The sequence below is a fragment of the Heloderma suspectum genome, chromosome 3, assembly GCF_057233095.1.
Source record: "Heloderma suspectum isolate Gila_16-S chromosome 3, 16-S_ref, whole genome shotgun sequence".
Taxonomy (NCBI): domain Eukaryota; kingdom Metazoa; phylum Chordata; class Lepidosauria; order Squamata; family Helodermatidae; genus Heloderma; species Heloderma suspectum.
Genome location: NC_139460.1, coordinates 81,740,138 through 81,862,033, shown reverse-complemented (window position 1 = coordinate 81,862,033; position 121,896 = coordinate 81,740,138). Strand labels below are relative to the sequence as shown.

The 121,896-nt window shown below is 42.1% G+C and overlaps 4 protein-coding genes across 13 annotated transcripts; 2 read left to right on the top strand and 2 right to left on the bottom strand.

Annotated features, from left to right (window-relative positions):
• Positions 1-496: 496 nt before the first annotated feature.
• GABPA (GA binding protein transcription factor subunit alpha) lies at positions 497-21,439 on the bottom strand. Of its 2 annotated transcripts, none has more exons than XM_084843545.1 (10): positions 20,982-21,439; positions 16,839-16,939; positions 15,893-16,037; positions 14,636-14,720; positions 11,174-11,419; positions 8,996-9,190; positions 8,300-8,356; positions 6,589-6,729; positions 4,343-4,535; positions 497-1,719 (listed from the first exon to the last, which is right to left on the bottom strand). In XM_084843545.1, exons 2-10 carry the CDS (start codon positions 16,913-16,915, stop codon positions 1,491-1,493), a joined length of 1,368 nt encoding a protein of 455 aa, XP_084699671.1. In that variant the 5' UTR covers positions 16,916-16,939; positions 20,982-21,439; the 3' UTR covers positions 497-1,490. The 2 variants fall into 2 exon arrangements, with proteins under 2 accessions (XP_084699671.1, XP_084699670.1); XM_084843544.1 differs by lacking the exon at positions 20,982-21,439 and adding an exon at positions 20,626-20,876.
• On the top strand, positions 21,015-29,571 carry ATP5PF (ATP synthase peripheral stalk subunit F6). Of its 6 annotated transcripts, none has more exons than XM_084843550.1 (4): positions 21,015-21,111; positions 24,622-24,813; positions 27,986-28,110; positions 28,932-29,571. In XM_084843550.1, the coding sequence occupies exons 2-4, from the start codon at positions 24,644-24,646 to the stop codon at positions 28,958-28,960; spliced, it is 324 nt and encodes a 107-aa protein (XP_084699676.1). In that variant the 5' UTR covers positions 21,015-21,111; positions 24,622-24,643; the 3' UTR covers positions 28,961-29,571. The 6 variants fall into 6 exon arrangements, with proteins under 6 accessions (XP_084699676.1, XP_084699675.1, XP_084699680.1 ...); XM_084843549.1 differs by having other exon boundaries at positions 21,015-21,301; positions 28,932-29,276; XM_084843554.1 differs by having other exon boundaries at positions 21,015-21,106; positions 28,932-29,047.
• Positions 29,391-75,168, bottom strand: JAM2 (junctional adhesion molecule 2). 3 transcript variants are annotated; one of them, XM_084843546.1, is made up of 10 exons: positions 74,954-75,097; positions 57,396-57,461; positions 49,254-49,367; positions 46,996-47,148; positions 45,691-45,896; positions 44,341-44,443; positions 41,598-41,705; positions 39,468-39,483; positions 32,632-32,674; positions 29,392-31,169 (listed from the first exon to the last, which is right to left on the bottom strand). In XM_084843546.1, exons 1-10 carry the CDS (start codon positions 75,012-75,014, stop codon positions 31,137-31,139), a joined length of 903 nt encoding a protein of 300 aa, XP_084699672.1. In that variant the 5' UTR covers positions 75,015-75,097; the 3' UTR covers positions 29,392-31,136. The 3 variants fall into 3 exon arrangements, with proteins under 3 accessions (XP_084699674.1, XP_084699672.1, XP_084699673.1); XM_084843547.1 differs by having other exon boundaries at positions 29,419-31,169; positions 32,632-32,671; XM_084843548.1 differs by lacking the exon at positions 39,468-39,483 and having other exon boundaries at positions 29,391-31,169; positions 41,594-41,705; positions 74,954-75,168.
• Positions 75,169-99,123: 23,955 nt separating this feature from the next.
• MRPL39 (mitochondrial ribosomal protein L39) lies at positions 99,124-116,476 on the top strand. Of its 2 annotated transcripts, XM_084843543.1 has the most exons (10): positions 99,124-99,225; positions 100,066-100,272; positions 101,026-101,165; positions 102,265-102,364; positions 103,973-104,040; positions 107,002-107,114; positions 108,227-108,292; positions 109,528-109,681; positions 112,681-112,728; positions 114,130-116,476. In XM_084843543.1, exons 1-10 carry the CDS (start codon positions 99,177-99,179, stop codon positions 114,193-114,195), a joined length of 1,011 nt encoding a protein of 336 aa, XP_084699669.1. In that variant the 5' UTR covers positions 99,124-99,176; the 3' UTR covers positions 114,196-116,476. The 2 variants fall into 2 exon arrangements, with proteins under 2 accessions (XP_084699669.1, XP_084699667.1); XM_084843541.1 differs by lacking the exon at positions 114,130-116,476 and having other exon boundaries at positions 112,681-112,903.
• The last annotated feature ends 5,420 nt before the right edge of the window (positions 116,477-121,896 follow it).

Below are 121,896 nucleotides of genomic sequence, written 5' to 3'. Positions count from 1 at the left end.
TGAAAACAAACTAGTTAGGACCTTGGAAACCAGAAAATCCCTTAATGTAACAACAGCTGTTGTCTAATTTTCCCACATTTTATGTTCAGTACTTATTACTGTAAGCCTGATGCTCAACTCTTGAGTGATCTGCTCATAAAGGATGAAGATCTGTTTAACATCTGCATGTTTACTAACTGTAATGTTTGTTCTGTTAGTTATGATGATTCAATGAGAAGTCTGCACGCATCCAGAACGTATTTACACCACACAAGTGGAAGGTGAAGAGAAAACAAACACATACCTATGAACGTGCTCTCCAGGCTTTATAAAGTAGTAAAAAGATCCTAATGGAGAAAACGCAGGGCCAAACAAGGTACTAGGATCAGCATCTCTGGATTTAAACTGGAAATCACTTTTTAAATTATCAAATTACTGAACTACGTCTTGTTTAGTCTGAATAATACACACCCTTTTATTTTCAGAGCATCAAAATAACCACTTGGAAACCAAGTAATTTAAAGAAAGAAACTGCATTTTTCTTTATTTTAATACAGTTTTCTATATAACATCGAGAAGTCAAACTTCATTTCTTATCAATTTAGCTGCAGATTACGTTTAGTTCCTCAACAGGAAGGGGCTTCTCTCTGTGATTAACTTAAGTCTTCAGTTCAAAGTCAACTACAGTGCAAGTATAAGCAGAATCAACTGATACACTCTGCAGTGTAGATTAGAACAAAGCAAAACCTATTCTTTGGATGAGAGACAGTATTTCAAGTTTTTAATCTCCTAACAAGAAAGATGTGGAAAATCTCTTTGTTCCAGGCATTAAGCTTGGCAAGGTCTCTCAAGATAAGCACTTTTCCTCAAATTCGTGTATTATCTATGTATTATATCAAAATACTCATAATTGGTTTCTGACCTTACTAGACTTAGACTTGGATCTCTCTCTTAGCAGTGATCTTCAGTTTTGCCTGTATTACATTTATTTTGCTAATAAACAGAGAAATCACCTTAGGAGCATGGTACTTTTCAGTGTGTTTCTTACAGCCTGGCATGCTTACATAATGAGCATGGTTAACAGAAGCTGCTCTATCTCTAGAAATATATTACATTCCATCTGGTAGCTTAAGAACAGAAGTGCAGAGAAATAAACTCAAAATATTGACTGGTTTATGTTGTGTAAATGCTTTGCTTTCTTAAAATGTTGGAAAAATCATCAGGAGAGCATGGCATGGCACCAACCAATATTAGGTTTTCTTACCGATCCCAGACTACTTTCCACAACAGGTCTGTCTTCGTGTTGAAGAATCTGTGGAGTGCCCTTAACATACACGAAATATGTATCTTTAAGTGAAAAAGATCCAAATTTATGGGAGTCTTAGTTCTCTGAAGAAAAACCATGCATCATATTGTACTGCCAAGGAAGAGAAGTAGCTCCCATTTTAAGACCAGAAACTGCTCAGTACACAAGAAAGGCCTCATGCTTCCAAGCTTTTAGGTCCTGGAACTTAGTTATCTTTTTCTGTTTGCAGAGATGCCGTAGCCAGTGCGACTGCTGTGACTGGTTGTGCAATGCCATGGAGCTGCATCTTTGCCAGTTTCTTTTGTTCACACTCTGTGACCAACCGATTCAACTCTGCCGCACTATATCCAATGAGAGTCTTCAAGTCACAGACAAACTTGTATACAAACCTCTTGCCTTGCACTTTGCAGATCATGTCCCCATCGTAGTAATACCTTCATTGAGAAAGAAAAGGAAACAAAAAGTCCTTGAAAAGTAACTGAAGCTGACTACTACTGAGGCAGTCAGAAGAATGTTACATCATGAACATCTTAGATGAAATTAATCGGTGTCTGGTCACCAAGAGAACAGAGGAATTCCTCCCCCATCTGCTTGAGCATTAGGCACCCTTCAGATTTGAGGGGCAACGGGACAACAGAGTGGAGAGAAAGGGAAATCTGTCTGTACAACATTGGATGCCACCCATTACACTGAGACTTGAGCTTTGTTCAAATCCCTCCCTCTGACAATACACATCAGAATGCATGAAATCCACTGTATTTCATGAGCCCGCCCCTCTCCTCATAGGCCCTAACCTCTGAATTGCAGACAACATATCTCATGGTGCCAGCATATTTGAGAACACTCAGAAGTACCACCATCATAGGGCCTTTCATGTTGTGCTGTTGGTATGTCTGGGCAGTTTCTATCTATGAGTGAATATCTTTAGAAGTAGAATGATATTCTTCAGCATTTAACCCCACATTGATAGGTGGGAGTCAGACATACAGAAAAAAATGCATAAAACTTGTGTGTCAGACTTCAATAACTGCTTGTTCCATACAGTCAACCATGAAGAGATATAAACTGACATGTCGTATTTCAGGGGCCCCACTCCTTAATTTAGTCAAAAAGCTATGAGAGCCAGTGTGGTGTAGTAGTTAAGAGTGTTAGACTAGGACTTGGGAGACATGGGTTCTAGTCCCCACTCTGCCATAAGGCTCACTGGGTGACTTTGGGCCAGTCACTTACTCTCAGCCTAACCTACCTCACAGGGTTGTAGTGAAGATAAATATGGGCATGGATACCAACATGAGCTCTTTGGAAAAAAAAAAGTGGGATATAAATGTAACCCTAAAAAGAAAAGCTATGTTTTTATTCTTATTTTGGGGTCAGTTCTACCCTTATTGGAATTACTGAGACAACTGAAAAACTATGCACATATGGTGCTAGGAGTCAAAGTGACCCTGCCAAATGCTGTTTACAGTTATTAGTTACTAGTCATATCTACAGATACTTAGCCCAAACCTGTTCTGTCCACTGCCTGTGAGAAAGGAGTATAGAGGATAAAAAACAATTTTGTCCATTTTAATACTAGGGAAATTACTCACTTTCCTTAACATCAATATAAAATGTATTAGCGATCAATGCTAGCTGACAGCTTTACAAAACCCCTTAATAATCATGAATTTGTTGAACATTTTGCCCAGTTAGAACCTTCCTTGTAATCCAGTAAAACTATTTTCTTCATCTTAGCTATCATTTCCCACAAAACTTAATACAGCTTTTGGGATAATTTCAGCCCCAACTGTGAGACTCTCCCACCATACTTCAGGTTCGGACTACATGCCAAGGTGCAAGACGGAATATCTAAGCCCTGCTCAGGGGCTGTCATGTCATGAGAACTCATTGAGCATGGGTTAAACAACCCTCACATAACCCTAAAATAGACCATGGGCTATGCAAGGGTTGCTTAACCCTCATATAACCTACACTCGCTGGGTTCACAACACATGACAACCCCCAAATGTAGGCTGCATATTCAAAATGGTGGCCATACAAACACCAGTATATAGTTCTGGTCACCACATCTCAAGAAGGTTCCACAGAATCAGAAAAAGAACAAGGGAACTTAAACCATCCTGGAAATATTTATACTGAAGAGCAGTACACAAATCTTTAAAAAATCTTCATAGATTTGGAACTTCTTTATTATGAGGGAAGATATAGAGATTGAAGATTTTTAGTTAAGAAAAAAATAACAAAGGGGTAACATGACAGGAGGTTTATAAAAATATGGAGGTATTTTTCAGTCTGTCGTAATACAGAGACGGTCACTCACCGTCATCAATTGGCATTAGGTTCAGGACAGAAAAAAGGAAGTACGTTTTACACAATACGAAGTTAACATATGGAAGTCTCTACTACAGGATGTCTAAATGGCCATTACGTTAGATGGCTTTAAAAGGGGACTTGACATTTCATGGCAGATGGCTAAATGAAACCTAAATATTAAGTATTCCTCTGAATAAAGATGGACAGATCATTTCCAGTCCATGTCAATATTGTATGTATTCACTAATAAGTTCTATTATATTTCTGGTTTAGTGAACAATTCCCCCCAAAAAAAGTCTGCATGGAAATTTGTATATAAATATATATTTAAGTATTATCTCACAAAACACACAGTCATAAATGTATTTTATCCAAGTGTACACATTTCTAAATGTATTTTATCCTAAAATATGCATTTTATACACATTTGAGAATTTTTCTGAGCAATTATGTTATCTGTTCTTCCTCTTCTCTCAGGCATTTGGCAACATATGAGGATGTTTTAATCAGATCCTAAATTTTTCTTATTGTTGATTGTTTAACACTGTTTATGATACATGTGTGTCTCTGAGTGTGATGTCCGTTTACACGTTTGTATGTAAATGGTTTTTATAATGTATTTACAGTTTTTAACCTTTGTAAACTGCCTGGAGAGCTTCAGCTATTGGGCGGTATAGAAGTGTCATAAATGAAATGAATAAAAATATTTTAAATACATAACTAATAATTATATTCTTAACTTACCGTAAAGCACGACTGAGTTTCTCATAGTTCATAGTAGGTTTATTTTTACGTTGTCCCCACTTCTGCGCAACTAGCTCTGGTTGGTTTAGTTTGAACTCTCCTTCATCGCCAACCCATGAAATGCAGTCTCGAGCATCTTTATCAGTCAGAAGCTCAAGTAAAAACTGCCATAATTGGATCTGGCCATTGTTTCCTATTGGGAAGGAAATGATTCAAATGTAAATATACATTAAGTTTTTAATCTAACCGTAAGCCTAATGTGTGCAGTAAATTAACAAAACAAAAACACCAAGGAAAAAAGATGCTGGAAGCTGTGTTGATCTATTAAATCCAAATATAACAGTAAAAAAACTTTATTAGGAACAACTAAAATGCCATAAAGATGCAAACTAGCTTTCCAGTGATCAAAATTCTTTAGGGTAAAAGTCAGACATAAAATATGCTCAACATATGGCAACCCCAATGGAAAAAAGTCATTAACTTGAAAGTTTGCTTACTTCTTCGTGATATTTTAGTTGGTCCAAATGACATGTTACACTGCTAAAGCAAAAAGATAAATCCTAAGAAAATCTGTAATCAATACTGCTAGTGAATCAAGTCCTGCATCCCGATCCTAAAAAGTTAAAAAGTTCCCTTAATAAAATTGCTCGCATTTATTCACTACCAAGTACCAAAGTCCTAACACTTTAAAAATATACCCTTTTAAGGTGCATATGAATCAAGAAAATTCTTAACATGCACCCAAATATAAAGTTTACTTGGAGGTCCTACTGAATTTTGAGTAAATATGCTTAGGACTGCAGCCTTCAGACTGAAGAATTCACTTAGATGCCCACTTTAAGTCCTTGTTTCACAAAAGAACTTATCTCAGTCTCAAGACCCTTTTAGGGACAACCACCAAGATAGACAGATCAAACATAATTTCATAGTTGGCAGATAAAATGGTAAGTCACACTTTCAGAAAGAAAGATAATAGACATCAAAATAAAATAAATTAGCAAGGAACAGTCAAAACACCAAAGACAATGGGAAAATGTACTGGCTTTATATTTTATAGCAGCATCCATCCTTTGGAAAACCCTTCCAGTTCCGGAGGCAGAAAATGTGGGATCTTTTAAACACCTCCTGAAAATACACTTATTCACCCAGGCTCTCCCTGGACTGTAATTAAATTAATCATCCTGCTCCATCTTATTGCTCTTGTATTGCTTTTATTGTAATTGGAAGTGTTTTAATGTTGTTTTTAATATTGTATTTTAAATGTTATCTTAATATTTATTGTGAACTGCTGAGGGATTTTATTATATTTAGCAGTATAGAAGTGCCACAAATAAACAAAATGGAGAGAATACTGAAATATTTAATTTCTTAAATTGAGGAAGCACTTAGAAATGTTCAAAATAAAAGAACTATAATAATTTAAAGCAGACTATAAATGTATGTTGTCTTTACATAATACTCACAAAAAATGAATACTTCCCATTTTTGTATTTTTTCAGAAAGGCTTGGTGGCTTGCTTCCTGCCCTCCACCCCAAGTAACTCTAGAATTGTCATTTTCCCCTCAAGGTAACTTTAGTGTTCCCTCCTCACTTCCTATAAGAAAGGTCTTATTCAGACATCACACTAAGCCATGATGGTTAGGAGTTTTGAGCTAGCCATGTTGGCTTAGTGTGATGTCTGAACAGGCATCTGTCCCAACCATGGTGGTTTATTAAGCATGGACGAACTATGTTCACTAACCACTTGCTGCAAGATGATTAGTGGGCCCTACCATGGCTTAGTGTGATGTCTGAACAGCCTCCATGGTTAACTGAAAACTGCCATAGAGCTCTGTGGCAAGAGCAGCCAAAGAAGGAGTAGCTGCCGAGTACCAAAATGGTTGATAGCACCAAGCGACAATAAGGCTACCCGGATGGCATGGCCGCCCATCCGGAGGACTGCAGGTTTCTGCAGGAGGGAGGGTAGTTAGAAAATGGTTAGTCTAACCATGTTGTGGAATTTGGTTACTTGCACATGTGGCAGTAGCACTCACAATGGTTAGCAGTGACCACCATGCACCATGGTTAGCCTAACCATCCTTTGCCCACATGCGCCTGAGGCTACGAGCCCTGCATAGTTTGTTACCATCCAAATAAAACTGACTTTTTTCTGATTTCCTAAGAGACAGACAAACTTTACAACTGGTCCTATGGACCGGAGCCTTTAGTGTGTGAATATGTATACGTTTTTGGTTTTTTAAAAGTACCTGTTCTGTTACCAGGCGAACTTCTATCTTCTCCAGAAATCCTTGGTGCTCTCTGCACTTTTGCTGTCTTTGCACTACTGTTTATGACTTTAATGGTGGTTGGAGTAGATGGCTGTACGGAAGCTGGAATAATTTGCACAGCTACGAAGGAGAAAATATTAGACAACAAATTGTAAATGGGTGACAGAACCACATTGGAGAAATTGTTATTCCAGACTATAATACAGGACCTCTCAAGATGTTAGAAACATTTGATGTGGAATATAATCATGTTCTGCTTGAAACACCGTAGTTAAAAACCAGAGAGCATGTAATAACAGATCGCATGCTGATGGGTTTACACTATGAGCTCTATCCCTTAAACCTTACTATGTATAATGTGCACTATGCAGATCAAAGGATATTCAGCTGAAGTGCAGATAGAATCTTGTTAACATGTTATCCACCAAGAAATATACAAAATAGTTGTATTCAGCCATTGCATATCCTAAGATGACTTACTCTCCCACAGTCATCTAGTGGGAAAATGGTATCAATGGCTGCCACTCAGACAGTAAATTTGGCAGGACATATTTATCCATTATAATACCTCAGGAATGGCAATGTACTATCATGCATTAGGATTAGTAGTCAGTATGCTTCATCAGAAACATCTGCAGGCACAGCAAGTCTTTCAGTTGGGCTGTATAACATTAGAAACCAATCTCGGGGTAATTACAGAGTTTACATTAGTTTATTTTACAAAATTTGTATACCGTTCCACATCAAAAACAGATTCCAGAGCAATGAACATAAAAGAGAAAATAATAAAAAGATGAGGAGGATTAAAACACCATTTTAACATTGTTCTTTTAAAAACAGAACACCAATAAAAACTATGACTGATCAGTTAAGGAATACTTCGCGAAGAACTGTTTTCAGGAGGTGCCAAAAGCAGCATGGGATTGGCACCTGCCAGACTTCCAGGGACAGGAAGTTTCAAAGAAAGGGGGCCACCACATTGAAGGCTCTTCTCCTGGTGGTCTCCAATCAGGCCATAGGTCTATGTAGAATCACCAAGAGCATGCCCTCTGATGACCTCAGTGACCAGGTAGGTTGGTAAGGGAGAAGGCACTCTGTCAGGTATCCTGGTCCTACGTTGTTAAGAATTATGTACACTAGTACCAAAACCTTACGCCTGGCCCAGTAGTGGATAGGATTATGCGGAGCCGCACAGAAAAAGTACTACAGTCCATGGTACTCCTCAAAGTGCTGGTATCTAATGTCCTTTCTAATAAAGTAAAAGACTGTGGGTACCTTTGAAAAGGTCATTTTACTCAACTAGTTCTGCCCAGGAGGACAGAAGTTAGTAATTACTCTGTTCACAAATTGTTTGCAGTATCTTTTTCAAGAATCATATGGGGAACTCCAGTAATCTGCTGCTAGATCTTCAAGCAGTAATTTAATATTGAACTACCATTGGACAAGCACAAGCCCCACAGCAGTAGGAGTATATCCACCAATAAGCCCACTGGTTCACTGGTAAAATGCAAGTGTGAATACTTCCTCGGAAACAAATATCATTTCAATTCAATTCCATCTTTAAAAAACTCAAAGCTCAGCTTACAAATTCAGCTATTGGGGTGGGGGGTTGTTTTTGTTTTTAGAGGGCCTAATGCATGATTGTTGAGAACAGTTTTTCTTAATAAAAATTCAGCGAATGACAACTTACGTTGATCAATAGTAACTGTTGCTATTTCTCCAGCGTGTTCTTGGCTAGCCAACACATCTGCAATACACAAGAAACAAGTTCTTTCAAATGACTGCCATAACTAAATTTTAGTGACATTTCAATTTGAAAAATGAGGAAAGAACAAACAAAACTGTCAATTTTATAAAGAATATTAACATTAGATATATACATATAGTATACATGTCATGCATAGTGGGAGGACGGAGAATGAGATGGATTTGGATTTGTTAATAACATAATGTTATTAACTTTATAGGCAGTTATGTACCTTATGTTTTATTTAATATCGGATGATTTTCTGTAAATGCCTTCTATTGCCTTACATAACATTTTAAAAGAAAAGTCAAACATATTTTTTATGTTTTGGTAGAAAACTGTAAAGTATTGAAATCCCAGCAGTGATTTTAGAATAATTCAAATTTTGCTCTGAATTATCAGCATCTTTTCACATGATGCTAAGCTTAAATCTACAACAGTGTTTAACTTATGAAAGGCTAGAAACTGATACATATAGAACCTTTAAAATGTGTTATAGTGATGTGAATCTAGGACCCAGAAGTGTCAGTAACATTTCAAGTAACACCAACTGAATGCATACATTGCTTGATAACTAGGACTGTCATGACATAGACTTCATTTTAAAAATTAATATATTTGTTGAGAAAACTCACATACATTTACGAAGAAGTTCCAGGTGGCTCCAAAGGATTTCTCCCCGAGGGACCCTCTGGAAGAAGTCCTCTTGGCTGAGGCTGCACAGTTCTCTCCCAGGAATGCTAAGAGTATTGAGGTCTATGTCTGTCATGCTGAACTCCTTCATCACCCATACTACCCAGTGCAGTACCTGGTCAGTTGACCACTGCACTGGGTCTAGGAAAGAAGCAAAACATCCTAAGTATTTTTTCAATATTGCAACTGGCTATGTTATACTATCTTCAATACACATTTAACAAAACATTCCTCTAAGTAACAAGACGCATCATAAAAACCTGTCAGATTAGCAATTTCATGTAGCTGAAGCAATTACAACAGAACAAAATCAATTCCGATATATCTTCTATTAAAATCATAATCCCCAATTACTTTCAGATCTATATTTAACTAATGCTTAAATAACAAGTTATTAGAAAACAGCTTTATCATGATAATTATTTTCACTGATATTGGGTGAAATCCAATGGTATCTGTCCACCAACAAACTAGCATCTGCCAGTGGAAGGGATTCCCCATCTCCCTGTGCACGTCTAAAATCTGCTTCATAAAGTTGGGAAACCCTCTGGAGCAGATTTCACAGAGACATGTGGGGAAGGGAAAACTCTGTCACTGGATTTAACCCATAGTAGTTGCAATGTTGGATTTAACTCATGACTATTATGTAGCCTTTTCTCCAAGACCAATGACTCCACCATTGTTTAAATTAAACCATGTTAACTTATGAAGCTGCATTGTAAAACATCACAATAAACCATGGTTTGTTTTGATGAGTATTAGTAAGGCCAAGCTTCAGAAGTGCATCCTTTCCTTTTCATCACTGTACCATGCAAGAGATGGAGGTTTAAAGCTTCTGGACATAGTTTTGTCCAAACCACATTTGCCTTTTACATCTGGATATAGGAAAATGTGGTTTGTTCTAACCAGTTAGTCAACACGCCAGGATCTGAAGCCATTTGATCCTTGTTTGAACTAACTGTGGACAGACAAACCATGCTGTCCCAAATTCAGATGTACTGGGGAAACTGTAGTTTGTTCAAAACTTTGACCAGAAGCTTTAAACTCCTTCCCCTTGGGCATGAAGAAGGGAACAGCAGAGTGGTGTTATCCTCATAACACTAAGCCATTATTTAGTGTTATATCCACATCAGGCCACTGAATCAGAACAACGGTCCATCTAGCCCATGGTCCATCTACTCTGATTGGTAGTAACATTCCAATGTCTCAAGGAGGAGCATTTTCAAGTAATTCTACCCAATACCCTTTTTCAACAGATGCCAGAACTGAACCTGGACCTCCTTTATGCAAAGCATGTACTGTCTCTCTCTGAGCCCCTCATGTCAAGTTACTTCATGTTAAAAGTGGTATGTTCAGGGACATCAGCCAATTTGGTTTTACTGTGTAAATGGGACACAAAGCAGAATGAACAAGTAGCCTAGATTCCTTAGATGTTTGTTACAATTGTTTTATATTAAAGCAAAAGCAATTATTGAATGTCCTGTAATAAAGAGTATTAATTTATTTATGATTCTTCTTTTCCACTCATATTAGTATCATGCTAAACTTTTCTTCTTTAATTAAACAAAGTGATTAATAAATCTAGAAACACTTGGTATCAGACCTTCAATATAAAGAGATTTCTGAACACCTCATAACATAGATTTCGAACCTCTCATAACATCAAAGCCAAATTGTCATTTCTCTGACAAACCAGCAAAAACCAGTAGTTTAATTCCATCCCAATTTCCCTTAAAAATTCATTAAACGTTTATGTGAGAGACTGCTTATCTACTGCAATTTGACAGTTTGAAAACAATCATACTGTAGTCATCTAGTTTACCCCATACATACGGTGCTACATGCAAATGCAACAGAAGCCTCCCAAGAGAAAATGCAAACATTAATCTCAGCACAGGTGGTTTTGAGTGTCTTTACATCTCTCTTATAACATATTCCCGTGGTATTGATACTGAACTCATAAAATGAAACATCCACAGCTGAAACTGAATGAACACTCTGCCTACCCATATTCACTTTTTTTCAATTATGAACTACAAAATCTAGACTTCTAAGCAGAACTGCTTGCAAATGGGGGGGGGGGAGCAGGAATATGTATGTGTGCCACTGTATACAAATACTTACCATAGGGTATTCCTAAGCGTTCTTGTTCTTTACGGTAACCTTCTAGTGCTGCAGCCCACCGAGTTACTTGTTCAGAAGTTTCATCAGATATGGTGGTAATATGCTTTGTTCCATCCAGCGTTATCACTTGAGCTTCCTCAACAAGGTGTGCCTCAGTTTCAGTATGGTGGGCATCTGGGTCAATCACTACCTCAACAGTTTCCACCGGCTTTACAATTTCAAGGATGTTCAACTTTGGTTCTATTCCTGTACACAGAAAGGGAACATGAATGAGCAAAGAACTTACCAAAAATGGACATTTACAGAAAATGAAACACTATCCAACTATTCTATCCCAATTCAATATAATATACTGTACAAGGCCTGTACAAGATCCAGGATCTGCCTCCTGTGAGAGAAAGGCTCTGCTCATGGAAGGTCCCTCTGCCTGATTTATAGGGATCCCGCTCCTGCCCACACCTCAGCTCACCCCACTGAGCAAGATTTCCTGACTCTGTGTAGCATTTTTCAGGGAGCTGCTCTGGGAAGGAGGGGGCAGAGAAGTCTACTTCTCCCAACACAGCTGCTCACACTTAAATCTGGATCCAAGAATATGTGTTCTCACACCATTCTGATAAAAAGTTAATTATACAGTCCTGGGAAAAGTCATTAGCCTCTATTTTATCCTCCACAATCATTAAGATTTGCTTCTTTACCAACAGTATTCTTATATTAGCCAATAAGCAAACCATTTCATTTCATAGCCCTCTTCAAAGTTATCTTAACTCCAAGCTAATAGGGTTGCTGTGGACTCCAGCAGCTGTTTGAAAAAAATGTAAAAAACCTTTTTAGCGACTCTGAACCACTTCATACTCCAAAAACACCTCAACAATTATGGTCAACTGCCCCCCCTTTAAAAAAACCATTTAATGTACTAAGCTATTAGCAGTCCAGTTTACCTCTATTGAAATGAATGGAAAGGTTAAATTACCAAATGTCTCAACTAACTGAGGTCCAGTCTATCCTCAGCAACTTTTCAAAATAGAGCAGAGAAAGTAACTTCGCATTTTCCTTATATCATAAATTCTGTTTTGGTGGTTATACCACTTCAAGAGAAATGGAGTAGAGTTTTTCTGGTTTGGGAATTTTTTTCTGGACATACAAAACAAAACAGAACAAAACCTTTACAAAACACTGGGCAGTATCCAATGGTGTCAGTCTGCAAACTCAAATAGCACTAATGGAGCTCTACTGAATCTTTCTGTTGTCCAAGGAGTTGTGCAGCCCATTCTACAACTGGATGTGCAACCTCTTGCACAACCAGTCGCACAAGCACAACGCACAACTGGTTAAGCAACTGTTTGACAACCATGGTTGTGCAAACATAACTTTAGTTGGATTCTCCTCTCGCACATAGTTTGGAACCTAGTATCCACTAGCGCAATGGCATTTGGGCTAGCCAAATGACACAATTCAATACTCCCTACTGCAGGGATCCATTAGACCTGAAGAGTACATTTTACCCTAGGGAGTTAGTTCTGCTCCAAGCTGGCTTTATCTTGACATAGGACTTAACACTCTCATAGTGCAAACTTGCAGTACTGATTTCTTAATTGCAATGTTTGTTACAATAGGGAAAAAATCTATTAGGCTATTGTGGTACACTTGGACTCCTGCCATTATTTACTATGAGCCTAGTATTTCACTTAGGCATTTTAGGTTTCTGTTTTGCCTTCTCTTCTGTTTTCTCCCCCAAGGCTTCTTGATAGCCCAATGAGGATTGGTGGATTGTATTTATTTGCCAATCACATGTCATTGGTTTGTTTGTCCCTAACGACAACAAAACTAGATATTCAGTTCTGCTAGAACTGCTAGAGAGTCACAGTTACTCAGCACATGCTGTTTTCTGTGTAAGTGTTTTTTTGGAGCTGAAATATGACAACAAATTAGATTTCATTACAGGAATCTGGAAGACGTCTGATGGAGAAAAACTCAAACTGAATTCTTGGAATTCAGTGATGAGGACAGTGTTAACATTGTGGGTTCCAATAGACCTTATTGTTTTAGTGTTAGATTACATTTTTAATACAACACCAGTAAAACCTTCTTGTTTTTGTAAAACTGGAGTCATTTTGAAATCTTTCATATCTTTATTTACAAGCTAGCATTTTAAGGGTGCAATCCTATGCATACTTAGACAGAATAAAGTCCTACCACTCCCAGAATTCCCAAGCCAGTATGGCTGGCTGGGAGGTTCTGGGAGTTGTAGGACTTTCTTCTGTCTAAACATGTATAGGATTGTGCCTTAAAGGGGATTGTTGGACCCTAATAGCACACTGATATCACAAAAAATGGTGTAGCAGGGTTAAAGCATCATAAATCATTCGTAACTGCAAGTATGTTTTGATTCCAAAACTGTTTCATTGACACTTTAAAATTCAAAATATGTTAATAAATATTTCATGAAATAACTTTCCTGGTTCACCAACTCCTATTCTATCTTGTTTTCTACACTCAAACACCCAACATGTGCTTTGACCTTATGGCTTCATTTCTAGATACACATAAAGAAATCAGATACAGGTGATGTCAGAATTGGGTGCCTGCTGAGTCTGAAGATTCCAATTCTGATTCAGAAATGGAGCTAGGAGAACAGTTAGACCCAGGGGCGGGGGGAGGAATTCACCAAGAGTCTCCAGAGGTCAGGGGAGAATCTTCCCAAAGCCTTGACAAACAGTTGGGCCAGGCTCAGACACTGCCTCCTCCTTCCATGGGAAACCAAGTTCCCTCAAGGGAGGAGGAGGCGTACAACTTGGTTGATGCAAGAGCACACCATCAGACAAAGAGGACAGAGCTTGGGAGAAGTTTGAGATGCTCTGCCAGGTTAACTACCCACCGGAGCCAGTGCAGAAGGAAGCCACCCTGGGGGAGGAGCTTAAGCAGCCTTTTGGGTCTTGCCATAGGTCATTTGGCAGCAACTCCTCTACCTTGCTATATTTTTTCCTATTAGAGAGCTCAGGATTAGCCATTTCGGCCCTAGAGCAGTCTTTGAGCTACACTGTATTGTGGAAAAGCTTGCCATTAGCATAATACAGCAGTATTAGTTTGAAGTCTGAATCTGTTATGTTGTTTGCTTAGAGGGAGGGCTATGTCCTTGACAGGTTTAAGTCTCAAACTTCTATAATTGGCTATCAACCCCTTCAAAATGTTAAATGGAAATCAAATTTCTAGGCTTATCATTTTGACCTCTCTCACTAACATTTATTACTATTAAGGTTTCCTCTGCACAATAATTACACAATTACTTGGTTGTAAGGTGAATACACATCCATTGAGAAAGCGATTTATAACAGAAAAGCTATTACTTTATACATCTGTAACGAAGGCTACATACCAATACTGCTGTTAAAAAATGCACAGATATTTAATATCTGTCTCCAGAGGAAAAAAAAACATGATATATCTAAATAATTCGTTTGATACCTTGTCTCGATATTACTTGGACACTAAGCTGCACAGTTCCATCTGTCTTGACACCTTGATCAAAGAGACTACGATCTGGATCCAGCTTGACAATAAAAGGAAATTCAGAAAAATGGTAACATGGGCAATTGTTAATCAACAATCCTGGAAAATCTTTTTTAAAAATTAAAGAGGGCTCTCATTTTTCAAGCAAGGCAGTGCTTTTAAATCAATGAAAAATATTTCCCAACCATAACTACCAAAAAAACACATAATTCTTATATTGGAGTTAGGTAAGTTACCTTCATTCTGACTAACCATTAAAATATTTTTAAACACCTTTACATTTTGTGACTGGTACAGAGATACCCTATGGCTGTATCACATAGCAATAATCCAACCAACCATAGTTAATGTAATAGTTTGGTATGTCAAACTTGTATCAGATCAAAAGTTATGATTTCCAGACTATACTAGCCTTTGTTCTGGGAGATCTGTTGAAAACAATTCCACCTATGCCATGCAGTATCTTTAATCTTCTAAAGGGCTCTGTAAATATTCCTGAAGGTATGTTTTCAATCAGCTGTTTCTTTGCTGCTCCCCTCATTTAAATATTAATTAGCTTAATAAACAAATATGTGTGATTGGGTATGTTCCCTGAAATATTATCAGGATTCTTTTAAAATCCACAGGAAAAGGATAGAGTTTGGATTCTTGAGATATGGTGTGTTTCCAACAGCAAAGATAGGAGCTTCTCCTCCAAGCAATACTTTAGAATGAGCTACCAACTCCTTGTAGCCTTCCCTGCCCTTTACATTTCCCACCTGAGGTAAGTCAGCTTATTTGTTATAATATTTTAGTTTTCTCATATTTGCTTATTTATCTGAACTTACAGTTTTCCTAGTTAGGAATATAGCTCTGATTTTGAATAACTTTCTTTGCTTTGTCCAAAGTTATTCAAAAACTCCAACCCACACAAAAAGCTCCAGTTGCTTAAAACATATTTTAAACGATAAAGAAAAAAGGTAAACAGCATGGTTGAAATTCCTGTTGAGTTAAATAAGATGTATATGAACGCATTAGATTTACTCTCAACTGATGAGCATCCCCTGATAGAGACAGCGACATTCAATGCAATCTATTCCAACCATACGATAGAAATAAATCTATCAAAGAATAAAACCTCTAATAAAAATGTAGGCAGAAGGTCAAAGGAACTCTACTCAGTTTACACTGTCCCTCATATAAAAGCTTCTAACTATAATGGTTTTGCTTTACCTGTATGTCCTGCAGACAGATTTCATGTGCTTCCAAAGAACACTGAAGCCTTGGTTCCAGCAGTTTCTTAAGGTTTCCAACTGGTTCATTGATATCAATAGCCTGACTCACAAATTCTGCCGTGGTGTATGTTTGCTCAACAATGCTGAAACAAAGGAGTTAAAAGGAGTCTTCCACTGTATTTTAACAAAAGCTATCATTTGACTATTTTAGCATTAAATATTTCTGGAGGTGTCCCAGCAATGGGTCACAACCTTATTTGAATAGTTTTTAAAACTGTAGATCACTGTATAGAATATATAAGGGAGATACATGGGAAGGAGTAAAGGGAATATTTTGTTTACTGTTTTTTGTAGAAACATATACTCAGTAAACTTTTTATCTTTTTAAGAAAAGTCTAGGCTGTGTGATTTTATTTTGGGTTTTTGCTAAGTCATCTAGTTAGTGTACTACTATAAAGAATAAAGGGTGGGAAAAAGAAGCCTGTTCTGAATTGAAATTGTTTTAGCTCAGAAGAACTCCCAGGACTTATCCCAGTGGAGCAACCCAGGTGTAGACTCCATAGTCTACACCTGGAGAATGTTCAATGAACAGGTATGTTTCACTGGAAGTTCTCCCTTGTTTGCTATTGCTCCTGTTGGTGGAAGAGAGATTATCAGCAATGAGGGAACTAGGACAGAGGGGAAAAAAGAAAAATCTTACTGGGACCTAGCAATCAATTTATCTAGAATTTTCCTCACCAGGTAAAACTTACTTTCTTTTTTAATCACAAGGAGCAAGTCACACATTGGGTTACCAATATGAAGCCAGCTACTTTCTGGAGCCTCTTACGGAAGCATTCATGTAATACACTGAAGGGGATTTACAGTAAACTCTTTTTAACTTTCTTTGCTTAATCGGAAAGGCAACCATGAAATACATTCATACATGACCTCATTCTATATACCTTTCTTCAGTGCACTCTTGTTTCTCAGTTCCATCAATTTCTATTTCTATTAGTTCCTCTGCTTCTCTTTTAGTCATGGCTGAAATATTTCAAGAGGTAGCCTGCAAAATAAAATGTAATGCATTATATGCAAACAGAAATTACACTTCCATATGAAATAGTCTTTACAGGTTCATATGCTCTTTACTTGGAAATAAGATCCATTGGCCTAATGGGACTTCCATGTTTAGGACACAATCCTAACCATGCTTACTTGGAAGTACATTCCACTGGGTTGGATCAAGGGTCTGCCTTCCATGGACAGGAACTCCACTCATGGAAGGTACCTCCACCCAATTTTCAGGGATTTAGTTGTTCTCAGACTAGTTCTCTGGCAATCATGTATTCCTGGTTCCACATTAGACAATAACATATTGCTATCACATTGGCATCTTACTCTTTAAAACAGAAGCTTGATATGCCAATCTTACTGGTACATAGTTTCCACCAATAAAACAGGAACATATTTCCAAGTGTGTATATTTAGAAATAGCGATGTGGATTTGTCAGAAAATGTTGGATTTTTTTCTGTGCAAATTACTGGAAAATTTTCAGGTTGCCTCAGAAAATGTTCCAATGCCCTACAGTGATCTAATTTGTCATGCTCATTTTACTTGTACTTAGTAAACAATGCTTAAAAAGTACCACCTGTTAGACTTTTTTTGTCCCAATACACCACAAGTATTTGACCTGACGTATTAGAGGGGAAAAATTAAAGCACACAATGTGATTTAAATGTTATGAGGTTTAAATTTTTACTGGAATACTTGTAAAAATTTGAGGATAATGTATGTATTTCACTTAGCACTGTTTAATTTTTTTAAAAAAATAAAGGTACTGAAAACTGTTGACACACTAATGAATTTTAGCAACCCCCCAAAACTGCATATGTTGACAACCACATATCTATTTTAACAGAGTTCAACTCTCTTCCACTGAAGCTGATAGAGCACCTTCCATTTCACTGTCACTACTTATTAGTTCCATTTCACCCTGAAATATATAGTATTCTCTTACATAGTTGATAGTGATAATCACCTGAAAAACATTAATCACAACTCTGAAACTGCCAAGTTTGCCGAATATTATATTTTCAATTGGCATCTATTAATTGTTACTAATGAACTTACAAAATGAACAATTTTCCACCCCACATCACTGCTTAGAATGAAACTACTAGTACAGTGCCTTGCATAAGTATTCACCCCCCTTTGACTTTTCCACATCTGGTTGTGTTACAACCTGGAATAAAAATGGATTTAATTGGTATGTTTACCATTTGATTTACACAACATACTTAACACTTTGAAGGTGCAAAATATTTTTGTTATGGCACAAAAGTTAAACAAAAAACAAACTGGCATTTGTTGGTTGCATAAGTATTCAACCCCAGGTCAATACTTGGTGGAAGCACCTTTGGCAGCAATTACAGCTGTGAGTCTTTAGGAGTAAGTCTCTATCAGCTTTGTGCATCTGGATCCTACAATGTTTGCCCATTCTTCTTGGCAAAATTGCTCAAGCTCTGTCAGATTGGATGGGGACTGTTGGTGAACAGCAATTTTGAAGTCTTGCCACAGATTCTCAATTGGATTGAGGTCTGGGCTTTGACCAGGCTATGATCAGACATTCAGGTTCTTGTTTTTAAACCACTCCAGTATAACTTTGGATGTGTGCTTAGGGTCACTGTGCTACTGGAAGGTGAACCTCTCCTGCAGTCCCAGGTCCCTTGCAGACTGAAACAGATTTTCTTCTAGAATTGCACTGCATTTGGCTCCATCCATCTTGCCCTCAATCCTGACCAGTTTCCTAGTCCCTGCCAATGAAGAGTATCCCCATAACATGAAGCTCCCACCACCATGCTTCACAGCGGGGATGGTGTTCTCGGGGCGATGAACACTGTTGGCTTTGCACCACACATTGTGTTTTGCAGTAAGGCCAAAAAGTTCAGTTTTGATTGCATCATAACTTTTTCCACATGTTTGCTGTGTCTCCTGCATGGCTTTTGGCAAAATCCAAACAGGATTTGATATAAGTTTCCACCCACCCAGCAACGGCTTTCTTCTTGCCACTCTTCTATACAGTCCAGCTTTGTGGAGCATCCAAGTGATAGTTGTCCATGGATGGCTGTGGATCTCTCCAGCTTCTTCAGAGTTACCATGGGCCTCTTGGGTGCTTCTCTGCCCTTCTTACCCAGTCACTGAGTTTTGGCAGACAGCCTTCTCTAGGCAGTGTCGTGGTTGTACCATATTCTTTTCCATTTCGTAATAATGAACAGTGCTCTGGGGCTTGTTTATAGTCTGGGACATTTTTTTTTAGAACCCAACCCTGCTTGGTGCTTCTCCAGAACTTTCTCCTCGATTTGATAGCTCCTTGGTCTTCATGACAATGTTTGTTTAGATATGCTCTGCAACAAATTCTGGGGCCTTCCTGAAACAGATGTATTTAATCTGAATCATGTGACATTTGAATTGCACCCAGGTGGACTCCATTAAATTAATTTTGTGACTTCTGAAGGCAGCTGGTTGCACCAGAGCTTATTTAGGGGTGTCACAGAAAAGGGGGTGAATACTTAGTTAATCCAGGTTTTTCATATTTTATTTATAAATGTTTTTGCAAAATATATAGATTTCCCCCCACTTTGACATTATGGTCTATTTTGTGCAGGTCACTGCCAAGAAAACCTAATTAAATCCATTTTAATTCCAGGTTGTAACACAAAATGTGGGAAAGTCAAAAGAGGATGAATATTTATGCAAGGCACTGTACAGAACATATCCATAGAAAGAAAAATGCTGCGTGGTGCCTGTCCTTACATCTTACTGGTATATAAGCCACTGGAAAATACACAGTCGTGAATCTGAAAATACAAAACTCCCATTTCTATCTCAGCCAGGGCAGGAGCCAGTACATTATGCTTCCTTTACATAACGAAAAGCAACTATGAAGAGACCTAATCTATACTACAACTTTTACTTGCACGTTATGCCACTTACAAAGTAACTTTTGCTACTGAACATACACTGATGGCATAGTCCCACACGCATAAGGACAAATAATCCCTCCGAATTCCTGATAGGACTATTACGACTGCACTACCTGACTGAGGACTGAGGCATTCCGATACGTAGAGTCTAACAAAAAGGCTGAAACGTTGACTACTGAAAGCGCCCTGCGGCTTGACAGTGTTGGAGATACCGAGAATGTATGTGGGGAGGTGGGAGAGAAGGGGCGGCATAAAGCCACACGGGCCACCTCTACGTTGCTGGGCAGCCCCCGGTGTGCACAGCGCTATCGGGGCAGCAGTTCCCCTCCTCCCTGAAGAGGAAGGCGGCTGCCAACGTTGCTTGGCTTTCGCCTGGGTTCCGGAGGCCTCGCTTTCGCCTGGCCAAAAGGAAGAAGGAGCGACGGGGGCGGACGGGGCGACGGGCTCCTTCCCGCCCCATTACTCGAGAGAAGAGGCCGGCCCTGCCGCGGCGCGGAAAAAGCCCCGCGGGCGGGAAGGAGGCCACCCCCCGCTCAGGCCAGGCCTTCCTCGCCCGCCCGCCCGCGGCGGCGCCTCCTTGTTGTTTGAACTCGGAACGGAAATGAGACTCGCGCCGCGCGGGGCAGAAACGGAAACAAAACACAAGAAGCGAGGAGGCCACGAGACCCCCCTCCCCCCCGGATACAGCGCGAGGCGCTTCCCTCTCGCCCTGCCGCTCTCCTCCCTCCGAGCCGCGCGCCCCGGAGCTCGCGCCTCGAGACTCACCCGCCGCCTCAGTCTCCGTCACAAAAACAAGCCAGCCCCCCACCGCAAGCGGAGCAGCGTCCGCCGCTTTCCCTTTTCACTTTCCGGCCGTGGCGGCTGGATCAGCGCCACCGAGGACCTTCTCCCTTCCCTGGCGGTCCCTGCGGGGGGTGCGGGAAAGGCCGGACCGCACTCAGACTCGGGCGGCGAGGCCTGCGTGCGGGGCCCTGGCGGGGGAAAAGCGCTCAACCAGTCCCCCCCCGCGTCGGGGCAAAAACTACAACGCCCAGCATGCCTTGCGAAGCCACCGCCGCCTCCCGAGGAACGCGCCTCAGAGACTCGCAAAAGCACTTTTTCGGGCGATTCCAGCCGCTTACTTTAAACCGGAAGTGAATCCCCCCGTTTCCGGTGGGGGAGGAAGGATACGTTGTCGTTTCCAAGGGTTTTACGGGCTGTCTGTCTTGAGGACGGGAAGAAACGGTGTGAAGGAATCCGGAGTCACGTACGGTGAGGCAGCGGGTGGAGGTGACCATGTGTTTAAACGGAGCCTAAAGGGGTGGCGGTTTACGAAGCAAAACTCCCGAAACCCATTGCGCTCGTTGGAGGCGGGGCCCGTTCTATGACTGCAGGCTCGAGCAAGGTGACCGGCGGCGCTGCCGGCCGAGTCTAGACGGGCCAGGAGGGAGCTCGGCGGAGGGTAAAGAGGCAACCAGTTCGTAATGAACCCGCGCCTCGCTCGTCGTTCCCTCACCTGAGGCGGCCTACCCCCGCCCCCCTTTTCCTACCTCGCTGCCCCGAGTTCGATAAACGTTTCCTTTCTCTTCCCCCTTCCTCCCTCTCCCTCCTCTGGGCCTTTCAATAACCTCTGTGGCATCTCAGGGAAGACGTTATGAAGTTCATCGGCGCGACTGCGACGCCAAAGCTAAACCGCGCATCTGGTGGCTTTGGGGGACGAGTCTCCGCGGTGTCGAGCTTGACATGTTAAGGAATCGGAAAGGAAGTCGCAGTGCAGGATGGCTTTGTGCGGCCTTCAGGGAACAAAGCGTTTGCTCTTGGCATGGCCAAGCTCAATGGGCGGGCAGGAGATGGGCCTAAGTGGGTGCTCTGAGTGGGAACGAATTGAATGGGACGACCCAGTGACGGCTTGAAGGGGGGCTTGGGCAAGATGCCCAAGTCGGGGGAGGTGCGCCTCCTCCTTGCCAGTGTCACAACTGTCTGTTCACTAGTCCTTTCTGGGCCCAGTTTGTGCCATCAGTCAAAGGGAGAGGGCAAGGCAAGTGGAGGATGGTGCTGCAACAAGAGAAGGCAGGTGAGCATGCAAGGGGAAGGGAAGCAAGGAAGAACAGCAGGAAGGTCAGGGTTCTGGGGATTGTCAGCCGGCCTCTGAATGGATGCAAGACAGGTGCCCAATGGATTCTGGGAAGAATCCTGAACTAAGGCCCCTGTGGTACAGCCTCAATTGTAGCTCTTGCTTGGTGCTTTCTTCCTGACCCAGTTTTCCATAAGTAACTGCCCCCAAACAGCCCTGTCCTTGAAAATAACCAAAATGTGCTTCTGTACATGAGGAAAATCATGACTGAGGTATTTACTTAAGTACCTCTCTAACAAACAATAACACTTTTTAAAAATACATCAAAAGCTACAATATAGTTTGGATCTTCTGCTTGGGTTCATAATAATAACTATGCACGTTTATCTGTTTAAAACTATTTAAACCTCATTCTGTAAGCCCCATGGTTTAAAGATAAAAAAGCATAAAGACGGCCCCTACCCTCAGCTTACAATCTAAAAGACACTACACAGAAGGAACAAGGGATGGGGAAGGAGTCAGAAAGCAAACTCCGGCACCAGTTCTTAAAGTGACAGATTTTATAACAAATAAAATATTTGTTATAAAATATTTTTAATATAAAATATAAATATAAAATATAAAAATATTTATCTGCTGGGATAGGAATAGTTTAGGTAGCATAATGGAATTGCTGTCATTAGGTGACAGGCAAGGGAGAGTTGGAACTGGTCTCTCCACAAAGCAGATGAGATAACTCTGCTTCCCTTCTCTCCCTCTGCTGCATCCTGATGGAATTACTCAAGCTGGAGGTTCTCTTGATCCATTGCATTAATTTATAAGTAAAAATGTTAACATTTCTAGCTCCTGAAGCCACCACATTGAAACAAGTTCCATTTAAATTAATGGGTTTGTTGCGAAGAGGCAATGGTTCTTTTTAGGATTCAGAAACAATGAACACACCAATGGGTGAAGGAAAGATTTTTATTAATCAGGAAGACGCTAACGCAGCAAGGCGACGATTGCAGCAAGAAACTACAGAGTAAGATTACGAAACTTACTTCCCTATAACTACTGGGAACCCCCTTAGAATCAGCAAAAGACAGACTCCAAATAATGGCCTGGTACACAGCACCTTCCAGATCTCAGCATGTGTTGAGGTTCTGAATTAGGAGTGTCCCAGGGGAACAAATATTACTATATTCACATTAATCCCACTTATGTTTTAGCCATACTCCAATAACTTTGAGACTGTTTATACATTCTTGTGAGGTAAGAGAATTAGCCCTAGCAAGTGGCAAGCAGCCACCACAGATGATCATGGACGCTCCCTCTGATACCTGGTGGCAGTCCTTGAGATCTAGACATAGACTACTATCTAAGTAAACGGGGTTGATTTGATTTGATTTAAATCAAAGTGATTTAAATTGCTTCTTTGAAGGACTCAATTTGAATGATTTAAATCAGTTTAAATCACTAGTGAGGAAGATTCTATTTAATCATTTTTAGTATAAGTACATTATTATTCAATATATCCTTAATACATATTCAGAGATGTAGGTTTCATTAGAAGGTAGGTTCACAGTGGAGGATGCATACAACAGAAGGAGCCAGGACTGCATGAATAAGTTCTGTTCACCTTTAGTTTCACTTTCTATTTCCCTACCTTATCCCTTGCATTTCTATCCAGACTCTGCCTTCTTGTTCAGATATACTCTATTTCCCCAAATTCTCTGTTCATTGACCTTCTCTTTCTTTGCACTTAGAGAGAGGTAAGGCCGAGAGAGAGAGAGAATGAGAATGCATGCATGTCTATACACTACCTGCAGTACAGAATAGGACTGATCAGGTTATCTCCCATCTCCATAAACTGCTGTTAACATACTCAGAGAATATAATTAGAAGTTGTATAATTAGTATTCATGAATATATAATTGCCTAGGCTCTTTTTTACTAATTGTTTTAAGAAAATGTCAAAATTTTTAATTTTGAATTTAAATTTTAAAACTGATTTTTTTAACTTAAAAAAAAATCATTGATTTTTATCAACCCCAGACGTAAATAATAGCCCCTGGAGTTGTACCATCTCAAACAGCTGACTCTGGGAAATAGTAACCATAGCCAGCAGCTTAAAGCAACAGGCCCAACTAGAAGTCTAGGCAGAGAAGGAGCAATTGTTGTTCACCACTAATTCCTCGAAATAACAATAGCCTTCCGCATTTCTGTTACAGTGGGCAAAGGTGAAGCAGTCTATTGTTGTATTAATCTCCTCTATTTACTTTGGCTAAATTATCTAGTGTAGTATTCAGTATTCTGAGATGTCAATATTATATATTTGCCAAATTTATGTACTACTTTTCACAGATAGTTTCAAAGAAATTTATAATACAAAAGAAATATAAATAATAAAAACAAAGCCGTTGTCCATATTATGTCTACCACCACCCCTGTAAACAGAAGCTACCCCAAACATACAAACTAACATCCAAAGCATGCTGAAAAAAAGCATCTTCAGCTGTCTGTGGAATATTGGAATGGATAGAGCAAATTGCACAAGCATGGTTTTGTACTGCCTGCTTATAAGGCCCTGCTTCTTAGGGAGACCAGTCTGGGCCCTAGTGAGCTGGTACTTGAAGCAGGATCTCTCCAGCAGATCTCAACTGACATCTACGCCCCTACAAGCCTCCCAGTATTTTGAGATGTAACTGATGGATGTTTTGTCTTTCTAGCTGAAACCTCTGCAAATTCATCATGATTCTCCAACAGCTCTTCAGGTTTTCTTCCATTTTCCGTTCAGCGCTCTCAATCCACTTGCATAGGAACATTGGCTTTTCTGCCATCATGTTTAATAAAGCAAAAGAACTTGATCCTGTGCAAAAACTTTTCTTGGACAAGATCAGAGAATATAACACGAAGAGCCAGTAAGTGAATGAACAGTTCAGTAGTAAACACAGAACCTCTGTGCACCAGTCTTTGGGTAACTTGCTGGCAATTTGATGATTTATCTTCTACTGTTGGAAGTTGGTTCTTGCAGGTGCCCTAGTAGTACTTGACTCCCAATAATACTGACTTGGCTATAGAATGTGTGTACATAGAGTTGTATGTGTTTTATGTTGATCTCTTCTGTTGGTGGAAAGCCATCAGGTTATGTACCATACAGACCTATGGAGTAAATTTCGCTAAAGCGTTAATTACAGAACCTCAGGACTAAAAGGGCTTGGGGGAAACACATCTTCAGTATTCAAAACTTAATGGCAAAAGCAGGCTGTGTATTAATGTATGTATCATGCTGCCTGGCAGCATACTTCCTGGAGGCCCTTAAGGACAGCAGCAGTAGTGGCAAGAACAACAGAGCTGGAGAGAGACTAACATAATTTGGCCCCCCATTCCTATCTCTTAGCAATCCCTCCACCGTAGCTTGAATTATATAATCTGTTATAAGCTGTTTTGTGGATATTTACATCAAAAGGCAGAGTATAAATCTGTTAAATATATAAAAGAAAGGAATTACAAAATCAAGGAAATACAGTCTTGAATAGCCAGCGCAGGTGCAACTAACTCTGTTGTGAAATAATGAAAGGTTGTTGTTGTTCAGTCATTCAGTCGTGTCTGACTCTTCATGACCCCATGGAGCATAGCATGCCAGGCCTTCCTGTCCTGCGCTCTCTCCCGGAGTGTGCTCAAGTTCATATTCATTGCATCGGTGATGCTATCTAGCCATCTCATCCTCTGTCGTCCCCTTCTCCTTTTGCCTTCAGTCTTTCCCAGCATCAGGGTCTTTTCCAGAGAGTTTTCTCTTCGCATTAGGTGGCCAAAATATTTCAGCTTCAGTATCTGTCCTTCCAATGAGCAGTCAGGGTTGATTTCCTTTAGGATTGACCGATTTGACCTCCTTGCAGTCCAGGGGACTCGTAAGAGTCTTCTCCAGCAACACAGTTCAAAAGCATCAATTCTTCGGTGCTCAGCCTTCCTTATAGTCCAGCTCTCACAGCCATACATTACTACTGGGAAAACCATAGCTTTGATTAGACGGACCTTTGTCGGCAAGGTGATGTCTCTGCTTCTTACTATGCTGTCTAGGTTGGCCATAGCTTTCCTCCCAAGGAGCAAGCATCTTTTAATTTCATGGCTACAGTCACCGTCTGCAGTGATCTTGGAGCCCAAGAAAGTAAAATCTGTCACTGCTTCCATTTCTTCCCCTTCTATATGCCAGGAAGTGATGGGGCCAGATGCCATCATCTTAGTTTTTGTAATGTTGAGTTTCAAACCAGCTTTTGCACTCTCCTCTTTCACCCTCAACAAGAGGCTCTTGAGATCCTCTTCGCTTTCTGCCATTAGGGTGGTATTGTCTGCATATCGGAGGTTGTTGATAATTCTCCCGGCAATCTTAATTCCGACCTGTGATTCATCCAACCCGGCGTTTCTCATGATGTACTCTGCATATAAGTTAAATAAGCAGGGTGACAATATGCAGCCTTGTCGTACTCCTTTCCCAATTTTGAACCAATCGGTTGTTCCATGTCTGGTTCTTACTGTTGCTTCTTGACCCTCGTACAGGTTTCTCAGGAGACAGGTAAGGTGGTCTGGTACTCCCATCACTTTAAGAATTTGCCACAGTTTGTTGTGATCCACACAATCAAAGGCTTTAGCATAGTCAATGAAGCAGAAATAGACGTTTTTCTGGAATTCTCTTGCTTTCTCCATGATCCAGCGAACGTTGGCAATTTGATCTCTAGTTCCTCTGCCTCTTCGAAACCCAGCTTGTACTTCCAGTAGTTCTCGGTTCGCATACTGCTGAAGCCTAGCTTGTAGGATTTTGAGCATCACCTTGCTGGCATGTGAAATGAGCGCAATTGTGCAGTAGTTTGAACACTCTTTGGCGTTGCCCTTCTTTAGAATTGGAATGTAAACTGACCTTTTCCAGTCTTGCGGCCATTGTTGGTAAAAAGATTTATATAGTCAGCTGCAGTATCTGTACACTGGATGCTGTAGTTCAAGTCCACAACTGACTAGATAAACTGATTTTAAAAATACAGAATTTGTGCTATCCATATTGTATTGCTATAGGATTCTTGTCAAGTCTCATTTGTTTGCCTAGCCTCCCAGCAATGGTCACACTTTGCCCAGTGATCATTAGAAAAAAAAAATCCAGTCATTTCTTTACTTCAGTTGGTTTTCTAAGGCTTCGTTCTATCCATCCACTCACAAGCACCTGAATAAAATATCCCCCACGCCTGCATTGTGAAAGGCTGCTTCCGTTGTGTTCACAACTGTGCTAATGTCAGAGGGTTCTTCTGCAAAGTAAAATAGCTGGCCTACTGCTTCCTTTCCAGCCTGTGGGGGTTTTTTGCTTTGTCCTATCTTTCATGATCTCCACAGGTGTGTGGATGGGGAGGGGGTGTCTTTTCCTTTGGCCATAAACTGGAGTAGATGAACCCGTAGCTTATAGGAATCCATGTAACTGTCTGACAGGTATACACAGGTAGCAATGGCATGTTTCTAACATGCTAGAACCCTTGTCATCTTATGAAACATAATACAATCAATGCCTAGATTTGTTGTCTATTTGTATGTTATATTTGCACTTGGTCCAAGAAAGTCAGGTTAACTTTTACTGTTCCCCCTCCAATTTATCTTCATAACTATCCTAAGAGTAGGCTAAGGTGAGTGTGTTTGTGGCCTAAGGTCACCCAGTCACATTATGGTTGACTGGGGATTTGAACCCAGGTCTCCCTGATCTATGTCAAGCATTCTAGCATCTACACTGTAATGGATCTCGCCTATAGCTTCATTCCTTGCGATTTCTTAGTTACGGTTCTTAAGAGTACTCTGGAATAAGTGATAAAAGGATTGCAGTTCATGTAGTGTGAAAACTGTTACAGGCATCTCTGTAAGGTAAAGATCCTGTAGTCTGTGATCATTCTATTTGTGCAACAAGTTCCTTAACATATATTAATCTACTGTTTGTGATTGATTGAGATCCTTCCGTCCCCCAAAACACACTTAATAACCAGGATCTTAAAATAATGTGCTCAGGTTTTCCTGCCGTTCCAAGAACAGTATTACTGGAAACATTCATTCTTGCCTTTGTAGAAAAGCTGGTGGCCCTGTTGATGCTGGCCCAGAATATGACAAAGACATGAGTGAACAAATTGCCAAGCTCCAACGGTTATATGGTGGTGGAGACCTGACCAAATTTCCAGACTTCAAGTTTGAAGGTGAGGTTTTAGGAGTTTGTTCATTCATTTTAGTTATGTATAAATATGAGTATGGAGAGGAAATATATCAGGAATTAGAGCATTCCAAGTTTTAAGAACTGTTTTAGACAGTCTAATTCTAAACATATTTTAGTGTGGATTCAGGTATTCGGGATTTGCTTCAGGGCATCTTGTAGTAAACTGGTAGTACATTCAATGTGTGTGGTGAGTAGGCCCAAATGTTATACCTGATATAAGATAAAGTTAAATAGATCTATTTGTTTTCCTATTTTCAGCCTAATAATCATAACAATCTGTTTTGAGCAATATCTGAACATATTAATACTTTGCATTATTGAATAATTTCATTTGTGATCTATAAGCAGTAGATAAGAGACCATGTATACTACTGACCTTTACCTCAAAAACGTTTTTTAGCTCAGATCTGTAGGGTTTTCTAGTTTATTTGAGTATTACTCTCTTTGGATCTTCCTAGCAAAGCCTACTATTTTGTGATATTTAGATTCCCTCAGAAGCAACCCAACAAGCATTGCTTGTGTACAACTCACATTTCAACAGTGTGTGCTTATCTGTGGTCAAACTGCATTGAAATGAATGACTGTTGCACTGCAACAATGTTTGCTGACCCTGCTCCCTTGAAAATTTGGAAAGGTCACTATATAATTACAAAACTGTGGCTGCAATTCTATGCAGATACTTAGAAATAACTCCCATTCAATTTAGGAGTTAATTTCTGATAAATTAGCATTAGGATCAGATTATAATACTATTTAGAAAATGTTGCTTTCATAATCTGAAACTTCTTTTTTTTCCCCTGACAGAACCCAAATTTGAAGAGGAACAGAAGTGATGTGATATTGTGTACAACAAGCACTTGTGGTTGGATGTGTTGAATAGGCCTGCAGTTGTAACTTAAATAAACAGTTCAGTGATCAAATGTGTGCATTAGAGTTCTGAATTCAGTAGCACATATAGATATAGCCATTATCTTACCTCAGAGTAAGTCCATTGAGGTTGATGGGGCCTACGTCTGAGTACACATGCATAGAATTGCACTGGAAATGTTATAGATTTGTTAATGAAATAATTCAAAAATATTTGAAGCCAGTCCTATATTTCATGTGGCCCTATTTCACTTCCAAAGTAAAGGTTTTAGGAGATGTGCCAAACATATTCTAACTACTATATTCTTCAACAGTTTGAGTTAGAAAATGAGAAATCCTGAATGATATATTCATGCTAAAGGCTTGTGTTAAGTTTAGCATTGCAATCGCGCCAGTCACAAAGCATAAGTAATTTATTTATAATACTATCTAGCCATTTTATTTTAAAAAGCACTCACTAGTATTGAGTGTTGAAAAAGGTTTCCTCTGCAGCAAAATATACAAAGAGTCCTCAAACGACAGAGTTTGCGGCAATAAATTTTTTTAAATATACAGTGGTAAGGATGCACCACAATTCAACAAACTTATACTGCATAATCTCATTATTGACAATATGGTTTGAAAATTTCAAGGCACTTAAATACTCAAGGCAAAAAATGCTTTAAACAACACTCTTCTGATCCAGATTAAGAAAAACAATATCCCACAATAATAATGAGTGAAAAGCCCCTAGAAGAAATCCAGCTCTATGGAGCTCATTATTTAATAGATTTATATCCTGCCTTTCCACTGTTTAGGTCTTCCAGATAGCTTGCAAACATGTTTGAATAAAGTTTACCACCTCAGCAAGGGTAGGCATCTGCATGTAGATCTTCTACCCCCTCACCTTACACCTGGTGTCTACTGTGGTTCTGGCTGTCTTGGTCTCAGCAGTGAGGAAAAGAGCAAGCCTTCCGCAGAAGCAAACAGCCCCTAGACAAAATCCAGGATTTGAGCAGATATGTGTCCAGGACAAGAAAGCAGGGCTGCTCCTGCCATCCAGTTCTACCTGCAGGTAGTTGATGGCATGGCCGTTAGAATCCTCACAAGAGAGGGCTCGTTGGAGCTACTCTCCTCTCTCGCCCATCGCAGTATCAGTCTTGGCCTCAACAGTGGAGCAAACATTAAGCCCCCCTGGAAACATCCAAGCCCCAAGCCAAATCTGGGATTAGAACAGATAACAGTGGCCCTGTCAGGAGCTTAGGGCTCCGACAGGTGGCTTCATAAAAACCACTAGAACGCTGTTGGATCTGACCAAAGGTCTATATAATCCAGTATACTCTTTCCCAATTTGCCAGGAGCCCACAAGGAATGTATGAGGGCAGTCGCTCTCTCCTGCTGCTGTTTCTAGCAACTGGTATTCAGAGATATACTGTCTCTAAACCTGGTGGTGCTATATAACTACCATGACTAGTAGTCATTGAAAGCTTTATCCTCCAAGAATTTGTGGAACTCCCCTTTAATTCCCACTGAGCTAATAGCTGTCACCACATCTTGTGGCAGCAAATGCCAGCAGTTAACTCTGCATTGTGTGAAGAACTACTTCCTTTTGTCTGTCCTGAATCTCCCACCAATCAGATTCATTGTATGATCATGGGTTCTAGTGTTACAAGGGAGAACTTCTTTCCACTTTTTCCACAGCATGCATAATTTTTCAAAGTTTGATCATGTCCCCTGTTACTTTTTTCTAATCTAAAAAACCCCTTCCCCGTAGCCTTTTCTTATACAGGAGGTGTTCCAGTCCCCTGATCATTTCAGTTGCCTATTTCTGCACCTTTTCTACATACATGATATCCTTTTTGAGATGTGATAATCAGAACTGTGCAATTAGTTCTTCTACCTTAATAGCCTGCGGGTATATTACCCAGCAAGAAAGCACATTTGTGTGTGCCTGTTAACACAATTTCATTAAGAAAAAGCACTGTTAGACTTAAGTTAAAACAACTCTTGACAATCTTGTGTCACCTTTTAACAGTAATGCCTTAACTTTGCCACTGGCTTTCAGCATGTAGCACTTTTAATATTTACAGAATAGAGTTCAAACATTTTTGATGTTCTGCACAGAAAATGGTGGTTTGGTGATCTTCTGAGATTGAATTTCTTTTAAATAACAAAGGATTTGGTGTGCTTGAAATCCTAAGGAGAGGGGAATAGACAAGAGAATAACTATTAAAATAATTCAGCCATTTTCAGTAGAAGGTCTTGCACCAATATCAGTGAACAACCAATAACCATTAAAGTACCCACAACACTTGAGAGGTATATGCTGTAGCATCACAGTATGTTTCGTTCGCATATTTTTGGAAAAAACATAACTCACCAAAAAGTTTCTTTTGATGCTTTAAAGACAGCAACAAATATAGAATCCTTACAGCTGTGATAGTGTAACTGATGATGCAGGAGCAAATATTTAACTATGCAGTGAGTACTGAGAGCAGGTCGTATCTCTTACTACATTCTTTGGGCTTTCTTTTATAATGAAGGACCATACTCCTGGTTTTACTGCTATGGCTGAATGCACCATTGTTTCCTTCTACCAAGCAGAGGATTCTGTCATGTCACAGCATTAACAGCCAATTCGGATGGTTCCTGAGCTTCGTTTTACATTCATTTAGGACCCTCCAGCCTGGTTCATACATGTGAACCACACACTTCCCCACCCCCACATACAATCACATTTGAACAATGGAGTCACGTAGAGAAGTACAGGCATGAACTGGACTGTGCCCATTGCTATTTTGGCAGCAATTTGAGTCATCATGATGATGGAGAAAGCTACAGGGTATTTCCATATATAGCTGGCATCACATTTAATTTTCTCTGTGTGATCCTGTATTTGAGAGGGGTCATGTGAAGGGCTGGAGGGAATCATCTAATTTCTAGCTGTGGACCATCTCTTACACACAATGTTGCAAATGTGAATGAAATTGCTGTCACTGTGATCTATCACTGGGTTGCATGTTAAATTGTTCGTACAAGTGGATGATAGATGATGTGAGTGAAAGGGGCAGTCATCACCTGGATAAGGCTATGGATGTGGAAATGTATGCACTTGCTCCTTGACTGAGACAAATCTTCCTGAGCGCTGGCACTCACATTCACATTGACCTGGTTTGCACATCATGACAGCCCACTGTGGGTTAATTTACCTTTGAGGAGCACATGCCAGCCGCCATTATGAATATGCAACCCTGACTGAGGGGTGCCTTGCTGTGTCGTGCAAGCCCAGCCGGGGTGGAATTATTTGAGGGTTAAACAACACTCGCATAACCCACTGTTTTAGGTTATGGGAGGGTTGCTTAACCCTCAAATAACACCCCCAGGCCAGGTGTGCAACGGTAGTCAGAGTTTCCATATTCATAATGGCAGCTAGCACATGCTGCAGTTCCTTGAGGATAAATTAACCCACAATGGGCTGTTGTGTCATGTGAACTGGCTCTATACTTAATGAGACTGCTGGAATGTGGCAAGTGCACCATTCCTCTGCTGTAATGTAAAAAGCTAATAGCTGAGTAACAGGGCAAGTGTATACTTCTCCTTGAAAAAAAGTGCAATAGGTGGACTAGCCCTGCTACTACTGTGGATGCAGAATACTCACCTTTTCACTTTCTGTAGTTTTGTACTTAGAACTCTTCTTCCTGCTAGTGAAACAAAAGTTGGAATGTGAACTGTTATATCTGGGCAGTTCTAAGCAAATAGTTAGCTAATAGTTGCCCAGAGTATAGGAAACAAACAACGAACTTGAACTCCTAAGAGGGAAATTATGACTTGATAGGTGTAACTGAGACTTGGTGGGATGACTCTCATGACTGGAATACAGCAATTGAAGGATATAACCTGTTCAAAAAGAACAGGAGGAACAGAAAGGGAGGTGGGGTTGCACTGTATGTGAAAAATACATATCCCTGCACAGAAATACAGGAGGAGGAGCTTGGTAGCCCCACCAAGAGCATCTGGATCAAAATACATGGAGCAAAGAATAAAAGGAACCTGGTGGTTGGAGTCTACTACCGGCCACCCAATCAAGGAGAAGATGAGGATGAAACTTTTGAAAAGCAAATAGCCAGTGTTTCAAGGAAGCATGATGCAGTAGTAATGGGGGACTTCAATTTCCCCGATATTTGTTGGGAGACAAATTCTGCAAAACATGGCCCCTCCAGGAAATTCCTGACTTGTGTGGTGGATAACTTCCTCCTACAGAAAGTAGAGGAAGGAACTAGAGGATTGGTTATCCTTGACTTGATCCTAACCAACAGAGATGACTTAGTGGATAAAGTAGCAGTTACAGGAACTCTGGGGGGAAGCGACCATGTTATACTTTGAGTTCTTGGTTCTAAGAGAAGCAAAAGCTGAGTGTAGTCAAACACGTACCCTGGATTTTAGAAAAGCTGATTTAAATAAACTCAGAACAATGATCAGTAAGGTCCCATGGCAAGCGACTTAACAAGAAAAGGAGTCCAAGATGGGTGGGAGCTTTTAAAAAAGGAAATTCTCAAGGCACAATTACAAACCATTCGGTCAAGAAGAAAAGGTGGAAGACAACAGACTAAGCCAATGTGGCTTCACAAAAAGCTTAAGAGATGACCTGAAAACAAAAAAGGACACATATAGGAAGTGGAAAGAAGGCCAAGTAACAAAGGAAGAGTACAGGCAGGTAGCACAGAATTGCAGGGATGGCATCAGGAAGGCTAAAGCTGAGAACAAGCTAAGGTTAGTGAGGGATGCTAAAAGCAACAAAAAGGCTTTCTTCAGCTATGTGCATAGTAAAAGACAGGAAAGAAATGGTGGTTCAGTTATTAAATGTTGTTTATTCGGTCAGTCGCTTCCAACTCTTCGTGACTTCATGGACCAGCCCACACCAGAGCTTCCTGTCAGCCGTCGCCACCCCCAGCTCCCCCAAGGTCGAGTCCTTCACCTCCAGAATATCATCCATCCATCTTGCCCTTGGTCGGCCCCTCTTCCTTTTGCCTTCCACTTTCCCTAGCATCAGCATCTTCTCCAGGGTATCCTGTCTTCTCATTATGTGGCCAGAGTACTTCATTTTTGCCTTTAATATCATTCCCTCAAGTGAGCAGTCTGGCTTGATTTCCTGGAGTATGGACTGGTTTGATCTTCTTGCAGTCCAAGGCACTCTCAGAATTTTCCTCCAGCGCCACAGTTCAAAAACATCTATCTTCCTTCGCTCAGCCTTCCTTATGGTCCAGCTCTTGCAGCCATCGGTTACTACAGGGAATACCATTGCTTTAACTATGTGGACCTTTGTTGTCGGTGTGATGTCTCTGCTCTTAACTATTTTATCAAGATTTGTCATTGCTCTCCTCCCAAGAAGTAAACGTCTTCTGATTTCCTGGCTGCAGTCAGCGTCTGCAGTCATCTTTGCGCCTAGAAATACGAAGTCTGTCACTGCCAGTTCTCAGTCAAGCTGGTTGCCCTAATCATGGTTTTTTTGAGGTTTAAGTGCAACCCAGCTTTTGCACTTTCTTCTTTCACCTTCATCATAAGGTTCCTCAGCTCCTCTTCGCTTTCAGCCATCAAAGTGGTATCACCTGCATCTCTGAGATTGTTAATGTTTCTTCCAGTGATTTTAACTCCAGCCTTGGATTCATCAAGTCCAGCAAGTCACATGATGTGTTCTGCATACAGGTTGAATAGGTAGGGTGAGAGTATACAACCCTGCCGTACTCCTTTCCCAATCTTAAACTAGTCTGTTGTTCCGTGGTCTGTTCTTACTGTTGCTACTTGGTCGTTATACAGATTCCCCAGGAGGCAGACAAGATGACTTGGTATCCCCATACCACCAAGAACTTGCCACAATTTGTTATGATCCACACAGTCAAAGGCTTTAGAATAGTCAATAAAACAGAAATAGATGTTTTTCTGAAACTCCCTGGCTTTCTCCTTTATCCAGCAGATATTGGCAATTTGGTCTCTAGTTCCTCCGCCTTTTCGAAACCCAGCTTGTACATCTGGCAATTCTCGTTCCATGAATTGCTGGAGTCTACCTTGCAAGATCTTGAGCATTACCTTACTGGCATGTGAAATAAGTGCCACTGTTCGATAGTTTGAACATTCTTTGTTGCTTCCCTTTTTTGGTATGGGGATATAGGTTGATTTTTTTCAATCTGTTGGCCATTCTTGTGTTTTCCAAATTTGCTGGCATATGGCATGCATCATCTTGACAGCATCATCTTGCAAGATTTTAAACAGTTCAGCTGGGATACCGTCATCTCCTGCTGCCTTGTTATTAGCAATGCTTCTTAAGGCCCATTCAACCTCACTCTTCAGGATGTCTGGCTCTAGCTCACTGACCACACTGTCAAATCTAACCCCGATATTATCATCCTTCCTATACAGATCTTCCGTATATTCTTGCCACCTTTTCTTGATCTCTTCTGCTTCTGTTAGGTCCTTGCCATCTTTGTTTTTGATCATACCCATTTTTGCCCGGAATTTACCTCCGATGTTTCTAATTTTCTGGAACAGGTCTCTTGTCCTTCCTTTTCTATTATCTTCTTCCGCTTCCGCGCATTGCTTATTTAAAAATAATTCCTTATCTCTTCTGCCTAACCTCTGGAATTTGGCATTTAATTGGGCATATCTCCCCCTATCACTGTTGCCTTTTGCTTTCCTTCTTTCTTGGGCTGCTTCCAATGTCTCAGCAGACAGCCATCTTGCCTTCTTGGTTTTCTTTTTCTTTGGGACGTTTTTTGTTGCCGCCTCCTGAACAATGTTGCGAACTTCTGTCCATAGTTCTTCCGGGACCCTATCTATTAAATCTAGTCCCTTAAATCTATTCTTCACCTCCACTGCATATTCATTAGGAATTTTAGTGAGCTCATATCTAACTGATCTGTGGGTCTTCCCTATTCTCTTTACTCTGATTCTAAATTGTGCAATAAGAAGTTCGTGATCTGAACTACAATCAGCTCCAGGTCTTGTTTTTACCAACTGCATAGATGTCCGCCACCTTTGGCTACAAAGGATGTAGTCAATCTGATTTCGGTGTCGACCTTCTGGTGAAGTCCATGTATAAAGTCGTCTCTTAGGTTGTTGGAAGAGAGTGTTTGTTATGCACAGTGAGTTGTCTTGGCAGCATTCTATCAGCCTGCTTCATTTTGTTCTCCCACACCATGCTTGCCTGTAATTCCAGGTATCGTTTGACTACCCACCTTAGCATTCCATTCTCCTGTAATGAAAATAACATCTTTGTTTGGCATACTATCCAGTAGGTGCTGCAGATCCTCACAGAACTGATCTACTTCTGCTTCTTCAGCATCTGTGGTTGGGGCGTATATTTGGATCACTGTGATGTTAAATGGCTTACCCTGAATTCGAATTGAGATCATTCTGTCATTTTTTGGATTGTATCCAAGCACTGTTTTAGCCACTTTATTATTAATTCTGAAGGCTACTCCATTTCTTCTGTGGTCCTCTTGTCCACAGTAGTAGATCTGGTGGTCATTTGATGTGAAGTGGCCCATTCCAGTCCATTTCAGTTCACTGACATCCAAAATGTCTATATTTAATCTTGACATCTCCCCAATAACCACATCCAATTTCCCCTGGCTCATAGATCTTACATTCCAGGTTCCTATGGTGTGTTGATCTTTAGAACATCGGATTCGTCATTCACCACCAGCACCATCGGCTGCTAGCCATCCTTTCAGCTTTGAGCTAGGTGCGTCATCACATCTGGGGCTAGTTGAACTTATCCTCTGTTCCTCCACAGTAGCATTTTGACCATCTTCCAACCTGGGAGTCCCATCTTCCGATGGTATAGCAACATATCTCTGGTTGTATTGATCCATTTAGTTTTCATGGCAAGAAATGGGTGGGTTGCCGTTTCCTTCCTCAGGGATTGTATTTAGTCTGACCTCTCTGCCATGACCTTCCTGTCTTGGGTGTCCCTTCACGGTTTAGCTCATGATGTCATTGAGGTGCTCAAGCTCCAGCACCATGACAAGGTAACAATCTCCTTTACTGAAGAGCTATTAAATAAGGATGGCAAAATGAGAACAGATGACAAAAGGCAGAGGTGCTCAATTCCTACTTTGGCTCAGTCTTCTCCCAAAAGAGGGTCTATGACCCCCCTGACAAAGGCAAAGTACAGGCTGAAAGGGCAGGATTGCAGCTTGAGATCGATAGGCATATGGTCAAGAAACACCTAATTACTTTGAATGAGTTCAAATCTCCAGGGCCAGATGAATGGCACCCTAGAGTAATAAAGGAACTGGCAGAAGAACTCTCAGAACCACTGTCTATTCTCTTTGAGAAATCATGGAGGACAGGTGAAGTGCCAGATGACTGGAGGAGGGCTAATGTTGTCCCTATCTTCAAAAAGGGTACAAAGGAGGAACCTGGGAACTACAGACCAGTCAGTCTGACATCAATCCCTGGGAAAATTCTGGAGCAGATTACAAAGCAATCAGTCTGTACTTATCTTGAAAACAATGCAGTGATTACTCAAAGCCAACATGGATTTGTCAAGAACAAATCCTGCCAGACGAATCTGATCTCATTTTTTGATCAAATCACCTCCCTTGTGGACCGTGGGAATGCTGTAGACATCATATACCTCGCCTTCAGCAAAGTTTTCGACAAAGTCCCCCATGATATCCTGATGAGCAAACTAGCTCAAACTGGGCTAGATGAAACAACGATCCAGTGGATCCACAGTTGGCTACAGAATCGGACTCAAAGAGTGCTTATCAATGGGATCTTCTCAAACTGGGGAGAGGTAACGAGTGGTGTACAGCAGGACTTAGTCCTGGGCCCAGTGCTCTTCAACATTTTTATTAATGACTTGGAGGAGGAGGTGCAGGGAATGCTGATCAAATTTGCAGATGGCACAAAATTGGGTGGGATAGCTAATACTTTGGAAGACAGAAACAAAATTCAAAGTGATCTTGATAGACTGGAGCGCTGGGCAGAAAACAACAGAATGAAACTGAATAGGGATAAATGCCAAGTTCTGCACCTAGGAAAAAGAAACCAAATGTACAGTTACAAAATGGGCAATACGTGGCTCAACAACACTACAAGCGAGAAGGATCTTGGAATTCTTGTCGATCACAAGCTGAATATGAGCCAACCATGTGATGTGGCTGCAAAAAAGGCCAATGCTCTTTTGGGCTGCATTCATAGAAGCATAGCTTCCAAATCCCGGGAAGTACTAGTTCCCCTCTACTCAGCACTGGTTAGGCCTCATCTGGAGTACTGTGTCCAGTTCTGGGCACCACATTTTAAGAAGGATGCAGACAAACTGGAGAGGGTTCAGAGGAGGGCAACAAATCAGGGGACTGGAAACAAAGCCCTATGAAGAGAGACTGAAAGAACTGGGCATGTTTAGCCTTGAGAAAAGAAGACTGAGGGGAGATATGATAGCGCTGTTCAAGTACTTGAAAGGTTGTCACAGAGAAGAAGGCCAGGATCTCTTCTCGATCATCCCAGAGTGCAAGACTCAGAATAATGGGCTCAAGTTACAGGAAGCCAGATTCCGGCTGAACATCAGGAGAACCTTCCTGACTGTTAGAGCAATACAACAATGGAACCAATTACCTAGGGAGGTGGTGGGCTCTCCCACACTGGAGGCATTCAAGACAAGGCTGGACAGCCATCTGTCAGAGATGCTCTGACTTGGATTCCTGCATTGAGCAGGGGGTTGGACTCGATGGCCCTTCCAACCCTACTATTCTATGATTCTGTGATTCTATGAGCTCCTCGCACATCTTACTTGTTTTGCCTGTTTTCCAAATATTCTTTTTTCAAGTAAATTTGTTTAAAATTTTAAAAAAAACTACTTTGATTCAGTGACTGGAGAATACATACTGGTAACCAACATTAGTTCAGATTCATTTTCTCTGGCCATAATAGCAATATGCCAAAAAAACCCATGTTTTTAATTATAATAGGATTTATATTGCTATGATATTAAACATCATACTATCTATATTTAAACATACATGCATTTATGTAGAAATTATATTATGGGAATTTTAGAATATATGCAGCACTGCTTGCCATGCTCATGGCAAAAGCAGCTTATATTATTAACAAGTAAAATATGGTTTGTGTGTTTTGGTGGGCGGGGGAGGTAAATTTAGACCAATACCCACAAACTATGAAGAAGAGAGGGGAAGACATTTGCCTCACACATTTTTAGTGAGGGAGCTACTGAATATATAATGTGGAAAGTTCTCCAAGACCACCTCAATGCTTCAAAACATTAGTAATCAACATATTAGCAAGAACAGTTAAAGCTCTATTTTTCCAGTTGTGCCCAAATTTAGAGATTACAATCTAAGAGATGCAACATTGTGACTAATAGAAAAAATTCTGCTCAATAATTGTTTTCATGAATCAGCAGAATGCAACTTTATGATAGTTAACTTTTCAGCAGTTCAAAAGTGGCAGAAGGAAAAAATAATTACTTACGCTGAAGAATTTCTTTCTAGAAAAAGAGGGAAAAGAGACAATAAGACTGTCATCAAACTTCATACTTAGAACAGTCTGGAACAACTGCCAGAAAAAAATTATCAGGTATTCTCTCCTGATCTACCAGCAACTTACTTTTCCAGATATTTCCTATCAGATTTCAGCTATATGTTAATATGAATCAGATGGCTAAAAGCTGAAAACATCTTAAGGCAGAGTCTTTCCTCACATTAGCCACCTTACCAGAACAGTGGTTCTGAAATGTTTTTTCTCTATCCCCTATAATAGGAAACAAGAATGTGTTTATATCCAGTGTGTAACTGCTCTGTGTTTGGTGCACCCTGTGGTCTGGACTACACTGCCTGATGTGTTGTGGAGTTGAGTAGATACCCATTGGGTGGCTCTGGGCAAATCACTCCCTCCTAGGTCCCACAACTTCACTTACTAGATTCTTGTGTGTATGAACTGGGTAAGGATTCTAAAACATTTCCTATACTGTGTGCTATAGAAATTGCAAACACAGGACACCATATTGGTACGTTAGGGGAAAAAAATCCAAATTTCACAGTAGGGCAGCCCCTGTATTAGGACCAACCAAAAAGTTACAAAGTAATGAGCAAGCTTTCTAGAAATTCTTAAGTAATCGATGTAGTCTAGAGAAAGTCATGTATGATTAGATCCCACAGCCATAGCCAGTATGTAAGTACAGTGTTAAGAACTTAATTCCTTAGTTTCAGTGAGACTAAAAAATGCTAGACTTTCTCTTAATTGCTCCCAGGAAGGATAATGGTCCTGTCTTAAAGTTAACAACAATTCAACCAGATTACCATCTGGTTCCTCCTTGCTCAGTATTTCTGTAAGAACAAGTCATCCATAGCACAAAGAGCAACAACTGGCCATCTGTTCTATTGCTGATACTTAAAAAGTCCAAATGAACTTGAGCACACTCTGGGAGAGAGCGCAGGACAGGAAGGCCTGGCGTGCTATGGTCCATGGGGTCACGAAGAGTCGGACACGACTTAATGACTGAACAACAAAAAGTCCAAAGTGAACTGCTTCTTTGGTGAGAGAGATAATTTCATTGGGCCCAGCAGAGGGAGCTAGCCAATCAAATTCTTGAAAGATTTTCAAAGTTGCTGTCTAAACATCAAATTAAATTAACTTGTAAGATGTAAAACAGCTTTCATTGAAATATTGTATACATGTACTGATTTACTTTTTGAGAAATGAAATACATGTGTTATAAAATTATAAAGGAGACAACCGGTAACAACGTGATAAAACCACCATCTGAAGAGCAGGACGCCAAAAGATGCTGTGCTGTTTATTCTGTGCATTTATGGCTTATCATAATTAAAGGGTTCGGCAACTTGCAAAAATGCAAATCAGATATATTAGTACCACTTCATATGAAACTTCAGCAGCATGAGAGTCCCTGTCCTATGTTCCAGTCCCATACTGCCCCAGTAGCATCAGATATAGAGGAACAATAATAGCTGGGCAAATGACAAGTTCTTTACCATGTGAACACTGCCATTCTTCTAAGTAGGGGTACCTTTGCAGTTCTGGTAAGGAACTACATAATTCTCTCTGCTGATATAAATCCTCCATACAGATATTAACTAACTGGCATGGGACCAGGCCATGGGGAACAGCTTTCCATGCAGTGCAGTAACTCATGAATTGGCCGCAGCCAGGTAACTGAAATTTAAATGGTTCCTAATCTAGCAATATGTGAAAAATCTAGGTAAAATTCAGCAGCCTATACTCATTAGGAGAAATTCTAGATAAATTTTAGGTAATGTTCTACAACCTATAGTTGCTAAAACGTCCTTACCCTAGATTAAGATTTGGGATTCTCTGAGTCATGATTATTTAGTATCAGTCCTCTTTTAAAAAAAAAAACACGCACTACTAACTGTCAATGTATGCCGGAAAGATTTTCCTCCAGCCAGTTCTGCGATTACTCAAGACTTATTTTTGTCTTTCATTTTCTGTTGCCCCTTCTGTCAGAGATGTGATAGCCTTGCTTTAAAAGAACCTGGATTTCTGCTGACCCCATCCCACAGATCACCAATATTTAGGCATAGCAACATTTTGATATTCAGGGAAGGAGGAAGTTTTACTTACTTGAAAAGTAACCCTTCTTTTGTGCATAATATACGCCAAGGCCACAGGAAGCCATTATCAAAGCAACAATTACCACTGCAGCTATGATGCCACTTACATTAAGGTCATCTAAAAGTAAAAACAAATCAAATGTAATGTTGGGGGTGGGAATGACCAGTAATTATTTCAAATTGGCAGTCTTGAGAGAAGACAATAGTTAGTGACTTATTCACTCTCAAAATGGCCATGTTAGATGAAATCGGTATTAATATAGTGTTGCATATAGTATGGAAAATGCAAGTTCAAATTCCACTTTGGTCATGGGGTTCCTAAGTAGCATTTCCCAAGACTGCTTATTTCTTTTTCAGTGTCCTTTCTCTCTCTTCAGTGAGACAACCACTAAGAACACTAGGGATCTATTTTACAAGGTTGTTATAAATCTAAATATGGAAAAGATTATAAGGCACTTTGAATATTAGAAATGGTATAGGTATTAATTTTTAACATGTTTGCCCTGTTCTTCCATGGAAATCTCAGGGCATTTTACTTGGTTTCCCAGATGCTTTCCAACCAGGCACTGATCAGATGCTCCCAGACAATTAATTAATCAATAATAATCCTCTGAGTGCATGCTTGTGGTCTGGCATGTACAGGCTAGATAAAAGAAAGTAAATATCTGGTTATCTTGGGACCTAGCTCTGTAAGTTGACTTGGTTGTTGCATAATTGCAGTATTGAGACTAAACCTACATCCAAAATTTGGAAACAGGGAAAAACATTCATATCTGCCCTAGAACATGTTTGAGATGTGGCCTGTCGCAGGTTTTCCCAAGTCTCTGTCTCTATAGTCCTGGGAATTCCTCTCCAATTTTCAGGCCTCGACACAACATTTTCCCTATTGTTTTGCAAATGCACAGCATTTCACAAAAATCACAATCTTAGAGCACTCTTCTATTTATTTATTTATACCCTTGCTTTACAGCAACACAAATACCCTCGAGATGGCTTACGAAGTATGAGAGGAGGATGAACTCTGCCCGCTGCCTTAAAGAAAAAGGAGCTGGTAGTAGGCAAACATGCATAGGAAGACCACAATTTCAGCTCAACTCCCAGGAGCCGTGCTCCTCATTTCAGAAGGCAGGGGTAGACAAAGGTATCAACTGTTCAGCAATTTTCCTGTCTGGGATTATTTTCAGACCAAGAAATAACTACAATGATGTCCTTTAGATACTGTATCCCCATGTGGTTTGACACTTTGAAAGGTCAAAAGCACCATTTTGAATTGAGCTCAGAAACAAACCAGGAGCCAGTTTAATAATATCTTAAACAACTGGACTAATATGTTCACAGTGGTCAGCACTAGGTAGCAACATTTCATGTTCTGAAATTTCTGAGTGCTTCTCAAAGGCAGTCTCACATACAACACAAAAGTAACTTAGATGGACTATTACTAGCGCATGGATAATTATGGCCAGACCATCTCTCTCTAACATGGAGCGCTGCTGGCACACTAACTGAAGTTGGTAAAAGGCATTACAAGGTATGGATGCAAAGCTGCATCTAGAAGCATCTCAAGTTGCAAACCCAGTCCTTAAAAGGGAAAGTGCAACCCTATCCTGAACAAGTTGAACACCACCTCCAGAACTTGTCATTAATCAACAACATCTCTGTTTTGTCTGGATTAATTGAGTTTAAGATTAGCCCTTCCTCCAGCTCAATACCTGTTCTGGACATCCAGGGCTTTACCTGGATTAAATGAAAAAGAGAAAGAGCTGGATGTCATCCTCATATTGATGGCACCCAACTCCAAAACTCTGGATGAACTCTCCCAGTGGCTTCTTGTTGATGTCACCAAGCATGGGGAATATCATAGTACATGCCACTGAACTACAAGCCCCCAGCACCACTTTCTGAGATCTGCCCACCGGGTAGGAGTGGAACCACAAGGTCAATGTTCCCAATCCCAACCCAATCCCAGACAGGTGATCCAGAAGGATATCATTGCTGACGATATAAAATGTTGCTGATAGTCTGAAGAAATGGGAATACACCTGCAGAGAAGATTGCTGACTTTTGTCCTAAAAACCAGCTTAGAAACCAAATTAAAGTGGGTTCTGATTATCCAGACCTGTCTGGAGCAGAGCATCACCTGCTCAAAACACTGTATTCCCAAAATGGGAAATAGAGGCCTCACAACTGCCTCTTAAGGTGACTGGGCCCTATTCCTATGGGTTAGTTATTGTTTTTGAACCTCTGCAGCTGCTGTAGAGTTGGGAGTAGCAACAGTGGGTGGAGCTTCTGCTAAGTTCTTCACTTCTGTGTGTACTGAATAAAGAACAGTTGTGTTTGGGGCCTGCTGGTGGTGGCACCTTAGCTCCAAGCATTCCTGAATCAGTCTTTATGACTGACACTCACACTCCAATGCATAAAGAAACACAGCTCTTTATGCATGCTTTCTTGCAGCTCTACTCAGAAGTTGATGCATTTAATACAATATGACAGTAGCAGTATGTCACAAGGACATTAATTGTTCCATGAATTTAGTTTATAGGAATTTTGGTCATTTTGAAGACATAAAATGTGAACTATATTTTTGCTTAAAACATTCTCTATTAAAGTATCTAAATTGGGATTTTAAACATACACCACATCATTGCATCTGATTTTGGAATCTGAACTAAAACCTTGTAGTTTCCCAACTTTGTCTTACAACGAAGACGTTTTCATATGAAGGTTTGTTGGCTTTATTTGCATTTGACATTTACCAACTTGCATTCGCTTCACAGGACATTTCTGAGGCTGTCCAATTCTATTGTCAGCTTCACAGTAATATTCTCCAGTGTCATTCTTAGAAACAGGATTGAATAACTGGTTAAAAAAAAGAAAAAGAATTGAGACAAACTTATCTGTTAAAAAGCTTGGGAAGGAGTGGTCAAAGCTGAAATTACATTTCCAAAACATTGAAATTTTGTTTTGTATTACAATTAATTGTTTTTAGAACATGTCAAAATTTTCCAGAATACAAAATGGTTGACCAATCTGGCATCTGATCTAAAATTGAAATAATTGGACTTAACAGTTTTTGCCAGAGGAAACTTAAACAAAACTAAGATGTTACAATGCGTGACATACTCAGAGAAGTGGCATATAGCACAGCAAGCGTGGAGGGGATTACTAAATAGATATGTCACTGATCTATTCATTAAATTAGGCCAATGAGTTTCCTTTGTGAACATTTTCTCATCAGACACAAGGATGTAAAAAGAACTTTGCTTCAAGGCAGAACACTAGCTACTAATGTTACTCAATTTCTGAGTGCTTCGATCTGGCTCACAATTAAAATGACTTGTTCAGAAACCTGCAAACATTTGCCATGTGCAAATCAGTCTCCTTTAAAAAATGTGCTAACTATGTGAAAATGAAGAGACAAAAATAACAATACTTCAATAAAAATTAATAAGACATAACAGTCTCACTCTGGCTTAAAGTACTCCTCCAATTAAATACTACAACACCAGCAAATACAAAATGGACTTTAATACTGACACTAAGGACTAATGGAAGTGTAAGGTTTGCTGCTTTTCTGTTGAGCTCAGACTGCAATTCACTCATGGTGACGGAGACCCTGGTCTGGAAATAATCCTGGTCATTCAGTGGACCTTGAGCAAAATAACATAGTAGGCATAGACTACATTTGGATCAAAAACAAAGGAATTTGCCTGTGTCTTCTTCTGCAGCAACATAGCTTATATTTAGTTATTCCAGCTGGTATTTGATGGTATAAGTGAATATCTGTTTTTCTTTTATATCCCATTTCCTTAACGTTACTCCATTCTTGTGTCAATCCATCCCCAATTTATTTTATTGTATAGGTGAATCCCATATCATAATGGTGCTGAATACTGGAAGATGAGAGGACCCGTGTGATGGGAGTTGTCTAAAGAAACAGTTGTCCTCTTTGCTGCATTTCTATGCAATGCAAAATAATAATAATAAAAAATAGTAGGACCCTGATACTACTTTGAATTTCTCAGTGCTACCATAGTACAACTTTGACTTTTCTAGGCGCGTAAAAAGGATAAACGCTAAGTGTTATTGAACAAGTGTCAACTTACCAGGGTTCCAGAGGTAGTATTCATAATGTAAGGAAGTCTTCCTTTTTTAACCTTCCCAGATGCTAGGTCCTCCAGCAGAACAATGCCATTCCTGTACCATCTGTACTTTGGAGCAGGAACACCTTCATTTTCTTTACATCGCAGTTCCACTGCTGTCCCGGTCATAGCTGAGATGGGCACTTCACAAACTGGAGCAGCTGGTGGGACTAGAGAATTACACCTATTTAAAGGTAAATAACTATATGCCTAAACCAACATACTTCCTCACAAATTGCTCTAATGAAGGCAGTTGGATTGAGTGGTTTGTGTATCATATTTTAAGAGTAGACTTCACTCACCAATGGCACAGTTTGACTGCAGCTGAATGAAAGCCAGCATTAAGTAGCTTGTGAAATTAGTTCCTAAGTATTCTTAAACAACGAGCAAACAAGTGTCATATAATCCTTTGATCGTTGCAAACAAAATACTAATCTTTGAGATGTGCATTTGTCCAGACTTTCTTTCACAGCTTTAAATAAAATATAATTGGTACAAAATCTTTTTATCTATTTTAACTACATGCCTAAAATCAGCTGTTAATTATTTTTCTTGTTGGTTTTAAAATATATGGGCATTGCAATCCTACCAGGCACGGATTGAAGATTTGAAGGTGGTTCAACAGTCACCTCCAAAGCCCTGCTAGGTTCATGTGAACAGGATGGAAGTGAGAAAAGAGTGGCATTTTCTTCCTTCTCTGTGCTGTTCTGTTTGATTGATTGATTGACTGATTGAAACTATGCTAGCTCCAAGTCTGGTGTAAATATCATCCCATGGTAGATGCATGTCTGTGGATCTGGAGAGTTTTGGATTCTGCAGATTCAAGGCCTCCCCTAATCTGCCCATGCCACACACCCTTTTAGCCTCTCCCAATGTTGGAGCTCCGGTGTTTGAGAGGTAAGAAGTGGAGAAGTTTCTGCTGGGGCTGGGCAGGCGTATCTGCCCTCAGAGGGGGGAGATCCAAACAATCTTTTGGCCCCTGGAACACGCTTCCAGTGGTGACTGTATTGCGGTCTTACTTCCATTAATTTAATGAAAATTATCCCTTGACCATTGGATGTGCTCATTTGCGATAATGTTAGTATAGGGCTATGCTACCTTGTTCATTTGAGGTAACAGTTGTACCAAGGATATAAAGTGAAATACAAATAATATTATAGGATTGTGTTCCACCTGTAATCAGAAAGCATATGAAGTTTAAAAAGAAATGTATGTAGCTGAGCTACTGAATACAGTTTACATTTCAACTAATTTTGTTTAGATTCCTACCCAACACTTGAAGAAAGATTTCAATTTCTCCTGCTTCTTGTCCATTTTCTGTAGGTGCACTAATTTCACAACGGTATTTCCCAGAATCTTTTCTAGTCACATTCTTAATTTGAATGCTTGAATGTAATATTTCAGCTCGACCTTTAAAATTACCTGTAAAACAATAGAGATTGAGAGAGAGGGAGGGAGAGGGATAGGAAAGAATTCTATGAAGGCAGGTTAGTTTGTTTTAAAAATGTAAACAAGAATTAGAAAAAAGTGGTTTGCTTTTCTAGCATATAATGCTATTTCCCCCCACATCCCCCAAGGACAAAATATTTTCTGCTTCCACCACTAGTTCCGCCCCCCCCCCTCTCCTGGGAAAATACATAAATGACCTCCTGACACAGATGCTTCAATGAGGGCTCTCCCAAAGTTGCCCCTCTGAATTGGAGGACCACTTGGGGGTGGGGGGAGCCCTGATTTAAGTATCACTTATGGTGGATTCACATGCATGAGCTTAGGGATGAACAGATTTCATTAAATCTGTTCTGTCTCTGTTTCACAGAGTGTCAGGTGACTTTCAGTCGTCCACTCATTGACGGAATCTTTTTTTACTAGAATGTTGTTCTACTTGTGCTAATTCACATTAGCGCTAATGCAAATTAGTACAAATCCCCCCACCCCCGGTGAAAAACCAGTCCACAAGTCCACGGAATCCGTGTGTCTCTGAAACAGTTGGTCCACTGCAGCATCCGCAGGTCGGATGCATAGAAATCTGAACTCATTTGAAACTGTTGTGGATTTCTCGTACATCCCTACATTAGCTGCATGCTTATCTTTTCTGTACAATTTCTCTTGTAATCAGGAACAGGTGAATAAAACAAGCTGTAGCCAGATCCAACTCTAGGTAGCCAGCAGCCATTCCTACAATTGATTGTGGTGGCATTTTTAACAGCTGCCACAATCATGCAAAAAGTTGCTAGCACTGCAAGCTCAATCCAGGAGATAAGGTGGAGATCCCCCCTCCGTCATGAAACTCGCTGGATGACCTTGGGCCAGTTGGTACTTGTCAGCCTTACCAACCTCAGAGGGTGATTGTGAGGAGAACATGGAGGGGACATTTACTTTGCCTTGAGCTCCTTGGAGGAAAGGGATACGCATGTAACAATAAATAAATCCATGTACAGCCTACATGCTCTGGTTTTGAGTGCAATCCTGTTCTTCAGACGATTCACATGGAGAAAACAAGCCATCACCAACATATTAAACGGAGAGCAGCCAATGTTGTGCCTGTGAGCACCGGTGTGCTCCTGGACACCTTCCTTGGCATGTGCCAAAGCGAAAGGTCCCTCCCAATTTTTTTTAGTGATGTAATGACTGGGTTCACACAGCATGCTAATCCACACTCAGTGGTTGAGTGTGGGTTGTTGTTTAACCGTGGGTTGTTTGTTAAACCATGGGTTAGCATGTTGCCTGAACCTGGGACATTTTCTGCAGGATGGCTTGTTAACCATGCAGTGTGGCTTATTTTTCTTGAACAACCTTGAGAACCAATGGTTTGTTTTTGGGCTGTTCAGGGTGGTCCTCTGCACTGTGCCCAGCCACCAAGAAAAAAAGGGCGGGAGGAAAAGGGACACCTCTTGCTGCTGTCTGGTAAGCAGGTGGACCAAAGAGCAGCAAAGGGCTGGAGAAAACAGTGGCAGGGCTAGGGAGGACAGAGGTAAATCAATAAGTTTGGTAGTGGTGGTCAGGGAAGCCAGCAGAGGAGTGGTGGAGCCAGCTTGGACAACCCAGGGAGGGTTATGTGCTTATATGTCTGAATGGATGAGAGCTGCATGTTTGAAAGAGAGGCAGAGAAAAAAGGGTTTAGCCAGAGAGAGGGAGAATTTGGAGGGATCCTGAAAGAAAGGGCTGTGGTTCTTCATGTGCTCGCATTGAAGAGTAGGGGCATGTGCTGATGGGGAGTAGTTGGCTGAGGGAAAGAGGGGGAGAGAAAAAGCATTTCCCTTCTGTAAAATAAGTTTCTGTTGGCACAGAAAACTGGGTGTTCAAAGGAGTTGCTTTGTGTGTTGGGGATCAGACTCCACCTCTGCTTTGTACTCAGCAGGTTACTTGTCCATTATGACTTGCGTTGCCCCTCCCCTATGGCAGCCATTTTGTGGTAGTGCCCAGGACAGTTCCCCAAATTGCCAAAGGTGCCTATGGGCCCAAAAAGGTTTGGAGACACACCCCCAAATTAAACACACACACAAAATATAAACTTAGCATTTTCTTACCTCTAAAGGAACGCTGAAAGTAGACATATGAAACCTCGGATCCTATAACTTTTTTCCATTCTACCCTTGCGTCACTTCCCTTCCTTGCATTGTGTTTACAGCTTAAATATGCCCCTGTAGGGAGGAAACAAGATAACTGCTTCCGCTCCGAGTTGGCATAGATTATGATTTTACAATACAAACAGCTGATACACCTTCAGAATTGACTTAAGTAGAATGATTCTGTAGGCCAGTTCTCAGTTTACATTTTGCCCTTGCATATAGATGTCAGAGTACAAATACATGAGCTTCTCATCCTGTCTGAAGTGTGCAAATGTTCAGTATTTGCTGCATACCTCTTTAAGATACTTGGGCCCAATCCTTCTTAGTCACTGCTTCCAATTGTCTTAAATGAGTGTCCCTTTCAAAGAGAATTTCTACATGAGGCTTGTATTGCATGCTCATGATTGGTCACTCAAGGAAGTTTGCGGGTCCTTTACATAACGTCGTCAACCTCCAGAGCGTCTCCTGCACTTTCTGGCCTTTATCCCAGTTTTTAAAAGATCAGGGATAATACAGTAATAAATGCTAATCCGCTTTAATGGCTGTGTGAAATTGTGCAGTTCCTCTATAACACAGCACCATCTAGTGGTTGTAAAATGAAACATGTAGAACTTGCAGACAAAGGAAGTCCCAAGGAAAAAAGCGTGTGTCAGCCTGTGTAAGGAGCCATTTTAATCCCACAAAAAATCCAGAAGCAGAAGCCCCATTAAGTTGTGGGATAAAAAGGCTAGTGTCGGTCACTCCAAACTCTGCAGGAAGCACAAAGATGTCCATATCTGAGCACGAAATGTAAAACAAGAACTGCCCTCTAGGTTTATAGTGGTGTAAGGATAAATCCAAAAAGCCCAAGCAGTGGGGAAAATCTGAATACCAAGCACACAAAATAAATTATAACCAAACATTTACAAGTCCTTCTCTCACTCACTCTCACCAAGACCGTAATTTCTATTCAGTCATAAAGACCAGTATTGGATGCTCAGGAACAGAAGGATTTGAAGGAACTCAGAGGCATTGTATTAAGCAAGAACATTGGGGGGTGCAGGAGGGACACACCCCTTGTATGTGTCCCAATCTGTAATTGAAGGAGATTATCCAGTTTCCCTGCCACAGCCTTTCCACCCCATTCTGTGTACTCATGCTCTGCGTGCACAATAGCAGGGGCCAGCAATGGCAACAGAAACAGCTGTGGCGGAGTGGCCCCGTTGGATACCGGCCATTGTATGCACAGGGGATATGTCTGGTTCTCCATCACTCAAATTCCTGAAATCTACCCCCATGCACAGCCCTATTTCTTGTTTAATGTCTGCAAAGTTCCATGCTGCAAAATGTTCAAAAGAATAGGGAGGATGACATAGCTACTCCTTTTCTTCTATATTAAACAGTTTGAAGTCAAGCACAAAAGCAACTCCAGGGTTAGTGGGTGGGCTTGCCCGGGGATTAGTTTATATTATTAATCCCTGTAAATCACAGCACAATGCTTGAGAAATAAGTCATCTTTTAAACTTACACAAAGGTCATCTATATTGTTGCCGTCATTGTATTTTTGGAAAATTTCAACAATAATAAAATGCAACTCCAGATTGCTAAGGATACCCACTTGGTATTTTCCCCTAAGAAAATTTATTTTAAGAGATACAACTTTACACAAATCTGCAATGCATGATGGGATTTTTAAAAATCCTGATCTAAAAAAGCATCAACAATGTTGCTATGACAAATGTGTAGTGGAAATGCCTTTGTTTTGGACATTCTGTGCCACAGATTGAGTGGGATAGGCGGTGGCTTTCCTGAACTTTATGCATCAGATAGAGCAGGATAGGCAGTAGCTTTCCTGAAATTTAGGTATCGAGGACTCTTTTTTAATGCTTTCAAGAATGAAAGTTACCAATGCAACCTGTGAGTTATTGTCAGGGTGGACACTGAGCCCATAGAATCCCAGAGTAGTTCTGATTCTGAGGAACAGCAGTCGCTCCTGGGAGAGGAGCGCGCTCCTCTTTCCCAGGGCCCGAAGCTGATGGAGATTCCTCCCACCAGCATTCCTAGATTAGAAAGCAGTCCAGGGAGTGATCAAGCGCGGGAAGCAGTCTTGGTGGACGCGCGACACAGATGCAGAGCGCGGGGCCAGATGGAGGGCGTGGAAAGGAGGCGTAGTGCCCGGTTGGCGCTCAAACAACGGCTGCGCCCAGAGGATCCAAGGGAAGAGGGGAGGGACTCTCCCTAGTCCTTAAGTTCAGGGGTCTGCCAGTAATTCCCTTTCAAATGGGGACCAACTGTTCCAACTTAGGGCATAGGTACTCTGCTGCTCAGATCTAGTTGCTACCTGTAGAGTTGTTAAGTTGTAAAAGAAGAACAAAGCTTTGAAAAGAATCCCTTTGTCTGTGTCTGGACTTGGCTACTGGATGAGACTGAGAGAGCCCTCCAAGGAGCCCTTGACAGTTATTCTTAACAGTATTTTCTTTGGCTCCTTCTAATGTTATAGGATTTTTTTTTTTAAGAACGTAAGAAAAGCCCTGCTGGATCAGACCAAGGGTCCATCTAGTCCAGCATCTAGTCACACAGTGGCCAACCAACTGTATCAGGAACCACAAGCAGGACATGAGTGCAACAGCATCCTCCCACCCCTATTCCCCAGCAACTGGTGTACATAGGCTCATTTGAAGTGAGGGAAGCTGGATTGTACAAAAGCAAGTTCATCCTTTAACCTGCATGGTGAATAAGATATCACCCGTCTTACTTTTGTTCATACTTCTTAATTTTAAAGAGAAACATTTTCAGAACAGGTTTCCCACTAGTGTTTCTCTAGAGAAAGAGTGCAGAGTAAACTTTTTATATTTTTTACATTTTTACATGAGGGTGAGATAAAACATGCAAAACTGTCGGTAACAGAGACATAATCAGGAAATACAGCTAAGAAAGTTTTTAAGGAAGGTAGACCTGGGCAGTAAAGAAGAAAAATATTCCAATTTGAGAAGCGTGTGTGAGAGAGAGAACTGGAAGCAAAGATAAAACAGAGTTTAGAAGGAGGAAAGATGGAAATATTTTTGAGAAAACAGAGTACGATGCAAGTCAAGAAAAAGAAAAGGAAGAAAGTTTCTGCCCAAAATGAAAAGGTGCGAAGTCCAAGTGTTCACCATTAATGAGGACCTCCTTCAATGAAATCAGGGCCGTGTTTCCACGACAACAGAAGGAGAAGCTAATGGAGGAGTACCAGACTTTAAAAAAGGAATCGGCTATGAGCACGGTTCCATGAGCAGATTCTCTGGAATCGCTTCACAGAACATACTTCCTGGTGGGGGTGGGGGTTGGAGTGAATGTCATCTGACTGGCAGGGGCTGCTCAGCCACTAAGAGGGGCTTCCCCCCTTTCTCCTTTCCCCTGAAAGTCCAGATGCACCTGCATTTCAGGAGCAGCCCTCACTGAGCACAATGGGAGTTACTTCTGAGTAGAAACACACATGCTCGTGCTGGGAAAGGGCGGTGGGACAACACAAACCATCCCCCGTTTTAACCCGCAGGACCTCATTCAGCACAATGGAAGTTACTTCTGAGGAGACACTAACGGGTTTGTTGTGGGAAAGAGAGGGAAACCAGCCCCCATTTTAATGCACAGGATCTCTATAAGGAAGCTTGTGTAGTAGTTACTTTCTAAGACAATGAATCAGAGCCTCGAGATCATGCTTAATCGCACTTAAGAAATTGGGCTTTAAAATGTGCCGTGTCAATTGACAGGCTTCTCTCTTATTTCTGTGGGCATTCAGAGGGCAAGCCTCATTCAGCACAATGGGAGGAAACACCCCTTGACTGGGGTCATGGTGAAAGGCAAGGCTAGCATACCGGGGCTAAATGCGGGGGTTGGGGCATACAACAACTATACCAGGGAGAACCCAACTTAAGGAAAAGAATCAGACTTTAAGCAGCCTCAGGAAATCTGGTTTTTCCCTGATAAGCTCTGGGGTGGCTGCTAGATGGTCACAATGTGGTATATCCCTAGTGACCTCAACACACATCCAGCTCCAAGTAAATCGCTGGTGGAAACACCCCCCAGGTGAAACATGAAGGGTTTTTTTGAAAACCCCCCAACATTTTGTGTACTCACCCACAAGCACTTATTCCACGTTTCTGCAGATATTTATTTATTTAATTAATTTATTAATCGCCCATCTGGCTGGTCACCCAGCCACTCTGGGCGATGTACAATAATAGACACAGTTTAAAACAAATTCTACGTTAGAAACATATTTCTAAAAATACCCTAACCCACCCCAAATGCCTGTCTGAACAACCACGTTTTTAATGCGTGGCGGAAAGTCATTAAAGATATAGATGGAAATGTATACTTTCTATTTCTTAAAGTGTTTCTAAAGTATTAATTTTTAATTGATTGCTGTCTTACAACTAAATGCAAAATTAGCATCTCTGAAGTGTGTGTGTTTTTAACCAGGTACCAGGCACAGCCTTAGAATAACAGCTTGCAAACAAATGCTAGCAACTTGAACATGGAAATCATTCATACCCACATAACTCTTGCACTGCTGCTAGGTTTTATTGTGGTTGTATTGTTATAATGTGGTTTTAATGTTCTATATATTTTAAATTGTTTTATTGTGTGTTGTTTGGTTTTAATTTTTGTGAACCGCCCAGAGAGCTTCGGCTATTGGGCGGTATAGAAATGAAATAAATAAATAAAAATAACTTTTTCCTATACCAGTGACAGTGCAATCCTATGCATATCTATGCAGAAGTAAGCCCAGTTGAGTTCAGTGGGACTTACTCCCAGATAGGTCTGTATAGGATTACAGCCTGAATATCTCAATTATATGATTTAACTGAATACATTCTTATAGAGATGGGCTTAGGTTTAACAATCCAATCTTACACTGGAAATTAGTGTTCAAGGACACAGGTTTTTGAATGAGTATCGAAAAAGATAATGGGCCTGTTCACATGATCGCACTGAGGGAAATAAGCCATGATGGCTTATTTCCCCCACTGCGCATGCTGGCCAGATTTCCCTAATTACCTCGCTGGTATGGCTGGCTGTGTGATCCAAACCCAGGTGGCATAGCTTGCCTGAGGTGGGCAGCTGTCAAATAACCCAACAACAGCCCACGGGTTATTTGAGGGTTGCTGCCCACCCCAAACAAGCCATGCTGCCTGGGTTCAGACAATTAGGGAAATTTGGCCGGCACATGACCGGCATGTGTGGTGGGGTTAACACGCCACTGTGGCTTGTTAACCATGCCACAATCATGCGAACCCGGTCAGTATGAGCTATTTAACAGATACAGAGTTCCAAACTGCCCAGGGCATGGTTCTAGGGCCCACTATTAATGGATCCTTGTTATCAATAACAATGAATCTTAGTATTTCAGTCAATTCCACTGTAGACAAGGCGGAGATCTAGCACCCATGTAAGGGTGGCTCTCTGAAGAAATGAGGTCTGTAAACCGGAAACCCATCCTCAGGAATGCATGCTCCCTCATCCTCTCTCCAGTGCAAATTCCTCATTCCTTCATCACCTCAAATCATGGTTTAGCATTACATCTGCACCAGTGCTGCTAACCACCAGTAATGATAAGCAGATTTTCAGGTTCCCACTTGCCAGGGTTTGCAAAGCCACTTCAACCCTTGGTTCAGGATGGAAACCAGGGTTAGTGCTGACCATTAATAAAGAGAGTACAGATATAATGCAAACCATGGTTAAGGTAGGCAAGGGTGAGATGAAAATTTATTGCCAGAAAGAGAAGAAGACGAGCCCATTTCTGATGCTGGCTCAGGAATTTACAGACCAAGAATTGCAAGGAAGCCAGTGTTACATTTGCACTGGACCCAAAAGAAAATTTGATACAGAATGATGAAATCATTTATGAAGTATCTGTCAAATCAATCATAACACCAATAGATCTGAAATCTGAAAAGGGGCAGAACCAAATAGAAATAAAAAGAGTACAGATGCTTCCATGTATATTTTACTTGACAGTATTGGTTTCAGTTTGACAAAGCTGGCACGCTGTACTAGTTCCTGTTTTGTTCTGTCATCAACTCAGCCAGGGGAAATGCTGTGAAAGGAGATAACAGTATTAATGATGCCTAATGACATTTCTTCACAGTTCCCAATAAGAAACAGATAAAGATGCCAAAAGAAAACACACACACACATACTGCATGGAAAGAAAATGAAAAGAAAAATACAGGAGAAAGCACTTCTCTACAAGATAATTGTCTAAACACACCACAAACACATGATATTGGCAATAAGCTCTGCGCGCATAGAAGCTACCCCATTTTCTTAAGTGTCGGAAATGTTCAGTGTGCTCCAGGGGATTACGTTTCCCGACACTGAAGGAAGTGAAGACGCCTTTCCATGTTCCTTGGCTTGGGCCACCTGGCAATGCAAGTTTTAACCACCAAATGGTATAGTTTGCTTTTATAGTTTCTGATGTTTCTTTATGCTCAGCCTTTCCATGATATTAAAGGCACTTGGTGGCTTCTGTCTCCATGTCACAGGTCAGTGACATGGTTTTTGCAATGATTTTCCCTGGGACCACCAACATGCTCTGGCTTCATCCACTGTTCCAGAAGACCTGTCACTGCACTGTCTCTCAGGAAGACCATCCTGACAAGGGGGAGACCAACTTGGCCCAGTTAGATCAGCCAGAGAAGGAACAACTATAGGGAGCTTGCTTCATCCTTTCCAGCTGGAAAGAACACCTATGAGAACTTTGTAGCCAGAACTAGTGACTGACTTTGCTCTTCTCCTCTTCCCCCCCCCGTCCTTTTTTCTTTTGTGTCATGGCTTGAAGACTGTAATGTTGAAAGCAGGGACTGTTGTTATTAATCTTTGTAAGCAACTCTGAGAGCCTTTTTTAGCTGAAGGATAGGGTAAAAATGCTTTAAATATCTAATAAGAATATAGAGGATGTGTGTCTGTCTGATTGCCTGTCCCTCAGTACCATAGCACCAAAACCATGAAGCATGGACACCTGAAACTTGGTGTCCACGTTAAGGGGATCCTAGGGGTCTACACCTCAGGGTTACTTTGTTTTTTAAACACAATAATGTTTATTAATGTAAAGGTGTACCATAGGCTTCAGCCACATGGACACCTTCTGCCACCAGGGGCAGACTTCCCTAACCAGCACATAGCTTGGAAGTCCATACAGCCAGGGGAGATTAGAAGGCCAAGAGACCCAGTTGTAGAAAAAAAGGGAAGTACTGCAAGATAATTTTTTAAAATAGGTGTATTATTATAAAATCAGATCACTTGAAATTCATAAGAGATTTCTAAAAGCTTTCTACCCTGGGGGGTAAGGTACGTGCTTGCGTTTCAGAGTTCTAAAAGTCCATTTTCCCTGGGCTCCAGGGTACCGTAGGCAGGGCAACCTCCATACGCCTTCACATGTTGCCTATGAACAAAAGAAAGAGCAAATGGGCGCAGATTCCAATAAGAAAGCTCAAATTGAATCTGAATATCCCAGGAAGCTAAAGTGCCAGACTTTAATCAGAAAAAAAGACTGGACAAATGTGTCCACCTACAGTGGGTCCTGCACGTTGTGATGTGAACGAATTAGTATCAAAATTTGGAGGGAACAGAAAGCAGCTTGGTTGCAAGGCGAAAAGGGAGAAGCAGACATATTGAGGAAAGAAGGATAAAAAAACAAACTTTGGTAGCGGGGGAGGAAGAAGCAAGAGGTTTCCCTAAATACCCCCACTCCATTCCCCCCCCATCCCAGCAAATTGATGGATTTATTTATATTATAATCTTTAGAATGTGTTTGTTCAATGCTTTGGGTGAATCTCAGCAAACAACAATGGCATGGCTTGTCTGTTAGGAACTATTACAAATCACAGTTAAGCTGTAGCCAAAGTTAAGCACTATGAAATCCTCACGGTTTCAACTGGTGGAGTTAAGCATATGCTTAAGCTTCTTCCATTAAAATGACTGGGAGATAAGTTGTTTGGCTTGATCATACCAGGCAAAAGTAGTTCAAAAGTTAAAATGTGTACACCAACTAAGCAACTCCAGGATTTTGTATCCGCAATAGCCTTTTTTTCTTCTCAGCACCATGATGTGTATTTAAAACTCATACGCATACTGTACCCTCAAATTCTCTTGCTTTAACATTTCCATTGTCTGTTTGTACGAGGATTCCATATGCTTTATAGTCTGCAAAGAAAAATAAATATTTTATATTGCAATGCCTTTCACCGAAAAGTCTTTGTATAAAAGCCTTGCCTGCAGGCTGCTTAGATTCCTTTGCAATCAACAGGATTTAACCAACCTAACTATATGTAAGTTTGCAGCCTTTATGGGTGTTGTTTTGTTTTGATGTATGTGCAAATTTAATTCAGGCTTCTTTGCCACTCGATTTATTTTAATCTACAAGTGTGTTTCTTATAGTAACCATTTTGTATTAAACAGGTATGGATCGAAAGTACAACTAACTCTGGACTATGAATTTATGTTATCTGAGTGAAGAACCTTTCAATCCACCTGCACCAATTTTCTTCGCACATCTTAATAGGCTGGGTTTGCTGTCTTTCAGATCCATTAGAATTCACTTCTGCAAAAGTATCTAAGCTCTCTTTCCTCAATGGAAAGCAATTAAAATGTACCATTAAGAGGTACCTCCTCCACCATGACACTTAAGAACAAACAACAAAGAAATGATAAACACACATGGGTGAGGACAGCAGCTACAGCTGCAGCTTCATTTCTTTTTCACTGAAATGATTCCTAAATTGTTTTAAAGCCAAACAGCAGCTTGTTTCAGGAACTGCTGTGTGAGTTCAAATAGGCCAGTGTGGTGTTAAGTGACTGAACCTACATTTCTTAGAGCCCAACCCAAAGCCCAGCTGAAATACAAATTTACCAGGGGACCCTGGGCAAGTCAAAATCTCTCAGCCTGACTTATTTCATAGGGCTGTTGTGAATTTAAAAAAACACACAAAACAACCCTTGGATAATAGCAGGATATAAATGTAACAAATAACATAAAAGGTCCAACTGCAAACATGTGGTTGTCTTCCTTATCAATATGCATATAGGGAGAAGTAATAATTTAATATGAACTACATGAGTCATTTTCTACAAATGTATAGGTCACAATTGCCATGCTTATTTTTTAGGTACTCTTATGAAAAGGAAATTACCAACTAAAGCCAGTACCTATGTATCCAGTTGCTCCAAGTTAGGTGCTTCAGAGAAAGGATTTAAGCAATAGGTCAATTATAAAATAATGCTCACTTCTTTTTACACCCAACATTTGACAAGTCAAGAGGGTGCCTCACAGCTGGAGTGCCAAGAACATGATGTTTCGTCATTGAATTGTACTGGTGCATCATGGTCCTGAAGTTCCTTTTCCACAATTCTCAATATTAATAGATCAATAACCCAAGGGAAGGAGGCAGTGGCGATGTGATAATTTTCATGTTATGACTACAACTCAATAATGAATCAAATGCACAGCCAGGTTGTGGAATTAGAAATCAAGTGCTCTGGGTTGTGAAGAGAAGATGGAAGATTATCTGTCAGGAGTGTTTAAAGTCTCGGGAATCTTTCCATTTCAGGGGGCTGCACTTCAGATCCCTTCCATAAATATTATGATCGTTATATTTCCAAGTCAAGCCTTGCCTAGGAATGTTGTGCTTCCACATGGAGTATTAATGCAATTGCTCCTTCTAACAGTGAGCTCAGGTACTGAGTGTCAACAGCTATGTAGCCAAAATAGGGCCTCTGAGAAACAGGATGGAGGTACTGACATGTTCAGGGGAACCCCAAAGTTTGCTGAAGTACCAAAAAAAACCCCAAAACTTTAGGAAAAAACCCCTGAAAGGGCAACTTCTCCCATCACCACTCCAACACAACAAACCAATGAGGACTGGGGATGTTCAGTGGCCATTGAATGCCAAGTGTGTGTTTGGGGGCGGGGGCGGAAAACTGGAGAGGGACAGAATAAAATATCCTGGAAGAGGGCCTGGCTGGCTGGTTGGCGGGCTGGCTGGTGGGCGGGCGGGCGGGCGGGCTAGCCTGAACTCTGCACAGGAGCATTTCACACTGTAACATTTTGTTGCAGGTTCCACTTGTCCTTTATTTAATACTGGCAGGATGGATGGCAATTGTGTTTTCTGAAGTTATAAACATAGTTCCTTCTAACCAGTATCCTTAATATTCAGCATGTGGAGCAGACTTCTTAAATCCAATGAGTTGGTTTCATGCCAAGTTAGTCACACTTAGGACCCACTGAAATCAATAGGACTTAAGTTAATCATGACTAATTTCTTACATTAATTCAGTATTAGGGAGCTTAGAAAGCAATTCTACGGCCACTAGACAGTGTCTAGATGGCCATAGGATTTTTCAGCTTCTGGGAACTGAGCTTAGAGGCAGGACTCCGAGCTCAGTTCTCAAAAACCGCTCTCCCTGCCCCATCCCCTGTTGCCTTGTAGGCGGCATGGCTCTTCCCCATCTCCACACTTGTAACTGCAACGTGGAGTGGGTGAAAAGGGGGTGTTCCGGGGGGGGGGGGAAGACCGTGGAAGCATAATTATGATCTTCCTATGAACCTTCTGGCCTCCATCCCTCCTGCTCCGATGTCCCCAGCCAGACAGCCAAAATGAGCTGTCTAGCCAAAAATGCAGGAGGGCGGAGAAGAGGATCCCCTCCGTGCTCTACCTGCCCTGGAATGGATAGTCGTCCGCCTCCGAGTTCGGAGGTGGCCGACTATCCCAATAGGATTGTGTCCTTAGTGTGACTAACTTGGTCAGGATCCAACTAATGTACCTGGACAACATACATAAGACTTTTTCAACAGCTATTTATTTAAGATTAATGCTTCATTCTTGACTTTTTCACCTAAACTTCTAAAGCTCTTTTCTGGTTCCCACCCATTCATTCTTTTCATCTAGTTTAACCTAATATGGGGGTCCCCAGTGTGGCTTCCACAGGCAACGTCGTGCCCAATAGCACCTGCACATTGGTCCCCAACATGGTACCTGTGGGCACCCTTTTTTTTTTTTTTAATTTCCCCCCTCATTTTTTAAATATACATACATGGATTTGTATGAAATACATACAGCTTTCTAGCAATTATACATCGTCTTTGACAAAAGTTGGCCAAACATCCAAGAAAGTATCTATTTGAAGGTAGCATCTATATGCCATCCTTTCAAATATTGAAAACACTGTAAAGTCCTCAATCCATTGCATTATAGGAGGTGAGTTTTATCCTTCCAATGATGTAATATCAGGCTTTTAGCTGTCAAAAGCATTTAGAGAATCTATTCACGCTGACCATTTGTTAATTTCCATGAAGCAGGAAAATAATTTAAAAGAGTGTCGACATCAGTGAGTATTAAAGACTGTCCCAGTACCATTTTTTTCTATGTAATAACCTCCCCGCAAAAAGAAGCAACTACTGGACATACGTTTAAAAGAAGCATTAGCTGTATTGCACTGCCAGCAATTAGCTGAATTAGACAATCCCTTATTAAAAAGATGCTGCAGTGTCCAATAGACATGAAACAAATGTTTTTGCTGAATAAGATGCAGCCTAAGATCCATAAACACAAAAGATAGACACCAAAGCGGTGATCCACTGATTAGGCATTTTATGGTGATGCCCACAGCAGTATCTCAAATGCCCAAATGTGCCCACGGGTCCAAAAATGTTAGAGCCCCTTGACCTAATACATAATTTTATTTTGGGGTTGTTGTTTTTAATGGTTTTCTTCTATACAGTTTGTCTTCCTGCAACTGAAGAATATAGGCAACATAATGCTGTGGAGAGGAAAAGGGAATAATTCTATCTGTCTATATATACATATAGCACTGGTATTTTTCTACTACTACTGTTACCGGTTGCAAACACTACTTTTTTTTCTTGAAATAGTTTCCTGTTTTCTGTTTTCAGGTGGAAGAGAAAACAAAAATGATTTATGCAAACCCTTTCAGTTATGTTGGGTTCAGTTACTTGGCTTCAGTTACTTTGGAAATATCTTTAAGAACGATGGATGTGCTCCAGTATTCTGAATAGAGTCATTTATAAAAACATAACTGGAAGAAAGGCACTTTATACAAATCACTGAGACTGAAATAATAAGAAAACTCAAACAAAGTTAGGAAATATTTAAATTTTGAACAAAACTTTTTAACACTTTAAAAAAAAAAAAGCCTTTTGCAAGATGAGCCTCAATCCAGTGTGGTGTAGTGGCAAGAGTGCTGGACTAGGAGCTGGGAGATCCGGGTTCTAGTCCCCACTCGGCCATGGAAGCTCACTGGGTGACTTTGGGCCAGTCACAGACTCTCAGCCCAACCCACCTCACAGGGTTGTTGTTGTGAGGATAAAATGGAGAGGAGGAGGATAATGTAAGCCACCTTGGGTTCCTTGCAAGGGAAAAAAGGCGGGGTATAAATGCAATAAATAAATAAATAAATAAATCTTGCTGGATGCAATTCCATCCCCTCCATTCCACACTACTCTGTGCTGGTCAGACTTCACCTTGAATACTGTGTCCAGTTCTGGACACTACGCATTAAGAAGGATTCAGATCAATTAGAATGAGTTCAGAGAAGGGCAACAACGATGATCAGGGAACTGGAAATTAAGTCCTACAAGGAAAGATTGAATATTTAGCCTTGAGAAGAGAAGACTGATGGGAGATCTGATAGGACTTTTCAAGTACCTAAACAGTGGTTACACAGAAGAGGATCACAGCCTATCTTCTATCATCCAAGACTGTAGGACATGAAATAACAGGCTTAAGTTACATGAAAGCAGATTTCAGTTGAACATCAGGAAAAACTTCCTAACGGTCAGAGCAGTCAGACAATGGAACCCACTGCCTAGGGAAGTGGTAGGCTCTCTGGCACTGGAGGTATTCAAGCCAACACTGGACAGCTATTTGTCTGGGATGTTTTAAACTGGATTCCTGCACTGAGCACGGGGTTGGACCTGATGGCCTAAATGGCCCCTTCCAACTCCATGATTCTAGGTGCATGCACAAAACAATGCTATGTAAGGTATAAAGAAAAACAAACAACACCATGCATCCAGCACCTGAGATTCATGTGCAGTGTCCTTGCAGGATTTGGCCTGTGTACACACCTAAACAAGTGGTCAGCACTGCCAATTGACAATACCAAGATCCTCAGTGGCTGATTGCACAGAGATCTTTGTGCACAGTAGCCTACATAAGTGTCTGGGTGGCAGAATGCAATTAGGATATTTCTTGGGAATCTTTAAAACTATCTCTTCCAAGACTGTTTATAAAAGTTAACATGTTCAGTTTATTTTCGGCTTGTTTTTGTTAAGCTTAGTGGGCCAAAAATGCCAACACTCAATTTTGAAAGAGGTTGGAAAATTTTGCTGCCAATCCAGTTTCCTTGGTAATGAAAAGGAAATGGGGGTCGGGTGTTTTAAACAACTTCGCATCTCATAAAGAATAGACATCTACTGCTACTGTAAAAGTTTATTCCATAGCAACAAAGTTATCAGAAAGGTTGTCAATTTATAAAGGCTAAAAATGCAAATGCTGTTGTGTTAATGGCTGCTCATCTAAGGTGTGTAAAGTCTATGACTGTTATTTTTAAATGGTACATTAGAGCCAGGTAAGAAGCACTTCCTTGTGAGGCTAGACTAAAGGGTTGACCCAATCGTTGCTTGAGTTTACTCAATGGGATGTTTATTCTTCTTTTTAAATAAGGGGCTTCATTTCACACATTTGTGTGTCATGTGTTGTTGTTGTTCAGTCGTTAAGTCGTGTCCAACTCTTCGTGACCCAATGGACCATAGCGCGCCAGGCCTTCCTGTCCTCCGCTCTCTCCTGGAGTGTGCTCAAGTTCATATTCATTGCATTGGTGATGCTATCTAGCCATCTCATCCTCTGCTGTCCCCTTCTCCTTTTGCCTTCAATCCTTTCCAGCATCAGGGTCTTTTCCAGTGACTTTTCTCTTCGCATTAGGTGGCCAAAATATTTGAGCTTCAGCTTCAGTATCTGTCCTTCCAGTGAGCACTCAGGGTTGATTTCCTTTAGGATGGACTGATTGGACCTCCTTGCAGTCCAGGGGACTCGTAAGAGTCTTCTCCAGCACCACATTTCGAAAGCATCAATTCTTCGGCGCTCAGCCTTCCTTATAGTCCAGCTCTCACAGCCATACATTACTACTGGGAAAACCATAGCTTTGATTAGACGGACCTTTGTCGGCAAGGTGATGTCTCTGCTTCTTACTATGCTGTCTAGGTTTGCCATAGCTTTCCTCCCAAGGAGCAAGCGTCTTTTAATTTCATGGCTACAGTCACCATCTGCGGTGATCTTGGAGCCCAAGAAAATAAAATCTATCACTGCTTCCATTTCTTCCCCTTCTATATGCCAGGAAGTGATGGGGCCAGATGCCATCATCTTCATTTTTTTTTAATGTTGAGTTTCAAACCAGCTTTTGCACTCTCCTCTTTCACCCTCAACAAGAGGCTCTTGAGATCCTCTTCGCTTTCTGCCATTAGGGTGGTATTGTCTGCATATCGGAGGTTGTTGATCATTCTCCCAGCAATCTTAATTCTGACCTGTGATTCATCCAAGCCGGCGTTTCTCATGTTGTACTCTGTATATAAGTTAAATAAGCAGGGCAACAATATGCAGCCTTGTACTCCTTTCCCAATTTTGAACCAATCGGTTGTTCCATGTCTGGTTCTTACTGTTGCTTCTTGACCTTCATACAGGTTTCTCAGGAGATAGATAAGGTGATCTGGTACTCCCATCTCTTTAAGAATTTGCCAGAGTTTGTTGTGATCCACACAAACAGAGGCTTTAACGTAGTCAATGAAGCAGAACCTTGCCTCTAATAGCTGTGTACAAGAAATAATTTTGTGTAGATGCAGCTTGCTGGGCAGTGTGGAGAAAAATGGCAGGTGTTAAAATCCTATCAGCTACACAACTATTAAAAGATATTAGAGCCCTTCCTGCTTTGCCTGTGGTCATGCTAGGAGCTCCCACCCACCTCCCAGTCACGTTGACTAGCTTAGGGTGGACTTCTGTGCCATCACAAGCTGAGGATCTGCCGTCTCAGCACACAATGCACCCAACTCCACATGAGCACATGAAGATGCTGTACACTGAGCAAGACCATTGGGCCATTTAGCACTGAACTATGTTTTCAGAACGGCCACAGCCCTCCAAAAAGGCTCTGCCCTTGGTGCCAATGGGAGCTTACCTCCCATTGTGAATAACAGGTGCATGTGTGAATTCCAGTCAGGTTCCTGACTGGAATCCTCCATGCCATGGTCTCTGTCTGGCTTAGCTCCCTCACCCCTGACAAACTCGCTATCTGTATAATAAAACTCAGCACCATGATGCCAAACTATGGTCTGATTTGTACATCATGACTATCCAGGCTTCCTGGGTAGTTATGAACAAGTGGGAGTGAGTATGTTTGCTGCCAGCTGCTTTTCTGCTCCTGCTGAGATAAAGAGCCCAGGGCCACTCCATCCCTGGGTTGTCGTACGTGATATCCGAACATAGAGTTGTGGCTTGTCAGGGGAGGAATAACCCAGACTTGTAACCTATGGTTTGTTGTGTGAGTCAAACGTCATGTCTATTTTGACCCTAAGAGTCTTTCACCATCCTGGTACATAAGGTTCTTGAACAGGATATACAGGGGACAGAACCGTGGACTTGGCAGCTGGAATTAAATCCTGACATTTCACATCACAATACCACAAAACTACGTTATGTAATCTAATAAACTGATTTTTATCTTTCGGACAAAAAGCAATGTATTTGTAAGATAAAATCAACTGGCCAATTTTGTAGTAAATGAACTCTTTGATGCATGTCTACTGCCCTTTCAAGTCTTATAAACACACACACCCCTACCTGTTTATACATGAAAAGTGAAATAACACATGGTGGATACAGATTACACAGGACAATAGCAAGACAAACAGGAAAACACGCAGTACGGTATTTTGCCGTGTTAAATTTCTTGGTTAACAGTGCTGTTTTTAGGTGGGATTAACTGTTATTTTTCACTTCCTTTCTTTTAAACAAAAAGAAGAGCCCAGGTCTGCTAAAAGTGAACCTTTAAGGAAGACTTCGTTACCATGCAGCACTTTGCCTCAGCTCTTACAAAGGCAGTAAAGTGGAAAAACCATTCATGAATATCACACACTGACCCTAGGATGTTACAAAACAAAAGAAAACGAAGCTTGGCTTTGTCGGTGGGCATTGGGATTTAGGAAGCAGCAGCAAATTGCATCACCTCTGCTGTTCAGCAAAATTAGACAAAACCAAACATGTGGAGAACTTTCAGAAATCTTCTTCCAACTCGAGAGGATTAGTACTTTAAAAAGAGGCCCCATGAATCTAATAAACAAAGCAGGAAAGAATGGTAATACTGTAGAAACTGGCAAGACTCAGGAAAGCATTAGAAATACTGGCTCATAGTTTAAGTAGCACTTTTAGAGTACAGCATTTTGCAACTTGGCCCTCACAAATGGAAAACTGAGGTAGGGAGTTCACAAATTGCCCAGGGCGACACAATTGATCCAGCTCTGTAAACACTGGATCACACTGACAACTACTGGCTTGGCCTTTCTTTAAGTATGTAATGCAATCTGAAGGTGCCCATTACGGTTGTAATATTTTAAAAACACACGGACTTTCAAGCTGTAACAGTGGCTGCATTCCAAGATGCTCCTAGCACTGCAGATCAAAAGACATTGTGCAGCCATGCCCTCTTTCCCTCCTTAACAGCTTTTCTGTGGTAAGAAAGACTACAGAGGCAGCACAGCAGTGGAAAAACAGGGGAGGGTTACAAATGGAAGATAGATGACGAAGTCTGGAATCTCTCTCTCCCCCCCCCCCAATCTTGTAACTTCCTGTGAATGGGGCTGGAAGCACACCAGGAAAAGTTAAGGATGCTCAAATTTTATGGAAAGGAATGGGATGCGAGTACTTTGTGTGCTTTCTTTGTATTTTGCAAACTTCCAATAGCTATGGGACACTTATTTTGTGAATTAAACTTGGAGGCTGGCTTCACCCTTAAATCTGAAAAAGTTTATTTTTGTAGTGTTAACTGTATAAATTTTCAGCCTACAAAGGAGCCAACCCTCTTGAAATTTTTGCATAAACTTCTGTTCTCTGGATTAGAAGGATACTTGCCTAGCCCAATGACTCACATAGAGATGTGGCAGGTATCATCTTTTGAGGGTTTCTGCCAAATCTCTGTATGGGAGGGGTAGAGTTTTCCAGTCACACCAGATGAAAGTAGTTTGGACTAATATGGGCCTTTATTTAGTTTCTAACAGCACATTAGCAGTAATTATGTGGCACACCATTGTGCCCCCCCACACACACACACAGTTTGAGAATTATGGACTTAAGCCCTATAGATTTCAGATGACCTCATTTTTATCTAGATTGCACCATGCTGGCTGGGGAATGCTGGGAGTTGTAGGAATCTTTCTGTCACACCATGCATAGGATTTCACCCTTAATGACCAACATAAAAGACAGCCAGATGTTTTATCAGCTTTTGTACAGGTTCTGAGGAAGCAGTGTGCTGTTCTAGAAAACGTTTCCAAAGAGTCTTAGTGAGTCTTGCCTCATTTCCAGAAGATAAGCCAATGGGATAATGTTCTGCTGAATCTCTGCATCTGTTTTTCTCCAATTTATTTTTGTAATTACTTATCTTCACTGAAGTTACATTAGTTAATAGGAAACAGAGTTACGCACTTTCTTGGTCTATGTCCCCAACCGCCTCCCCCCTGTATCTGCACTGTTTTGTAGAACCTGTTAGAATTTCATTTTACTTCCAGTTGTTTTAGCCTTAAGATCTTTCTTGCTATACCACTCTGTCCATAAGAGCACCCATCTAGCTCTTTAAACACCAGAAAGCTACTTCCTGCTCAGTCACTGACACCAACAATATAAAGGCCTTTTCACCTCTATATTATTCCATCTTTACCCCACCTTTACCCAAGTGCAATTACCAAATCACTCAAAGTGGTGATTTTCTTTTCCCCCCACAGCTGTGTACTCCCCCTCTCCAGAACTACTAGGTGTCTCCTAGAACAGCCTTTCCCAACCTGGCGCCCTCGCAATGTGTTGGACTACAACTCCCAGCATCCCCCAGCCAGTCCAACACATCTGGACAGCACCAGGTTGGGGAAGGCTGTCCTAAAACGTGTGTTGTTTTTTTTTAATTTTAGAAGATACTTGTCAATTTTGCAGAGCAGGTTACATGAAATTAACAACGCTCTGCAGCGAGGCATTTCTTCCATCTCTAGATCCTGCCCTTTGGGACTGGGCTGCAATCTTATGCAGACCTACCTGAGAGTTATCCCCCTTGAGCATAGCGTGACTAGGTAAATATGCACAGGACTATGCTGTCAATATACTAAAATGTGGTGTAATAGTCATAGTAATGGACTAGGAGGAGGGAGACCCAGGTTCAACCCCCCACTTTGAATGCAGCTCACTTGGTGATCTTGAGCCAGTCATTCTCTCTCAGCCTCACCTACCTCAGAGGGTTACTGTGAGGATAAACGTGGACACCGCTGTTAGCTCTTTGGAAGAAAGGTGGGATAAAAACCTAATAAATAAAGTGAGAGGCTTATCATGCGGGGGGGGGATGTGGTTGGGGCATGATTTCAAAGCTCATATGAAGCCTTCAGAAAAATAAACATGTCAAATCTTTCAGTGATCACATCAGTTTGAATCCACTAAGGTATAAAGTACAAAAATCGAATCTGCCATGAATTAATGTTCACCAGGCCTTCTTATCAGATGTCCTACATATTTCACCACATTGTTTTTACAGCTGTGTGTTTCAGCTTCATATATCTGTGTCCAACACACTGCTTGGGTGTGGTGTTTTTCCCAGATTTATTTGTATTTTCTTAACTTCTTATCTTCACTGAAGTTATATTTGTCAATAGAAAACAGAGCTATAAACATTTTTGCAAGTTCTATATTGTTTATTTACATACTGCCTTAGTTTTCAATAGCTCTGAAAAATTGGGGAGAGAGAGAGAGGTTGGTGTATAGCAGCACAACAGCAAAGCAACAAGGAGGCTCTGGATCCACTGTGAATGCAGTCGGTCTCAACATACAATGTATAAGAAAGATAGAAAGACTAACAACAGAGTATTAAAAAATATTTTAAGCTAAACATTTCGGCTTCCTCCCTCATCAGTAGCTGTGGTGGTAAATGGGTATCAGGAGTGCAGTTTGGGATGCTTGGAGATGAAAGTTTCTTAGGAGAAAAAACAGAGGCATGACTGGTGTAATGCTTAAGAATTGTCCTCCACATTAAGGCCATTGAGACTAAGAGTTTATAGAATCATAGAATAGTAGGGTTGGAAGGGGCCTATAAGACCATCGAGTCCAACCCCCTGCTCAATGCAGGAATCTAAGTCAAAGCACCCCTGACAGATGGCTGTCCAGCTTCATCTTGAATGCCTCCAGTGTGGGAGAGCCCACCACCTCCCTAGGTAATTGGTTCCATTGTCATATTGCTCTAACAGTCAGGAAATTTTTCCTGATGTTCAGTCAGAATCTGGCTTCCTGTAACTTGAGCCCATTGTTCTGTGTCCTGCACTCTGGGATGACTGAGAAGAGAATCTGGTCTTCCTCTCTGTGACAACCTTTCAAGTACTTGAAGAGCGCTATCATATCTCCCCTCAGTCTTCTCTTCTCAAGGCTAAACATGCCCAGTTCTTTCAGTCTCTCCTCATCGGGCTTTGTTTCCAGTCCCCTGATCATCTTCATTGCCCTCCTCTGAACCCTCTCCAGTTTGTCTGCATCCTTCTTAAAGTGTGGTGCCCAGAACTGGACACTGTACTCCAGATGAGGCCTAACCAGTGCTGAGTAGAGGGGAACTAGTACTTCCTGGGATTTGGAAGCTATGCTTCTATTAATGCAGCCCAAATGAGCATTTGCCTTTTTTGCAGCCACATCACATGGTTGGCTCATACTCAGCTATAGATCCAGAAATTTTCTGTTTTGTCAAGCATATTAGGGTCTTTCGTTTTTTTCTGTCGGAACCAACTGTAAATCCGAGAGACTACGTGCAGGAGAGTTGAAATGTCTTGCAACAGGCTGCAATATATTATATATATATTTAATAAATCCCTGGATTTTTTTTCATATCCTCCTGAAGCGCATGAACTTTTGGGTCCCTTGATAAGTCTGATATGTTACTTTATATGTAGGCCCTGGCCTAGGTGTCACTGAGATTGTAGCACTTCGGATAGATGAGGTTACATCAGGGGACGGACTGTGGCTCAGTGGTAGTGCACCTGTGTTGCATGCAGAAGATCCCCGGTTCAATCCCCAGCATCTCCAGGTAGGGCTGGAAAAATTCCTGCCTGAAACCCTAGAAAGCCAGGATTGACAGTACTGGGCTAGATGGACCAAACGTTCCAACTTTGTATAAGGCAGAATGCACTCCCAAACTAGGTGTTCTGTTCCTATGACAGAATGTGTTCCCAAACAATGAGTTCTCTCCACACTGAAAACCAGACATCAGGGGAAAGGGTTTTACCCTACCTTTCTCTCCAACTTGCTAGTTTTCATGCAGGGGATGGGTGGTGGTTAGGGATGTGGGTTATTTGGAAGTTCATTCCATCATCTGAGCTCCCACCTGCAGTTGTACAACCCAGCCACAGCATTAGTGTGAACTAATTTTTACATTTTCTTTTACAATGTATACCATGACTTTCTGATCTATAAGGGCTCTAAGAGAAGTTCTCATAATAGAAAATAAACAGCACTGAAACCAGCCAATATTAAAACCAAACATTCTAATATATTTAGAGTTATTAGATTGGACAAATTTGCTCCATCATATGTGACAGCCCTTCAGATATTTGAAGATGGCTTTCATATCACCTCTTAATCATCACTTCTCTAGGATAAGCATAGCCTGTACCCAACTCCTTCAACCTTTCCTCACAGGACTTGGTCTCTGACTCCAAGCCACTCACCATCTTTGTCACCCTCCTCTGGACATGTTCCAGTTTGTTGATGCCCTTCTTAAACTGCAGTGTCCAGAACTGGACACAGTAGTTTTGGCGAGGTCTGACCAAAGCAGAATAGAGTGCCATTGCTTCTCATGATCTGGACACTATATTTCTGTTGATGCAGCCTGGAATGGCATTAGCGTTTTTGAGCCATCGCATCGCACTGCTGACTCATGCTTAGCTTGTGGTCTGCTAAAACCCCTAGATCCCTTTCACCTGTGCTGCTGTCAAGCCAAGTGTCCCCATCCTATAGTTGTGCATTTGATTTTTTCCTACCTAAATATAGAACTTTACATTTATAGCTCTGTTGAAATTTGTTGTGTTAGGTGAACAGAAGTGGCGGGTCAGATGCGATTTTCAAGCAAGACTGAGTCACAGCACTTTGTGGATTACTCTTGCTCTTGTTAGTGGGAAGAGAGGCAAAGAAACGAGGAGGGCTGATTTTCAAATTCAGCAGTAAGCTCTTCACAGTTGGTGGCCTCTAATTATCTATTTAGACAACAGTGAGAAGAACTAAAAATAGACAAGCCGACAGAGATTGTACTGGGCACAAGTATAGGTTGGTCCCTGCAGTCTCCAGGGACTGTGGAAGTGCCTATATATTGAATCAAGTAAGAGACAGTGCACTTCAGTTATTTGTGTCACCACCAATCTCTTCCCCTGCATCCTCTAACATGCACAAAGGGCTGGGGAGAGAAATGGGGTCTTCCCTTATTTGTGTGGGATGAGAAGAAGGTAAGAAACAGAGGGATTCTCCATCTACTAGAAGGCTATTCTGCTGTTTCTGACTTGCTTGAAAAAAGCAATGGAAAGGAGACTTGCAGAGATCTGTGTGGCTCACACAGAGTGCAGGGGGCATTTGCCTCTGGCAAGCTGGGAAGATCTGTCTTCAATAGATGCATCTCGCTACAACCCAGCTTAAGGGAACTTTCCTTGCATCCCACCCCTGACCAAATTTACTTGGGAGTAGGCTCTAGAGAGTTCAGTGAGACCTATTAGCTTAGGATCACAGTGTTATAAAATCCAATCCTAGACGTAAGTGGCACTTATACATGTCGATCATGTTTACCATGGCTATACCATTGTTCCCCACAGTAAACATGTGAAGTATGAAGGGCAGAGGTCTGTTCCTAAACATTTTTTATTATTTTTTTATTTTGGAAAAAGCAACTAAGCGAGAGACATCTAAGAGGTTTGTAATATTATAAGCATCCTGTGAAGAAAGGGGATAGACAGACGTTTCTCTCTTTCATAATAGTAGAGAAACTGATTGGTAGAAGTGGGACAGATAAAGTATTTATTCACACAACATAATATATAGATACAGAATTTACTGCTAAACGATGTGGTGACGGACACTAACAGAGATGGCTTAAAAATTCATTGAAGAAAAACAGTACATCCAAATAAGCAATTCTGTTTTTCAACATACTGCTTTAGGGCACAATCCTGTCTAGATAAGCGGCTGCCTCCAAACTCGGAGGTGACCGCCTATCTATCCAAGGCAGGGCAGGAGAAGCACAGAGGGGATCATTCCCGCTGCGCTTCTCCTGCCCTGCATTTTCTGCTAGAGAGCCAATTGTGGCTGTCTAGCCACAGGACTACACAGAGCGGGGAAGGAGGCTGCTGTACAACGCATTGGATGTGTCGTACAGGCAATTACGATCTCTCCGCCCTGGAATGCCCCCAGCCACGCCCCTTTCTGGCTCCTCCGCGCTCCTTTTGCGAGCATGGAGGATGGGGCTGTTCCATGCTGCCTCCGAGGCAGCGCGGAAGTGGGGGGAGGTCAGTTTTCTGGGAACCGACCTCAGAGCACGGGCTCTGAGGTCGGTTCCCAGAAAACAGCATATCCTATGGCCATCTAGCCGCTGTCTAGTGGCCATAGGATTGCTCCCTTAGTTATTTACAAAATCTACAAATACATAAAGAAGGGTAACGTGTTTACTGGCAATTTTGTTTTGGGATTCTGCATAAAAAACCTATAGGGCAGTATCCAGCACAGCCTGTGTGTTAGTGGGACCCAGTGCTAGAGCAACAGGAAGCTAGCAGTTCCTGCAGTGATTGGAAACAAGCAGAACACTCTTTTCTGGAACAGGGCAGGTTAGTGGAGCTTTCCAAAGGGAGCTGCGCTGACCTGTCCTGCTCTGGAAAGGAGCGTTTGCGCACATTCTCGTGATTACTTACAGAAGCTCTAGTTAGTGTTGTACAAGTAGTGGGTCCCACTAGTGTAACAGAAATGGTGGGGTGCAGCAGCAGTATTGGATACTACCCATAATGTATAAAGTACATATAAGTGAGTGTGAAAACATAATGCCCTATTCAAGTGATTCACAGAAGAGCTAGCTGATGTATGTATGATGTATGTATGATGTATGTATGTAGATGGATGTATACAATATGTATAGTAATAACAGTATTGTATTACTCTTATCCAGGTTGACTGTTTGCACTAGCAGGACAACAAACATGTCAATAAAGTAAAATAAAGAAGAATAAAAATGCATAAAAGAGAAGTCTATCAATGGCTATTAGTCAGGCTGGCTATATGGAAGCTCCCTGTTAAGCCCCAGTGTGCCACTGAATACCAGTAACTGGGAAGGCTACTGAGTTGCTGTCTTGCTTGTGGGCCTTCCAGACGCATCTGGCTGGCCACTGCACACAACAGGATACTGGACTGGATGGACCATTGATCAGATACAGCAGGGTTCCTATGCAATGGCTCCAGGACAGACACAAAGGAGCTCTGGTGTAGCCACAGCAAGCACAATGGCTGTCAAAAGAGTGAACAAAGTGGTTCTCTGTTAAATGGGGCTTACTTCTTATTAAGGTTGGAATCCCATTGGGAGTGCAAGGCTCTTTAAGCACCTTCAGATGTTACCTTGCAAACAAACACGTACAGGATTTGTCTGCAGAACTACAGTTGAATACATAGTCATTTAGAGGCAAGTCCCATTGCATTCCCTGGGCTTTATTCCAAGGGCATAAATGCACAATGGGTTGCAGCCCATCTGTTCAATGGATGTTACTTCCAAGCTGAAGCCACATTTATCTGAGAGCAAGCCCCCATTAAAGTCAGTGCAGACTTACTCCCAAGTAACGAAGCATGGTTGCAAAGCCCTAGAGCACCACTGAACTCAGTAGGGTCACTTCAGAGAAAAGATGCTTAGGACTGGGCTGCACAGCTGCATCTTACCCAAGCTTACACAGGAGAAAGCCTGATGGCCAGCTTCCAGGCATGTTTCCTTAGAAGTAAGACCCACTGGATTCAGTGGTGTTGACTCACAAGGAAGTGCGCAGAGGATGGAACCTGTCCTAAATGCCTTCCAGTCAAAAATCCGACTCCTAAGAACATAAGAAGAGCGCTTCTGGATCAGACCCAGGGTCCATCTAGTTCAGCATTCTGTTCACACAGTAGCCAACCAGCTGCCCACGGGAAACCCACAAGCAGGAAATGAGTGCAACAGCACCCTCCCGCCCATGTTCCCCAGCAACTGGTGCACATAGGCATACTGCCTCTAATACTGGTAGCATATAGCCATCAGGGCTAGTAGCCACTGATAGCCTCTTCCAGGAATTCATCTAACCCCCTTTTAAAGCTATCCAAATTGGTGGCCATCACTACATCGAGTGGTTGCAAATTCCACACTTCAACTCCAAAAGTGAAGTCGGACTTTCTACCTCAGATTAATTCGGTTAATGCAGCCTTCCCCAACCGGGTGCCCTCCAGATGTGATGGATTACAACTCCCACCCCCAGCCAGCTGGGAATACTGGGAGGTCCAACACATCTGGAGAGGGCACCTGGTTGGGGAAAGCTGAGCTAGGGTGTATTTCAACCGCTTTCAGCATACTTTTAAAGAAGAATTCCCCACAGAAAGTAGATACAGGAGCATCACCTTACAGCCCACCCTTTGCATATTCATTAGGAGTAAGCTCCCCCCCCCATTGAATTCAATGGGTCCTCTTGCCCCCAGGTAAGCAAAGACAAGAAGTTTGTAGCTTTCCAAGGAAAACAAGCCAGGCTTTGAAACTGGCAGACTCCGGCCTTGGGGGAAAAGAGTGCCAGTCCTCACAACCACAGCCCACCCCCCTGGCATAGGCACGCGCGCAGGCTTCCCCCTGCACCACCGACCCCTGGTCAGGAGAAGCCGCGAGTGCCTCTCTGCCACCATCGCCAGCTCGTTCGGTGCCGCCCTTGCTAGCCAAACCAAAGCGAGCGGCGGGCGAGCACCCTTCGTCCTCTTCTTCGCGAGGGCGGTGCAGCCCAGTGAGAAGAGCGAGCGGCGGTACAGCCTAGTAGGAAGAGCGGGCGCCGAAAGAGCCAAGCGAAGCCGGGGGAGGCGGGCTGCCTCGGCTCGCGTTCTTCCCAGCCCGCAAGGGCTCGGAGCAGGGGCGAGATTCGAGAGCTCGCAGGGACCCACGCAAGGCGCGGCGCTGCCCTCGGGAAGCGACGAGATGCTCCCCGCGCCCGGAGCGATTAAGCAGCAGCAGGGGCGGCGGCGGCGGCGTCGAGCGTGGAAGCCCCGAGGCGAGGCGAGGCGAGGCGAGCCGCGGGGGCGGGGGTCCCGCTCTCTCGTGGCCGGAGAGAAAGGCTGCGCCGCCGCCGCCGCCGCCCCGAAGGAGAGACGGGCTCGACTTACAGCAGAGGGACCCCAAGGGGGAGCAGAGGAGCCAGAGGACGACGGCGCCGCGGCTCGCCATCTTCGCGGCAACAGCGGCGGGCGGGCGGGCGCGCGCGTGTCGGCTGCCGGCGGGGAGGGGCGCCGGCGGCGTCGCTCCTCGGGGGAGGCGGCGATCGGGGGCGCCGCCGCGGGCGGGGCGCGAGGCTCCGCCCGCCGCTTTGCTCGCGCGCCGCGCGGAGGGCGCGGGCGCCTTCGCAGCGCCCCCAGGCCCGCCGGCCGAGGTTCGCGTCGGGGCCCCCGGCAGCGTTCCGCGCAGGGGCGCGCCGCGGAGGCGTCGAGCCTGAACTCCGGGCCGAAGCGCGGGCCGGTGGAGGCTGGTGGCTCCGATGGCAGCGGAGCTCTGGGCTTCAGCCAGAACCAGTCGGAACTCCCAAGGAGCTAGCCGAGGTGCTCAGCTCCTTCGGGGGATAGGGTTCGGCACCTTGCGTAGCTCCTTCGGAGTTCCGACTGGTTCTGGCTGAACCCCAGAGCAGAGTCGCAGGCCCACTGACACCGGAGCCACCAGCCTCCACTGGCACAGGCATTCCTTCAGATCCGTATCTCGCAGCTCCTGCTTTCCTCTCGAGTGGGCTCGGGGTCCCGATCCGGATCTGAAAAGCCCCCTCTCCGCGTTAGGGCCCTGCTCCGGATCTCGCCCTCTCCCTGCTCCGACTCTAGTGTAAACAAAGCCCCAAACTGGAGCTGCTAGAGAGAGATTTTAAAGTACTGGGTGGTCTCCAATGTTGGTCTAACTTGTAAGACCCGTTCATTTCAGTGGGTCTGCTCGAAGTAGGATTAACACTGGATACAACCCAAGGTCTGGTCTGGCCCTCCGAGGCTGCCGCCAAGAGGCAGCGAGATCAGGAGAATGAAGAGATCTTGCTTCCTTGCACAGGGCCCAGGAGCGAGCGAGGTTCACCTATTGCCCTACAAGCTATTACTGGTGGTCTGCCTTCCCCTCGCACGGGGGTGGAGAGAATTACTGCGGTGATGTATTTTTTTGTATAAGTGTGTGTATATATAAAAACTGATTTCATAAGCCCAAAACAAAAACTCTTCTACGTTCGTAGCGTAAGTAACAGGTTTTTGTTGTTCAGACATTCAGTCATGTCTGACTCTTTGTGACCCCATGGACCATAGCACGCCAGGCCTTCCTGTCCTGCGCTCTCTCCCGGAGCGTGCTCAAGTTCATATTCATTGCATCCGTGATGCTATCTAGCCATCTCATCCTCTGCCGTCCCCTTCTCCTTTTGCCTTCAGTCTTTCCCAGCATCAGGGTCTTTTCCAGGGAGTTTTCTCTTCGCAAAGTTACAGGTAACCACAGGTAACAATACTCCTCCTGGGCACGCTTGCTCCCGGGTAAGCGTGTATTGCGTGCTGCCTGAGTAAAGCTGCTGTCCTGCCTAGTAAGTTCCACTAAAATTAATGGGGCTTGCTTTGAAGTAGGTATGTCTGTAGATTGGAATGTAACCAGTCACTTGACACAATGCGAAACAGAGCTGGCTTTACGTCAGCATAGGATGTAATGACAAGGCCAAATATTAATATGAGTGAATAATCCCTCCCCCCACCCCTCGGCACGCCCCTTTCACGCACCCCCCTTTAAACATATTTGAGGTTTTGTGCCCCTGGTACTGGAGGGCACACCTATATATCTTCATTTATTGTTTTTTATTCAGGCAAGAAGCAAGCAAGCCCTTTCTCTGTAATTGTCCACTGAGCAGCAAAGCACGGGATAGGGTGGTTCCAGATTTTTGTGGGCTTCAAGAAAGAAACCTAGCGTGGATTCCCACGAGCTGGAGATCTGCCTCTCCTTAAGCAAAAATGCACCAGCTCGCTTCCTCCTGGGGTCCTTAATCCAGACCCACTCTGCCAGTTTCTCAAGCACCAGGGCCCAGGAAAGCAAAAAGGGAAATACAGCAGCCTACTTCCCAATGCAGCAGCACCCTCCAAGTTTTGGACTGCAGCTCCCATCAGCCCCAGCCAGCATGGCCAATGGTCTGGGATGATGGGTGTTGTAGTCCAAAACATACAGAATGGAGGCTGGGGAAGACTGCATTAGAGACTGTAACGTGCAGGAGGAGCTAACATGCAGTTCGCTTTCCAAACATCAGTTCTTAGGTGGCAGCTGTCCAACCTTACCAGGTGCTGGCACAAGCCAAAGTAGGATGGCCAGATATTGTAATGACTAAAGGTTCTGGATCCAGGCTAGTGCTTGTCAATGCAACAAGTCAAATCTATTTTCCCTCTCATCATTTAGAAAATCTCTTCCTTCCATGTCCCTACGCATTTAACCCATACAGTTTTTTCAAGTCTGTGGGTGCGGGTTGCTTTAAAATCCTGGTTTCTTTTGCTGGATCCTTGTGAGCTCAGGCAATACACTGGGGGGGGGGGAGCACTGAAACTGGCAGAAGAATGGGTTGTGAACCCCAAAGGTAGGCTGACTTCCCTCTTGGTGATTTCTTCATTTAGGGTGCAATCCTTTGCATGTTTAGACAGAAAAACATCCCCCAACTCCCAGCATTGCCTGGCTAGCACGGGGAATGCTGGGAGCTGTAGGACTTTTTCCTGTCTAAACATGCATAGGATTGTGCCCTTAGTAGATTAATATCCCACTTTTTGACTAGAGGCCTCAAAGTGGCTTCAAATATTTATAAAGTACAACAGATACAGCAAGAACCACATGCCCCAAACCCCAAACTGAGCAACACAACCAGCAGAAGCTGGCATCTGATGTTCCATCCTCCAGGAGAGTTGATGTCAGTTGGTCCTGTGAAGCGGGGCGGGCAGCCCAACTGGAGCAGATCCTGATATTCCCTTGGCCTGTTCCTGTCTCCCACATTTCTCCACCTTTCCCACAGGGCAGCTGATGTCAGATAGACATGGGGGGGGGGGGAGACATAGCCCAATATTTTGCTGTTGTAGTTATCCATGGTTTAGCAAAAACTTTTGAATTTACACAGCAAGAGGGAATACTCAGAATCTTTTAACAGTTAAGGCATTTAGAGTGAGTACATGCACTCTTGCCTAAAAGCATTAGAGCCATTGTCATAACAGACTGAAGTCCAGACACAGTGTAATCTTATGCATGCTTACTCAGAAGTAAGTCCCACTGAGTTTCATGGGGCTTACTCCCAAATAAGTGTGCATAGGATAGCAGCTTTTGACTACAATCGTGTGCATGCTTCTTTAAGAGTAGTCCCTTTGAACTTAGTGGAAGTTACTTCTCAATAAATATGCTTAGAATTGCACTGTTAGTCCTTTACAGCCACAGTAACCAGCAGGCACTGTGTGACCAGCAAGAAACTGGCAAGTGGTCCAGTTTTCCTTTTGTCCATACCAGTGTATATTGTCTAGTGTGCAGCTTGATGTTAGGTGGGGATAGCAGTGTCTTACAGCACAATCCTATGCAAGTTCATTCAGAAGTCTCATTGGAATGGCTGGCCAGGGAATGCTGGGAATTATAGGAGGTTTTTCTGTCTAAACCTGCATAGGATTACATCCTAAATGTTTTATTATTCTGCCCTACTTGTTTTGCATGCAAATCCTTGATTAGACAGATAAAATCTTTGAACCATCCTGTGTCAATAAAGCTTTGATAGGATGCAATAATTATTTGAAAACCAAACCCCTGAAAGGGTAAATATCCACAAAAATCCTAGTGGTAGATACATCTGAGATAGAAATGTAATTGACTTAAGTCAAAATACATGATCTATTATCCTATCGCTGCATGAGACACATCTTCTAAACCAAACTTCCCAAACCTGGCTATGCTGGCTGGAGGCCACCTTGATTGGGAATCAATTGGCTGTTTTAAAAAGTAAAATCACTATAGAAGCCATGGTACAGGAATAGCAAAGTAAAATTTCTGGAAATTATGAAGCCATGGAAAAGCTGCCCCCCTCCCTTCTGGAAATTCAACTGGAAATGTTATTTCCTGCCTTCTGGAAATAACTGGAAATTGAATTATATGCAATAGTTATTTTTGTATATGTTTTAAACTTACTTTACTACTTTAAGAACAACATGACTTATGTATAACTTAGTACATAAAATGTACTGTTTGCTATATTTATTGAATGTTAAAAAAAAATGCCTTAGGGAGCAATCCTAGTAGCAGCTAGACAGCCATAGTACATGTGGTTTCTATGTGTCATCCAGCAGCCACCTCCCCCGCTCCACCTTCCCACAGCTAGACAGCCACAGTTGGCTGTCTAGCTGCAAATGCGGGGCAGGAGAAGCACGGAGGGAACGATCCCCTCCGTGCTTCTCCTGCCCTGCTTTGGATAGGCAGCTGCCTATCCCCATAGGATTGCACCCTTACAGTACAATCCTGTAATGTCTACTCAGACGTAAGTCCTATTGAGTTCAATAGGACTTACTCCCAGGTAAGTGTGTATAGAAGTGGCGCCTTAGTTTTATTCAAACAATTACAAATATACCCAGTGTTAAGTAGGAACAACTTCCTACATCCTAAGGCATTAAACATAACTTGGTTATTGTTATATCTTGGTTATGAAAAGAATAGTTTAAAGCAGAAACAATCAACATGGTAGTAAATAAAACTTGCAGGCAGCCGTGATAGGCTACGGTAGCCGCTATGCCATTTGCGCTCCTGCTCTTTGCCATGATAGGCTACGTAAGTATTTACGTAGCCTATCACGGTAAAGGCGGCCACGCAAATGGCGTAGCGCCTGCCATTTGCTTCCCTGCTCTTTGCCGTGATAGGCTACGTAAATACTTACATAGCCTATCACGGGCTACTGTAGGGACGCAAATGGAGTCCCCTACACAGGACGCCATTTGCGTACGCACCAGCCCGGCAGCGGCTGGAGGCCCCACTGCGGATTGGCCTGGCCAGCGGCTCCACGGCATGGCCACGGAGTGGAGCTGTCCAGGCAGGATTCTCGGCGGGAGGACTGGATCGCCTCCCCCCCCCATCAAGGATTCTCGGGGGAGGAACGGATCACCTCCCCCTCCCCCAGCAGATACCCCAACTGGAACCAGGTAAGGGATTCGTACATCCCTAGGCAATCCAAAAGTAGAAAAAGAAAGGCAGAGCTTATCAACAGTAGGTTCAGCGATAACGGATGACATTGTGGGAACTTCAAACCATTTTGAATGTGCATCTGGTATTATTAAGAACATTTTCTCCATAGATGGACCAACGTAATCTATGAGAAGTCTTGTCCAGGGGAATTATGGGCATTCCCACGGGTGTAAGGGTGCTTTTAGAGGAGCATGGTGAGTAGATTGACAAACACCGCATGCTACACTACTGCTTCAATCTGTTGGTCTATCCTTGGGCAGCAAGTTCAAGGTTTATTTTTGCTCTCATACTCCTAAGCCTGACAAAGAGTTGTGTGCTGAGAGCCTGCTTCCAGTAATTAAAAACAACCACCCAAGCACCAACCAGCTGATCTGATTAAAGGTGCTTTCATGCTATGACTGAAGTATGATTTCATTTTTACAAAGAGGATCTGTCAGTATAAAAATGACTTAATGATGATTTTATTATTTGTTTTATTGATTTCTCCTAATCTTTGTTTTACTGCCCATTTGGCTCTTTTGGCTTTGTTTTTTATTTACTGTGTGCTATAGCTATAGCATTTGTATTTGCAAATGTGATTTGTCATATTATATATACATATACACACACAGTCAGGGCCAGAAATATTGGAACAAGGATAACTGTTTTGGCAGTTGGCCTCTGTACACCACCACACTGAAGTTGAAAGGAAACACACCCAGATGGGAACGAAGTCAGGACTTTCAGCTGTAATTCAAGGGGTTTGGCAAAAGTGGGGCACTACCCATTCAAGAAGAACAGCCAGTGGCATACACACACCCCCATCGTTGGTGGCTCATAAGTAATGGAACAAACCAACATCATTTCAAATTTAAGGATCGCCTTTAATACCTGGATGAAAATCCTTTGCAGTCAATGACTGCCTGAAGTCTGGAACCTATGGACATGACCAAATGCTGAGTGTCGTCCCTCGAGATGCTTTGCCAGGCCTTTACTGCAGCTGCCTTCAGCTGCTGCTTGTTTGTGGGTCTTTCTCCCTTCAGTCTTGTCTTCAGGAAGTGAAAAGCATGCTCTGTTGGGTTGAGATCAGGTGACTGACTTGGCCATTGAAGAACATCCCACTTCTTTGCCTTCAGAAACTCTTGAGTAGTTTTTGCTGTATGTTCTGGGTCATTATCCATCTGCAATATGAAGCGGCGTCCTATTAGTTTGGCAGCATTCGACTGAATCTGAGCAGAAAGTATAGCCCTATACACTTCAGAATTCATCCTGCTGCGTTTATCCGCAGTCAGGACATTAATAAACACCAGTGACCTGGTTCCATTGGCAGCCATACATGCCTATGCCATAACACTGCCTCCACCGTGTTTGACAGATGATGTGGTATGCTTTGCATCATGAGTTGTTCTTTTTCTTCTCCATACTTTTCTCTTCCCATCATTCTGGCACAAGTTAATCTTGGTTTCATCAATCTTTCTCCTAATCTTTGTTTTACTGCCCATTTTGCTCTTTTGGCTGTGTTTTTTATTTACTATGTGCTATAGCTATAGCATTTGTATTTGCAAATGTGATTTGTCATAATACACACATACACACACACACACACACACACACACACAGTCTTATTCCAGAACTGGGCAGGCTTTTTTAGGTGTTTGCTGGCAAAGGCTAATCTGGCCTTTCTGTTCTTGAGCGTTACCAGTGGTTTGCACCTTGTTGTGAAGCCTCTGTATTTACATTCATAAAGCCGTCTCTTGACTGTAGATGTTGACAATGACATGCTTACCTCCTCAAGAGTGTTCTTGACCTGGCTAAAAGTTGTGAAAGGGTTCCTCTTCACCATGAGCAGAATTCTGCGGTCATCCACTTTAGTTGTCTTCTGTGGTCTTCCAGGCCTTTTGCTGTTGCTGCGCTTGCCAGTTAATTCCTTCTTTTTCAGGATGTTCCAAACGGTTGTGTTGGCTACTCCACTCCACTCCAAAAAAAAAAATGTTTCTGCTATCTCTCTGATGGGTTTATTTTGTTTCCTCAGCCTAATGATGGCCTCCTTCACTCACGTGGACACCTCTTTGGACCTCATGTTGGGAGTTCCAGTGAACAGCTACCAAATGCAAATGTAACACTCAGAACCACCTCCAGGCCTTTTATCTGCTTGATTGGTCATGGGGTACCCAGGAAACAGGCCACACCTGGCCATGCGGCTGCTTGTCAGCCATTCGTTCCATTACTTATGTGCCACCAATGAAGGGTGCGTGTGTATGCCACTGGCTGTCCTTCCTGAATGGTTAGTGCCCCACTTTTGTTGAACCCCTTGAATTACAGCTGAAAGTCCTGACTTGGCTCCCATCTGGGTGTGTTTCCTTTCAACTTCAATGTGGTGGTGTACAGAGGCCAACTGCCAAAACAGTTATCCTTGTTCCAATATTTCTGGCCCTGACTGTATATATAGAATATGTCTGAAGTTTTGCAAAAGCCTCTTTTTTCCCCCTAAAAGACTGACAAAGAGCATTTATCAGTGTAATATTTCTTGCATTTGGGACAGTTTCTAACCCTACATCCCAATCTGAGGATTTCCCTTTACCCTTTTGGGTTGGTGTAAGTCCTTTATTTTAAAGGTATGTCCTCTATAAAAGTCCGCAGTTAATAGGAAATATTTTCTATGCAGTTTAATAATCTTTTTCCATGGAGTCACCTAACATCTTTTAAAAGTTGGATGACATCTTGTTTTAATCAAGATCCGACGGGTACCAAGGAGGATGTTTTTTCCTTCTCCTTGCCTGCTCATATTTATGTATGTTTATGTTTGCCTTGCATTCATTTTTGTTCCTTTTCCCTTTTTTGGTTCCTATACCCCATATTTCTGACTGAAATTGGTTTTATTTCAACTTGTAAAATGTCAAAAATATTTTAAGGGGTCTATTGAAATAATGATCGTTTATCTTGGATGTCAAGATTTTCAGTGAGGCTGCACAGATATTAAGAGATTTACCTGTGCTGTTATGGTAACATGGAAACTCTGCCACTGAGATCATTTAAGTGGTTTGTGGTGAGTCACTGTACCTTTGGTTGCAAATTTTTCCAGTATTCCAAGGGTGCTGGCTTTGGAATGTCTCTCCAGGAGCTGGGCAAGACTTATGGCACTTTAAAGACTAATAAATTTATTATGGCATAAACTATAATCCATGACGTTTATGCCATAGTACGCTTGTTAGTCTTTAAGGTGCCACAAAATTCTTGTGGTTCCAGAGAGCTACCAAGATATTAACTGTTGCCATCTGGTACAGATCCTGAAGACCTTATGGCAAAAAAGGAGGCATGCATGCTATGTGGGAACAACCTCAGGCCTGTACAACCTGTGACCTACGACTGTGACCACAGCCCACCAATCATGTACTTTGACCTGGATTTGATCAAAGAATCATAGAATAGTAGGGTTGGAAGGGGCCTACAAGGCCATCGAGTCCAACCCCCTGCTCAATGCAGGAATCCAAGTCAGAGCATCCCTGACAGATGGCTGTCCAGCCTCGTCTTGAATGCCTCCAGTGTGGTAGTAGCTCACTACCTCCCTAGGTAAATGGTTCCATTGTCATATTGCTCTAAAAGTCAGGAGGTTTTTCCTGATATTCAGCCAGAATCTGGCTTCCTGTAACTTGAGCCCATTATTCCGTGTCCTGCACTCTGGGATGATCAAGAAGAGATCCTGGCCTTCCTCTCTGTGACAACCTTTCAAGTACTTGAACAGCGCTATCATATCTCCCCTGAGTCATCTCTTCTCAAGGCTAAGCATGTCCAGTTCTTTCAGTCTCTCTTCATAGGGCTTTGTTTCCAGTCCCCTGATCATCACTGTTGCCCTCCTCTGAACCCTCTCCAGTTTGTCTGCATCCTTCTTAAAATGTGGTGCCCAGAACTGGACACAGTACTCCAGATGAGGCCTAACCAGTGCTGAGTAGATGGGAACTAGTACTTCCTGGGATTTGGAAGCTATGCTTCTATGAATGCAGCCCAAAAGAGCATTGGCCTTTTTTGCAGCCACATCACATGGTTGGCTCATATCCAGCTTGTGATGGACAACAATTCCAAGATCCTTCTCGCTTGTAGTGTTGTTGAGCCACGTATCGCCCATCTTGTAACTGTGCATTTGGCTTCTTTTTCCTAGGTGCAGAACTTGGCATTTATCCTTGTTAAGTGTCATTCTGTTGTTTTCTGCCCAGCACTCCAGTCTATCAAGATCACTTTGAATTTTGTTTCTGTCTTCCAAAGTATTAGGTATCCCGCCCAATATTGTGTCATCTGCACATTTGATCAGCATTCCCTGCACCTCCTCCTCCAAGTCATTAACAAAAATGTTGAAGAGCACTGGGCCCAGGACTGAGCCCTGCGGTACTCCGCTTGTTACCTCTCCCCAGTTTGAGAAGATCGCATTGATAAGCACTCTTTGGGTCCGATTCTGTAGCCAACTGTGGATCCACCTGATGGTTGTTTCATTTAGCCCACTTTGAGCTAGTTTGCTCATCAGGAGATCATGGGGCACTTTGTTGAAAGCTTTGCTGAAGTCGAGGTATATTATGTCCACAGCATTCCCACAATCCACAAAGGAGTTTACCTGATCAAAAAATGAGATCAGATTCGTCTGGCAGGATTTGTTCTTGACAAATCCATGTTGGCTTCGAGTCATGACTGCATTGTTTTCAAGGTGCTTCCAGATGGATTGCTTTATCATCTGCTCCAGGATTTTCTCAGGGACTGTAGTTCCCAGGTTCCTCCTTTTTACCCTTTTTGAAGATAGGGACAACATTAGCCCTCCTCCAGTCGTCTGGTACTTCACCCGTCCTCCATGATTTCTCAAAGAAAATAGACAGCGGTTCTGAGAGTGGTTCTGATTGATACTTTCGATGCTGATCTACCTCCCCTTGGGATCTGAGGCTAGAGACTAGTAAGACATGCCTGCATTTTCATGAGGAGGAGCAGTGTGTGCTTGCAACCACACAAAAGCTGCCTAGCTGCATATTAAAACATCTCACCATGTAATCTTGGTTCTTCCTGTGGTGTTCATCATGTCATCAGTGGCTAGGTTTATTGTGACATTAGTTACATTGCAGTCTATGGTACCAGCTGCCTGATCGAGTTCTCTAGGAATGCACAGACTGAGTTTGGGGGTTATCTGTAGAAGATTAAAAATGAGTTAGGAAGCAAATCAAATCAATAATTGTTTGATCTATGTATGTGTGTGATTGAGAGCATGAAGTCCAAGAAGGCTGCTAGAATAACTAAAAGAAAAGGTATGAGGGTCAAAACAAAATGCTGTCTTAATTTTTTAATAGAAATTAAAAATCTAAAAAATGTACAATTATTTTTATAATGCAAATATATATTACAAATCTTATTGTTCAAAATATGTATTTAAACTGGAAAATATATATTTAAAATATTGAAACATGAAAAAGGAAGAGAGACTTGAAATAAAACAAAAGTGGCCCAAGTTAATTTGTACCCTGGAATTGAGAGGTGCACTCCTAAATGAGGTTGTGCTAGAAAAAGCAAAAATAAATATTTTGAAACCTCCTGATCAAACCACCGTGTCTCTTCCAGGGCACTGCATTCCATCCCCCACCCCCCAACACAGTGTCAGCATTCTGTAGCCACTGAGCACTCTCATTCATTGACATAGATGATCTAGATCCACCAGCGCAAAGCCCATGTTGCCACAGGGGCTAGTAGTCTGGGAATGATTGGATAAAAACATGTTTGCCCTTTTCCCTTGCAACTGGAACAACTTCACAATTTCTTGAAGTTTGAAGTCAAAAACACCTGATGTAAGATTTTTCTCCCTCCTCTCCTTCTGCTGTCCTTTCAGTTCTTTCTCAACTTCTCTTCCTCCTCTAATTATCACCAACTGGCTTTTCTTCAGCCCTTTCCCAACATTCTGTGTCTGTCCTCTCAGTGGCCCAGTACTCTAAGACCTCACAGGAGCATGCATTATTACACATGCACACACACTGTGTCACATGTTACATTACACGCACAGTGTAAGGCAAATGCATTAACCTGCCATTTGCCTCATCCCGTCTTCCTTCTCCCTTCCTGAGCTGCCCAAAGCTTGAGCTTTGAACTTCATTGGAGTTTCAAAATTTTCTGCATGTCTACACTGCTCAAGCTTCAGTTTTTTAAAAAACAAGCAAAATCGGTCTGGTAGATCTCTAGTAATGAGACTTATACTACCGTATTCTTAGATAAGAATAAGACTAGTCTGGGCTCAGGCCCAGTTTTGGGCTTTTGTCATCCTGATGGATGGCCCTCTTCAGGAGAGGAACAGGGGGAGTGCAACCCTGTTACTTCTTCTCAATCTCTCAGTGGCTTTTGATAACACTGACCATGGTTTTCTCCTGGACCATCTCCATGAGCTGCAAGGACCATTCCACAGTGGTTCAGCTCGTATTTATGGGGTCATTGGTTCCAGAGAATAACATTGGGTGGCCTGGCCCCCAGGCAGTTTAACTGTTGCATGCCATAGGGAACTATTTTGTCCCCAGTGTTGTTCAACATCTATATGAAGCTGTTGGGGGCGGTCATTAGGAGATTTAGGGCAAGGTGTCATCAGGATGCCGATGACACCCAACTCTTTTTTTTCTGTGACATCTCAATCAGGAGAGGTCATGCATGTTCTGAGCCAGTGCCTGGATATAGTTATGGGCTGGATGAGGGAAATAAACTGAAGCTGAATCCTGATCAGACAGGGACCCTATGGGTGAGCAGTTCCGAGGTCTGGGAATTGGATTGTTTTCTTGTTCTGGATGGGGTCACACTCAGTCTGAAAAAAAACAGGTATGCAGTTTTGGAGTGCTCCTGGATCCATCTTTGTCACTGGAGGCCCGGGTGACCTCAGCTGCCCAGAATACCTATTACTAACTTTGGTTGGTGTGCCAGGTATGCCTGTTCCTGGATAGGGATAGCCTAGCCATTGTGATCCATATACTGATAACCTTATAACTAGACTACTGCAATGTGCTCTATAAGGACCTGCTGTTGCACCTGGTTTGGAAGCTGCAGCTAGTGCACAATGCAACAGCTAGGATGCTCAGTGGAGCACCGAGCTATAAACATATAACACCTGTCTTAAAAGAACTGCACTGGCTGCCTACTAGCTACTGAGCCATGTTCAAGGTTCTGTGGATAACATACAAAGCCCTAAATAATTCGGGATCAGGATAGCTAGCAGACCATCTTCCCTATATATACCTGTCAGGGTGGAAATTGAGCCCATAGAGCCCCAGAGCAGTTCTGATTCTGAGGAGGAACAGCAATCCATGGGAGAGGAGTGCGCTCATCTCTCACAAGCACAGCAGCTGGCAGAGATTCCTCCTGCCAGCATTCCTAGGATAGATAGTGACCCTGGCAGTGAGAGAACGCTGGAGGGGGGCTTGCTGGACGCTCAGCACAGACACAGGGAGCGACGACAGATGGAGGGCGCCAAAAGGAGGCGTACCGCTTGTTTGGCGCTCAAACAATGGTCGCGTCCTGAGGACCCAAGGGTAAGAGGGAGGATCTCTCCATAGCTAAGTTCAGAGTCTTCCCGTGGTTCCCTTTCAAACGGGGACCAACTGCCTTACCTGGAGCTTAGGCTACTCTGCTCTCTTTCCCCAGTGCAGTTCCTTGCTTAGTCGCTAGTGATTAGTATCTGAGAGAGTCATAAAGTAATAAAGGAATAAAGCCTTGGAAAGAATCCTCGTCTGTGTCCTGAGTTGGCTATTGGAGGGGACTGCAAGAGGTAGCTAGGGCGCTCCTGACAATACTGAGCCAGCTTCTGAGATCTTTTGAGGAATTCTTACTGATCATTAAATACATTCCCATGTGAACCACATACTTAAAAAAAAAGAAGAAAAGTGGTGGTTTAGAGGTATTTCAATCAATCAATCATAGGGCTATTTTGGGGTCCCCCCCTTTAGGGACTTTTTTCTAAAGATTTTTTGTACTTCTGCAAACCAAGGCTGCTGATACCTCCTGCTTGTGGATGGTGCCATTTTGACTACATAAGGATCCACACTCACCTCTAAACTCTGGAAATAGAGGGAATGAATCCCAGTGCGGTTTACATAAAAATAAAATACAAAAAAAAAGTTAGGTGTCTCTCTATCCACAGGAAGAATGGTGGGTTCACACAAACATGGAGGGAAAATAAGCAATGGTGGTGGTCACGAGCTCCTAATTAGCATAATTACCCTTGTTAGTTGTGGGTCCTGATGTCCGAACTGGCAAGGGTGGGTGGCTGGGGTGCCTTACAAACTTAAATGGCATGGATAATTATGCTAATTAGGAGGCTCGTGACTGGTGCATGTGGGAAGGGAAAATGAACCACTGCGGCTTATTTCTCCTCCGTGATTGTGTGAACCCCGTCAGTGAAATACAATGCTTCTAATTGTGGCTGAACAGCACCAGAAAGGACTGGGAACTTGTCCTTATACAAGCCATTTGCTCTGGAGCTGCTGTGATTCGAGGTCTTTCAGGACATACCATGCAGTCGCCACTTCACAGCCAAACCATGGTTTTCACTTGGAAAATGTGGTTTTCCAAAGAGGTGTTTTGCTGCAATGTTTTTGGTTTGCTGCAGCTTTCCTGCAGTTGTGAGCTGTCTGTCCCTTCCCCGAACCAACTTCGCATTTTGTGGTGGGCATGTGGTACATGTGCCTAGTGCTTGTGTCACTCTGTGATGGCCCTTCACTCCTCCCCGTTTCTTTGTGGCTGCGCAGTTACAGAGGCATGGAGAAGCATGCTCATTTCTTCAACCACACCTTCGCAGCTTCGTATCTTCACAGTGGCTGCTTTGGAGTCAGTGGCCAAGAGGTGGGGGGGGGGTCAGGGGAGGTCCAGGACCAAGTTCACTCCAGAGACACCATTTTGGAATGCTGGGTAAGCATGTGCCTCTCATGGGCACACGCCTTGCGTTGTGCGAACCATTGCGAGAGTCCCGGGCTGGAGAACTGCCAAACAGTTGGCATGGTAACGAAAGAGGAGACCACCCACATTTTACCTTAGGAGGAACGGACAGACACAAAAGAACCCCTAAAATACAAAACAGCCACTAAAACCCGAAGTGTCACACCCGCACCCTCACGTGTCTGCACAGCCGCGCATTTAAATATAATGGTTAAAAAAAAAGACTGCCTGACTGCTGCAGTTTACTTCATTTCAATGGCTATGTGTCAGGGCACAGCAGATTCTCCCGTTGGAGAAGTCTGCAGTAAATCACGCATGTACCGCAGCAGAAGCTAATTCGCAGCTGCAATGTTGCGCAGTTATGATGGAGTGAAGGTTGAAAGTGGTGCCATATAGATGGCCCCTAGCATGGTTCTCGAGGCTTCTGGAACACAATAGGCCCCAGTTTACATGTGCAGATGCCATCTCCTTACTAGGAATAAGATACAAAAATGGCCCCAATTGCAACAGATTTCAGGAACGATCATAGTGAACTTGTATGAAAAACTGTTTTTTGAATACATTCTCATTTGCCCCTGAATGGCAACATTTGCAGTAAAAAAATGAACCTCAAAAATGTGGTGCAGCACTATTTTCAAAATAGTCATACAATGACTTATGTACAGCCAGAGGAGAGGGCATAGGTCTCTCTGACCCCTTTGTGTAGCAGTCTAGGGATCAAAACAAACATTAAATCTGTATCAAGGAGCAATGTCTCCCCCCCCCCTTTTCTTTTTTACTCTAGAGGGGCCCAGTTCGGGTTGGGACCCTAGCATGGGGGATAAGGGCTTTTTTAAAGAGAGCTTTGGCTATTGGATGGTATAGAAATATAATAAATAAATAAAGATCTAGATGGGAGAGAGGGTTGAGCCTACTCTAGAATAAAAATGAAAAAAATACACAGCTACTAGAAACATATTTAAGGAAATGTCTGTTTTGGCCATAGGAGCCTTTGAGTTCTGTCAGAGCTATGGACATTAGTGCAAGCTTACAGGTAACTTGGATGGAGCTGGATAGATTTGCCCTGTTTTGCCAAGCATAGCACACTGTTCAGGTTGCTCCAGCTAAAGCAGCTCTGTAGACTCAACCTGTGATTTCTCTAAGTAGAAATCATCATCTTTTGCTTTAGATAAACACTGAAACATGTTTTGGGGTGTTTTTTGTTTTGTTTTAAAGGATGTGGAATGTTTAGAGTAGATTTAGTTCTTATTTCACCTCAAGACTACACCTTGAGGCTGAGGGCCTTCTCACTTGTGAACCGCTGAGATATTTTATTATATTCAGGGGTATATAAATACCACAAATAAATACATACATACATACATAGTGGCACCCCCACCCCCCATTACGGAATTCTCTGCCAAGGGAGGCTCGTTGCCTAGAACCTCCTCTGTCTTTTTGGTGCCAGGCAAAGACCTTTTTTATTTCCCCAGACTTTTTTTAATGGTTGATGTTTTTTCCTAAAAAAAAACCCTCTTGGGCTGTGGTGATTTTTAGTGCTACTATTATTTATTGCTTTGTGCCTTAATATAAGTATTAGCCTTTATGGTTGTGGGAATCCACTGTGGGAATATTTTATGATGAAGTGCAGCACAGAAATGAATACAATATAGTATATTTAAAAATCTGAATGTAATACTTGCTTGCTGTGTCCTCCTTAACAGGAACAAGATACAAAAATGACATTCATTATGGAATTCAATAGTTTAAAGCATCTATAATTCCTTCGCTGGTACATTAAGAATCTTCTTAACTACCTCACTGTGTAGATCCCCACCATACTTTTGGTGTATTTTCGGATCCATTTCATAAGACCCTCATCATCTCCTTCTCTGAGATTGTTCTTCTAAACAAAAAGTAGCAGTAGCTGGAATAGAATTAAGAAATGAGAAACTCTCAGCTTACACAGAACTCTTCATCAGGCTTAGGGAATCTCTGCATGAGCGATTTATTGCACACTCGTGATTGGTTGCTCCCAGAAGTTTGTGGGTCCTTTACACAGCGTCATCAACCTCTAGGACATCTCCCATGCTTTTCCCCATTTATCCCGTTTTCAAAAAGATCAGAGTTAAGCTGGAATTTTAAAAAGGGATATAATTTGGCCATTAGATGCTGCTGTTTCATTGAAAAATATAGAAAACCCTGGTAAGGCTGCCGAGACAAGGTGTTTTCAATTCCACGTCATGTTCATCGTCCAAAGGAGCCCATCCTAATCGTGCCAGAGAAATGGAAGCAGGAAGCCCCAGTAAAGCTGTAGGATTTTTTCATAATGTAGAGATGCCTTTAGATTAGGAAAGCAAAAAAGAAATCCTGAAGTTCCTGGGCAGGCAGGATGATGGTTATGTAGTTGCAGAGGTTTACTGGCCACTGCTGCTGTCACAGAGATAGCCTAGGTTGAATGCAAACATGACATTCTGGTGTCAAGCGTGATGTCACAAACCGGACAAGCTCAAAGTCTTGGCAGAATGAGACACAGATGCTATGGCTGCAGTGAAAAATGATGAAAGCCTATACATTTCTAGGGTATTTTTTCCGTAATTAGATCAGCAACCTCTTCTAAAATAAACTCTATGCTAGCCTCTAGCAGCAACCGCCCCCCCACCCCACATGCTACTTAGCACAAATACCAAATTAGATGCTAGCCAAATGGAGCCCCCTCCTTCAGACAATTTCCAGAACCTAATGTCTTTCATTTGTTGAATCAAAAACTTGCAAACTTATGGGGAGTCACCTGTCTTCTACATCATACTTTGCTCTATTTCTCTTGTCATCCAGAGCAAGCTCGCTGGCTGAGCATCAGTTGGGTTTCCTTAGCAATGTTAGCTAAACCTTCTGGTTGGTTCTGTTTGCAGACTCCTCTCCCCTGCTGATGATGTGGCCCTCTCTAGCCAGTGCAAAAACTTCTCCCATCTCAAACAAACATTTTGAAACATCAAACCTGCATACTTCAGTTACAAACTGAGGTATTAGTGTAAGAGAAATTAAAGTTACAGTACACTGACACTCTTTTGAAGATCCATAATTATAGATAAGCCATAAATAACTTGCCTTCTATTTCTTTGTGTGAGTCTGCTGTAATGATTCTCACATCCTTTTCAACTTATACTATGGCAAAAAGGTCCTGTGAAAGAGTGCCCATACATAAAGCAAACATTTCCAGTTACTGGGTCCTGCAAAAGACAAGAAAAGCGATGTTATTATCACATGGGGTTACTTTCCAAGGATCAGAATGGAAAAATCACACTATGGTGTGTTTACATCTCCAACATAATTGTGTGAATCAAATAGTCACATGTAAGGTTAACTCTTTTATGGGAAAAAATATTCAGAATGTCTATTGCTTGGCCTGACTTTGATGAGTTATGAGATAGTAACCCAATCTGAAAATCATTGCTAAACTCTCCCCCAACATCACCTACCATGAAGGATCCATCTTGCCTGTGTTCAGATTCTCACTGACTTTGTCTCTCACTCTCTCGGGGCGTTTGAGCTTATCTTGCTTGTGACATCATACAAGATACCAGAATGTCATATTTGATTCAACCTAGGCTGTCACCATGCCAACAGCAGTGGCCAAACCTCTGCAATTAGGTAATGATCAGCCCTGATTATCTAGCAACTTTATTTTTGCTTTCATAGCCTAAGCCAGATGATGAGATGTGTGCAACCTGAACACCTGCTTCCAGTATAAAAAAAAAATAAACAAAAATAAAATCCACAATCCAGTTGATCTAATTAATGGTGTCATCTCACTTACTGTGTGTGCTAATGGTGAAGTGAGATCCCACTTTTATGAAGTGTAATACTGTTTGTGTTCAGGATAACCTCTTGAACCTACCTCCTGATCTGAAGATATCTCGTTACATCTTCTGGTTGCTTCATGTCCTTTATGTTAAAGCGACAGCTCCTATAAAATGAAAGTCCATGGGTCATTTTCTATGCATTTTAATCTTACATTAAACTTCATAGTTCATGTCTGCTTCCACAGAGGATTACCTCCCATGACCAAACTAGGCATGATGTTCACATCTTTAGCTTTTGTGTCACTAATTTTTTAAAAACTCAGTCACTAGCACAGGGAAGCCTGAATTGGACTGGGAGTGTGATGTGGGGAGAGGGAGCTTTAAGCCTTTGCTCTGTTGCAGTCCTGATCTGAAGGGGGGGGGAGGTGTGGGCTGCCTCTATTAGCAGTATTTGGCCCTTAGACCTAATCCCATAGAGCGAAATTTATGTACGTGGAAGTGGATTTGCCCACATCCATATCTTTTTTATCCATGTCTCTCTCCCCAACACACCCCACTCTAACTAAATTTAGATTGACAGCCCCTGAGCTAATGAGTAGTCTGTTATGTTATTCTGTAAAGCACCCATGTATTAGAATCATAGAATAGTAGGGTTGGAAGGGGCCTACTAGACCATCGAGTCCAACCCCCTGCTCACCGCAGGACTCCAAGTCAAAGCATCCCTGACAAGTGGCTGTCCAGCTTCGTCTTGAATGCCTCCAGTGTGGGAGAGCCCACCACCTCCCTAGGCAATTGGTTCCATTGTCATATTGCTCTAACAGTCAGGACGTTTTTCCTGATGTTCAGCTGGAATCCGGCTGCCTGTAACTTGAGCCCATTATTCCGTGTCCTGCACTCTGGGATGATTGAGAAGAGATCCCGGTCTTCCTCCCTGTAACAGCCTTTCAAGTACTTGAAGAGTGCTATCATATCTCCCCTCAGTCTTCTCTTCTCAAGGCTAAACATGCCCAGTTCTTTCAGTCTCTCCTCATAGGGCTTTATTTCCAGTCCCCTGATCATCTTCGTTGCCCTCCTCTGAACCCTCTCCAGTTTGTCTGCATCCTTCTTAAAGCGTGATTAAACCAGTGCTGAATAGAGGGGAACTAGTACTTCACAGGATTTGGAAGCTATGCTTCTATTAATGCAGCCCAAAAAAGCATTTGCCTTTTTTGCAGCCACATCACATTGTTGACTCATATTCAGCTTGTGATCTACAAAAATTCCAAGATCCTTCTCGCTTGTAGTATTGTTGAACCAAGTATCCACCACCTTGTAACTGTGCATTTGGTTTCTTTTTCCTAGGTGCAGACTTGGCATTTATCCCTATTAAATGTCATTCTGTTGTTTTCAGCCCAGAACTCCAGTCTATCAAGAGCACTTTGAATTTTGTTTCTGTCTTCCAGAGTATTAGCTATTCTGCCCAATTTTGTGTCATCTGCAAATCTGATAAGTGTTCGCTGCACCTCCTCATCCAAGTCATTAATAAAAATGTTGAAGAGCACTGGGCCCAGGACTGAGCCCTGCAGTACCCTGCTCATTACCTCTCCCCAATTTGAGAAGATCTCATTGATAAGCACTCTTTGAGTCCGATTCTGTAGCCAACTGTGGATCCACCTGATGGTTGTTTCATTTAGCCCTCTTTCAGCTAGTTTACTAATCAGAATATCATGGGGCACTTTGTTGAAAGCTTTGCTGAAGTCGAGGTATATTACGTCCACAGCATTCCCACAGTCCACAAAGGAGGTTACCTGATCCAAAAATGAGATCAGATTCGTCTGGCAGGATTTGTTTTTGACAAATCCATGTTGGCTTCGAGTCATGACTGCATTGTTTTCAAGGTGCTTCCAGATGGATTGCTTTATCATCTGCTCCAGAATTTTCCCAGGGATTGATGTCAGACTGACTGGTCTGTAGTTCCCAGGTTCCTCCTTTTTACCCTTTTTGAAGATAGGGACCAGTAGCCCTCCTCCAGTCATCTGGCACTTCACCCATCCTCCATGATTTCTCAAAGAGAATAGACAGTGGTTCTGAGATTTCTTCTGCCAGTTCCTTTATTACTCTAGGGTGCAGTTCATCTGACCCTCGAGATTTGAACTCATTCCAAGTAATTAGGTGTTCCTTGACCATATGCCTATCAATCTCAAGCTGCAATCCTGCTCCTTCAGCCTGTACTTCACCTTTGCCAGGGGTGTCATAGACCCTCTTTTGGGAGAAGACTGAGCCAAAATAGGAATTGAGCACCTCTGCCTTTTCCTTGTCATCTGTTCTCATTTTGCCATCCTTATTTAATAGCTGAACCACCATTTTTTCCTCTGTCTTTACTATGCACGTAGCTGGAAAGCCTTTTTGTTGCTTTTAGCATCCCTCACTAACATCAGCTCATTCTCAGCTTTAGCCTTCCTGACACCATCCCTACAATTCTGTGCTACCTGCCTGTACTCTTCCTTTGTAGCTTGGCCTTCTCTCCACTTCCTATATGAGTACTTTTTTGTTTTCAGGTCATCTTTAGGTTTTTTGTGAAGCCACATTGGCTTCTTCTTTTGTCTTCCACCTTTTTTTCTTGTTGGAATTGTTTGTAATTGTTCCTTTAGAATTTTCTTTTTTAAAAAGGAAACTCCCAAAGCTTCAAACCTTTGAAGCTTCCCAAAGCTTCAAAGTCTGACATGATTTCTTTGTAGCTCCGCTTGGCAGTATCATTTGTTCCCACATGGATGAGAACAAAGGTCAGTGGGCATTATGAGTGTAGGCAACCGTTCAGTCATGTCTCTACTCCATCCTCCTAGGAGACAGCATACCTGGTGAGTCCATGGGTCTTTGTGACATACTTGGGTTTCGATCCTGTGCAGCAAGGAGTCTCCCACTACTACTACTCTTCTCTTGTTGTTGTAGGCCTTGGCTTCATTGCCTCTGCTTGACTGACCTTCAGCCTCTTGCTCACTCTCATGCGGGTTCCCCTGTAATTCTTTCTCTGCAGGCTGTCCTACTTGAGACTATCCTCAAGTACCTGGAATGGTTGCATAGCTCCACTGCTTCCACTGGTGTAGAGTGGCTTCTAGTTCTTCTGCTCCGAACTGTCACTCTTTTCCAAGGAGTATCCTCTACTCCATTTTTCCTCACCTCAGCATTTTCCTCTTCTGCCTCAGCTTGCTGTTGCTCTTCTAGCTTCTGTTCTTCACTTTGCTGCTGTAGTTCCACCGTTCTGTCCAAGAACTCTTCGTGTTCTCTTATTCCCTTGAGGGTCGACACTCACCGTTCCAGTCCTCTTACTTTTTCTTCCAACAGTGTGATCAACTTGCACTTGTTGCAAGCGTAGGCCTCATTGATCTCAGGCAAGAAAACAAACATTGCACACACCTTGCAGGCCACCACCACTGGAGAGTCTTTTCCTTCCATAGTCTCTATTCCCTTTATGATATTGATAGCACTAAATTACCATCTTCATCATCTCTAGTTTCTCCATGCCTGTCATATGTAAAGACAGAGAAAGATTGCTTGAAAAAGGTCTTTGTGTGCTGAACTGTGAATTATATTTTAAGAGCGTCCCACTGACATTGACCTCATTCACATGATCGCTGTAGCTTAAACAAGCCATGCTAGCTTGATCAAGCTGTGGTGCATGCTAGGCGCAATCTGAATAATCACTGCCCAGGTGCGGCTCATCGTGTTGTCCAAACCCAGGCAGCATGGCTTGTTGGAGGGCTGAGTAACTTTCAAATAACCCAGCAACAGGCCATGGATTATTTGAGGGTTGTTTAACCCTCCATCAAGCCATGCCACCTGGATTCGGATGACACGACAAGCCACATCCAGGTGGTGATTATTCAAATTGCACCGGCATGTGCTACGACATAAACGATCCACTGTGGCCCATTGCTTGGTTTGAACGATCACTGGGGTAAAGAAGCCACTGTAGCTTCATTTCCACACCCTGTGCAGGCCACTCGTATGCCCTCTATTTGCCTAATTACCTGCACTGTGGTGTGGGTTATCGTGTCATCCAAATCTGGTGAGTTGTGCGGTGGGGGTGGCTTCTAAACCACCCCAAAACATCTATAATAAGCCATGGGTTGTGGGGTGGTTTAGAAGCCACCCTCGCCTTGCACATCAGTGGATTCAGATGACATGAGAACCCATGCTGTATCATGGGTAATTAGGCAAATGGCGGGCACACGAGTGGCACATGTGGAGGCTGGGGGAAAAAAACACAGTGGCTTTTCCCCAGTGATCATCTGAACCTGGCCATTGTCTGTTCTGTCTTCTCAAACAAGTGGAACAGCAGAAGCTTAGGAAGAATTCATTGACGTGGGCAGATGGGGTATGCAAAACAGCAAACATTAGAAAATTCTGTAAGAATTGGTCAGGTGGCTATGTGAAATAGGTCACCAACCTACATTTCAGTTCTCTGTATGTTTATATAATATATTTACCATAAGTACTATAATATATACTAATAGCAATCTCTTTATGTAGCCAAAATGGCACCATCCACACACGAAGGGGTATCAGGAGGCATGGGAAAACTCCCAGGATTTGCAGAAGTACAAACAAAGCTTCAGGAAAAACCCATCTGGGAACAACCTCAAACAGCCCATTGAGGACTGAGCATGCTCAGTGGGCACGGAATACCGACTGTCTGTTGGTGGGGAGAATGGAAAGCTGGGGAAGGGAATGGGGTAGCTGGAGTCCTTAACAGGACTACTCCATACTGCAACATTTTGTTGTAGGTCCTACTAGTACTATAATATTTATAATTATTTTTAAAGATGTATGTAGCACATATATAGCTTATATAGCATATCTGTACAAAATATATTATAAACAAGTGGAGAGCTGCAACAAAATCTTGAAGTTTATTCCCAGATAACATGATACTCGTCCTAACATGAATAAGCAAATCTCTCTCCCTTTCCCTTAAAAAACACACAACACCATAAAGTCAGCTGCCGTCAACATTCCTGGAGACTACTAGGTATGATCAATCCTTCTTGGGTTGGTATTTTTCCTTTTCTTTTCAATGTACAAACTATTTTTTTTTTCCTGGCAGTCCAGTTAACTTTGCTGCTGCACAGCTCCCTTTGTTTCCCTTGGACTTGCCACAGGCAAATACCCAGTTCTAACCTATTATAAATGTAAATCTCCATAGATGTGAAGGAATCTTTTATTTGTACATAATTTTATTCGACAAATTCAGAGTCTGATAGATGTGGCAGTCGCATGTTCACCTTACCTTAGCAACTGAAGAGGTTTAAACTCAACAACCAAAATTTTAGTGGGGACAAGTTTTCAAAATTTAAAAATTCAGCAGTGCTTTTTTAAAACATGAGAAGCTTCAGAAATTCGTTCTATAGACTCATATTTAGGCCTGTGTGCAGTAGTAGAATATCCAGTGTGCTGGGGTGGATTGTGTAGAGAGGCTGGTGGACAAGACATGTCTTGGCTCCTGTACAACCCACTGCTATCCATCTCTGTCCAACAAGAAGTAAGTCCTACTGATTTCAATCGAACGTACTTTCAAGTAAGGTGCTTAGGACTGCAGCTGTAGAATGGAATGTCTTCATGAGATGAATGGAGGGCCAGCGGCATTATTTAATGTGAGCCAGTTTTAGTTTTCAGTGCCCAAACTGAACCCTGCAAGTAACCTTCCTTTCAAGCATGTGCAGAATGCCATTGTCACATCCCTGAGGACCCACAACCTACCTAGAATTCCAAGGCAAAAGGCGCCACCTCTGGTCAGGATTGAGCCCTAGAACTTTTCAGATTAGAAAATAACTGCCTTTGTTTAAGACTACAGCTCAACCAGCAGAAAGGGAGAGGAGCGTTGTGGCCACCTTTTCCTCTCCTGGAAAAGTACCCTACAGCTGCACAGCAGACAGAAAGTTAATAGGTGCAGCGTTGTCCATTACTGAATCTCTACGCTAGGGAAAGCTGCGTCTGTTGAATATCTGCCTGTGATGTTATATCAGTGAAAAGTGTTTGTGGCCCGTGCGGACTGAAAAAGGATCCCTCGGGCAGGATGAGTGAAGAGAGGATCCCCCAAGGGGGCTGGCGAGGGAAGGGGGCAAAGTTGCCCTTGTATAGGTGCCGGGACAGGAGCGACCCAGGGGATACGTGACATTTTTCTTCCTTCTCCTGCCGCGCCCTTCCCCAACCTGACGCGCTGGAGATGTGTCGCACTAAAACTCCCATCAGCCCCAGCTCGCATGGCCAGTGTCCAGGAATGCTGGGAGTTGTAGTCCAACACATCTGGAGGGCGCCGGTCAGCGAAGGCTGCCCTCCAGCGCCCGTAGGCAGAGCTGCGAAAGCGGATCCGCCGGTAGCCGGAACGCGTGTGCCTCCGCCGCCGTTTCCGGAAGGCGGTGAATGTTGATGCTCGGCGTGCGCCGGCCCGGCGGAAGGGGGCAAGGCCGCGGCGGCAGCGATGGCTTCGTATCGGGTGGCTCGCGGATGGTGGAGGGGCTGCAGCAGGAGTGAGTGCACGGGGGGACCTGGAGGCATGGCTGGGTTAGGCTCTGAGTGTGTCCCCCCTCTTCTTAATTGATGGGGGGATGCGTACACGCCCCGTTTGAACGTATGCTGGTTGCAATGCGGAAGTTTTCAAATTAAAACCTTTTAAACCCCCCCGCCCCACCGCTCCCAGTCAGAATAATCCTTGCCTGTTGGGGCTGGCTGTTTGTTTTTAATCATCGATTAAGGTCAGGCGACTCGCATGTGCTCAAAAACTTTTTCTGTATCGATGCCTCACATGTTCCAGGCTTAGTTGTGAAGCGTAACTGTGGATTTGGAGGCTGTGAGTTTTGGATCCAGCCAGTTGAGCTCGGTGTGATTGGTGTCAGACGTTTATCAGTTTGCAGTCGTAGTGCTGCGTTGCTAAATGTAAATAGAAAGGACGGCAAAGTTGGTAGGTCTGGCTTATGTTTGCTGCAGCATGTGCTGCTTGTGAAATGTGTGGAAGCTTGTAATGTGATCTGTGTGTATTCTTTCGGAATGGCCGGTATGATTTGACTGGGATGTATTAGTGGACAGATAATCCTGCCATCCCCCAAATTTGCAGACACATCTGCTTTGAACAGGTAGGCTTTTTCTTTTCTTTTTTGTAGTAGAGGAAAAGCACAGTGGTTACTCAGTTTCACAGTTTACAGAGCTCCTCACTATGTTAGCAATAGCTCCTGAAGCAAGTGATAATCCCCCTCTCTTTGGTTTTACTCCTATCAGTAGAGCTTGCTCCCCAGTAAATGTGCTAAGGAATGGGGTGTTTGTATTTTAAGAAGAAGCAATATGGTGTTTAATGAGAGTTCCTTTCTCTCCAGGGTTTGTTTCAACAGCTCCTGCTCCTCAGCTCTCAACTGCTGAGATTGCTCAGATGCGCAATGAGCTCTTCACAAAAGAGAAAGAAAGACAATTGTCTCTTTATCCACGAATTGAGAAGATTGAAGTAAAATACATTGGCAAATCTCAGCCAGGCACTCTATTTATAATGAACAAAGGGCTTTCCACTCCATACACTTGTGCTATGCGTAAGTACATGGAACAGAAGTCTGTGATTATGTCATTCTAGATCTGAATAGCAAATCAAAATCATGCTTTGTTTAAAAATTGGACAAATGCATCAGTTAATATTATATGAAGAAGGAATGTTTTAGTGTGATAAAGTTTCTTCTCTTAGTAAATATGGCTTACTGTTCTAAAGGGCTTATATTACCTAGTTCCATTACCCAGTCACTCCTGCATCCCAGTCAGATATCTCACTGTCCGTGGGTACCTTCTTCTCCCCTCCCCCAATATCTCACCTATTGTGGTGGCATAACAATCCTGTATCTCATGCCTTGATAGTTCCCCCTTTTCTCAGCTATCATGAGCTTGCCTGTCTGCCTTTTAATTCTAGATCTGTCAAGCATTCCTAACAAGTTAAGAAGGAAATTAATTAACATATTCCACCTATCAGACTCCTCTACAACAATCTATAAAATACTCAGAACAAGAAGGGAGGCTGACCCCCCCCCCCCCCCCCGGTACTAGCTCAAATGGTTTTAGCCTTTGATAGCATCTGACAGCGGGTTAAAAAAGAGTGATCAGCAGCAGCTGATTCAAGGGACTTTGTTGCTCTTTGCTCTTTTTTTTAAGCTATTGATTATCTTCCTGTAAATCAAAATGACATTTTCCCCTCTGGCTGATTATCTTAAACTTTTGACATTAATAACATTCTATAGCTGTACTATAGGAACATGATGATTTGGGGGGTCTTTTTTGAATTTTGTCTTCTCTCCTAGATTTAAGTGAATGGCACACTAAGAGATCTGTACTCGCTCTTGTAAATGGACAACTGTGGGATATGTACAGGCCTTTGACTCACTCATGTGAAATTCAGTTTCTTACTTTCAAAGATGAAGATCCAGAGGAAGTGAACAAAGTATGTTTATGCCAATTTCCTCCAGAATGTTTTCTTTCCTTTGTCTTTAACTTTGCTTCTATAATGCCTGAGGGACAGAAGCATTCAAGTTTTAAGTGTTGTTGAATGCAAGCTCAGAGATTGGGTTAAAAATAATTGGAACATAATCATACTCTGTTTCTCTTTTACATGTTCTTCTAGAAGCTTGTCTTCCTGGCTTTCTACTACTATTATTTAATTACACATATCTGTAGTATGTTGTATCTGTTTTGCCACATACTATATAAACAATCCTCTTCTTATTCCATGGGCCACTGAGAAACAGAACACTATAGCAAGCTAAAGGAGCTCTTTCATTTATAGCTCTGTTCTAGAGAACTTCATATTTCATAACATTCTACTACCCAATCAAACAGGATGCATCGAAGTATTTTTATGTGGAGAACAGCCCTATTCCCCACACTCCCCTTTCTCTGCTAGCAAGGAGGCTGCATATGAAATTTATAGCAGGTTGGTGGAAAGATGTAAAGGAAGTCAGTAGTTATCTATCATACATGATATTTTGAGTTTTTAAGGGAGCAATCCTGTGGCCTCTAGAGATGGTCTGAGGGGCCATGGGATTGTTTGAATTCTCCCAAGGTCGGAGGCAGCGCTCTGACTTCAGAAGAGGGAGTCGTCGATCCAGCCCCCTTCCCCTGCCCCCTCACAGCCAGCATGGAAAGAACTGCGCCAGATGCTCTCCAAGGTCAGGAAAGCGGCCTTGGAGAGAGGGAAAAGAAGATGTTTAAAGGGGAGGGGAGGAGACTGGAGAGGCCAGAATATGAGCTATCCTGAGGTCTCTCCAGCTTCCTTCCTTCCCCCTCCAAAGCTCCTTAGTGACATGGGCAAAAAAGCCTGACTAGCGAGAAACATAGGACGAGGGGCCAGGGTGTTGAAGATTGCCTGTGCTGCTCCTCCCACTCTGCATTGGATGATTGGAAGCCTTCAGGTTTGGGGGGTTCCAGTCATTGCGAGTGCAGTTGATAGGATTGCACTCTAAAGCTTTTTTTTCTAAACTGAATCATCTTGGCATAATTTGACTTCAGAATAATAAATATCCATTTGACATCCTCTGTTACAGGCTTATTGGCGCTCTTGTGCTATGATCCTGGGCTGCGTATTGGAACATGCATTTAAAGATGAATACTCAGTCAGTCTTGTTAGAGCTCCGGAAGTGCCAGGTACATAAATCCGTTTTGTAAATTTCCATTATCCTTGATGAGTTACCTATTCCAGCACACGTAGAAGCTTCTTATATTAGAGGTCTGTTTAATTTATGCATTTTAAAAGTTTGGGAAATACAGTGATATATATATATTATGTATTTGCATAGCTAATGGCCATCACCACATCTTGTAGTAGATAATTCTATAAGTTAATTTTAAACTGAATGAGGGGGAAAAAACTTCTTAGCTGTTCTGTATCTGCTGTTGATCAGCTTCATGGGATGACACCAAGATTTAGTGTTCTGTGTGTATGAGAACAATTTATCTCCATTTTCTCCACATTCGTATACCTCAATTTTGCTAAGCAACCCGTGTCCACTGATGACCATCAACTATATCTTTTCATTACTTTAACTAAAGATCCTGTGATGCTAAAATATTTATTACATTTTCCAGGGTGGCATATGTTCCATTATTGAGAGCCAGTGTAGTGTAGTGGTGAGAGTGACGGACTGGGAGCCGGGAGATCCGGGTTCTAGTCCCCACTTGGCCATGGAAGCTCACTGGGTGACTTTGGGCCAGTCACAGACTCTCAGCCCAACCTACCTCACAGGGTTGTTGTTGTGAGGATACAACGGTGAGGAGGAGGATAATGTAAGCCGCCTTGAGTTCCTTGCGAGAGGGAGAAAGGCGGGGTATAAATGCAATAAATAAATAAATAAATAAATTTATTACATCTTCCAGGGTGGCATATGTAGGGTTTTCAGAAAGACTGACCATCCCAGAGCATCTTTGCTTTAGAACATGCCTTCAGAGCAATACGCTGAAAAACGTATTTATTTATTACAAATATAGATATTATTTTTACTTTTATTAGTCATTCTGAGTGGCTTACAAATTAAAACAATTCAATATATACTATTTATATACAATAAAAACAAATTACAAACCACAGCAGAACAGAATAAAAAAACTTGTATAAAACAACATGTGCAGACTTAGACTGCGATCTTTTACCCATTTACCAGGGAGTAATTCCCACTGAACTCAGCGAAACTTACTTCTGAATAGACATGTATAAGATTGTGCTGTGGAATACCTAAAAGGCCTGATCAGATAAAAAGGTTTTCACCTCTGCAGAAGAGAGAACAAAGGTAGTCCTGGGTAAAACCTCCTGGGGGAGGGAATTCTAAAGATGGGATGCAGTCACTGGAAAAAAGCCCTTTCTCCAGTCACTGACTGCCTTACCTTAGAAGGTTGCAGAACTTGGAGCAGGACATCAAAGACCAATCTCAATGCCTGATCAGATCCATTTCTCTCAAATGTGTTAGCCTTTTCTTCTAGAGAAGATGCTCCCAACCCTTGTGACCAGTTTGGTTGTTCTTCTCTGAACCTTTGCTAGCTCCACAATACCCCTTTTGAGATTGGGCAACCAGAATTGTACACAGCTTTCTGCACGTGACTGCACCATAGCATTGTATAAGGGTATTTCAGTCCTGTAGGAAGTTGCCTCATGTTGGCTCTCATTAGAATTGCTAAGTGTCTTTCGTATAGACTTTGAAATACCATTTTCACCTATTTCTAAAATGTTGATTTTCTTTTGAATCTCGACTCACCATGTAGTGATATCTGGAGCTTTCTGCTATGATGTAATCTTGGACAGCAGGCTTGACGAGTGGAAGCCAACTGAGGTAAACATAATTGTGATTCTTTGGATGGTTTTCAGTGTGGCCTTTCTCTGGGGAGAATTACTTGCTAATGTTACAAAATGCAATGGATGTTCTTGTCCATGCAGATTTGCTGTGGCAAAGATTTTATTTATTTATTTATTTATTGCATTTATATCCTGCCTTTTTTCCTCTTGCAAGGAACCCAAGTGGCTTACGTTATCCTCCTCCTCTCCATTTTATCCTCACAACAACAACCCTGTGAGGTAGGTTGGGCTGAGAGTCTGTGACTGGCCCAAAGTCACCCAGTGAGCTTCCATGGCCGAGTGGGGACTAGAACCCAGATCTCCCAGCTCCCAGTCCAACACTCTCACTACTACACCACACTGGCTCCATTTTGCTGCTGTATTGCATTTCCTATAGTGAAGAATTGATTGCATTCACATACTCTGTGATAACTAGGGATGCCTGAAGAATTTGATTTTTGTGCATTCTGATGCAAACTGACCTGACCTCCACCCCCAACTAATGTATTGATTGGAATGTAATTCTCTTTTTGATTTCTCAATTCTCTTGATTTTATGGTCCTGTTCTCAGCTCAAAATGTACAAAATATGTTTTTAAAAGGGTATTTAAGGATAAAATATGTTTACAATGCATATGTTGTGATAAAATATTTAAATACAAATTTTTGCGTGGTTCAGAAAAAATCACAGATTAATGTGGAAATGAGCCGGAACAGACTTATGAAAGAACACATGCAAAATTGACATAGACCGAAAATAGAATTAGTGATAACCCTTAAATACTGTCCTGTATACAGTGTCGGACTGTGACCTGGATTCAGATGTTAGGCAAACCCTACACTTATTAGGTGTGTACAGTTAAGATTGATACACTGATAAGTGCATAGGCACCTGGGCTAGAGCATAAGAACATAAGATCAGCTATGCTGGATCAGACCAAGGTCCATCTAGTCCTGTATTCTGTTCATACAGTGGCCAACCAGATGCTTGTGGGAAACCTGCGAGTAGGACATGAGTGCAACAGCACCCTCCTGGTTGTGTTCCCCAGTGACTTCTGTCTTCAGGCTGGTCATATTTTTAATTTACCTGTAGTTGGCAGAGCCAAACAATGCCTATGGAGTTACTCTAGCATTTGTATTTGCATAATATGAGGCCTAAAGGCAGAAACAGCTCTGTATTGCTGGGAAATGCAACTGTGCTGATCAGATGCTGTAATGTGATTAATATGTAGTTTTATCAATGATTCAAATTTCTTTTGAAGCAAGGCCTCTTGAACTATGTTCACTGATATGTATAAGTTACAGTTGATTTAAAGTTTTGCTTTTATTGCACCAGTATTTGTTCTAATGGGTTACAGTGCTGAAAGAAATGGATAATTCAGTCTATTTTTGTTTGCAGCGAAATCCGTTTTACTGTTGAAACAAATGGCCTCAGAATAAAGATGAAAATGGTTATTACATGTCTTATTATATCAGATTAAAAACTATTCTCTAGATTAATATGACATGAAAATAAGTTAACAGCTAAAATGAGAAATAACTATACATTAATCTTGATAAGTGAAATTGACAAGTGAGACCACCACCTGTATAATTCAAGGTACTTGTCTAAGGTGCAGTCTTTTGGGGAACATTTAGATAATCCTATCCTATTGGACAAAAGAAACTCAGTCAGCTCTGCACAGGCAATAGAACAGATAATACAGAAGGCCTTTAATGAACAGAACACCAATCCATAAATGCAACCACCATTCATATTGCTTGGAAGTAAAGTGATGTGTACCCTTTTTATGGGTGACTGTAAATTGAATAAGCTATACAATTTTCCAGTCCCTAAACTTCAGCAGGAGTTGTAGGCCTTTTTTTCTGTCTAAACATGCATAGGATTTTGCCCTAAAAGAACTATACAGCATTTCAGCCAGGATAAACATAGGTACAGTTAACATTTACATTTTCTTATTGTCTATAACTTAAAGTCTTACCTTACCACAAGTTTGTGCAGAAACAGGACTATCCTAAGTAGTTTGGCTTTGGAAAGCCCACTGGAGGATGGTGATTAACTTTCAGGCCCTAAATTTAAGTCACCTGACTTATTTGAAGTGAAAGAAGCCATGTTGACCATAAGAAATATTCCAAAATCCATATTGCTGTAATAGCTTTATTAGGCCAACCAAAAGATCACCCCAAAACACACCCTGTGCAGGCTTTCAAGATCCTCAGGTTACTCCTTCAGGCAAGATATTGAAAAAGCAGGAGTGGGAGGGATAGTGAGGGGGAAAAGGGTGACTAGATGGTGAAGTCACATTGTCTAGAAATCCAGACTAGTTAGTCCCAGGTGTTGTGAGGGAGTAGGAGTCTGCAGGCCATTTGATGGTTACAGGAGGGCTCTGCTGCCTCTGGTTATGCTGGGAAGAAGTGTGTTTGTGCAGGGGGTGGGGGGAATGTTGCATCCTCCATTTGGGGGAATATATTCTCCAGAGTGTTTTCCATCCTGGTCAAAGCACACAGTCTCCTTTTGTTGGTGGATCACAGAGAGAAATTAGGCAGTTCTTATATTAACAAAGCATGAGTTAATGTTAGATGTTTTAGGTAATGAAAGTCAATTGAAGTCAATTTGGGTAGCATTACCTAGTGGTTGGAGGGGATGAACTCTCTGAGAATGAAGTCCCAGCTTCTGGTGGTATAAAAAGGAGGGCAGCTTTGTTGTCCTCCTTTGTAGCGTCCTGCTGTAGGGTGGCTAAATGTGGTATTTTCCAATCCTCACAGAAAAGTAAAGGTAGCCACGCTGACCATAAGAAAAATTCCAAAATTCATGTTGCTGTAATACCTTTATTAGGCCGACCAAAAGATTATCCCCCCCCAAATTGTTTGAGCTTATTTGAATTCTGTTTCAATTCTGTATCCCTTCTTTGCCTTGTTGATTTGTATGTGCCTATGATTTTCCTTTTTTTGCTTTCAAGGAAAGTCTCCGTTCTTTTACTAGAGACGTTCACAAACTAATTCAGAAAGACATGCCATTCGAAATGCTGGATGTTGATGCAAAAGTGGCGCTTGAAATATTTCAGCATAACAAGTCAGTATTAACATTTCTGTCAAAATGTAAAATGTAATTTTAAAAAAGGATCGCATTTATATTTTGCAGAAATTGAGATCGAGTTTAACAGCATACATTTTATCTATAATTTAAGTTGATCTTTAAAAGCTTTAGTAATTTTCACTTACCGGGATACTAACCTGAGGTTTTCAGAACATTAACCAGCAGATGGCAATGGAGTGTTACTGATAATTAAAGAAAAAGTGAAACCACTGTGAACATAAGCCCCACTAAAGCAAGCAACCATATATGTCATGCATACCAGTGGGAAAGCTGACATATGTAGCACACTATCTGCTATGTAGTAGATAACAATCTACTATAGAGAGTTTGAATGGGAATGATTGAAGGGGAATGTGCTGTCTGGCAGTATTGCTGTACTTGAGCTTGAATGTATAGGGGTAGGGAAACTTTTTTGACCTGGGAGCCAGATTTCATTTCAGACATGATCTTGGGGGGCGGAGGGAGGGATTATAGCTGTGGGCAGGGCCACAGGCAAAAGTGGGTGTGGCTGGAAATCTAGCCCCACCCACTTTCAATAGTTACTGCTTTATAGTAGAAAGTATGTCTACTCAAAAGTAAGCATGGGCAGCATGTCTACACACAGATAAGCAGGACAAGACTCTGTTTGTCTACTCACAAGTAAGCAGGACTGAATCACTCAGCAGTTTCCTCCCCTGGCCTTGCCCTCTCTTCAGACAGCTGCTGATCAGACATAAGAGGCTTTCTGTCTGTGGCAGAGGGGGTGGGGCCAGGAGAAGAAGCTGCTAGGCTAAATGGGGAACACTTATGAGCTTTATTAGGCCCATGGGGCAGAGGTTCTCCCTCCCTGGTATATGTCCTACTAGGACAATGTAGATCTTATAATTGCAGCTGTGTCCTTGAGAAGAACCTCTTTAGGGAGAGGGCACAAGGGAAAATGAATCCTCAACCCTATTGGAGCTAGCAGTTAGGAAGGAAAAATAGTACATATAGTCATGAATATACAAACATTGGTGGAGTAGCACATATGTATTTTTCTACCTAAATTTACTGTCTTATATTGTATACCTTGTGAAGTTGAGTTATGAGTTTCTTTCCTTGTGTTTTAGGTTCAAACTGGACATGGTTGAAAAGAGAGCTTCACAAAATTCTGAAAGAATTGTAACAGTGCATAGGTGAGCAAAATGCATGTTTGTCTTGTCTTATAGCTACGATTCTTTGGTAATTTTGAGGTTCCTTTCTTTGTGTCAAAAATGGTTTGAGCTTCTACAGATAGAAACAGTCAACTTGGTTGGCAGTGTTAAGTTCTTCCAATCATGGGGTGGGCAAACGCATGGGCAAAGATCTCATGAGGATGTTTTCTTGAAGCTCCAGATGAAAAGAAATGCCTTCCTCCCCTCTCTTTAAGTGTTGTTAATTGTCAGTATCTACCCATGATGCTCTAGGGGCATGGTGAAAGGGTACAGGTCAGCAGTCCATCTGGTGGCCCAATCTACTGCTGGAAATCATGGTATTGGTTATAAGTGTCTGGGTGCTTGTTCCTGACCTTGGTTGTGGGTTGATATTGAACCAAACTAAGTGGCTTAATGCTGAGTCAGTATGGTGTGTTTACTGTGATGCTGAGTCAGTATGGTGTGTTTACTGTGAATCCCCCTGCCACGCACACACAAAAATGTTTCTCTTCTCCCCATAGTTTTTTGCACTCCTTGGTGTAATGGTACAAAATCGTTTACAAGAGGGTAGGTGTCTGGTGGACTTCTCCATTGCTACGTAACCAGGCTGACATTGCTTTGCATTGGGATGCAGTTCTTAATCTGCCTCCTATGGAAAATAAAGCAATGCTGTGTTTGCACATGCTTCTAGCAGGTTGGGCCATCTTCCATAGTAGTGTGGGGGATGGGGAGGGACTGCAGGGTGGAATTGGAAATTGGTGATGAATGTCTCCCCCTCTTCTGATCACGGAAGCTCTGCTGAATTCAAGCCCTTTCCTCAGATGAAAGGGTCTCTTCAGCAAACAGAGAAGGTAATCTTTGGATCCAATCCTTTGTAAATGTTCAAAAACTGACTTTTACAAATCAAAATGCCATATAAGATGCTTTTTACTAGGCACTATATCTGTTTAATTGTTTCAACATAGTAATATATGACTCCCTCTTTGTGTTAGTTGGAAGATGCTTCTCCTCTATGCAGGATAATAGCCTCTCATGCAGATAATAACCTTCATAGTCCTCCTACAAATAGGCATGGCTATAAACAGTATCTGTTTTTCTTAAACAGTTTTGAAAGTGACTGACTAGTGATGTAAGTAATAGGCAAGATGTTAGTTTTGCAGTAAAAGGAAAGGTTTGTTTTTCAGGGAACACTAAATGTTATGTTTGAGATTATCAGTCTCTCCCTGTTTTGCTTTCAGATTTGGTGACTTTGTAGACATTAGTGAAGGTCCTCATATTCCCAGAAGTAGTTTATGTTACCAGTATGAAGTGACAGCCGCTCATAATCTTCAAAGCAGCCAATCTGGACTTCTACGAAGATTCCAGGGTCTCTCTGTTCCAGTTCATTTAAAGGTTAGTAATCCATTTACTTATCAATATTTGTGATTAGGATAAGGAACATGAAGGATGTTTGTCACATATAGCTATGTTTGTGTACCTTTTCGTTTTTCATGATCAGAGTTTCAGTAGATGGGGCAGTGGTAGCTACGATTATTCCAAGTTAGCTAATAGACAGTAGGCTTGACACTTTTTATCTAATGTGGTTAAACTCATGTGACTTTTTGTCAGAATCAATAAAAAAATTCCATTAGCCATTTGAAATTAATGTTGTATATATTTCACAGCACAGCATTAAGAGGATGCAGGATACAGCATGGTTTGTCAAATGTTATATTGAGCTTCTGTATGTTTTAGCTTTCTGTTATCAGCTCCTTTATAGAATCATAGAATAGTAGGGTTGGAAGGGGCCTACAAGGCCATCGAGTCCAACCCCCTGCTCAGTGCAGGAATCCAAGCCAGAGCATCCCTGACAGATGACTGTCCAGCCTCGTCTTGAATGCCTCCAGTGTGGGAGAGCCCACCACCTCCCTAGGTAATTGGTTCCATTGTCGTATTGCTCTAACAGTCAGGAAGTTTTTCCTGATGTTCAGCCGGAATCTGGCTTCCTGTAACTTGAGCCCATTATTCTGTGTCCTGCACTGTGGGATGATCGAGGAGAGATCCTGGCCTTCCTCTCTGTGACAACCTTTCAAGTACTTGAAGAGCACTATCATATCTCCCCTCAGTCTTCTCTTCTCAAGGCTAAACATGCCCAGTTCTTTCAGTCTCTCCTCATCGGGTTTTGTCTCCAGTCCCCTAATAAACTTTGTTGCCCTCCTCTGAACCCTCTCCAGTTTGTCTGCATCCTTCTTAAAGTGTGGTGCCCAGAACTGGACACAGTACTCCAGATGAGGCCTAACCAGTGCTGAGTAGAGGGGAACTAGTACTTCCTGGGATTTGGAAGCTATGCTTCTGTTAATGCAGCCCAAAAGAGCATTTGCCTTTTTTGCAGCCACATCACATGGTTGGCTCATATTCAGCTTGTGATCGACAACAATTCCAAGATCCTTCTCTCTTATAGTGTTGTTGAGCCAAGTATCCCCCATCTTGTAACTGTGCATTTGGTGTTTTTTTTCCTAGGTGCAGAACTTGGCATTTATCCTTGTTAAGTGTCATTCTGTTGTTTTCTGCCCAGCACTCCAGTCTATCAAGATGACTTTGAATTTTGTTTCTGTCTTCCCTTGTGCCTTTTTAGGCAGCATGTAAATGTTTTAAATTAAAAAAAAGCAAAACAGCTTGAGCTCCCTTAAATATAAATGTATATTTGGCTATTTTATGTATTTAAAGCAGTTATACCCCACTCTTAAGTTGGAAAGACTCCCAGAGCAGTTTACAGATCAATAAATCTAAGAGACTTCTTGCCCTCAGGCTTACAATCTAAAAAGACATAACATAAAAGGAAAAGGGAAGGGAAGGGAAAACAAAAACAAGAAAACTGGCACCAGTTCTCAGTGTTACGCCTTTTATTGTTTCTTCCACTGAAGAGCAAAGAGCAGGACAACTCTTCCATTGAGTTCCCTGTAGGGGTGGGCGGATCACTCACCGTCCGTCCCGCGATGGTGTCCGCAAGGGAGGAAGGCGATCTGTTCCTCCCCCCCAGAATCCTCCAGGGCTGCTCCGTGTGTGGAGGATTTTGCGGAGCCGCACTCCTCCGCGGTGCTGGCAATACAGTAATGGCATCCGCCATTACCATATTCCTTGGGTTAATACAGCCGCAAATGGCGTAGTGGATGCCACTTGCGGCTGTAAAGCGCTGATTTTTACGTAAATAGAGCTGTAAACGGCTGCAAGTAGGGTAAACTCAGGGCTTTACGGCCACAAGTGGCATCCAATATTCCATTTGCATCTATGTTTTTAACACAGATGCAAATGGTGTATTGGACTCCACTTGCAGCCGTAAAGCCCTGAGTTTACCCTACTTGCAGCTGTTTACGGCTCTATTTACATAAAAACCAGCGCTTTACAGCTGCAAGTGGCATCCACTACGCCATTTGCGGCTGTATTAACCCAAGGAATACGGTAATGGCAGATGCCATTACTGTATCGCAAACGCCACGGAGCCAGAGTACCGTCCCACAGGGAATCCTCCAGGCTCGGAGTCAAGTGGGGTCGCTCCGCTGTGGATTCTGGAGGCTGGATTGGAAAGAATCCGGCCTCATTGGCATCCGTGGCGGATTTCGCCAACATCCCTAGTTCCCTGCATGGAAGGAATTCAGCAAAATCCTTCATATCAAGTATATTACTACAGTTTCTGTTTTAGAAACCAGCATTGCAGCAGCCAAGAAAATAAACGATTCTTCTAATTCTGAGACCTCTTTATTTTTTCAATCTTCAAAACTGAGTTTTAATGAGCTCTTGCTGCTTTTATGAATTTTTGTTTGTTTTTTATGTTGGGGGTTTATTGTTCAATGCTTTGTAAGCCTTGTCAAGCTTTAGAGAGGCAGGATATAAACATATTTAATTATGTGTTGTCCCTGGTTGATGAGAAAGAAAATGAGGATCTAGGAGGAGCTCGGGCATCTGCTTTCAATCTGGTGATCTGGCTTAGAAAGTTTTAATCATACACAGAGATCTAGGGGTCATACAGAATTGGCTGATAGTGAGTGTCCTGTATAATACCCTTTGTCCTGAAGATTTGCAACAATAATTACAGCAGATGTTTCTGTTATATTGTAGAGAGCTACCCTAGTATTGCGTATTGAGGTGAACTGGTAAAGGTGTTAAACTGTGTGTGTGCACTGGAACAGTGCTCTCTTGGTAGGTTTTGTCGAGAGCTGGAAAAAATCCCAGCATATATAGGACACAAGTTTGCAGTTAGGAATGATTTTGAGTATTTATTGTGAAACTGAAGTGATGGAAGCCCTTGCAAGTGCAATTCATGTCACAGACCATCAAATTACCTGGGTATTAGAAATCACAATGAGGTGTTTATTCTGTTGCTGAATAATTAACTGCACACTTTCATATTCCAGCTTCATCACACTATATGGCACAGGTTGCAGGGAAGGTCTCAGAAACTAGTAAGTTTGAACCTCAAAAGGGCAAACCTTGAATTTATCGTGGCTTATTTTTCTGTCATACAGTGGGTAAAAGATATAACAATGTAGTAGAATTTGTATATGAAACATTGCTGGGGTGAATATGCATTTAGATGTCAGCTGTCTGCGCTGCTCTAGAATTTGGATTTTTCTCAGTGATTATCACACTGCATCACAGTGTAAATGATAACATTTTATCATGTTTCCATGCATGCTAGGAGGGTGAAACTGTGTTGCCTTTCTTTGGGCTGGAAGAACAGCACTATTCTATGGCTGTATGGCTAAAACTCTGGTCTTTTAAATCCCAGAAGCCAAAGAGACCTAAACATATTATCATGTGTGATGACAGTGGCCCTCCTTCCACTCTTCTCCAAGTCTGAGACTGGCCTTAGAGATGGTAGTGATTCATTCATAGTGCCATGCTGTAGGTTTAGATGCCATTGTGTTAATGGTATCTTGCTCTGACATTGCAAATATTCACATATGAATAATTGCTACATTTCCTTTTAAAATATGAGAGCAGCAGCCGTACCCCTTCCCACTTGCCTCTTCTGTGTATTTTAAAGGTAAAAAGTAATGATTTATACATATGTGGGTCTGTCATAATTCATGCTATACACATACAGTATATTTGTTTTTCTGCTGTTTGCCTGAGCCCAAACATCTTTTAAGAAGTGGCCCTTTTGATGCAGAAAGGACAAAGAAGTGAGTGGGAGGGCAGACAATATGAAGAAACATTTTCGAAAATTAAGTTGAAAGAATATAGAGAGACCTGAATTGCAACTGACTTCTGCTAAGCTTATGCGAGTACTAAAATTGGACTCTGAAGAAGATGGCATTGGCAAAGTGATATTGAGTAGTATTATCAAATAGTTTGAATTGTTGATATACGTAAGAGTTTTTAGTCTTTAATGTTGTTGTTTCTTGGCGGATGGTGGATCAAAATGTATACAAACATGTTTAAGTGTTCAGCATTAAATGAACTCTTGTCCAGATTTCTTCTTGTTTGCACATCTCTAAAAAGTACCTGAACCTACTTTCCTTTGGAAGCCCCATCTGAACATGTAACAGCTGAATCATACGATGTAGTGTGTATTAATAGAATAGCTTTCAGAGAGAAGATGGAGCAAATTAATTTTTCCAAGGAAGGTAAAAACCATGCCATGTCTCTGCCATTTCTGCTCAAATATCATAGTTTTATCACTGAGAAATCTCCACATTGAGACAAAAGTGGCTGCTAATATGCAGGTTGTCTAATATGAGCATGATGTTTCATCGCTTGTTCTAAATGAAATAGCAAGAGTGAATGGAATACATTTGGAGCTGGGGCGAGCAGTATATGAAAGTATATATTCTAAGTAAAATACTTGTTATGTTTTACAGGTCAGTGAAGACAGAACAAAAGAAGTAAAAGACGGAAATGAAATCTCAAATACTGTGTCAGCTTAAGTTTTTCTAATTTGCATGTGGGAAACAACTTTCAAAATTAAATTGAGAATTTTTGTAAAAGTATGATTTCATTATTCAAATCAATGCCCCAATGGGGGATGTTGACCAGAGGTTTTGGCAGACTCAAACAGAAAAAACACGTCATCAAAACAGAATTTAGGTGTAAGTTTAGACACCAACAAAAGATTCATAGGTGGGGAAGATGACTGTATGTATTGGTGTACTTGCAAGCTTTCACTTAATTAGTTGAACAGGATCACTGTATAAGGAATCCGGGGACATGGGTTCAAATCCTGATTCTAGCAGATAATGGGTAGTATCCAATAGGGGCTGTCCATGTGCGCACAGCCCCGCCAGCCCAGGTCTGCACATGGCCCTGACACGTACAAAAACACTTGTTTCCAGAAGGGGCAGGTCACGCTCTGTCTGGAAATGTGCGTTTTTGTGCATGTTGGGGCTTTTCCCCGGAAGCACGATATTGCAGCCGTGCACAAACCTGGGCGGGTGGAGCAGTGCATGTGTGGACCAGGGCTGGCGGAGCTGATGGTGCGCTTATGGCCCCTATTAGATACCACCCAGTGTTCTCCCCTCTTAATATCTGCCCATAGTCAGTATTTTCAGTAAAATTAGAAGTTGGTACATATGGACATCTGTGTTTTTTGTATGTTCAAGGTCTAGGGGATGAAAAACTTGAGATGTGGCCACTACAGGAGGGCTACAAGAATGACTTTATATCAGGCATTCTCTAATGTGATTTGGTAACTTGGTGACCCAAAGTTCTGCACCAGGTATTGGGAGGTGTGAGTTCAGATCTGATTTTTGGTAGATGCTGTTACTGTTTCAGTACAGCCACAGTGGACGTGTTCTTTACAGGTTGACATTAAATGCATGGTTACTGCAATATTTTAAATAAGCCCAAATGAGAAATGCAGGTGCAATGGGAGGAAACCATTTAGTTAAGGATGTAGTGAGACGAGAACACAGATTTGTCTTTCAAAAAGGCAAATTTGTAACTGAGGGCAACCTTGTAACTTGCCTTAGTAGTAGAGAATGCATTTAGAGCAACCCTTGTTTTATTAGTAAACAGGCCTGGACTTTACCTCCACTTCTATGTTGTAATCTTTGCTTTTTAGTTATGTTGTCCAGTTGGGAAGAGGGCTGTAATTCAGTATGTGGTGCAGGTTTGGCAGGCTGGGTTATCAGGCTCAGTCCTTGGGGTGTCTGGAAATAGGTTCTATGGCAGTGGGGCAGAAGTCTGACCAAGGTGTTGGTGAGCTGATGCTAGTTATAGCCCCAATTGTCTAACCTAGAAGCGTTTGCCACCATGGCCAGTGTTCAGGAATGCTTGGAGTTGAAGTCCAGAATATCTGGAGATCTACTTTTTGCCCACCCTTGGTCTAACCCAACACTAATGGGCCCCAGACTAGTGTTCACTTCAGGTTGTTTTCCCAGTTGTGTTCCCACCCTTCCTTACATGCTCTTGGCTAATGACCATACATGACTCTTCTCGCCTGTTGTCTTCATACTGTATATGGCTGGCAGCATTTGTTGACAGGGAAAGGAGTAGCCATCTAATTACTCAGTCCTCCTTAGTGTGGATGTTTGGCTGGTTGTGGGGTTGAATTATATCTCTATTGCAGCTTTCTCCAACCTGGTGTGTTTTGCAACTCCCAACAGCCTCAGCCAGTATGACCAATTGTTAGAGATGATTGAAGTTGTAGTTCAAACCACCTGGAGGGCAACCGTATTTGTGAAAGCTGCTCTAGTGGATCCTTGAGAAACAGTACCCAGTACATATTGCCCCTGTTCCCTTCTGTTGAGACTATCCCAGTTTGGACATATCAAAGCTCTTTTCAGTGTACGGAGGGGTTTGTGCTTGTGTATGGGGGAACTTGTCTGTTCCTGTGACACCGCTGCATCAAGACCTAGTTTGATCACTATGAAAACTGCTCTAGTAATTGCAGTACCTGAACTCCCCCTTAGTTGCAGTGATGGGTTTTTCTTGCTGCTAGGATGAAGACTGTAGGAACTGGGCCTAGAGATGTAAAGTTTCTGGAAACTTTGAAACAGTAGAGAGGGGACACCCCCCCTCCCCGGGTTTTGTGTTACAGGGTGGGTGAGAGAAATGGAAATGTTGAAATATGCAATACTTTTTTAAAAAATCAAACCTAAACTTTCCTACTTTAGGAACATGACATGTATTCTGTATAACTTGGCCATCCTGAGACCATATTTATAATATCCATTCCAATAAATAATCTTGAAAATGCTAGCCTAATTTAAGTATATTTCTCAAATGAGTGTCTTGAAAGAGCCGAAGATTCTGATTCTGAACTTTCACTTTAATCTTCATGGACTTCAGAAGATGGGAGGTTTGCATAAATTGAAATAAGTTTCTCAGCTTTTTCACATTCTATTTTTTCCAGGATTGTGTGAAATTACGCATATATTAATGTATCTAATGCAGAAGGTGAAAGAATCATAGAATCATTGGGTTGGAAGGGGCCTACAAGTCCATCGAGTCCAACCCCCTGCTCAGTGCAGGAAGCCTGATTCCCAGGTGGTCTCCCATCCAAGTACTAACCGGGGCTGGCCCTGCTTAGTTTCCAAGATCAGATGAGATTGGGCACATCCAGCCCTATCTGAGCAAATGAGAAGCCAGAGGAGTCAGCAGCTGTGTTTGTACAAAGGCTTTAGCATCATGTTGCAGGAGCAATATGTGTGTCAAACCCCCAGATTATTCTCCTGGACCAAATACCTGTAGATATTCTGTATTCTGCAACATTTGAAAGTGTTTTCCTAACTGAGTCCTAAGACTCTTGCTTGTTTAGTAATCCAGGCTCACTCAGTAGCAATACCGTTCTTTCTCATTCTCTCTCTCTCTCTCTCTCTCTCTCTCTCTCTCAGGCTCAGTGAGGGGACTTTTATATTTCTAGTCAGTAGCCTTCCTCTTAAGTACACATGATGGATACAAATGCTTATGGTAGCATTGTGCCCTGTTCTAGATTGCAACTTACGCTTTGAGGTGATGTCCTACCATATGAGGGCATCAGTACTGTCAAACTGTACTGATGTCCTCATAGGAGTACCATGTGAATTTCACTGGAGTCCCAGTTTTCTTAGCTTTTAACAATAAACTTTGTTCCCTCTTTGACCAATTTGAGTAAATAAATATGGCTAGAAGACAATGGAAGCTGCAGCACTTATGTGTTTAGACTCAATAGCTATGCATAATCAAAGGATAGTATGTGTTGCATCTTCAGTATTTGCTGATGCAGTATGTTTAACCTGATTTCTGTTTTGGCTTTTGAGTTTTTATTCGCAGACCGCATTGCCTGTTGCGGGCTGCTTAATTTTTCAGCCTAGACCGCTATTTGTGATAAAATGGTTATACATAGACTCAGTCGCAACAGTTGGAGCTCTTGCACCCTTGCTTACCCATGGACAAAATGCCAAGTAATCCAGATTAAAAATGATTATTCATTTGATTTGTGCCATGCCTTTCTGCCAAAAACGGCACTCAAAGTGGCTACGATGAGTAATCCAGATTAAAAATGATGAGTGGTTTACCATGAGCTGGTGGTTGTGTGAATTGTACCGAAGCCCCAGTTTTCTTCACCTTAAACAGCAAACTGCTCTTTGACCAATTCGAGTGAATAAATAAGGTAGAAGACCTGGTGTCAGCATGGATAGGCCCCGATTCCCTGCTTTGTCTCCAATATGTTTTATGACTTCCTTCCCCAGCCTGGTGCCCTCCAGATGTTTTGGAATGCAGCTTCCAGCATTCCTGACCACTGGCCATGCTGGCTAGGGCTGATGGGAGTGGAAGTCCCAACTTCGAGTGGGCCCCAGGTTGGAGAAGGCTGCCTCATGAGGCCAGCTTTCCATGCTCTGTTTCTATTTGTTGGAGTGCTGTGGAAGTGTCGTAGGGAATATGTGTGGCTTTGCTAGTGCTTGAAATGCACTTCAGGTGACTAGGCAAAAATGTAAGATGCTTGATTGCATTACTTGAAAACCAAACTCGCACTTTATCAGATTAATAGGAAAAGCAATAGTGCATCAGTCATATTGATCTATAAATCTTTATTAGAACAACTGACAAAGTGGTTTAATTCTGCTGGAGGAAAACTAATATGCTTCGAGAAACAAACCTGTACATGAAGCAGTTTTTTCTTTTGACAACTATTTTCCCAGCATCATAGTGACACATTCTGTGTTCTTTCCTCCCACCAGTGGCAGGTGCTTTTTCATGCCAGGTTTGGGAATAAGCACCACACACTATCAATGCTAACATGTAGGAGTCAGTCAGATTAAAAACCCCTATCACGATTAGCATTAACAACATATGGCCTGCAGCTGAAATCCTGACCTTAATGTAGGATCCATGAACACGAAACCACTGGAGTCTTCTCCTTGATTTACCTATAACAAAGAAAGCAATGGACTTAAAGCATTAAAGAGAGAATGCATTCTAGCGGGGAGAAAAGGACAATAAACCTTTTAAAAGTTTGTAAATGTGGGGTGGTATCCAATTCACCCATCCTGCCAATGGAACAGCTTCTATCAGTGGAACAGGGAAGGGCCAATTCTTACCCTTTCAGGCCCTCAAAAATTTGTCCAAAGGGTTGAGGGGCCCTCTGAAGCAGACTGAGTGTGTGTGCACGCAGGTGGGGGAATAGGAGGGGGAAATCCTGTTGTGCAAGTGGAAATCCCCTCACGCAATGTTGGATTTTGCTCACAGAAAATAGATTTTCTGAACCATTCTTCCTGTTGCAATTACTCAGTAAGACTTAGGTCAAATTTGGTCATGCACTGCAAATATTTGAAATAGGTATAAAGAACGAAGTTGGTTTTTCTGGTAGATCTAAGGCTCCCTGAGAGTAAGTCACACTGAACTCAACTCTGAGTAGACATGTATAGGATTTAATAGTAAATAAAATAACTTTATAGGGGGGGAAATGTACTGTTAGATTTTTTTATTTTGACTTCAAGGATTAAAAAATACGTTGTACGTTCCAATTAACTTGGATAACGTATCACAGACGCAACAAGGGAGACTTAAAAATTAAGACTAAAAGATAGCTGCATTTCCTTGATTTCTTTATTTCTAATACAGGTGTTTTCAACACTGAGGTAGGCTGAGAAGTACCAAGTTGCCTCAGGTCACCCAGCGCTCTTCATAGTTGTGTGAAAATGTGAAACTGGATTTCCCATATCCAAATTCAAGGCATTAGCTGTTACACTACATGTTCTAAAATCCCCTTCTATAACTCCTCTTGTAGAGAAATGAAGCACATATATTTTTTAAAATGTTACGCATATATGTGTGTACACACACGTGCGTGCATGCGCTCGCTCTCGCTCTCGCGCTCACACACACACACACACACACACACTGGTGTGGTCTAAAGAAGGCTGACATTTCTCTCCCTCTCCCCCCATGCCGGCTTCTTGAGCTTGGGAGCCGCTTTGGATCTTCATCCAAATTTTGAGAGAAGCTTGTGTAGTCTTTGTTAGATGTGGGTTTCTCACCGTATGGCCTTTTGACTTGTAGGCTACATGTAGCTTGTGCTAAATTGCAATGAACATCTTTTAGAAATTTAGTTTGAAGTAATCAACTTGTTTTCAGAAGTTTTCTCTTTTTAGAGAAGTGAATGAGACTGCATATATTTTCATGGCAGTCTTAATTCATAACTGAAGAGTAATGAGGAAGTGAATGTCAGGTTAAGATGTGGTGAGTTTATTTAAGTGATAAATAGAAATTGCCTCTTCCTTTTTATTCTAAAACGAACCAGCCAAATGTAGTCACAAGACAACATAGACGAAGGTCCGGAAGAGGCAGTCAGTAAGTGTGAGGGATGTGGGCTTTAGTAAACAAATGATTTTGGTGTGACACAGCACCTGAAGGAAGGGTAGAATAAAGTTATGAAGTCAAAGTTTGGATTCAAAGTCATCCCTACACTGATAATCACTGGGTCCTCAAAATGCCCTACTAAGCCTCCTCTGAGTAAAGAACCAAAGTAATTTGGCCCCTCCAGATACAGCTAAGAACAGATGGACCTCACTCCCTATCCTTAGGTATATATTGATCCACTGCATTTGACAGGCAGATTAAAGAGAAAGGAAATAATCTTGCTTCATGTTGTGTTCCAGATCTCAGAAAAATGAAATCCCATTGAAGGGGTGGGGATAGGTTTGCTCCATCAAAATAAAATCAGTCAACTCTAGTATGTGGGAGGGGGAAACAGTGGGGCAGCTGGTTAGGGTTCCTACTCTGCTGCTTTGTCCTATTGAAGACATTACAAAAGTGAATCTCTCCATCCACAATTACCACCATTACTTGACCAGTTCTGCATGCACGCAGCCTCAATGAACAACCATGCCAATACTTGATTTTCCTTTCATCAAAATGGCATCTGAGACTATTATTTCAGTGGTGCGATTCACCTTCCAGGGGGCCTTGAACTCCTACTGAAATGAATAGAACTCATTTAGTCACAGGTACCACTATTTTCAATAGGACTTCAATGAACTCACTTGGTCTGGATAATTTATTGTGATGGGGCTGGATAGCACCCAAAATGTGTGACTTCTAAAGGAAAGCATGTCTTCTGCTGCTCTTTCCCTTTTAGCCAAAGTGTAAGGGCCAGTTTGGAACATGCAGTAGAATCCAGTAGTAAAGCTGTCCCTAGAATGTACCATTCCAGACTGTAGCTGAGGGATTGCATTTGTGTGTGCTATTTCAAGGAGGTATACAACTTCCCTGCCATAGAATACTAGCATGTCTAGGAGATATATTCAGCCTAGTCTTGAGTCTGACATTATATATTTCTATTTGCAGGGAATCCTCCCCTGCACCACCACCATGGAGGAACATTCTATACCCACCCAGCCCCCCGCCTGAACTGGTACTGTCCAGGAAAAGCTTTACCACTTAAATCTACTGCATGTATAAACTAGCCTTTAGTTCCTTGCTGGGGAGGGCTGGAGACTTGGGTATAATTCTTTAAACATACACTTAAATGTTATGTGATATCAATGTACTTATATGGCATTTTAAAATTATTATGTTGAGCATATGTAGTACATAATGCTAACCATTCTTACTCAGGAGTAACCTGTGAAACTTGAGGGACTGCTCCAAAGCAAAGGCTTCACCATAGCATATGCCCAACTTTAAGCTTTTCTTAAAGAAAATTTGTTTGACATTTGATTCACTACTTTACCTGTTCTATCTATTTTGTTATGCGGTAAGTGTGCAAGAGATGAAAAATAGTTTATCTACACACGTCTCCAAGATTTACTTCCCTCTATGTATCTGCAATGTTACTTACACTTCAATAAATTAAACTGAATGAACACAAAATTACTCCAAACTGTGTTTTAAGTTGCTATAAAATATTTCTGACGGAATTCTGTAGGTTCCTAAGCATTGTCACTTTTTTTTAAAAGCCCTTAATTATAAATCTGTGTCCTAGATGAGAAATGTTATAGGTATATTTTTGATAGAGAAATGTTAAGAACTGGTTGAATACAACAGCCCCAATGTAGAGAGAATCCTGCTTTTAAGCCCCTTTCAAATCAATGGGACAAGTCAGTTGCATCTAACTCAGGTCCCATTAATTTCTATTGGTCTTAAGTGGAAACTAGCTTCTGGATAAAGATGTTTTAATTCCTGATGGAGCAAACCAAAGCAATCTT

Bases quoted from the DNA above. Each gene is read 5' to 3' on its own strand.
- GABPA (XM_084843545.1), bottom strand. From the start codon at position 16,915: ATGACTAAAAGAGAAGCAGAGGAACTAATAGAAATAGAAATTGATGGA. The intron at 9,191-11,173 runs GTAAGTATTTGT...CTTCTTTCCTAG, and splicing joins ACGCTTAGGAATACCCTATG to ACCCAGTGCAGTGGTCAACT. The intron at 8,357-8,995 runs GTATGTGAGTTT...TGTGTATTGCAG, and splicing joins CCTGGAACTTCTTCGTAAAT to ATGTGTTGGCTAGCCAAGAA.
- ATP5PF (XM_084843550.1), top strand. From the start codon at position 24,644: ATGATTCTCCAACAGCTCTTCAGGTTTTCTTCCATTTTCCGTTCAGCG. The intron at 24,814-27,985 runs GTAAGTGAATGA...TTGCCTTTGTAG, and splicing joins GAATATAACACGAAGAGCCA to AAAAGCTGGTGGCCCTGTTG. The intron at 28,111-28,931 runs GTGAGGTTTTAG...TTCCCCTGACAG, and splicing joins TCCAGACTTCAAGTTTGAAG to AACCCAAATTTGAAGAGGAA.
- JAM2 (XM_084843546.1), bottom strand. From the start codon at position 75,014: ATGGCGAGCCGCGGCGCCGTCGTCCTCTGGCTCCTCTGCTCCCCCTTG. The intron at 44,444-45,690 runs GTAAGTTGACAC...TTTTTTAACCAG, and splicing joins ATACTACCTCTGGAACCCTG to TTATTCAATCCTGTTTCTAA. The intron at 31,170-32,631 runs GTGAGTATTCTG...CCCTCTCCTTAG, and splicing joins AAACTACAGAAAGTGAAAAG to GATTTCAAGCACACCAAATC.
- MRPL39 (XM_084843541.1), top strand. From the start codon at position 99,177: ATGGCTTCGTATCGGGTGGCTCGCGGATGGTGGAGGGGCTGCAGCAGG. The intron at 100,273-101,025 runs GTAAGTACATGG...CTTCTCTCCTAG, and splicing joins TCCATACACTTGTGCTATGC to ATTTAAGTGAATGGCACACT. The intron at 101,166-102,264 runs GTATGTTTATGC...CCTCTGTTACAG, and splicing joins ATCCAGAGGAAGTGAACAAA to GCTTATTGGCGCTCTTGTGC.